Source organism: Pseudopodoces humilis, chromosome 25, assembly GCF_049639895.1.
Source record: "Pseudopodoces humilis isolate 2021_Gansu_Grassland_sample_001 chromosome 25, ASM4963989v1, whole genome shotgun sequence".
Classification (NCBI taxonomy): domain Eukaryota; kingdom Metazoa; phylum Chordata; class Aves; order Passeriformes; family Paridae; genus Pseudopodoces; species Pseudopodoces humilis.
This window is the reverse complement of record NC_142224.1, coordinates 4,462,079-4,600,295: the sequence shown is the minus strand read 5'-3', so window position 1 is coordinate 4,600,295 and position 138,217 is coordinate 4,462,079. Positions and strand designations below refer to the sequence as shown.

At 48.3% G+C, this 138,217-nt stretch overlaps 5 protein-coding genes across 15 annotated transcripts in view; all 5 read left to right on the top strand.

Annotated features, from left to right (window-relative positions):
* Window positions 1-4,447, top strand: part of OAF (out at first homolog) — a 9,472-nt gene extending 5,025 nt beyond the window's left edge. Inside the window, exons 2-4 of the mRNA XM_005528482.3 lie at window positions 1,325-1,459; window positions 1,958-2,138; window positions 2,955-4,447. Of these exons, the coding sequence (XP_005528539.2) occupies window positions 1,325-1,459; window positions 1,958-2,138; window positions 2,955-3,229 (591 nt within the window). The 3' untranslated portion in view covers window positions 3,230-4,447. The remainder of the gene's footprint in view (window positions 1-1,324; window positions 1,460-1,957; window positions 2,139-2,954) is intronic.
* A 3,009-nt stretch (window positions 4,448-7,456) lies between these two features.
* POU2F3 (POU class 2 homeobox 3) lies at window positions 7,457-46,265 on the top strand. Of its 2 annotated transcripts, none has more exons than XM_005528481.3 (14): window positions 7,457-7,742; window positions 11,660-11,713; window positions 12,313-12,381; window positions 23,448-23,482; window positions 35,829-35,933; window positions 37,084-37,186; window positions 40,366-40,448; window positions 40,574-40,756; window positions 41,268-41,409; window positions 42,005-42,141; window positions 43,338-43,499; window positions 43,857-43,923; window positions 44,392-44,524; window positions 45,740-46,265. In XM_005528481.3, the coding sequence occupies exons 1-14, from the start codon at window positions 7,457-7,459 to the stop codon at window positions 45,777-45,779; spliced, it is 1,599 nt and encodes a 532-aa protein (XP_005528538.2). In that variant the 3' UTR covers window positions 45,780-46,265. The 2 variants fall into 2 exon arrangements, with proteins under 2 accessions (XP_005528538.2, XP_087922933.1); XM_088066807.1 differs by having other exon boundaries at window positions 7,618-7,742; window positions 43,335-43,499.
* Window positions 46,266-49,242: 2,977 nt separating this feature from the next.
* Window positions 49,243-52,648, top strand: LOC102110093 (TLC domain-containing protein 5-like). 5 transcript variants are annotated; one of them, XM_005528480.3, is made up of 3 exons: window positions 49,243-49,307; window positions 49,903-50,099; window positions 50,692-52,648. In XM_005528480.3, exons 2-3 carry the CDS (start codon window positions 49,904-49,906, stop codon window positions 51,192-51,194), a joined length of 699 nt encoding a protein of 232 aa, XP_005528537.1. In that variant the 5' UTR covers window positions 49,243-49,307; window position 49,903; the 3' UTR covers window positions 51,195-52,648. The 5 variants fall into 5 exon arrangements, with proteins under 5 accessions (XP_005528537.1, XP_087923010.1, XP_087923008.1 ...); XM_088066884.1 differs by having other exon boundaries at window positions 49,900-50,099; XM_088066882.1 differs by lacking the exon at window positions 49,243-49,307 and adding an exon at window positions 49,426-49,535.
* TLCD5 (TLC domain containing 5) lies at window positions 51,627-61,741 on the top strand. 2 transcript variants are annotated; one of them, XM_005528479.3, is made up of 3 exons: window positions 51,627-51,764; window positions 57,991-58,195; window positions 58,567-61,741. In XM_005528479.3, exons 1-3 carry the CDS (start codon window positions 51,753-51,755, stop codon window positions 59,103-59,105), a joined length of 756 nt encoding a protein of 251 aa, XP_005528536.2. In that variant the 5' UTR covers window positions 51,627-51,752; the 3' UTR covers window positions 59,106-61,741. The 2 variants fall into 2 exon arrangements, with proteins under 2 accessions (XP_005528536.2, XP_087923007.1); XM_088066881.1 differs by lacking the exon at window positions 51,627-51,764 and adding an exon at window positions 55,861-55,932.
* Window positions 61,742-65,100: 3,359 nt separating this feature from the next.
* On the top strand, window positions 65,101-132,847 carry ARHGEF12 (Rho guanine nucleotide exchange factor 12). Of its 5 annotated transcripts, none has more exons than XM_014257370.2 (41): window positions 67,083-67,536; window positions 96,605-96,628; window positions 97,345-97,433; window positions 98,885-98,941; window positions 104,714-104,812; window positions 105,496-105,545; window positions 106,285-106,342; window positions 106,965-107,143; window positions 107,532-107,609; window positions 107,769-107,888; window positions 108,407-108,541; window positions 109,873-109,944; window positions 110,568-110,660; window positions 110,994-111,104; window positions 111,533-111,631; window positions 112,257-112,299; window positions 112,425-112,530; window positions 113,057-113,194; window positions 113,677-113,709; window positions 114,512-114,626; window positions 115,334-115,439; window positions 115,880-116,092; window positions 116,491-116,620; window positions 116,940-116,975; window positions 117,567-117,721; window positions 118,275-118,421; window positions 119,131-119,216; window positions 120,007-120,132; window positions 120,851-120,965; window positions 121,801-121,901; window positions 122,004-122,081; window positions 123,262-123,337; window positions 123,725-123,892; window positions 124,380-124,467; window positions 125,204-125,293; window positions 125,438-125,514; window positions 125,856-126,077; window positions 127,928-128,386; window positions 129,755-130,068; window positions 131,025-131,097; window positions 132,008-132,847. In XM_014257370.2, exons 1-41 carry the CDS (start codon window positions 67,505-67,507, stop codon window positions 132,016-132,018), a joined length of 4,602 nt encoding a protein of 1,533 aa, XP_014112845.2. In that variant the 5' UTR covers window positions 67,083-67,504; the 3' UTR covers window positions 132,019-132,847. The 5 variants fall into 5 exon arrangements, with proteins under 5 accessions (XP_087922897.1, XP_014112845.2, XP_014112846.2 ...); XM_088066773.1 differs by lacking the exon at window positions 67,083-67,536 and adding an exon at window positions 71,764-71,782; XM_088066772.1 differs by lacking the exon at window positions 67,083-67,536 and adding an exon at window positions 85,973-86,085.
* Window positions 132,848-138,217: the final 5,370 nt, after the last annotated feature.

Genomic DNA, 138,217 nt, shown 5'->3' with positions numbered 1-138,217 from the left:
GCTGGACCAAATGTGGATGGGGAATGTGTGTTGTTCCAGTGGTGCCAGTGCCTCAGTGGGACATCTCCCCATTAAATCTCTCTCTCTCAAAAAAAGGTAATGATTCCATAGCAATTTCACAAGGATTTTTGGAGTCTCTTTTTTCTCAAGCCTCCTCCATGCCCTGCTCCTTGTTGTACAGTCAACAATTGCACCAGCAAGATGATTTCTCCCATCCTGGTGGTGGGAATGCTATTCTTGCAGCTGTCCAGATGTGCACGGAATGGCATTCCCGTTTTCCTTCTGGCCACGGAAGAGAAGGCAGGAAATAAATAGTGGGCTCTGTGAGCTCAGGAAAGCTCAGCTGGGAAAGAGAAATGTTCCTTTCTGGGGCAGAGAGAGGCAAGGAGCAGCTCAGGAGGAGAGGGGTCTCTCTCACAGCTCTGCCTGCTGCTCTCCTGCCACCAGGAGCTGCCCAGCTCTCTGGGGAGAGGTTTGGCTGCAGGAGGTGCCAAAGGCTGGGATTGCTCTCCCTGTTCCAGTCCTGCTTAACCCTTGGAGTGGGATGGGCTGGCACCGAGGGGTGGCGGATTCCCACAGAGGAATCTGCCCCAGAAGCCAGAGGCAGGGATTGATCCCTGCAAGAATTCAGGGTTTGGTGCCAGAGCAGGACACAGGGAGGCTTTGCTGTTGACCAAGGAATTCTGTGACTCTACATGAAGTAACTGTGACTGATTTCCAAGCCAGTTCTGGAAAGGACTGTGATCCATGTCATATAAAATGACAAAATTAGTGACCTGGACAGAAAAGGAAGTCAGCTGCAGCTGATCATAATGGCTCCTTCTGCCTTTAACAATTTCATTTTCACTTCTGTTCCACACCTTCAGGGATGAGTAACTTTTTCTCCACTATGCCACTTGTCAAGAAGCGAGGGAAGGCAGCAGAGGAAATCTGGGGCTGCTTACTCAGTAAGGCATGAAGATAATGGCTGTGTGATATTTGCTCAAGAAAACCAAACGAGGCTCCTTGGAGCTCTGCTTCCCTTCTTGGGAAAGCACAGAAACCCTCAGCTGTTGGATGTGGGATGTGAGCTGGCAGCAATTTGTCCTTGCCACAGTGGGACTGTGAAAAACCCTTCCATTCTCTGCAGGCACCAGGGATTCTGCTGCAGGCTTTGGGGTGGCACTGGAGCTGGGATCACACTCCTGTGCTCAGGCAGCACAAGTATGAGACCTTTGGCTTTGTTTCTGGGCAGGAGCCTTTCTCTTTGACCCCAACCTCTCAATTCACCTCACTGATGCCAAAGATTTGCAGCTCTCACTCTTGTTATTTCTCTCTGTGTCAGGAGGTGAAGATCTTCCGTGCCTTAATCCTCGGGGAGCTGGAGAGGGGCCAGAGCCAGTTCCAGGCTCTCTGCTTTGTGACCCGGCTGCACCGCAACGAGATCATCCCCAGCGAGTCGATGGCAAAGCTGCGGCAGGTACGGGATCCATCCTCCCATCCAGCCAGGAATTCTCAAGTTATCCTGCCTGGATTCCCATTCCCAGGCAGCTGCCTGGCTGCTCAGCTCTTCAACCCACCTCTGACCACCCCTCCTGCTTGAGGGATTTGGTGTGAAACTGAGTTCATCAGCGGTATTGATCCTGTTCTAGTAAAGCATTTGAGATTTAGTTGAGTCTCGTTTGTGTCGTGATTTAGTTCAGCCTAATTTGTGTCAGGAGTGGCTGTGAAAATCCCGGCCCAAATGAAGCCAGTGCTGATCTGGGACCATTTATCAGGACAAAACATGGAGAAACCACCACAGGCAGTGGTAAAATGTGGTGGTTTCAGTATCAACAGGTTATTTTAAAGTGCCTCTCACCCAGGCAGGGTGCAGGTGCACATCTGTTCTCACATCTGCTGTTGGCACCATATCACAATGTGCTGTAAAAGGAATAAGATGCACCCAGGATTGAAGTTCTGATGATTTCCTCTGCAGAAAAACCCCCGGACAGTGAGGCAGGCAGAGGAGGTGCGAGGTCTGGAGCATCTCAGCATGGACGTGGCTGTGAACTTCAGCAAGGCAGCCCAGCTGAGCTCCCACATCCACAACGTGTGCGCAGAGGCCAGGGAGGCCATTTACACCCGCGAGGAGGATGTCAAGTTCTGGCTGGAGAAAGGTGAGTTCCCTGCTCCTGTCAGTGGGCTGGCATGGTGCTGGGATGGCTCCTGCCGGGTTTCTGGGGATCAGCACTGACTGTTTTGGCTCTGAGGCACGTGTGTCACCCTGCAGCAGTGTGTGTTAGCAGATCTCTTTCCTCCTGCTGGCGCTCCCCCAGTGAACCTAATTTGGGATTTAACCTTTCACCTGCTCCACCGCCCAGAGGAAAGATGTTGGCTTTGTGTCTTCTGGCTTACTCTCCCCCGGGGCCTTTTGTTCTCCTGTGGCTCCTATTCAGGTTTAAGTCCCTAGAGATGCTCTGTCCAACCTCCTCCTTGACCTGGGGACTGTGCAGAGATACCAGAGTATCTTTGGTGGCTGTTTCCTTTGGCTTTATCTCATGGCAGCACCCTGAGGGATGTCTGCTCGAGGTGCTGGACCTTGCTTTCCTTTTGTTCTCCTGTGTTTCCCATTCAGATTTAAATCCTTGGAAGCCTCTCTCCAGCCTGTTCCTCAGCTGGGGGCTGTGTGGGGATAGCATTGCTGGCTTTGGTGGCTCTCCCCTCTGGCTGCTCCACCCTGAGCTGTCTGTGCTTGTTCCCACAGGGGTGGGCAGCTCCACGTTTGAGGTACTGCCACAGGGCTCTGCTGGACCTTGTTTTCCTCGGGCTTTTGTATTTCTCCTGCGGTTCCCATTCAGATTTGAGCGCCAACAGCCCCTGGAAAAGCTCTGTCCATCCTCCTCCTCAGCCTGGGGGCCGTGTGGGGTCGGTTTTGGTGGCTCTCTCCTTTGTCTTCCCTCGGTGCCGAGCTGTGTCTGTGCTTGCTCCCGCAGGGGTGGACGGCTCCATGTTCGAGGTGCTGCCGCAGGGCTCGGACCTGCCAGAGCTGCAGCGCTGCCGGCTGTGCCTGGACCGCTGGAAGCCCTGCATCTGCAGCTACTCGCTGAGCATCGAGTGGTACCCCTGCATGCTCAAGTACTGCAGGAGCCGCGATGCCGGCGGCAAGGTGTCCTCCTACAAGTGCGGCATCCGCAGCTGCCAGAAGGGCTACACCTTCGACTACTACGTGCCTCAAAAGCAGCTCTGCCTCTGGGATGAGGAAACCTAGAGCCAGGCCAGACTTCCCAGGGGTGGCTCCTCTGCCCCGGCAGGGGGCTGGCTGCTCTGAAGAAGGAATGCTGTTCACAGTGGTGCCTTGTGCTCTGTGTGTGTGCCTTTCCTCCTGTGACGCTGCCCCGTGCTGTGACAAGCAGGCTCAGCTGGCAGGGTGATGATGCTCTGGCTCCCTGGAGCAGGAGATGCAAGTTTTGGGGTGAAGCACAGGGAAAGGGGTGTGCTGCCCTGCTCTGGAGCTCAAAGGGGCGCTTTCCAGCCTCGAGCTGAGCGGGCAGGGCAAGGATCTTGCTGACCTGGGTTGCCAAACATGTCTGCCACTGAAGAACCCCCTTTTCTGCCTTCACCACCTCCTGGTGACACAACCACGGGGAAACAGCTGAATTTTGGGACCACACCCCCTGAAGGAAGGTTTGAAGCCCACCCAAAGCAAGAGCCTGCCTGTAGCTTTTCCTAGTGCCTGACTGGCTGTTATATCCCCCCGTGGATGGAAGATACACTGGGGGATATAGCCCAGCATCCTGTGCCCTTAAAGGGCTGGTAATTAGGGCTTGAATTAATCCCTATCTAGACTAGTGAAGGCCCAACTTTTTGTGTTGGTCTTGTGACTGTTCCACTAAGAAAGAAACATCTAGAGACTCATGACTACCAGCCTGACCCTGTGGTTGCAGGGGGAGAGGAGGATGCCAGGTGGGTTTTGAAGAAGACAGGATTCTACATCCACGTCCAGTTTTACGTCCTGCTCTGCCAGCTATTCACAAGAAGCTCTTAAATAACTGTACTGCTTTGCTGTGCCTTGGTTCCCCCCATATGTTAAACAAGGATGACACTGAAGTTGTCCTTGGCTCTGGAATATTCCTGGAGGGATCAGACAAAAAGCGCTGGAAGTGCTGCTTGGTTCTGTGTCCTCTTCCACTCAAATTAGGACAAGCACAGAGGGGAGAGAAGCTCTTGGGGTCTTTAGGAACCTCCTGTGCCTCCTGGTGAAAAGCCTTCACAATGTGCCTTTTTGCCTAAAATACAGGAATTTTTGTGAAAGAGGAAAAAAAAAATTAGGTCACAATTATTTTTGTATCAATCACTTAAGGGGGTGGGGGGAGAAGGGAAAGGTATTTTAATATTGGAACATGAAGTAAAACACACTTGAAATGAATTTTTTTTTAAACAAATTATTTATCATTTGTAAGGTAAAATAAACTGATTTTTTAAAGCATCCTTGGCCTAAAAGTTTCTCTGTGCCTGATACTCTGTGTGTGAATTCAGGTTTGTTCCTTTATGGGTAAGTCTCAAACCTGCCCCTGGTGAAGAGCCATGGATTTGGGGAGAACATCCAGGAATTTTTGACTCAGCATTGTGATGCTGCACCTCAAACACCCCATCCTTCCAGCCCCTCTGTGGGGAGACAGGTTTGGCTCATCCCAGGCAGTTGTGGGAGCTTTGAGCTCGAGCTGTGCTGGATAAACCCATCAGTACAAGCAGGGGCTGGGGGCTGGGGGCTGCTCCTCTCGCCCAGTGGTCCCTGAGTGCGGTGAAATATTCCTGCTGAATTCCCGTGCAGCTCCAGCTGGTGAGGGCGGCACTTTGGGGCCAGCCCAGAGCTGCCGGTGGCTGCTGGAGGGAGAAACGTGGAGCTCTGATTCCCTCTAGTGTGGAGAATGCAGGGATGGGGCGAGCGCTTCCAGCATTTCTCCGCCTCGCCCGCCAACAATTCACCCTTTTCCGGGGAAGGGGGAACGGGGATTTGTTCTCGGCTGTCCCGGCTCCTGCTGCAGCGGGACACGGTGGGTTTTTGTCCCTGTTACTGGGGTTAAACCCAGCTCTGGGGCAGGTGGGCTGTGAGCAGGATGGGGTTGGATCCCAGGGCCTGCAGCCCATTCCCAGTGCTGCCGCCTGCACAGGGATGTTGGGATGGCCACGGGCTCGCTCTGGACACATCCCAGCGAGCCTCCACGGGTTTGGTTTGTAATTCCGAGGCTCTGGAGTGGCCGGTGCAGTTCCCCGGCCTCCAGCAGTAGGTGCTGGCGGAGCGCGGCTGTGCCCGGCCGGGCTCGGGATGTCGGGATGATGTCGGGATGATGTCGGGATGATGTCGGGATGATGTCGGGATGCCAGGACAGGGATGCTCGTGGTCCAGTCCATCCCTGCAGGATCACACCACGTCCCCAGCCCTGCCGGAGGAGAACACTGGGGATTTTTGTAGCGTCTCCCTGCAGTTTGTGCTTGCAGGTCCCATCCCAGGGCCGTCTCCCGTAAATCAGAGCTCTGCCTGCAGAGCTCATCTCCCTCCAAGAGGGGAAGGAACCTCGGCAGCTGGAGAGGAAGAACGCGGTGCCTGCAGTGAGGGAGGAGAGTCCAAAAAAAGCCAAAACAGCGCGTTTGGTGGTGTCTGGGAGTGATTTTAGCAGTGATCAGAGTAAAACCAATCCTGCCTTGCCTGATAATCTCATTTTCACAGCAGAAAGAAGTGGTGATGCTCTCATCCATCATCCATGTTTTTCAAAAGTGTTCTCTCCTGCACATCAACAAAGCTCAGGGCACCCACGGGGATGGGCTTGGCTGGCGCAGCTATTTGGTGAGAAAACCACCTAAATATTCAATTTTTCCCGCTGGTTCGTTGAGCACAAAATAACAGCCAGAAAAAAAAGCCATTCCCAGCTGTGTCTGGGGCCAGGAGAGGGCACTGGTGCCCTGCCCGTGGCCGGGACAGCATCCCTGCCCAGAGGATGCCCGGGATTCCTGTCCGGCTGGAGATGCCAGCCGGCAGAGCCGCCTTCCTGGTCGGCTCTGGAGTACGGGAAACGTGCCAGGAGGAGCAGAGAGAGCCGAGAAACTCCTGCTTGGTGAACAAAAGGTGCTCTAATGTGGGGGAAGGAGAGCTCCCGTGGTCGCCAGCCTCTCAAGCTGGCTGGGAGCCACCAGCAAATAAATTCCCGTTTGACGCAGTGAAGGCATCTGATCACGTCAGCCTTCAGGATGGGGAAAACCCAGAGAAAAACACTCGAAAAGAGGGCGGCAGCTGCCCAGGAACGCCTCAGGGCTCAGGGCCTGAGTGGCTGGACGGGCAGGAGTCCAGCCCCTCCAGGAGCTCCACGGGAGCTGCCCCTGCCAAGCACCCGGTGCTGGTGCCACCTCACCGCTTCCTGAAGGCTGAAATCGCCCCATCCCTGGAAATAAATGTCAGTCTGACCCGAGAACCCCCAGCTTCCCTCCACTTTTTCTATTTATGAGTTTCCTTGAGCTCCTCCGCCCTCTCCTGCCGTGTCCCGGGGATGTCCCCCCTGCCCATGCCGCGGGCAGCTCCAGCCCCAGCGCTCCGGACTGGGTTGGAGGTGAGGCTGGAGATCCTGCCCGCCCACCCATCCCTTCGGAGAAACCTGTCTTTCCAGGGAGGGAGAGCGGCATGTGGGAAAGCCGAGAGCCCTGGAACGTGAATTACCCAGGGAGAGATGAATGTGTGATAGCTCGTACCTGGCAGCTACTAATTGAGCGTTAACGCTTTCAGCAGGGCTCGGAGCGGCGCTGGAGCTCGGCCCTGTCACACGGGTGTCCCCAGGGCTGCTGGGGTCACCAGGGTGGCACATGGCAGGGACAGGGAGCAGCAGCCCGGCTCCGTCGGGGTGGCTCGGTCCCTGTCACAGCACGGAGTGTGGGCTGAGGCTCTGGCCTCTGGCCGCTTTCTGCAGAAGCCAGCGTTAGGGGATTTTTTTCTTGCCTGGCTTCCCTGGAAGTTGGTAAATACTGCAGCTTGGAACAGCAGGCATGAGGAGGAAGAGGCTGGCTGTCACTTCTCTCCTTAGGGGACAGAGGTGAAGCAGGGTGTCCGTGTGCCAGCCCTGACCCTGCTCTTTGTCGCCAGCCAAGACAGGTTCCTTGGATGCTTTTCACTTTCCTTTTGGCGCTGTTTCGTTCCGCACCGAGGTTCAGCTCAGACGGAGAGGACACAGCCCCAGGGCCACGAGGGTTATCGGGGCGACCCAAACGCGTCCTTCCATCACCCCAACACCTTCCCTGGGGGTGCTGCCCGGCCGGAGCTGCTCAGGGCCGAAAGGGGGGACAGCGGGGCTTCGGGGCAGGTGCTGCGGGTGCTGCCCGAGCGGGGCCGAGGGCGGGCGGAGCGCAGCGCCTTCCTTCCTGCCCTCCTTCCCACCCCACCCCGCAGCCTGGCAGCGCTGCAGGGACTCATCCATTCCCGAGTTACTAATATGCAAATGGCAGCGTTTGCATGGGCCTGACGCCAAGCTGCTGGGTGTCAGGGCACCCGAGGGAGCCGGAGGTGGGGCGAGGCGTGGCACCGCGCCGCATGCTCACCTGGCCCTGCATGGCAACAGGCAATGGAGCTCTAGGTCCCTTCGGCAGCGGACCCACGGCCGCTTCGAGAGGCAGCGGGTGGCAGAGGAGGGAGGGCAAACTGGCAGCCCCTGGCAACCTGGGGCTGACGGCAGGAGGCTGGGCACACCGCGGATTTCCCCCCGCCGGCAGGATGGTGAACCTGGAGTCCGTGCACGCAGGTAAAGGGCACGGAGCGCACCGCGGAGCCGGGGCCGTGGGCTCGGCCAGGAAATGGGGCTTGCTCTGATTGCCGTGACCTTTCCCCACTCCTTTCCCTCCTCTTTTCTCCCGCTGGGGCGCCTGGTGAAGTGCCCGCATTCCTGCCGGGGGATGGATGCTGCCCTGATCTGTTTTGGGGGCTGCCAAGCCGTGCCCACAATGTGGGAGCAGCGCTGCCTCTGCCAGCCCCAGCGGGGCTCAGGGAGAGCGGGTGCCTGGAAAATGAGTGTTTAGTGCCTGACCTGTGCGTCCTGTCATTGGGATAAAGCTGGGAGGAGGGAGAAGGGATAAATCCACGGAAGGATGCGGCAAGGGTGGAGGGAGGTGTGTGAGAGAGAGATGGGACACGGGCTGAAAGGAGAAAAGTTGGCGACAAAGAGGGAAAAGGAGGGAGAAATGAATGAGGAGGGAGCTGAGGGAGGCTGGGTTGAGTCAGGAATGAATGAACAGCGATACTCGGGAACTCCTTCCAGGGGTCTGATCCAGAGGTGCAGCTCAGGGGCTCTCACACCCCCTCCGAGCAGCCCCCCGGAACCAGAGCAATCCCTGCCAAATCCCCTGGAGCCGTGCTGAGCCCCGGCTCACCCTGCCCGAGCTGCCTGGGCTCAGCCCAGGGGCAGGAGCACATCGGTGGGTGACGCTGGAACTGGAGCAGGGTGCTGGCAGCCAGATCCCGACAGCCGTGTCCTGGCAGTGGGATTTTGGGATACAGGAGCCACGTGCCCCGTTAGTGACTTTTGTCCTGGGCTTTGTGTGGCACAAAACGCTCTGCTGGAGGGGAGGATGCATCCATCAGTCTGTGCCGGGCTCATTCCCTGGGATAGCCCTGTGGGAGCCCTGCTGGTCAGGGGACGCCTGGGGGCTGGTAGCCCCTCCACAAGCCCTGAGTGCCCGTGGGCTCGCAGACAGGCCTGCAGGGCAAGGTGCAGCAATGGCACCACCTCACCCGGTGTCAGCGGCACGGGTGGGCAAAGCCTTTGCTCCACAGCTGTATCCCAACCTCTCCACGGCTCTGGGATGCCTCTGTGGCCAGCCTGAGTGGGCTGGGGAGCCCTGGCCACGAGGGGAGGAGGGAGGCTCGTGGTCTTGGCTCGGGGTGTGAGGACTGGTCGGAGCACCTGCTCTGGGTGTGCTTGTGTTGGTGTCTCTTGGGGACGCGTCCCCCGCAGGCTCCAATCCACCCATCCACCCATCTGCCGGGCTTGTGGGCGACTCTTTCTTCATGAGAAGATTCCCCAGATCGATACTGTGCCCTCTGTCAGAGGCAGTGGCATCGCTCCCAGGCTGGATTTGGAGCTGTGGGTGCACGCAGCACTTCCACTCCCCTGAACCATCCCCTCGTGCTGTCAGAAAGGCCGGAGCTTTAAGGAGTCTCTTTGCAGGGAAAGGAGCCCAGCACAGGTGGGAGGGGTTTTTTTTACCCCTGTACAACATCTGTTCAGTTTTGGGGTCCCTGAGCAGCTTTGAGGCCCCTCTGTAACAAGCTGCTAGCAGAGCTGTGCTCAGCTTTAACCCCAGCCTTTGTCTTGGAGGTCTTTTCCAACTTTGATGATTTTAGGAGAAGACACAGCCCCCAGGGGGGCTGCCCAGGCTCCACACACTCTCCTCTTTGCTGAGACACTTCCCTGGTGGCTGCCACCACCCCCTCCCCGGGCATTTTGGATATTTCACCTCCCTGCAGCCTCCAGAGGGGCTCAGGCACCTAAATCCCAGAACGCTCCAGGTGATGCTCCCCGCCAAGCCAAGCTCCCCCCTCCTCCACGATCGGATTCCACTTTGAAAGCCATCAGGCTGGTTCACCCTTCGCCCATGCCTGAACAGCTACGGGGAATGAGGGCTTGGGAAAGGCTTTATTTGCTGACACCGTTTGTTTCGGCAAAAATAGAGATGCAGATATATCCCCGGAGAAGTGTCTGCACTGGCAGAGCTCCTTTGGTCTGGCTGAACCACCCAGCCTGCCCCTACCCCAGCTCTGTTTGGGAGCTGGGGCAGAGCAGCACATTTTTAATATGGCCCAGGCCGCAGTGGCGGCTCCTAATAGGGCTGTGGTTAAGAGTTAGGCAGTCTTAAGCCGGGTTATTTTTCCCAGAGAGGTTTTTGGTTGTTTTTCTTTCCAAGCTTGATTGTCCTGTGTGTATTGCTAAGCTGGCAAAGCTGTGTGGAAGGAGCTGGACTCGCAGCCTGCCCTGTCTGAAGGTGTTTTTAAGGATGGAGCAGGGGTCAAAGCTGGGTTTGCATTGAGTGTCCATGAAAAGGTGTTGGCTACATTTAGATTAGGAAGTAATTGCTCTGTGTGTCTGCTCCTTGTTCCCAAGGATCCCTTGGAGGGTGCTGGTGCTGCACTGCTGTCTGCAGGGATACAACATCTGCCCTAAACCTTAAACCTCTCAGATCAGCAGGCAGAGTTTTCCTTTTCTTCCTGATTATTTTTCCTTTTTTGTTCTTTTTTCCCCCCCTACAAGACATTCAAACTGCAATAACTTGTGCACATCTCCAGAGGGATTTGAATCTCGCTGAAAATAAAATTCCTGTGCATGGGAATCCCAGGGCATCTCCTTATCTCCGGGCTGCAGGAGGAGGGGATTTACCTGGAGGATAACATGTGATATGCAATCAAATTGCAGCAGCAGCTCCTCCTTCCCTCCCCACCCAGCCCAGTTGTAATGGCAGAGGGGTGTGGGGGTCACTCCTGCAGGAGGGACAGAGCTTTTCAGGCTCTGCTTCTGTGTCTGCCCTTCCCCAGCTCAGTCTGAACTGTTCCAGCTCTCGCTCTCCCAGGAATTAGATATTTTCTTTCCCCAATTTTATTTTTTTTTTTTTAAACAAGCTTTCAAGCTTTCTCACCAAAGCAAGCACCAAACTTCTGCAGGCTTTTAGATTTTTTTTTTCTTCCTCTATTTTATGAGAACTTGCCTTTTTTTTTTTTTTAATACTTTTTGGCAGCCAGCAAAACTTTGTGCTTTGTAGATTGCCTAAGTTAGGGTCCCTTGGCAGTGGTACAAGACAAGAAGATGTTTATAGCTGATGGTAATTGCTCTTCCTGCAGTAGAAATGCTTAGAAGCCCCACTAAACGTTCATTTCTTAATTGCAGAGGGTTTATTTGAAGGGGAAAAAAAAAAAATCCCACAACTCTTTTCTCCCTCTTTTTCCCCCTTAATATAATTTAAGGAAAGGAAGTTTCTGATGTATGTGAAAGTTTCTGCGCTCTGGTATAAAATCCTGATTTTTTTTCTACCTTTATTCATTTGCTGGAGAAAGTTTCAGACTTTCAACTTGATCAAAGCTATGAAATCTTGGCCAAAAAACCAGATTATCTGCTGTTTGCACACGAGGGAAACTTTGAATATGGGAGAAGAAAACCCTCACACACACAAAGCCCTGCCTGTTTTGGTGTGAGCAAAAGAGGGAAATGGGGATAAAAATCCAACGGGGCTGCTCTCATCCGTTTGGGAATAACAAAAGGTGGATATGGGGAAGAGGAAAAGGGTTTGCATGATGCTTTTAGGTGGCTTCCACCTGCCTTCCCTACCCCAGCAAAACCACAGCAAACACTGGCCCAGCTTCCCCGCTGTTGTTATTCCCCGATGCAAATGGGAAGAGTCTGTGGCCGGGATTGGCTGCAGGAAGCACATGCAAATCACTCCAATAATAAAAAATTATCTCATTTTTTACCTTTTCTTTTTCTTTTTTTTTTTCTCCCCTCCAACTAGTCTGGAAACAGTTAAAATTCCCATGGAAAGTGCGGAAAAGCTGAGGGGGTGTCCATCTGAATTTGAATAGATATCCCCCCTTCTCCCACCTCTGTGTCCTTGGCCTCTTTTAAGGAGGAGATGAGCAGCCCGGTGTGATGTTGACCATTCCCACCTTTCCTTGCAGCTGTCCCCGAAGGAGAAAGTGGCCCCGGGTGTGGTGGCAGTCATCACTTCAAGGGTAAATGACAAATTCCTTGGCATGGGTGAGGATGGGGGAGCTGGAGGGGTTGGGGACAACGCTTTGGGGCAAGGCAGCTTCTGGGGGGCTTGTGAGGGGTGTGAGCACCTGCATGGGACTGGGAAGAGCAGAAATAAAGTGCAGGTAGAGGCAGTGGGAAATGCAAGTTGAGTTTGAGCCATCTCGAAGGACAGGGAAGGGATCTGGGAGAAAGCTGGAGGGATCCCCAGGTGTGGGAGGATGTGTCACAGCCAGACCACCACGGCAGGTTTGGGAAGCCTGAGCGGGGCTGGGCAGCTCCCAGTGCTGAATCCACCCCTTTATCCCGTGGCTGAGGAAGGATGAGAAGGGTGAAAACCCCACAGCAAACTGGGGAGGGGGGACAGGAGTGAGGGGGCTGCAAAGAGCAACAGGAGGGAAAGTGCATCCTCAGAGCTGATGAATATTCTAGTGCCTGGATGTTGAGGAATCAGAAATTTGAAAGTCTGATGGTTTATTATAATTACACACATTCATTTGTGCTGTTTAGTGGAAGCCACATGTGCCTGTTGCCTGGGACTGTGACCTGTTATTAAAATCAGTTGTGCCTCCTTTTCCAGAGATCAAGATGAGCGGGGATGCGGCAGATTCCACAGATACCCGGCACGAACCTGACCAGGTGGAGCCAGGTAAGGAGGGCCTGGGGTGGCAGGGGCAGGAGAGGGAGGGGAAAGAAAAGAAAAATTAAGGGGAAAAAAAAAAAAAATAAAAGGGAATGTGGGTGCTGGAAGTTTCTCCCCGTGCTTTTTTCTCGGCTCCTGTTGCTGCTCTTGCAGCCTGGGAGTTGATCAGGAATGCGCTCCGGGCTAGGATTGCGCTGGTATCTTGATCGGCGATGCAAGATCCCTCGTGTGTGACTGCAGCGAATCCCTGAGTGCCTCCCTGATGTCCTCAGTGGGTTTGACATGGAAATTAGCTCACGCCTCTGCCACAGCAGTCCTGCCTTTGGAACAGTCCTGGTGCACTCAGCTTAGCTCTGTATCACCCAGGGGCTGTGCCAGGAGCTTTTCCTTAGGGAAAACAGCATTTTTCGGGCTCTGTGTGTGTGGGGGGGAAATGGGAGGGACTTTGGGAATAACCAAATCCAGCTGAGGAGTTCCAGCAAGAAGGGATGGAGAGGAGTGGTTGGGTTTCTCACCTCACACCTGAGGCTGTGCAGGCTCCAGCTCCTCCACATCCCTCAGATCTGGAATGCTGAGGCCCAGGGTGATCCTTTGAAGATGACAGTGATGGTGGGAGCACTGATTTCTGCCAGGTTTGCCCACCACGAGGTGTAACAGGCACCCGAAAAATCAGGTTTGTGTTTTCAGGCTGCCTGAAGTGAGATTTGAATATAAGGCCTGAGCCCTGTAATTTCCCCAGGGGCCGTGGTCACATCCCTTTTTAGGCAAATGAGCAACAATAAGAAATCGTTTTAGCACCCACTAGGTACAGCAAATTGAGATTATTAAAAGCTGTGCCATAGGCTTACAAATCAACACCTTTCAAAACAACAACCGGCGGAGAAAATGTAGAAGAATCAAATATTCTCTGAGTAACCAAGAGCCCTAAGCTTGGGCCAAGGGGATGTGTAAGAGCAGGAGAAAACTTTGCAAGGAATTATAAAATTTGAGATAACTTAGGAAAAAAAAAAAGATATTTTGGGTAAGCAATAGAATTCCAGGTTTTAAAGGGACTAACCCCACCCCTTGATTTAGAAATCCTCTGTGCCCTTGGCTGTTAAGATGGGTTATTTGACATAATCTAAAATAGAGATAAAATCTGCTTCTATTCACATCCGTGAACTCTGATTGACTTTGGCCAGCTCAGCTCCTGCTTGGGGCTCTCAAATCACCCCAAGTTGGAGTTTGGGATAAACGAGCAACAAAACACATCCCCAACCCAAATCTCCTCCAAAACACCCTGGGAGCTGTTACAGGGCCTTAAATTGGGAACTGGAGCCCCCTGAAATATTTGGCGCTCATTGAGGGGTGGCAGGATTAATCAAGATTAAGGAAAATGGGGATTTAATTCTGGTATTGGCTGTTATTAAATGCAGTGGGAGGCTCTGGCTGCTGCTGCTGCTGTTGGAGTCAGAAGTGTTAAAGCAGAAGCTGGCAGCACGTTTGGTTGGATAAAATACGGGTTTTGGGGTTTTTTTTTTTCAGCTTAAGCATCCCAGACAGCCATTAGCGTGAGCTGCAGCGCCCCTTTTTAGTGGTAATTGAGAAGAGAAAGCAGAGCAGTGAAGTCAATTTGTTTGAAAATAACAAAAAATGTTCGCGGCAGCGTTCTCTCTCGGAGCCTTCAAATCAAGCAGGGAAATCAGGACGAGTAAATCGCCTTCATTTGCAAAGAGTGCCACAAAGAACATGTTTAAATCGCTTTTTAAATTATTTATTTTATTTTTTTTTTTCTGAGGCTGTCCCGTTGATTTTTTTTTGTCTGTCCGGGTTCTCCTGGGAAAGGTGACACTGTAAAGGGTTGGGAACTTCTTTGGGGGGTCCCCAGCAGCAATCACAGCCCCTCCTGAGGCTGCCAGCCTTGGGGACACCTTGTAGGACCCTGGGGGGTGGCATCACCCTCTCACTCACCTGTCCAAGGTGCAGCTCAGGGTTCCTCACCCAAACCCTCTCCGAGTTGTTTCCTCTCTTCTTTCAGCCCTTTCTGTTTATAAACAACAAAACTCTCTTTGTGCCGAGCTTCCCGGGAAGTTTTGGTGCTCCCCTGCACGCGTTGTTGGAGGAATATTTACTGCAGCTCCAAATAGCGGCGTGTTTTGGTTACCTGCTTCATGTGGGAAAGGGCTCCGTGTGTTTTCTGATGACTCATTAATTGAATTTCCCATTTCCTACTGAATCCACACGGCTCCCCAGGAAGCTCGTTCCCCCCCAAAGGAAGGAAAATTAACAATACTCTTACCATATTAACAATACCAGACCTAGAAATCCTCCTAGGTGCAGGTACCCAGAGGTTTCTCATCACCAAAAGATGCGGGCTGGCTCCAAGAACTTGGGAAAAGAAAAAAGGAGGGAATTAAGTATCAAAATCCTTTTGTAAACCGAGCCCTTGATCTAAAGCTGATGCCTAAAGATCTGATGGGAAGTGTCAGTAGCAGAAGCATAATCTCATCCTTTCATATCCCCGCCAATTCCAGGTTTAGAAGAGAGGAAAAAAAAACGGGGTAATTTGGGGCATTGTTTTACTTTGAAAGTGTTTGAAATAATTGTGGGGGGTTTTTCTTTTTTGAGAAAATTGTTAAAATCGTTCACTTTTCATAGGTAGTTTGGAGAGCTCAGTGCTTTTTTCTTTTTTTTTTTTTCCTTTTCATCCACACCAATTTCATAGAAAATGTTTCAGGGCTTTTAAAAAAAAATATATGTATTCTCCAGAAACTTGTGGTTTTTTGATCCCAAATCCCCCGGTTACAGTGAAATTATGCCATTTTACGAATTATTATTTAAAATATATATAATTTTTAAGGGTTCTCACTGCCAAGCCCTGTGAATATTAATCCTTCCTTTACTTCAGCTCTGAATTTTTTTAATCACGTGTGTGTTGGGGGGAACAGGCAGTTGCTCCCACGAGGGTTGGTTTGCCTTCCCCATCACCCCGGAGATGCGGGGCAGGCTGATCAGGGATCATCCCTTTGCTTTTAGGGCCCTTTTCCCCTTTCCCTGCGTGATTCCAAGCCTTGGCATCGTGGCCGGGCTCCCAGGCGAGCCTCCATGGGGGGTAATGAAGAGCAGCGAGTTTTCTGCTTGGCTCGGAGCTCTTTTCATCTTTTTTAAACTGATGAAAGCCATGCCAGCGAGAGCTCGGCACTGATTTTTTTGATGGGAACTGTGGGGGCTTGGCAGTGCCGAGTGTCGCCCCTGGTCCTGCGGCCCCGGGGGCAGAGATCTCCCCCTTCTTGTGGTTTATCTAAGCCCTGCTATCTGATGCAACAGAACGCTGAGGTGGGACTTGCCCCTGTCTGTCTGTTTGTTTGTGTCAGACACTTGTTCCCCGCTTATCTCCTCCATCAAAACAGGTTACACCAAGCAGAGCTACTTCCCTTTGATTTCATCTGTTGAGGCTATGGGGGGGAAGCCAAAGCTTTTACAAAAAGGGCGATAGGGAAGCGCTTCAAACACAACCACGGGGAAGGGAATAGCTGCAGGCACCGCCAGCATCTGCCCTCCCCACCCTGGAACCCGCGGAGCTGGGCACTGCCAGCAGCCCAGGGTGGGCACCCCAGCTCCAGGGGGATGTGGGGTGCCCCATGGGACAGCCCTGTGGAGAGGGTTTGGGCGGCTCCTGGGATGGGGAGGTTGGCTGAGCCAAGGGAAGTTTAGGTTGGATGTCAGGAAGAAGTTTTTTACAGAAAGGGTGATAAAGTGTTGGAATGGTCTGCCCGGGGAGGTGGTGGAGTCACCATCCCTGGATGTGTGTAAAACAGACTGGATGTGGCACTCGGTGCTGTGGTTTAGTTGAGGTTTTTGGGCTGGGTTGGACTCGATCTTGAAGGTCTTTTCCAACCTGGTGATTCCATAATTCTATGGTTCTGTGATTCCATGGTTCTGTGATTCCATGGTTCTGTGATTCCATGATTCCGTGATTCCGTGATTCCATGGTTCTGTGATTCCATGATTCCATGATTCTGTGATTTCATGGTTCTGTGATTCCATGATTCTGTGATTCCGTGATTCCATGGTTCTGTGATTCCATGATTCCATGGTTCTGTGATTCCATGGTTCTGTGATTCCATGATTCCATGGTTCTGTGATTCCATGGTTCTGTGATTCCATGATTCCATGGTTCTGTGATTCCATGATTCCATGGTTCTGTGATTCCATGATTCCATGATTCCGTGATTCCATGGTTCTGTGATTCCATGATTCCGTGATTCCATGATTCCGTGATTCCGTGATTCCGTGATTCCATGATTCCATGATTCCGTGATTCCATGATTCCATGATTCCGTGATTCCATGGTTCTGTGATTCCATGATTCCGTGATTCCATGATTCCATGATTCCGTGATTCCATGATTCCATGATTCCGTGATTCCATGGTTCTGTGATTCCATGGTTCTGTGATTCCATGATTCCGTGATTCCATGATTCCGTGATTCCGTGATTCCGTGATTCCATGATTCCGTGATTCCATGATTCCATGATTCCGTGATTCTGTGATTCCATGGCTGAGCCTGGGAGCTGCAGGAGGAGCGATGGGGACAGAAGGCTGGCTGGCTTGGTGGAGCTCTGGGCTCGTGGTGGCCGTGGGAGCAGGGTTATCTCACCCTCACAGCTCAGGTAACTTTTCTGAGTGCTTTAGGATCCGGACCAGGGAGGGACCCACAGGATCATCCAGGGCAGCTCCTGGCCCTGCTCAGACACCCCCAAATCCCTGGCAGCGCTGTCCAAAGGCTCCTGGAGCTCTGGCAGCCTCGGGGCCGTGCCCATTCCCTGGAGAGCCTGGGCAGTGCCAACACCCTCGGGGGGAAGAACCTTTCCCTGAGATCCATCCCAAATTCCCCTGGCCCAGCTCCAGCCGTTCCCTGGGTCACAGAGAGCAGAATCAGAGCTGGCCCTCAGCCACGTGTCACTTCTCCCCTGTGGAGAGCACTCATGCAGCAATCCATCCTCTCAGGGGTGCGCTGCATCTGCTCCTGAGCATCCCTTGTGAGGAGCCGCTGCTGTGCCACCCATCCCTGCGGGTGCCGTCCTTCCCCTTGGTGCCCACTGGAGCCTGCAGCAAGGTGTCAGCACAGGGCACCTCCCTGTGCCACAGGACAGCTCTGAAACTGGACACCAGAACCTCCAGCCTGGCCAAATCCCCTCCCAGTGCCAGCGTTTTGCATTAAATCCGTGGCAGGGCAGATGGAAAATCAGAGGCTTTGCCTCAGTCTGCCTCTACCGCAAACTGAATTGAGCCCTCAGCTCGCAGGTGAGAGTCCTGCTCTCTTCTCACACCTCTCTGCAGGGTGTGAGCTGTCTGCAGGTGCTGCTCTGCCCAGGGATGGTTCTGGGAAGGTGGCTCTTTGTGGCACAGTCTCTTTGGAAGGTGATGGATCATGTTGGGACAAGGTTTGGAGGTCCTGGCCTCTGTGTCAGCCCCTAACTGAGGTGAAAGGATCCAGCACACAGGTGAGGGATGGCAGATTGGGCTGAGGGGTGCTCAGCCCGTGCTGCCTCACAGCTTTTTTATTTTTTATTTTTTATTTTTTTCAGGGAGCTTTTTTTCTCCTTCTGCCTTTTGTTGTTCCCTCCTCAGCCCGGGCTGGAAGCAGCATGCCAGGCCAAAGTCTTTTGAGGAAACTTGGCCTCTCCTGGCCCCACGCTGAGCTCAGTCCTGGGCTACGCCTTTGCTCCCCAAGGCTGGCTCTCCCTCGTGAAACTTTCCTCAAAGCCTCCAGGATTTCTCTGGTCTTTTCCCCCTGCAGCAATGCACAGCCCCAGGACAAGTCCCGGGTAAATGAAAGCTGCAGCGGTTGGGCTGGAAACAGCTGGTTGCTATGGCAATTGGGGCTGCTCGGGATTTGCATAAGGCTGATGATTTTCATAGCACAGCCACATTTAAGGCAAGCAGGAGAAATTTCCATATTCCCAGCTCCGAGTCAGTTGGGGCGTGGGGGAGGCCAGGAGGGGGATATTTGAAATTCAAATGAAGGTGATTAGGGTTTGAGGTTGGGTTATTTTATTTTTTTTTCTTAAACATCCCATTATGGAAGAGGATAAAAAAGGATGGGGAGGGGAAAGGGGAACAAAAGGCTGGTTTGACTTGAATTAGAGGGGCAAAGGAAGAGCTGGTCTGATCTGCCTCTTGCCTCTGGTCTAGGAGAAGAGACTTGCCCTCTCCCAGCAGCTGCAGGTGAAATGTTTTCCGTGGGAACAACTGCTGCCCTCGGGTTTCCTTCTGGAAGGTGCCCAAGTCTCCCACACTCGCTGTCCTGCTCTCCCCCTCACCCTGCCCCACACGGAGGGGCTGCAGAGGGACCTGGGGACGGGGCTTCTCGGAGGCACTGCTGACAGAGGGAAGGCATTTCTATAACCCAGGGGTTATAAAAGCGCTTGAGTGTTCAGTGAAAGCTTCCCCTGGAGTCTGGAGCTGTCTGAGTCAGCACAAGATTCGCTTTTGCTCACCAGCCTTGGCTTTCCCATGGGGATGCTCCGATGGTTTGAGTGTTTGTGTCTTTGGAGCAAAGAGTTCAGATTAGAACTGCAGCCTTACCTGGCTGCCTCAAGAACTCCCCATCCTGCTCACACTTTAAAAAGCACTTTTTAAGAGCCTTGGGAGCATCAAGTGTCCCAGCAGGGCGTGTGGGAATCCAGGGAATTGACTGGTGCCTGCTCAGCTGCAGTTCCTCCTGCCCCAGCGCTGGTGGGAGCAGCTGGAGGGAATCAGGGGTGGCCACTCCGTGGGGAAAAGGTGATTTGAGTGAGGTCCCAGCATTCAGGGCCTCCTGCTGGCTCTGGGGAAGTCGCTGGTGTGGCTGCTGGGAGCAGCAGCATGAAGGCCATGCCTTGGTTTTTGCCTGAATTTCCAAAGTCAGTGGACATCCTGGGGAGTGTTTTGTGCTGAATATCTTGTTTTGCTTATTCCTTCAGTGCAGGTGAGCATTTGGCTTCATTTACAGCTTGTGGGACAAGTACTGGTTATAGTTAGAGGAATTGCCACCCTTTTCTCTACCAGCACTTGGGCAATCTCTTAACTTCACACCTTGTTTGAGGTGAAAGATTTGAACAGTGAATTTATCAGAAATGCCCCTTGAAAGGCACCCTACACCCGGCCTGCTCTGCCAATCTCCTGTGGCATTGTGCTTCATCAGACGGAGTGCAAAAATCTCCAGGATAGGTGAGATTAATCTTAATTTTAGGTATTCAACCCTCTGAGGCTTCAGCCTGACCCGCTCACCCCAGGCAGTCCCTGATGGAAACGGGGATCTCCAGAGGGTGATTCATCCCTGTGCCGTCTATCTCAGGGGCAAGAGGAATTGCCCTCTGGAAGCTCCTGCTTCCTCTGCATGGCTGCAAAGGGAGCCTGGAGCAATTGGCTCCCACTGAGGCACCTGAAAGTTTCAGACATCTCAGGCCAGGCGGCCGAACCCTTGCGTGGTGTCTGCCTGGCACTGCTCCCCCAGCGCCCTTCAGCTCTTCCCCATTTCCCTCCCAAATGTGCAGCAGCAAACTGATTCCCTGCGGGAATTCTCCAACACCTGCTGCAGGCTGGAATCACCTCCTCATCCCCCCGTCCCTCCAGAGCATGGGGTGAGTTCAGTGCAGCTGCCTGGGAACAGGGATGAGCCCTGTTGGAGTGGCCAGGTGAGAAGTGTCACTCCCTGGAGGTGACACCTGCCCGTGTGAAGATGAAGGCCACCCTGATTTTACTTTTCCCCCATTAAGGTGCTTTTATCCTGCAGGGCCGGACTGGCTCTGCAGCTCTGCTCCCCATGGATCCCTCGCCCTGGGTTTTCCAGGGGGGAACAGCAGCGGGTGGGGGGAAGCTGCCCGGAACTGCTGCGCTGCTCCCATCCCCAGAGAAACCTCCCCAGGCAAACTCGCACCAGATCTGATGCCAGGGCTATGCAAAACAGCTGCCAGGTGAACCAAGGAGAGCAGCACAACCCTGGGCTGCCGGGCTCGGGGAGCCAGCTGAGCTTATCACTGCTTTTCCAAACAGCCAGGAGCCGAGGGTGAAGCCCTGGTGATGGGCGAGCTGCTGGGAATTGATGGGGCTCCAAGCAGCCTTTCCCCGTTGAAATCCCAGGGCTTCCCCAGCCCCGTGGAATTTCAGGAAGGGGAGGACTGATCTAGCAGATTCTGGAGGTTCTGGATCCCACTGTGTCTGGCTCGTGCAGCAAAAATCGAGTTGTTGGCTGGGCTGAAGCTCCATTAAAATGAGTGGAGTTCTGGCAGCTTGCAGCAGGAGAGAGAATCTGCTGCCACTTACACTTTTCTTTCTTTTTATCTCCTGGAGCTAGAAAAGATTAAATCTTAAGTGCAGATTGTTTGAACAGCTCGTTCCTTTAAGGAGAGAAATGACTGCTGCAGTGCGAGTCCTGATGTTGACAGAAACTGGGAGGAAGCCGAGGCTATTTTTATAAAGCATTTGTAGGAAAGAAAGTTACAGTTCAACTGAAAGAGGAGAGCTGCTATCCCTATCACACCCAAACCTTGGCTCGCAGCTGCAATCACCTGAATTTTACATTTACTGAAACAGAAAAAGAAGGGCCAGATTTGTTTGCAAATAAACCAGTGCCCAAACACTGGTTGGTCCTGCAGAGATTTGTGTATCCAGCTCCCATTTACATAACCACTGGGAGCAGAAATCACCCCTCCCAGTTTTAAACCTCTCCCTCTTGGACATCTAAGGCTGAACTGGTTGCCCCTGGGTCCCTTTGGAGTCAGTCAGGAGGAATAGTCATCTCCAGAGGGCCATTCCTGCTGGGGAGATGGGTGGCTGAGATAGGCACAGGAATGGCCTCTGGAGGTGCCTGCTGCTCCTTCTGTCTGCCCAGGGAGCTCCCTCCGACTCAGACACCCCACTCAGTGCCAGCCTCCAGGAATATTTGCTCAGCTGGCACAGAATTCCCGGCCGGGGTGCTCCCAAATCCCCCCCTTGTTGATCTGCAGGGATGTGGAGGATGCCGTGTGTGGCTCTGTAGGAGAGGAAGGGACAAAGAGAAGGCCCGAGTGTGTCAGTGCTCGTGGAGGGAGGGAGAGGCTGTGCTGGGGGATGTGGGGCTGTGCAGGGAAGCTCTGTTCCAGCCACACCTCTGGGGTTCCAAGCTTTGGGGTGAGTGCTGGTGACTCAGCCGTCGTCACTGGGACCCAGGGATTCCCCTGCAGCTCTCTGAATCTTGCCTCATCACCACGCTGCGCCCGAACGTGAGCGAAACTCCTGTCTCCAAGAAACCTGGAGATTACCTTTTCCTTCCTGTTCTATTTTAGCAGCTGGGAACTTTTATTTCCTCCTTCCCTCCTGGCTTTGCTTCCCTTCAGCTGCTGTCTCCAGATCGCATCAAACACCCCCCCCCACACCCCATGGGGGTTTCAAAGGTAGAAACTGCAGGCCTTGAAGATGCTCCTGCGGTCCTGCTCAGGTGTGTGGATGCTGATTGTGATCATCCATTAACGCTATCAGCGTTCCCATCGCTGGATTTGCCCTCCTTGGCTTTTGGGGCTGGAAGGGAGCTGGAACGCAATGAATGAACCCCATTCCTGGGGAGGGAGCAGCTGGAGAGAGCTGGACAGGGAGCAGAGGGGGTTGGAGCGAGGGAATTACATGGGGAAAAGAGATAAAGGGCTGGGAGACAGCAGGCTGGGAGGAAGGCAGGGTGAAAATGCAGCCAGGCTGGGAGGAGAGGGCTCAGAGCTGGTTGGGATGCAGAGGGTGAGGAGATGGAGCAGATCTCAAATTGAGGGGGAAGCTCAGAGCTGGTTGAGGTGCAGAGGGTGAGGAGATGTCAAATTGAGGGGGCAGCAGCTCGTTCTGCCGTGGCCCTGCTCGATAGCACAGTCCCACAGCTCCGCTTCCACAGTCAGTGATTTTTAAATGTCACAGATTAAATCTCCAGGGCTGTTTCTAGACAGCAGAGAGCAGCCACAAAGCTCTGTTATCCCTGACTCTCCAATGTTTTGCCATCTGTGGATAATTGTACCGAGAACGCTCCCCCTCAGGATCCACGCTGATTCACCTGGGAATACTCTGTGCATGGAAAATGATGTGCTGGGATAGCATAAAGGATTGTTCAGTTGAGGAAGGTCCATGGCAGAGCTGGATTCACCCTCCTGCATGCCCAGCCTCTCCCAAGCACTTTCCAGCTCTTTGCAGGAGCCCTGAACTGCTGGAAAACACGATGTGTTGGAGCTTGATCAGATCACAGGGCACGGGCTCTGCTTCATGGGGAACGTTATCCTGGAAAAAACAGCAGGAGCGGGAGGCCTGGGGGCTTGTGCCGGTGGGATGTGAACAATTCCAGGCTCCTCATCACCAGCTCGGCTGGACTGGCAGGGAATGGCTTGGGGAATGTGCTGCAAAGGGAAGGGGTGTCTTGGGGTTGCCTGTGCAGCTCGAGAGCTTCGTGGAATCCCTTAAAGCATTCAGATCTGTGGAGAGCACAACCTTTGCTCTGTGATGTTCCTGATGAATTTGGCAGGTGTGATGGCGGGAGGGGGGGATGTTTATCATCAAAGGGGAATGAGTGAAGGCCTGTGCGGTACCTTCAGGCTGAAACCTGTCTGATTTTTCCCCCTGTGCCTGCCAATCTCTTTTGGAATCAAGGAGACGCCTCTTGAGCACAACCCCACGGCACCCTGTGTTCCTCCAGATATCCCGTAATTACGCGGTGCCACGCGGGTTCCTGAAGATCCCGGGCCAGCAGCCCTGGCCACCTGCTTGCTGGCCTTTCCCACAGCTAGCCCTGGATTTCCCTGGAGATTTGTGATGTCCTCCAGCTCACCTCTGCTGGAATCTCCCTTGCGCTCAGCGAGATTTCCCCCACCCTTGGCCAGGTATCTCCCAGGCAGGAACACTTTTATTATCCCTCAGCAAGGGTTGGCACCACCAAAATGCTGCAGAATCCTTCATCCTTCCATTTCTGCACCCTCCTCCTCCTCTCCTTGCTCTCCCAGGGCCAATTTTTTGGTTATGTGCGTTCCAGGTTCTGGAAAGCTCTCACCAGTGCTGGCTGTCATTAATACTGAGATGTTTTTCTCTTTGTTTCGTTGTAGGGAATGAACAGAATGGGCTGGACTTTAACAGGCAGGTAAGATGCTCCCTGGCTTCCCAGGCATTCTCCTCCTTTCTGGAATGGCTGTGTTTCACTTGCTCATCGTGCTGCAGCTCCTGCAGAGAGATAAAAACTGTTAGGTCAGAAGGTGCCATTAAACAGACCACAGAACTTCTTCCCAGTTCCCCTTGTGGGATGCTGTGACAGATTACACCCCTGGCTTCCCTCTCCCTAATTCATGCAAGTTCAGCTAATTACAGAGCTCCTTTAAATGACCATTTGCTCAAGGGGTTTTCTGGCTTTTAAAATTTTTTTTGTATCATGGTTTAGAAACAAAAAGCACCTCAGTTGTGGTGGCAAGGGTACAAATCCCTCCCCAAAGCCCTGGTGCTGTGATACTGGCACTGGCAAGGACAAAGGCCCTCAGGAGTGTCAGCCAGCACTAAAAATCATGTGGTTTGAGATCTTGGAGTGCACAGGTCAAATTCCTGTCTGCAAGGCAGCAGGGAAAGGGACAGCAGATAAAAATATGGGGCAAGCAAACCCCAATTGCAAAGAGCAGCTGAGGGGCCGTGTCCCTGCTGTGTGTGCCCTTCTCCCCCTGCTTTGTCCAGCTAAAAGCCTTCCCTGGCTCACTGAGTGCCTGCTGATCTTCCTGGGTGGCTCTAAAGATCCCTGAGTGTCACATCAGGAGGTGACAGCCCTCTGGAGCCCGTGGATCTGGGCAGACACAGGAGCTCTGCTGGCAGGGTGGGAGGCACAGGGTGCCCAGAGCAGCTGGGGCTGCCCCTGGATCCCTGGAAGTGCCCAAGGCCAGGCTGGATGAGGCTTGGAGCAGCCTGGGACAGTGGAAGTTGTCCCTGCTCAAGGCAGGGGTGGGATGAGAAGAGTTTTAAGGTTCCTTCCAGCCCAAACCATTCTGAGATTTTAGGAAAATGCTCTCTGAGCCCAGAGCTGAGGCCTCCTGTGGCCAGCAGAGCTGGAAAGGAAAAGAGGAGTCTGGAGAGCCAAACTCTGCCCTGCTGCAGGATTCCAGGGGCTGGATGGGAGCAGGAATGCAGGAGGGGCTGTAACTCCATGGACAGACTTGAGGGTGATGTTAGCACAGCAAGCGATCCACTTCCAACGTGCATTCCCCAAATCCAAAGGCTCCATACCCTGTGAGCAGCACTGGGCAGCTGTGCCTCTTCCACGTGGCTTTTTGTCCCTCAAGCTTCCCTTGGTGGCTCTCACCGTGACAAATGTCAGCCAGGCTGCTGTTTGTTTGTTTGCTTTGGCTGCTCCAGCCTTGGGTGGGTCTCCCCTTCCTACCAAAGGTGTCTTGACATGCTCAGCCATCTTCCAGGATTCTGGAATCCCCAGCTGCAAACAAAAAGCCCTGTGTCTGCAGCCCAGGGCTGGGAGAAGAATCCAATCAGCTCACGGGGGTGATAAAAGGATATTTCAGATAGAAATGAGCAGGAAAACGTCTCCTGTGGCAGCAGCACAGAGGTGTTGGGGCTGGGGTTAATCGAGGAGAGGTGCTGGAGCAATGCTGATCTGACCCACCACCCTCTGTATTCCTCTGGGTGATGCTGGGGAAGCTGTGGGGGCAGCCAGGCTTGCAGGCAGTAGAAATATCCTCCTCCTAAAAAGAAACTGTGTCTTTATGCTTTTTTTTTTTTTTTCTTCAGCATTTTCACTTTTATTTTCCTCCCTCCACCAAAACAGCACCGCAAAATCCAATTCATTTATTCCAGCTTGTCTGTGTAACTGAATAGCCAACTTAGCTGGGGATTTAGCAAGGTTTAAAAAGCAAAAGACTGTGAATGAGCTAGTTTTATTGTTTTATTTTATTTCTAATCTGCTCTGATTCCCCAGAGCCCACTGAGGGGGTTTGCAGTGATGCCAGGGATGGGATGTAACAGTCCCTGAGTGGACACAGGCCTGTGCAAGTGGCTCTTTGTCTCCCTCTCTTGGCCCTCCCAAGGCCATGGGTAGAGTGATTTTAAATCATTATTATTTAAAATAATAATTACTATTTGAAAGTATTGTTATTTAAAATAATAATTATTATTTTAAATTATTCTCTTAAATGAGCAGGAGCCCAAATGCACACGGGCTCCACACTCACATTTAGGGTTGACCTCAGCTGTTGGTGAATTCATCCTCAATTCAGCAAATAGATTTCAAATGACAAGAAAAAAGGAAGAGAGGAGAGCTGGAAATATCAAAGTGTTTTCATGTAAAATCAGGTGCTGTGCTCTTTCATTAGGGGTAGAGGTTGGTGGGTTTTTTAATTTGGTTTGGGGTTTGAGGTTGGTTTTAGGTGCTTTTTTTTCCCCCCCCCTTTTTCGTTGGCTTGCAATTCAAGTTTTCAAACCGAAGCCAGGGCAGGATGGTTTGAAACCCAACTCCAAACTGACTGCAGGAGCTCTCTTTGCCTTTATTTGGAGTGCTGGGCTCTAATCACTTTGAAGATCATAAATCTCACATCGTTGAAGCCTCTCCCCCAGCCTTTGTAGATGGCCTACATTTCAGGTCTGCTTCCCTCCCTCCCTCCCGTGTTGTGCTCCGGGCGGGATGGGAAGGGTGGAGTGACCTGGTTAGACCCCTTCCCTGCCTCCCATCTCCCTGCTGGGGCTGCTCTCACCCTGCAAACGGGGAGGGAGGGAAACTCTTGCGGAGTTTGAGGTTTTCTAGCAGTTTGTGGGTCAGCCCTGCGCTTTATGAGAAAGCTCCCTCTGATCCCTCAGCCTATTTGGCAAACAGTTCTTCTCTCCCCCCCTTCCCCTCCCCTCTTCAAACTCTCCTCCCACCTGGATGCAACAGTAATTTGTATGTGAATGAGAGGGAAAAGGGTGTGGATGGAAAAAGCAGCATCTTCTGCCTTGCCTATCTGGTTTGGCTTTTTTTATTTAGTGAGTCTAATGCTGGTTGTTTCCTGTTTATGGCGAGGGAAATGCAAAGGCACAGTAATAAACTTTCACCTTCGGTGCTGGCAGCCTGCACAGGGACATCTGCCTCCTGATGGGATGGGATGGTGGCCAGAGCGTGGCTGGGACAGATCTGAGTGTCCCTGCCTTTTCCTGGCAAAATTCAAGCCCCCTTTGCCTCAAATGGGAGCAGGACAGGTGCTGGGAGTGCTGGAATTGGAGCTTCCCCTGGCTGCCATGTGGTGATCCTGCCCGGGCTGTCCTCAGCTCTGCTCGCGTTTAATTCCCCGTTCAGCCTTTAGGAAATTCTGGATTGTTTGTTTTTGTAGCTGCTCTGGAGAGCCAGGTGTCTGGAGCTGAGCCCTGGGATAGAGCTGCCTGCTGGAATACACACACGGATGGAGGGCTGATGGTTTTGGGAGGTGCCAGGGCTTGTGTGAGTGGTGTGAGGGTTGAGCCCAGCTCACAGTGATGTGCATCTGTCCACAGCTGGGGGAGGAGAATGCACAGCTGCTGAAGCCAGGAGTGCTTTTCCAGCAGGGAAATGATGGCAGGACCTTGTTGGTCCAGGGAGGAATGCAGGATCAGCTCTTCTCCTTCCAGAGGAGTGAGAGCTCCTCTCCAGAGCTGGGAGAGATGTCTCTCTTGAAATGGAGCTGACAGGTTCTTGTGCGAGCAGAGCTGGGCAGGATCTGACTCTGCTCCCTATCCAAATGTGTCAGGCACTCTTCATGCCAGCAAAGGGCTGACCCTTGCAGGACAGGCTGTCGTTTGTTTATCAAACCTGTCATTAGCATCAATCACATCAATCTGAAGTGATCTGGCTGGGAGATTTGACAATGTTTAAGACAGGCAGGCAGGCACTGAAGTGCCTGAGCAGGGCCAAACTTCAGTTTTCCTGTTGGTTCTTTATTCCTGTTGTTTGCTGTCTTTAGTTTACACCACTCAGAGGATGTAGGAAGGATACATATTTCCAACAGGCTTCCTAGAAAGAAAAAAAAAAATTATTATTATTTTCAGCTGGCTCTGTTGAAAAATTCCTCCTTTCTAAAAGCAGGTCAAGCATCCTGTGTGTTACTGCCCTGCTCTCTTACAAGAGGTGCTGAAGGGGTTCCTTTCCCTCAGGACCTCCTTGTCTAAGTCCTCTCCCTGCTCTGTTCATATCTGACAGTCCTTGCCCAAAGAAACTTTAATTTCTGAGGTTTGTGTGGGATTTCCAGCAGTTGCTTTGAGTTATCTCAGGGCTCCACAGCTGATGTCCTGTAGGCACACGATGTGAGAAATTCAAAGTGGGCAAACTGCACCTGAGATGTGAAATCCCTGGTGGCTCCTTTTCAGTGCCACTAATAAACACCCTGACCTTGTTTGGTACCTTCCACCCACACGTCTGAAGGCTCTTTGCTAATGATTTAGCATCCCTTGGTGCCTCTGGAAGGAGTTTTGCAGACACAGCCTGACTCCCAGGCTGGAAAAGCCAGAGAGGCTTTTCCCAAAGATGCTGAGCTCTGATTGCAGCTGGGATCAGGGGGTGCTTCATGGGCCAGTTGCCCGTGGACATTGGGCTCTATTGAAATCCAGGGGCCTGAGCTGGGTTATGGACTCCCATCCTCTGATTCACCGTCTTGTGCTCAACCACAGACAAGTTCTTCCTCCCCTCCATCCTTTTGAAGGTGCAGAGAAGGGCCTAACTCGCCGAGTAGTTTGTTATTAATATCTGGGATGCAAAACTCCCTGCACATTTAATTTCGCTCCACCAGGGCTTCCCTCCCCCCGGGGAGCTCTCTCATAGCTTTTCATTCTGCTCCATGTTCCCACCTCCCCCTAATCTCAGGTGCTCCCTGGATGTCATTGCTGTTCCTGCTTGGCTTTTCCCCCTGTGGGTAGCTCAGGTTTCAGTCTGCCCTCCAGATTTCCATCCCAGTCCTGCTTTGCCCTCCTCTCAAGGGGAGGTTCACATCCTTCTTCCTTCTCCCCTCTGGGGATCAATTCAGATTTCACTCTCTCTTCTCCCCATTGCCCCAGGGGATCAGCCTAAGCCTTGCATCTGCTTTTCATCTCTTGAGCCTCCCCTGGCTGGAAATCAGGGCTGGCCTTGTATCTGCCTCACCTGACACTGGATCTAAGCTCAGCTCTGCCCTGGCCTTTCCCTTTTGAAGTCTCCCTGCTCTGTCCTAGGGACAGGCTGATTGCATAAATTTGTTTGTGTGCAGGTTCCTCATTGAAATGCAGCCCTTTGGGAAAGCATCAGAGAAAGCCCTGGCTCCAGGGAAAGTCCTCTGTGTCTAAATCTGGCCCTGCTTTGCTTAGGACAGATATGCAGAGGAACCCCTTCTTCAGGCTGGGTTTGTTCTCGGATGAGCTTGCTGGGAATGAACTCCAAAACAGGCCAGGGGAACTTGTGAGGGAAAGGGGATGCAATTAGGAGCAAGGATTTGGCCTTTTTAATTGCTTTTCTCAAGAGGTGGACTGAAACCACTGAATTAATTTGTTGACAACAACCCAGAGCTGGCTGGATTTTATCTGTTCCTTAACATCCAAACTCCCAAACTCCTGCTCTCCTGCTTTTAAAGGGCAAACTTCATTTATAATGTGTTTCCTACACCTGTTTCCTTGGCAAAATACCTGGTACAGTTGTTTCAGATCTGTCTGAGAGGGAGAGACAGAGATCTTCGTGCAAATTCCCTGCTCATCCCTCGGGAAACGCTCTCTGTGCTCACAAGGGACAAGTCCTGGTTTCACAGACCTGTCTGAAGGGTCACAAAACTTGTTTTCCACAGCAGCAGCTCAGCCCAGGGCACGGCTGTCACTGGACCAGCCACAATCCAGGTGGCCCAGCACCTTTCTGAGGGCTGGGTGGCACGAACTGCTGCGCCTGGATGTGACTCTCAGGGAGTCACCACTAATGAGGAGAGGACTCAGAGTCCTTGAAGGCCTTTCATGTGCTGAGCTCCAAGAATCCACCCCAAAGCTGCAGCACCCAGCCAGGGTGGGGCCCTGCGCCCGTCCTGCACGAGGGCAGGTCCCAGCACATGGAGGGGAAGGCGATGGGTTTCAAGCAAGGCCTCTAATTTGGACATCAGAGGGCACTTTCTCCCTCCCCAGCGGGGCTGAGCAGCTCTGTGTGGGATCAGTGGCTTTATCTGGCAGGGAACCCTCCTGCCTGCTTCCCCAACCCATGGAATTTGCATGGCTTGGGAGCAGAGAGCTGGCTCTGAGCTCCCCCAACCCTTGGGCTTCATCCCCCCACCCAAAACGAAACCCTGTGGGATGCTCTCCCACCTTCCTCACGCTCCCTTTCTCTTTCAGTGTGTCCCATGTCCCATGCCATCCCTCCAGCTGCTCCTCTCGTGTCCCAGTTCCCTGGGGCACAGCAGCCGGTGCCAAAAGCGCCAGGGACTAACAGGAGAGGCCCGTGGGGCTGGGATGGAGCCAGCCCCAGTCTGATTCCAGCTTAATTCCTCCCAAAAGCAGGATGTGTCCCTACCAAGGGCTAGCAGGGCTGTGTGGACACTCTCCCCGTAGATGACTAATCCCAGGATATCCACGCAGTGCCAGGTGTTTGCATTTGTCACTGCCAGAAGGCACAGAGAGTCCTGAACAAACAGAGATTCCTCCCTGTAGGCAAGGGGTGCATGGGGAAAAAAAAAAAAAAAAAAAAGACATTTTTCATGCAGGGCAGATTCTCAGCCCAGAAAATCCCAACAAGGCAACTTTGGAGTGGAACAGGAACGTGCTCGGGCTCCAGGGGACCTGTGTGAGCTTGCAGGAGGGCAGGGGAGAAGCCATGGAGTGGTGTGTGTGAAATCAGGGTGATAAGGAAAGGGGCAGGGATGCAGCCCAGGGTGGGAGCAGAGCAGATAAGCACGGGGGTGTAGGCAGAGGTGGAGTTCTGGAGAGGTTTGGGAGTTGGGCAAGTGAAATGGAGAGAGGTGCAGGGAGCAGTGCTGCAACCCATGGGAAGGCTGGGGCAGGGGGAGTCCTGGGAGGGAGACAGGGGAGAAATCACAGCCTTGATGGCGGGAAATTAATTTCCCATGCTTGGAGTGGAGGTTCTGGCCACTCTGACCAAGAAAATGACATCTCCCCCTGCCTGTTGTAAAACTGCCCCGTTTGGGATGCCCACGGGCCTTGGCAGGGAAGGTACTTGAACCTCACTGGTAAGAGGGAAGGTGCTGGAAGTTGCTTTTCCAGTATCTTTTCGGCAGTTCTGTGTCCCCCTGAGCACAGAGCACCTCCTGAGAGCACTCAGCAGGCTCTGTGCTCCCGAGGCCCTGCGAGCAGCCAGGACACTCCCACCTGAGCAGGTGTCCCTGAGCGTGGCCAGGCAGGGCAGGTGCTCTTCCCACCTCTGCTTTGCTTCTCCTCTCCCCTGCCCAGCTCCTGCTTTGGAAGCCTGCTGTGCCACAGGTGATCATTTGAGGTTCAGCAAAGGGGGGACTTCTCCCTCTTCCCTGTTTGTTTGGAAGCAAAAATTCCAGGGAAAAGCTGTATCAGAGAGCCCACAAAAGCTGCGTGTGGTTCTGTTTGTTTTCTCCTGTCGAGTGTGCAGCTTGGTTGCTCCTAAAGTTTTGATTTCCCACCCCTACTCTGACTCCAGCACAACCATTTACATCCCAAGCTGAAGCTGAGGATAAACCCTATCAGATCAGACCTCAATTAATAAACTCAAAGGCCTCGTGTAAGGTGATGCAGGTGTGCTGAGGTTTGGGATTGCATTTGAATTTTCCAGCGTGCTGCCATGGCTGAGCTTTAGGACAGAGCCTGTTAGGGAGTTAATCCCACGCTGAATTCCTTTCTGTCACGCTGACAGCTTCCAAAAATTCCCAGCCTTCAGTGGGATATTAAATGTTACAAGGTGAATATCGTGGCATTGGCATAAAGGTTTTCTGCCTTCTTTCCAGGTGTCTGTTAAGCCGTGCTGTACATGCAGGATAGTACATGTGGAAATAGTAATTGCAACCCCATTATTATTATTGCCATAATTTATTATTAGTGTGTTTTTTATTTTATGGGGCCCACGTGTGCGGATAATTCACAGCGGAGCACTTACGCCATCGGAAGGTGGGAGGGCTCAGGGAGCTGCAAGAGCCTTGGATCCAGATTAATGCCTGTTTCCAGCTTAAAACCTCCTCCCTGGGCTCCAGGCAAAGGGTTTTGGGGTAGCTTGAGGCAGCTCTTCTGTGCTCAAAAGCACTTTGGGGTGACTCAAACCATTTTGGGGTGACTCAGAGCTGCGTCGTTCCTTTTCAGTGAGGGCCAGGTGCTCCAGACCCTCTGTGTGCACCTGATCCTCTTCTTCCCTCTGCTCTGGAGGGCTGGGAATGAGTCAAACTCTTAAAGTCGGCTCTGACAGCGAGATAAGGCAGATGTGGAGGCAGATAAATGTGTTTCAAAGAGGTCACTGGCTAAATAGGAGCTTCACAACAAATAGGGTTTAGGGTTGTCTTCCATCTCCCACGAATGTGGTTCCTGCCTGATAACTGGGGCTGGAGAGGGCTGGCAGGGCTTGGGTAGGAGAGATCTGGATTTGGGGAGAGGATTGGAGGCTCTGATTTGGTGGCTGAACGAGGAGGATGATGATGAGCACACCGGGAGCTCATCCCAAGGAGGATTCTGGGGCTGCTTTGGTGTCTGAGGGACGGGGAAGATGTTGAGATTATCCCTAAACCGGGATTACCCATGGAGGGCTCCAGCCCACCCAGTGGGATCCAGCCATCAGCACACAGAACCCAACACTGGTCAATCTGAAGGGAACAGCAGCACACAGAGCTGCTCAGGAGAATCTTCCCAATTCCCTGGCTTTCCACAGCTCTGCAAGATGTCTGCAGGATGTTTTCATGAGCCAAGCGTTTTCCAGAAGTTCACAGATCAGTTACAAAACAAATGTACCTTTTTTTTTTCTTTCTTTCTTTTTTTTTTTTTTTCCTCTCCCCTTCTTCCTACTGGTAAGGAAGAGTTTGTGCAGTAATTGCAGGCAGGTTGGGAGATGTTTTCTTCATAATTCTCCTTCTTATGAAATGTTTATGAAACACCTTCCACAAATCAGTTACGCAAGCAGGCTCCGGAGCTTTGATCATTTTCCATCACCCTCAATGTGTTTCTTAGTTTGTTTTGCTTTTTGTTTTTGTGTTTAGGCCAGAGATAGGTAAGAAACCATCCATCCTTGCAGCTGTTCGAGCCAGCTACGGAAGGGACTCTCTCTTTTCCACCCAGTCACCCTTCCTGTGTTTTTCTTGCTCGGGGGCTGACCCTGTTTCAGGGCTGTGAAAACATCCAAACATCCACTTGAGATTTGCAAGTGTGATTCCTGCCCTGGCCCCGAGGAGCTCCCGTGCCTCCAGCTGCCGTTACCTGCTCCCAGCCCTGCCCTGGGCCTGGCCCCAGGCGGGGAAGGTGCTGGGGATTCACAGCCAAGAGCCCCCACACCTCACCTCAGCCCTGGGGATTTGCAGGTCCTGCTCTTTGCCCTGCTCCTTTTTCCATGGAATGGGTTGGAAGATCATCCCATTCCAGCCCCTTGCCATGGGCAATGAAGCTTCCAGCACACCACGTTGTTTTCCTTAAATACTGTTATTTTTCCGAGTGCTGTTCAGTGGGAACAAAGTCTCTCCGTGACTTCTTGTTCCCCTTTCCCTATCCATGATCATCCCATAAAACCAAGATCCTGAGCAATCCCAGTGGGATCTGCTCCTGGTTTTACCCAAATCACAGAGTTCCCATCAAATACCCCCACGAGGTGATTCTCTGAGGATTTCATCATTTCAACCTTTCTTCTCTCCTTTTTTCGCTCCTCAAGGAAAACTCTTCCCATATTTGCAGGCATTTTCTGCAAATCCGAGGCAGATGAACTGGGAAAGGAGGAGGCAACTCCTCCCCTCGTTTTATTAATTTGAAATTTACATTATTTTAAGGGAGTCTCATGGTATTGAGTGGCCTCGCCCACAATGTGTGTGGTTTTTTGGGGTTTTTTTGGTTTTGATTTTTTAATGTACACTTGGCAATATTGCCGGTTTAGCCAGGGAAAAAACGAAAGAGCAGGATTTGCATAAACCATCCCCAAAGTTCTGGATAGATCCCGAACTCCTGCTAATGAACAATTATCCAGCTGCAGGCCTGTCGGGGAGAGGAAGAGGAGGGCGAGGTAAATTTGAGCCTAAACCCAATGGAAATAGGTGCAAGGGGGAGAAGGATTTGTCAAGAACAAACCCCAGGTTCCCGCCCACTGCGCAGGAGGGAGAATTCCAGGGCCGGGGGAAGGAGCAGTGGGAGATGTTGTTGTTTTTAAATCGGGAACCGGTCCTTTGCCAAACCCACCTCCCGTTCTCACATCGAGCCATGCCGGGATGCGGCTACACACCCCTTTCTCCCTGGAGCACCGCCAGCTCGTCCCGCTTGGCAGCTGGAAAAATTGATTTCAGTTTGGAAATGGCTCGTGCCTCTTCAACACCCCACTCGTGTCGGGATCACAGCTCAGGCGGGATCCGGAGCCCGGCTCTCTGAGACGCCAGAAACTTTAATTTCTTGGGACTGCTCAGCCTTGGATGAAGCAGATAAACATTAATTTTTATTTTTATTTTTTTTAATATTTTTTATTTTTTCTTTTTTTGCCTTCGATGGATTCTTTTTAATGCAAGGAACATCCATAAATCCACGTGCCTGGAGTGACTGGATGGCTCAGGGGTAACGGGGTGTCCTCCTGAGCCTTTTTGACTGACATTTAGTGACTTATCGCTGGCGATAGCGATCGAGAAGATCTTTCCACCTGATTTCTTTTTTATTTTTTTATTTTTTTTTTGCCCTGCCAGGCTAAGAGGGATGATCATGCCAACCTGAAAGGTAGGAAAGAGCTGGAATTCATAGCATGTCTACCTCTTGTTGCAAGGAGCTGGGATTATTGCAAAACGAGTTTCGGCGGTGTCCAGAGCTCAGGTTGTAATGAAAGGGGGTGTTGTAATCACCTTCCCTCGGAGCAGCACCTTCCAAAATGCACAGGGGAACGTTGCAGCTCCCTGCTCTGGAGCTGTTGAGCCTCTTGTGATCCCTTTTTCCCCTTTTCTCCTCTCATGGAGATCCATCAAAGCTTGGACTCGGTGATTGTAGAGGTCTCTTCCAACCGAAATTATTCTGTGCTTTGCTCAGATGGGCAGAAAAGCTCCTTCAACTCCAAAATATTCACTTGGGATGAATATTTTTGCAGAGCTGGATTTCTTGTCCCCCTCTGCTGGCAGGAGGCTGCAGGGCCTCGAGCCCCATCAGTGGGGCAAAGACCCTCCTCACCTTTGGGGATGTGAGGTTTGGAAGGGATCTGGTGGGACCTGGGGATGGTCAGCCTTAGGAGTCAGGGTGAATCTTCAGGAGTTTCAAACCATGTCCTTTGTGGAGTCCTCCTGGTTTTTCCAGTTTTTGGGAATCAGAGGCTGTTCTTGCTGTGATGAGGAATAAACTTTTTTCAGGGTGTTCTTATGCTGAAAAAAGGTTTGGGTCAATTTTTTCTTGGAGGAGAGTTCTGTATCTTTTACCTGTCCCCTGTGCAGGGACACTCCTCACTCACCTTTCAGGAATTAACCTAAAAGCTTCCAAAATCCTCCCTCCCTCCTGTCCCAGTCAGCACTACCAAAATATTTCACCTACTACAACAATTGGAACAGATTTTTATTATTATTATTTCTTAATAAATTAATTTTTCAAAATAGTATTAGCAATCTTAGAAATGAACATGGAGATTGTGAAATAAACCAGAAACAAGGATTCAGTTCTGGTCCCTGGGTGCATTTTTTTCTAAGAATGTGGATTTAAAAATCATGATTTTTCTTGTGGACAAGAACTTTTCTTGAACATTAAAGTAGCTCAAGAAGACCACTGGACACCTGTGAAGTTTTCCAGTTATTTTTCCACAGCTTGTAACTGAGGAAGGAGATTTTCCTTGAAATTTCTTGTTTCTTGGTAGAAATGGAAGAAATTCAGCCTGGAGTGCTGCGTTTTCAAGTCTGGGAGATTGCTCTGCTTTTTTGAGGTCTTCTATTCCATGACCTATCCTTTCCCATCCCCTTGTACCATTCTCTGTTTCGTGCAGGGAAAAATGAGAGGTTTTCCACGTCCAGCCCTCCTATTGGGGCTTGAGTTGTGATCTGGAAAGGGGAATTGCTTCTTGTCTTCATTAAAACTCCACAAAAGGCTTTAAACTTTGCAAAGCTGCTTGAAATGGGTTGTTTCACAAAGTGTTTTAATTCCCAAAGTGTTTTAATTCCAAAAGTGTTTTAATTCCCAAAGTGCCAGCCTGCCCTGGGCTTGGCAGAGCAGGAAAACTGGCCATGGGATAGAGTGGAGAGCAGGAGTGTGGAATGACCCTGATTTTCAGCGATGGAAGCAGCTGAAAATTCCCCGAGAGGAGCCTGTTCCAGCCTCTGGGATCCCAGCTGCCCACTGCTGCCCATCCCTAATTCTACAATTCCTTTGCTCTTTTGCAGATTAAAACCGAGGACCTCAGCGACTCCTTGCAATCTGCCATCCCCCCTCGGTCGGGTCACCTCGTGCAGGGATCATCCATGATGCCAGGGAGCCAAATCGCAGGGGTGAGTGACCTGGCTGCTCCCAGGATCCCAGGAAAAGGCTGCTCCTGACCCCCCCCCCCAAATCCCTTGGAACCTGAGAGGGTGGAGAACACTGATCTGGAAAAGTGAATCCTCATCTTCCTCCTCGGTTTTTCCTCGTGTGTTCAAGGGTAGACTGGACATGTGCTGGGATGGGATTTCCTCTGAGGGTTTGCCAAGCAGGGAAAGCACCCCAAACCACCCCATGCTCAGGAAATCCCTCGGACTGGAAACAATTGGAGGCTGAGACAGCACCAGGGGAAAGTGTTTGATAATGTTTGCCCTGCTCTTCCTCATTCATGAGTGTCTGGTTAATGCCATTGTTGGAGGTAGGATTCTAGACCAGATTAACTCCTAATCTGAGCTCGTTGTTGCCTCAGATTGATTTACACCGGGGAAGAAATTAATTCCTCGAGGGATTTTTTTTTCCCCTAAGGTAAAAAATTTGGAGATCAGCACTTAACTCTTGCTGAATTCCAGTGGGAGTTGGATGCCAGGTGGGCACACAGATGCTCAGTAATCCTTTCCCTCATTCTTTCACAGTGTATTCAGATCCATTATACAGTTTGGGGATTCTTCAATTTCCCCCAGGTTTCAGAACAGTCCTGTGGGAAGCAGTGCTGGTGAGCTGGGACAGCCTGGTGCAATTTGCTGTGATTTTAGGCAGTTCTCTCTGGAAATACCTTAAGAAACTGAAATCTGAGAGGTTTCACTCTTCTAAAAACTAGAGTTTGATTGCCTCAAAAATGCCTTTATCAAGAGTTAAGTTTTCCAGGGAAAAGCAGACAGTTCTCCACATGGATGTCTCTGTATGCACCAAGTTCTTCTCTTGAAACTTTTGGACCTGCAGCTCTCCAGTCCCCAAATTTCCCAAATTCAGTGAGAATTCTTCTCTCACACCTGAAATCTTTGGATCAAAAATGTCATCAGGGGTTAAGTTTTCCAGGGAAAAGCAGACAGTTCTCCACATGGATGTCTCTGTATGAACAGAATCTCCTCCTACACCTGAAACTTTTGGACCTGCAGCTCTCCAACCCCCAAATTACACAAATTCAGTGTGGATTTGTGAGGAGATGCTGAGTGAGGAGGATAAATCCTCGAGTTTTATTGTTCCCTTTTCTTTTTTCTGTAGGACATGAGCTCTCTCCACACCCTGCAGCAGCTGGTGTTGCTTCCTGGGCACATGCAGTCAGTCCCCCAGTTCCTTCTGTCCCAGTCTCAGGCAGGACAACAAGGTAAGAGAAAGAAAAGCTGAGATGATGCCTTTTGGGGGCTTACCTAAAAACAGAATCCAGACAAAATTCAGAGAATAAAAAGCAGTTCTATTTATTGAAGGGCCTTCAGGTGCATTTAGGGCAGACAAAGCCCCTCAAGAGCTGCACCCAAAAATGGCTCACAGGTTTTGACACTTTTCTAAGTTTGTTCCATTTGCACATTGGGGGTTCATCTCCCAATTCCAGCTGCAGGGAATGAAGGAATTTCCCCCAAGTTTGCTGCCCCCAACTCCCTTTTGTTTCCATCTCTGGGGCCTGAGGCAGTGAGGTGTCCTTGATTGCCAGGCCTGGAGAGGAATTGTTGTGTCTGCCCAAAGTGGGGAAGCAGCAGCTCCCAGTGTGTGTGGAGTTTGGAGTTCCACACTGAGGAATGGCAGGATTACAGATGTGTGAGAAACAGAAAAGCTGAAATCCTGAGGCGTCAGGGATGAATAAATATTTAGGGAAAACCTCCCTTCTCATGGATTTTCCCAGCGTGATGCTGCCCGTTCCCACAGCGGGGATGATCCCAGATCCATGCGGGAGCCGCTGGCACCTGCACCTTGTGCGCTCCACCAGTGCCACCTTGGGGCCAGGCAGCGATCCCAGCCTGGAATTCGGGACAGCTCCCGCTTTTCCAGCAAAACGGAGAAGGAGCTGCTCCTTGGGGAGCGGGGCCACCCCCCCGGGCACCCTCCCACTCCTCATTAATTCCAGAAAGATCATCAGAGGTCGGGATGATCGTTTGGAGGGAGGGTAAATCCAGGGAAGGAGCAGAACAGGTCCAGCTTAGCCAGGAGCAGGTCCGGGATGGGAGCCAGAGGTTTGGGTATTCCACAGGGCAGGAAAGGTGTCCCTGCTCCTGAAACACGGAGAGATCAGCTCCAGGAAAGCACTGAGGACTCGCTCAGAGAAAGTCCCTCTAATTCTGTTTTAACCCCCAGCGTTTTTACAGCATTTCTCCCACCCCAGGGATGTGGATGGAGGATGTTTTGGGCTTTAATTCATAACCCTGCAGATCCAAGGGGACTTGGATCCTTTGTGCTCTTGATTTATCCCAGCACAGAGCTCCCTCCACATGAACTAAAATTCAGGATTATAACCTTAAATCTCTGCAGCTTGAACCCACTGGTTCACACACTCCAAAAGCAAGTGGGGAATTTATTTCTTCCTGCCAATATATAAATTCTCCTCTCTGCCAAATGACTCTGAGTGATGGATAAAGATACTTGATGTATATTTACAAATGATTTTGAATTAGTTTGTTTGAAATGCGGTCAGGACAATCTATTCCTCTCTGCCTGCTTCTACTCAGGAATAATAAACATCTTTTACTGCAAAGCAGAGCTTTTGCTGCCTCTGTTAGATTAGAATTTATCTGTTCAGTGACATTTTTTGGCAGATATGTTTGGTTGTCACCTCTTCCAGCTCCAGCCTTGACCAGGACTGGATATTCTGGCCAGGAGCTGGATTTTTGTGCAGGACATTTCCATTTGCATGGGTGTTTGCCAGGTTTTAATGATCCTTTTGCCACGTGCATGCACAGCCAGTGGAGAGTAAAAACAAAGGTTCAGGTTGGCTTTGTGGAATTTGGTTCAAGTGGAGTTTTCTTCCTCCTGAAGGAAGGCAGAAAATATTCCAGAATTGTCCCTGGGGCCATCAGGGAATTCTCTGATTTTGGACTCTGGGTCCACAAATGGATTTTGTGGCCGAAGGGGCTTGGCTGGGGGCTGAACCTTTCCAATAAGGGATATGAATTTTAGTTTGGTTGTGTTTTGAAGCTGTCAGATAAATGCCCAGGTGTGACTCCTCATTCCCTGTGCAGCCCGAATCCTGACACACCCGAGTCAGGCTGGGAGAGCTCTCTCAAGGTGGGAATGAACAGGAGATTTTGGGAATCCTGTCAGTCTAAATATTGCTGCTGAAATCTTCATCCCAGCTGTCAGACCGGTGATTCCTGAATCCAGCCCTTCATTTCCCTCAGAGCTGGAGCTGAGGTGTTCAATCATGATTTTAAAGACTCCAAATGACAGAGCATCTGCCATGTCCCAAGGCAAAGCCATTGCTGTGATTAATTACCTGCACTGGTAAAAATGTGCACCTCATTACCAGCCCAGATATGAAATTCTGAGTTCTTCCAGCATTAGGGAAGCTTTATTCCAACCCCAGCCTAAGTAAATAAATGGGATTGTACACATCAGATCTAAATTAAATAAGAAAAGGCAGAAAGAGAGAGAGAGGGGGAGTGATTGATTCTGGAGATTATGTGTTTTCCCTTTTATTAGCAGAAGTCCATAAATTTCTATGGATTTCCCTGTAATTGTCAGTTATAATCAATTAAATATATTGACTGCTCTGAGCAAGGTTATAAATCCTCACTAAATTCTATAGGTTTCACTCACAATGGACTTGATACCAACTAAATTTCTGGGGAACTACACAACCTAATCCTGTAGGACATTCCCTCTAAGAGCTATAGGCTTGTACTTGGCAGTTTGTCAACTAAACAATTACACAGCCTCCATAAATCCCAGTTTTTGTTGGGTTTATGGATTTCCCTTCTTTTTTCCTTTCATCATTTTGTGTCAGCTCCAGCGTTCTGAAAGAAATTCAATTTATTTGAAATACAGTAGGGTAGGAAAGAAAGGGTCAGATGGCTTCTGAATGACATTTGAAAATGAAATGTAGAATTGAGAGCAGAGTGGGAGGGCTCACAAGATTAACTGGAAGATCAGGGTTTTTTTAACAAGATCAAATGGCTAAATGTTGGAGTCACAAGGACTTATATTGGAAATAAGAGGTCCATTTTTCTAAGAGCTACAATAATTGAGCACTGGGAGAGATCCCCACGAAGGAAATTCTCTGCTGCTTGGCACCTAAAATCAAGATTAGAGGTCTCTGCAATGCCTGAGTGTGATGAGTGACATGCAGGGATCAGCAAATGAGATATTTCACTTCTATCATTATTGTAATAATCCCTTGCAGGCTAAAAAGCCATGGGAAGAACCTTTTCTTTCTCATAATCCAGCTCAGAGCCAGACACTCTCCTAACAGCTGAAATTCTTGTATTTTGGGCAAGAAATATCAAATGTTGCTTCCTGCTCCGAGCTTCCCTGGGGGTGTTCACTGACCAGATGTGTCTCTTGTTTTTTTCCCCTCAGCTTTGCAGCCAAACCTCCTCTCCTTCCCTCAGCAACAGGGCAGCCTCCTCCTCTCCCAGCCCGGACCCAGCCTGGCCTCCCAGGTAAGAACACACCTGAGGGCGTGGTGAGCTCCACCTGCTGCTTTGGGGAGGACAAACAGCACAGAGGAGAGCGTGCTTTTCTGTTCTTGTGACCCTGAGCATCTTCTTTGGGGTGCTTTGGACAGGCTGTGGGGCGCTCTGGCCTCCCTGGCTCCTCGGTTGAGCCCCACCTGGACGTCCCCCAGCACTTGCAAGTGGCAAAGCACCTGACCCCAGCAGGAGCTTCCGAGGAGCCCAGCGACCTGGAGGAGCTGGAGAAGTTTGCAAAGACTTTCAAACAAAGGAGGATCAAGCTGGGGTTCACACAGGTGAGAGGGAGGGGATGGGGGCAGTTGGGGGCAGAGGTGTGGATGAAGGAAAGGCTGGATTAGGTAAATTTGGGTTATTTTGCAGCATTCCCTTCCAAATACATCAAGACACAAACCCTTTCTAACACCTCACCACCATAACCTCGATATCTGCACCTTCTCCAGGATTCAGGGGTGGGGGCGGATTCCTTTGGAGAGGGAAAAAAAATCCCCTTTACCTGGCAGGCAAGTGATGGAAACAAGACTGAAGCTATCCTGGAAGCAGCCTGAGGGGAAGTTTAGGCTACCTTAGGAATAAATTCGTCACTGAAGGAGCGATTGGGCACTGGAATCATCTGCCCAAGGAGCTGGTGGTGTTTAAAACGTGCTTTAGTTGATGAGGAGGTGTTGGCTCATAGGCTGGACTCGATGATGTCAAAGATCTTTTCCATTCCACCGTGAATTCCGTGCCCCTGTGGTTCTGGGAGGGCTCTCCCTGCGCTCACGAGGGGATTTGGGTGTCCCCTGGCAGGGTGACGTTGGCCTGGCCATGGGGAAGCTCTACGGCAACGACTTCAGCCAGACCACGATCTCCCGCTTCGAGGCTCTCAACCTGAGCTTCAAGAACATGTGCAAGCTCAAGCCCCTGCTGGAGAAGTGGCTCAGTGACGCAGGTAGGTGACACCAGGGCAGAAACGGAGAGCATCCACCCAGGAACCTCCAATCCATTAATCCACCCTCTGTGTGAGCTGGAAAAGAAGGGGAGGAAGTGCTGAGGTGCTCAGGGATCAGCCCTGGAGGTGCAGCTGGCAAAGGAAGGATTTCACTGAGAAGGGAATTCCCAGGGGCAGCAGGATTTGGGGTGGTGTCCTGTGCTGACCCCACGTCAGCCTCGTGCTTCACCCAGCCCTTCAAGATGTCTGAGCCATTGCTCACATCTCAGCCACCCCGAGCCAAGTGGTTTGGCCAACATCCTTTTCTGTGTGAAATTAAATTATTGGAACACTCCTGGTCCCTATCAGAGCAGGATGGAAATGAGGCTCACAAAGGAAAAATGGTGTGTGGGTTAAAACATTTTTCTTCTTTGATTTGGGTGAGCTCATTGATGGATTTGGAGCATTTTAATCATCATCAGAGGGAGGATCCACAATGTAGGAACGATTTATCTATTTCAGAAGGCACCTTTGTTCCACAGAAAGTATCTGGGAATGAAAATAACTCATTATCTGTTGGATATCTCTTTTTTCCCCCCCTTCCCTCTTCCCCCAGAATCTGCTCCTTTGGATTCCTCCATGAGCACCCCCAATTCCTACCCCTCAGTGAACGAGATGTTTGGACGGAAAAGGAAGAAGAGGACCAGCATCGAGACCAACATCCGCTCCACACTGGAGAAGAGATTCCAAGATGTGAGGGGAAAATCTTTCCTTCTCTTGGCAACTCTCCCTGAGCCTGGCATTTGCAAGCTCGTAGCACTGGGCCCTCTCAAGAAAAGAACTTTTTTGGGGGTATTTTTTTTGATAGCAGGTTAGGAAATGCTTGAAGAAGCAACAAGTGTTAGACCCAAAGAAATTCCCTATTATTTGACAGTAAGTTAGAAAATGCATGAAGGAGTTAACAGGTGAAGTGTTAAACCCAGAGAAATCCCCAATTATTCCCTTGTTGAGTGTTGTTCTAAGGGAATTATGACTTTAGCACCACATTTTCCCATAATCACCCACTGGGCCAAAGCTGAACTCTGCACCCAGCTCTTTTCTTTTTGAGTTGCAGACGTGTCACAGGAGCTCTGTGGCCCCATTAAGCAGCTCTTGTGAGACCCCAGAACTTGCTGCTCCAAATATTTCTCCTGAACCCATTCAGAAGTGAAGCCCTTCTACTTTTTAAGCTCCAAGAATTTCAAGAAGAATCACTCCAGACATCAAACAGAGCTTTAATCAATAGGACTAAACTGCGCATTGGAAATTCCTCAAATCAAAACTTTTTCTGAACTTGTTTTTTCTTGGTTTCTCCCTCATATCAAAACTTTGTCAGTCATCACCAGATCATTTTAGCAGCTCCTTTTTAGCTGGTAGAAGGCATTCTCTGTCATGGGAATGTTATCTTGGCATCTCTGTGCCAGGGATCTTCAACATTTCTGAGCTTCAACTCTGAGCAAACCCCACAGAGCTGAAAGGAGTGAAAATAAATGACTCAGGGGCAGGGTGGGCTCTGTTATTTCCCTTTCTGAATGAAGGCTGGGGCAAGAGAGGGGCTGTGGCTCTTCTGAGAGCAGCACCCAGGGCTCCTGTCCCCTGGACAGGGCTGAGGCCACCAGGTTTAGGTGACCCCAGCAGAGATTTTGGTGCTGTAAAGGTCAAAGAGGGAAGTGATTTGTGCAGTAACAGGGGCAGGAGGTGTGACTCATCCCCCCCTGACTCTGGGAGAGCCGAGGTGGAACCAGAGGCACTTTGTGGTTCACAGAACATAATCTCTCACCCAAATATTTACCCTCGGCCTCAGAAGGAGCTTCTGTCCCCTCCCCAGCTCTCAGCCAAGCCCACCCTTGTCCTGCCAGCAGCCCCTGATGATCTTTGGGGCTTTTTTAACCTCCTGCCTCTCTCAGCAGAACCCCAAGCCCAGTTCAGAGGAGATCTCCTTGATAGCAGAGCAGCTCTCCATGGAAAAGGAAGTGGTTCGGGTCTGGTTCTGCAACCGGCGCCAGAAGGAAAAGCGGATCAGCTGCCCGATGCCATCCCCCATCAAATCACCCATCTACAACTCCAGACTGGTGAGGGACTTGAATGGAACCTGGGCCAGAACATTTATTATTATTCCAGCCATCGAAAACAATCAAATTATAACAATCTTTTGTGATTAAAAAAAAGAAGGCCACGTAGCACCTGAAGATCTTGTTTAGAAACAAGGGGGGGATGCTGTGATGAAACACTTAATTCTGATTTCTTCCCGTGGCCTTGGATATGGGAATGGCGTTTCTACACTGGAATATGAATGGAAATATCCATGAGAGCCCTGGCTGTTGGTGTTGTGTCCCTGGGAGCCACTCAGGGCACAGGAGAGCAGGGGAGGATGTGATTTATCCCCTCTCGGTGCCAAATGCTCACTGCCTGCCTCTGGTCCTGCCTAGGTCTCTACCTCAGGGTCCTTGGGGCCCCTCTCCGTCAATCCAGTGCACAGCACCATGCCTGGGACTGGTGAGCCTTGGGAAATCTCCCTTCCCTCCTTCCTCTGCCCTTTTATCCCTGACTCCTCCATTTCGGTCTCACATTTGCAGGATAATCCTCATCGGACCCTTGGCTTTGGCCAGGGAAAGTGCCCCCACACAGATGGGATAAGAACAGCCCCCTCTTGCTGTTGGGTGGGATAAAAACATGGAAAACACTGGGCAAAAGAACATTTCCAGCATAATCCTAGGCTGGGGTGTTTAGGTTTGGGAAGCAGGCAGAACTGGGAGCCAAATCAAAGGGTGGGTTGGAGTCAGATCTGCTTGGAGACCTGAGATTCCCAGAGACAGGAACAGGGAACATTCCTGGGGTCCCCTTCACTTCCCCAGGGCAGGGACAGGGAATCAGAGGAGCCAGGGGATGGGCACAGGGATAGGCTGGGAATGTTTGGGCAGGAGGAGGAGGAGCTGCCAGGCTCACTGTGCTCTCCCCCTGCAGTGACATCCTCGTGCTCCCCAGGGAACTCCAGCAGGCCCTCGTCCCCTGGCAGTGCCCTCCATGCCAGCAGCCCCGGCACAGCCCAGAGCAACTCCAAAGCTGCCATGAACTCTTCTGGCTTCAACTCTTCAGGGTAAGGCACAGCTGACAAGAAAACACCCCCAAACCAACCCAGGGCGACACTGGGATCTCCAGGAAGAGCAGGAAAGCTCTCAGAGGTTCCAGTGGAGTGTTCCCATGTGTGAGCCCTCAGGGACAGGGTAGGATTGTTGGGGTGTCCTGTGCAGGGACAGAAGTTGGATTTGGTGATTCTGCTGGGTCCCTTCCAGCTCAGGATATTCTGTGATTCTTGGGATGTGGCTGTTTTTTCTGCTTGAAAATGAAAATCTGTCAGGTTTTTCCTGAACAACTGTGCTGGTTGAAAAAAAAATAAATTAAAAAAACAGCCTCAAAGTGATTAGAAACAATGTCCTCACCTGACTCCTTGTGAAGGAAGCAGAGGAAGGTTTATTTTGCTGTTCCTGCTTGGATAACCCCCTCCACAGCCAGTTTTCTCTCCTGCAGTGCCACCCACAGAGCTCTGCTGTGAGCAACTCTTCCACAGCGGCAAAACAAAGAATCTTTTTTACCTCTGCCCTACCTTTAGAGGCTGCAAAAGCATTAAATCTGCACTTGTGATTTCTGCTGCATCACCTCGAGGATGCTGAGTTAGGAGGGATCACCCTGTGCCATGAGTCCCCCTCCCCTTATTTTGTCCCTGCAACAAAAAATTTGTTGCTCAGAGTGAGGTTTTGTTATAGAAGCAGAGACTGAAAAATATTAGGGAACTTTTTTTTTTTAATAGTAAAGTAAGTTCTTTTCAAAATGCTATGACACAAAAAAAAAGGGAGAAATGATTTTTGGATTCCCCCACTTATCATTTACCTCTAACTGAAACACTTTTATCTTCTTTGTTTCAGTGGAAACATTAAAATGAAATGAAGCTTTTTTCCAACAAAAACTTTTGTGATTTTAAAATAATAAAAAAAAAAAGGCCAGGTAGCACCCGAAGATCTTGTTTAGAAACAAGGGGGGGGATGCTGTGAGGGAACACTTAATTCTGATTTCTTCCTATGGCCTTGGATATGGGGATGGTGTTTGTAGCCTGGAATACGAATGGAAACATCCATGAGAGCTCTGGCTGTGGGTGTTGTGTCCCTGGGAGCCATGCAGGGCACGGGGAGAGGAGGGCAGGGTGTGATTTATCCCCTCTCCAATGCTCCCTGCCCCCTGAGTGCTGAGCCCAGTGGGGAAATGGGGATGATTCTCACTCCGAGGTGACACTTTTGTTGTCCCATGTTGCCGACAGCTCCTGGTACCGATGGAACCAACCCACCTACCTCCACTGAGCCCTCCTGCAGCAGCGAGGGCGAGAGCAGCTCCAGGCCGTGCCCCATCCGTGACGCTCGGGGCCTTCCAGTGCCTTCCAGCGCCTCCAGGAACCCCCGGCAGCGGGGCTGTGCAGGGACTCAAACTGCAGCCCAGCCCTTCCCCGAGCCCCCACGGTGACATTTTCCCCTCTTGCCCCAGCCCCACAGTGACATTGTCCCCTCCCCAAGCCCCCACGGTGACACTGTCCCTCGCATGGCTCCTCCGCTTGCAGCTCCGCATCCTCCCGGGCAGGGCTCCTGGCTCAGGACTCTCCTCTCTCTCTGTCTCTCTGTCCCATCCTGTCCCAAATCCCAGAGATTCCCAAAAGGAAGGAGGGTCCCTCCTGCTGTTCCTGTCACGCACAGCCCCCAAACTGAGCCGAGGTTTGAGTTCATTTCACCGCAGCCCCGTGGCTGGGTGGGAGCCTTGGTTTTTCCCCAGGCTCCTCATCCACTTGCTTTGCGCCTCCCGCTCCCTTTCTAAAGGTGCTTTTTTTGTTGTTTTATTTTCTTCCTTTTTTTTTTTTTTTTTTTAATTAAGTATTTTAGAGCCTTCTTATTTTTTTCCTTTAAAAAAAAATACAAACAACCAAAAAAAAATTTGTCTTTTGCAAAACTTTGTGTCCAGGTCTTGTTATTGCTGAAAACCTTGGGGGAAATTGTGGTTTGTGTTGATTTAGTTGGATGAGGATGAGTCTTGACCTTTCCTTTTTTATTTATTTTCCTCTTTTTTGGGTTTTAACTGATACCAAATAATAACAAGCTATTATTGAGGTGCCCTCTGGTCTTTGAGCTGGAAGGAATTTATTTTCTGTTCCCCGTTTTTCTGCTTACATAGTATTACTTGAGGTTGGTGTGTGCAAATGTTTGGGAATTCCATGAGATTCCAAAGGAAAAGTAAATTTTCACAGCCTATCACCAGGAAAATCGTGGTTACAATTCCACTCTTATTTTTCCATTATTTTTAATACATTTTGGCTGATAATGATACTTATCAATTAATTAATAATATAATTAAGATTAGCAGATAAGAAGGACAAATTTAAACACTGATCTGAACCTTTGGGCTGTTCTGTCTTATTTTACTTCCTGCATGACCTTGGAGAAAGGACTTGGATAGGCAATGGTGATGAAATTCCTGTTTCTTTTTCCCAGTTATTTGGCTCAATTTGTGCCAAATAACAGAATTTAGGGAATAATGAACATCCCGGCAGATTCTCCTGCCACCCATCACCCAGGACATTTATTAACCCAAACCTCAGCACAGCTGTAGTTTCCAGCTTGTTTCTACTGTGAAAATCTTAAATTATTTCATAGATTATCAGCAATTATTTCGACAGTGAGCACTGATTGTCTTCATAACCTTGGCCTGCACATTTTACCCAGGAATTCCTGAATTAACTCCTGGGAGCTGAGCTGTCATTTGTATTTTGCCTTCAGAGTCAGGTGACTTGGTTGAGACTTGCAGAGGTTTGTCAACTTCTTGGTCAAAAGGGATCAAAAACAAAGTTAAATCAGCTATTTCCAATAATCTGTTTACAATTTACTGTACATCCATATGCTCTTAGAGCCTTGAGAAGATACATTTAAGATCCAAATCTGGCTTCTATTCCAAACTATTCCATTTGGTTCTCAGGAATTCCTCCAAGTTTTTTTTTTTTTGCTCCCACCTGCATGAATTTTGGAATAATGTGTCTGAAAACTGGGAGGGAAATTACTAATGTATTAAAAGCTGAATAACAGCACCTGCACGTGAATATTTCTGCTGAGATCAAGGCCAAGCTGTGCCAGGCATTGTGCAAATATATCCTGAGGGTTCATCTCCTCCACAAAGTTTATAATCACAAGGACAAATCCCTGGGATTTATGGATAAACTGGCCCTGAGTGGGAAAACAAACACCAGCAGTTTGCTCCACAAAAAGCTCCAGTTGGAAGGGAGAGAGCTTCGTTCCCCTGCCACCCAGGAACGCTTCCAGCCTCGCAGGGGAGCATCACAGGGATTTAAAATAAACAGAGCAGGAAATTCCAGCTTTCCAGGACCGAGTCACCTCCCACAGCCACAGAGGAACAATGCAGGGAGCAATTGCTCCCTGGGATAGCTCAGTCACCTCCTGAGCTGTCCCCAGAGCAGTTCCTGTGTCTGAACCATCCCTGTGCTCCCTGTCCTTCTCCAAGGAGAGCTGCTGTGGCAATTCCAGCTGCACACCAGGTGCTGGGGTACCTCATAAATTCACATTTAGCAGTGCCCAAGTTCAAGTGAGGCTGGGGAGAGCTGGAAAATTAACAAATTGTTGTTGGTATTTAATTTCTTTTACTGTTCATTCATTCCTTTCCTCCTCTGATTTCCACCTGTGAGGAGACGGAGTGCAAGCTGGGAGAATATTCCTTATCCTTCACAGAGTTTCCTGTGGCCTGAAGGGAGATTTTGAGCATTTCTCAGTGCCCAAATGATGCCACCAAGTTCCCTCATTGCTCCTGATGCTCACAGCCTTGGGATTTCCATCTCTGGTAGAATTAGCATGGATCCTAAGAGTCCAATAAAACATTTTAGTTTAAATTCAGGCTCATCTTTACAGATGCCAGCAGGGATTAATATTCAAATATTCAAAGGGGGCAGTTGGACCCCCCTTTGTGCTGGATTTCCAAATGCTAGGAAGGGAGACAAAAAATCGACAAGTTTTAGCTCAAATATAAGAGCAAACTATAATTTATGATCCAGTTAAAAGGATATTTGAATGTATAACTCATAGGGGCATCCTGTGGAGTGCAGATCTCCCTGAGAAGGGCTCTTGTGCTCTCAGTGGTTTCATTCACAGCATTCAGCTCTGGCTAGAGGGAAAATTTGGGTCGTTTGTGGGACACGGTATCAGATTTTTAAAGTAAACTGAGTCAGGGATGACACAGCGCTGACACCGAGCTGGCTGGCAGGGCTTGGAGGAAGCACAGCCCTGTCCTGGTTACTCACTCCTCGCCCTGAACTTGGCCCCAGCTCAGCTCCTGGCTCACCCATCCTGTTCTGCACGTTGTGTGTCACATCTCCTGAGCACCGAGTGGCCGGCACCGCTCCCAGCCCCGGACCCAGTGCCGAGCTCCTGCCTGAGCCTGCCCTCCCTGCAGTCAGCTCCCTGTCCCCGCAGCCGGGAGAAGAATTGAAAAACTCCAGAACACTCGGAAAAAACACGGGAAAAAACAGAAAAACACTCAGGAAAAAACAGAAAAAAAAAAAGTGAAAAAAGGATTAAAGGAAAAAAAGGACACCAGCACCTCCCCTCTCGCCTGATCCACCTTTATTCTCCATCACCAGAGAGGAAAACTCTCAGCCTAAATAAAGCCTGGGCGCCCTCCGGGACGGCTCCAGCCGGGCGGGCCGAGGCTGGGCGGAGGTACCAAACGCCTGTCCCGCTTCCCCCGCCCCGTTCCCCCTTCCCTGCCCGCCCTGGCCCGGCTCTGGCCCTGCCCCGGGGCTCCAGCTCCGCTCCGCGCATCCCCGGCCGCCCCCGGGGCAGGTACAGCGGGGCTGAGCGAGCGGGGATGCAGCGGAGCATCCTCGGGGGATGCCGAGGGGGCCGGGCCGGGCTGGGCAGGGCTGGGCAGGGCAGGGGAGGGCAGGGAAGGGCAGGACAGGGACGATAAAAGGCTCCGAGAGCTCCAGCACCGCCTCCCCGCCCGGGCAGCCCCAGCCGGGCGCAGGTTCCGGGCACGCAGAGCCGGAGCGGGGTCGGTTCCGGAGCGGGGTGAGGATTTGGGGCTCTCGGCTTGTCGGGTACCCGCACTCCCGTGCCGAGATGGGGATGGGGTCTGCTCCCCTCCAGGGTCCTGGTCCCAGCGGGCAGAGGCGCTTTGGCAGCGGGAGGGTTGGGATTGCGCTTTTCCCGTTCGGGTTTGGGCATCTGGAAACGGGGCTAAGGGGGCTCGGGGGAGCGCGGTGCTCGCGGGAGGGGTACAAGGTTTGTTTGGCTCGTTTCGGTTGTTTGTGGGGTTTTTCCCCACCCTATCCGGATTTCTATGGATGTGCTGGGGTGGGTACGAAGGACGGTGGGGATGAACACTTCTTTCTGAGGGGCTGCTGCCCTCCTCACGCTGTCCCTCTGTGTCCAGCAGGATGGTTCCCATCGTCCTGGAGGTGACCTGCAGCTTTGTCACCTGGCTGTGTCTCTACAGCTGCCTCTGCCACTGGAGCAGGCAGCGTTCCTGCAAGTGGAGCTGTCGCCTGGTCACCCTCCTGCACGGGCTCATTGTCACCTTCCTCTCCGGCTATGTCGTGTTCCTGGATGGCCCCTGGCCTCTGACACATGCAGGTATGTTTGGAATCTCACCTGTACTCACCTGTGCCTCTGTCACACGTGGAGGTATGGCCTGATTTCCTCTCCTCTTACAGGTGTGTGTTTGAGGCCAAATTTTGATTAATTCCGCTGCTTCTTTTCCCCCCGCTTCTCACTGTTCATCCTTCTGCTCCTTTAAATTTTTATTTTTTTTTTAGCTTGTCCATGTGCAAATTGGAAGTTTTCAGGTTGGCAGCTTGAGTTTATTGCAGCATCAGGTGTAGCAATGTGTGGAGAACAAAGTGCTTTTGCTTCTTGAAGGGTGTAATAACTCCTGCCATTCAGCTGCAGGGTTTTGCTGGCTGGTTTCTATCGCTGGATCTCAGATAGTGCTGCTGGTGGAGGCCTGGCTTTTCTAAAAGGCTGGAAAGGAGAAGGGAAGCAGCAGTGGGGCAGGATGGGATGGGTCTGCTGGGCAGGCTGGGGTGTGAAGAGGAAGCAGAACCAAAGATTCCGAATTCCTGGCACTTGGATAAGGCTGGAAATTTGGGAGAGAAGCAAACTCAAGCTGTAAAGTAGAAAAATATCTTCAATAAGACCCCAGGCTTATGCACATCTTCCATTCCAGGTTCACCAAACACCCCTCTCCAGATCCATGTGCTGTCCCTGACCTTGGGCTACTTCATCTTTGACCTGGGCTGGTGCCTGTACTTCCAGACAGAGGGGGACCTGATGCTGCTCCACCACACCCTGAGCATCTGTGGCATGATCCTGGTGCTGGGGCTGGGCAAATCCGCCACGGAAGTGAACGCTGTGGTGTTTGTCAGTGAAATCACCAACCCCCTGCTCCAGACCCGCTGGTTCCTGCGGGAAATGGGCTCTTACCACACTTTCCTGGGAAAAGTGGTGGATTTCCTCTTTGTGCTGCTCTTCCTGGTGCTGCGGATCGGGGCAGGAGCGTGGATCATGTATGGGATGGTGACATCCCCCGAACCCAACTGGCTCCTCAAGGCTGGGGGCCTGGCCATGTACGTGGTGTCCTTGGGGTTCATGGTTGAAATTTGTCGCTTTGTAAGGAGGAAATTGTGGAAAAAAAGCCCTTCCCTGGACACACAACCTTTCCAGAAGTAGGAGTGCAGCTGTGGGAACTTCGTGGCTGCTCACTAATGGGTTGGAGAGGAGAATCCCCTGGGTTTGGGGCCTGGCTGCTGGAGCTTGTTCCTGTGAAAAGAACTCCTGAAATACCATGGAATTGACTTTCTGCTGCCTCTGGAGGAGATGGATCGGCGCTAGGAACATGGAAAAGCTGAGAGAAGAGGGATTTGAGTGGAAACCTGAGGAGCCTGACACTGACTCCCTGACTTCCCCAGCAATGGTGCAGTTCCAAGGAGGGTGGCAATGCCAGAGATGATCAGTCTGCAACCAATAATTGCACAGTCTCTACGTTCTGTCCTCATTTCCAATGCAGAATTATTTGACAGTGTAGAGAAAGCCAAATATGAAAAATCCCATTTTCCTGCCAGTGGGACTGGGTACAGGGCATGACCTGGCAAAGACTTCCTGAGCCTCACCCTCCTTAATAATCCTGGATTTGGACAATGTGCTTGGCTAAATACTCGAGTGAAAGACTGAACAAGACTGAAGTGCTTGCAGGGGTGTAGTGGAGTTGTCCTTTGAGAGTGTGAAGTGATGGTACTCAAGGTGAGGCAATGTTTTACCTCCTTGTTTTTAATGACACATTTCCTTTGCTCTTTTTTAAATGCTTCCATTTGGGCAGGTGCTGATCTCAGAGCAGAGTGATTTCTCTGGGACTGACTCAGGCAAACAGGAGTCAAGGAATTAGACTTGTGCCAATAAACTCCATGAGCAGGTGTTGGCCTAGGCTGGGATGGCTTAAAAAGACCCATCAGGCTCCTTGTGGCAGAGGGAGGATGGTGAAGAGCCCTCCTGGATTCTCTTTCTCTTCTGGGGTTGGCTCATTTGCAAGCCACTGAACTCATGGCCAGTGAGTCAAATATGTGACTATTTCCAGGGGTGACAGGAATGTTTAGGCAGATCTCAGTGTGACATCTGCTCTACACCAGCAGGCCTCACTCAGAGCATGGAACAGTTCTCTCGTTTTCTTTACCTCTCAGAATTGTGTTCTGACATTTTCCCTGGGGTTTCAATGTGAATTTCCCTCTGTTCAAGGATGCAGTTCAGATTTAGTCTCCTCTAAAAGCCTCACAGAGAGCTGAGAAGCAAATGCAGAGGTGAGGGAGGGGAGCAGTGGGGATGCAGCTCCTCCACTGCCTTTATCTCACTGAGTTTGGCTCTGTTCAGGGCAGATATCAGCCTTTGGGCTGGGGCTCCTCAAGGTGTCTGGAGAGATTAAAAACTAACCCAAAATAACCTCACTTTGGACACATCTTCTGAAAGCATTGCAGCTGTGAACCTGGGCAAGTTCCTGGGCCAATATTTTTAGGAAAGCAGGAGCCAGAGTGGCCTCCTGAAGTGTGGGCACCTGCCAGGCTCCCTGTGATCCTCCAAAAACTCCTCTGAGTGACGGGACTTCTAATAAAGTCATGTTCTCTTTTGAAAAAGAACTGATTGCTGTGATGTTCTTTTGTTCTGGGTCTTGAGGAGGCAGCTGGACTGAGGGCTGAGGCAAAGGGGCTTGAGGGAAGGCTGAGGATGCCAAAATCACTGGTTCATTCCCTCTGTGCAGCTCAGGAAGGAGAGAGGGGGTGAGGAAACGAGCCCAGGCTGAGCCAGGAGCTCTGGAGGTCAGGCTGGAGCTGTGGAGGGCAGGTGAGGCTCAGCTGAAGCTCAGGTTTGTGAGCAATGCACCCACAACCTGCTTTGCCAATGAATCAGCGCTGCAGAGAGCTTAAGAGCCACCAGCCTGAGGGGTTTGCTCTTGCTGGACACACGAATAACTTGAATTCTGGCCATGGCCTCCTACATCCCAGGGTGCTTTTATTTTTTCTCTGCCTCTCTGGTGTTGGGTTTCACTGGGGCAATGCCCAGTTTGGAAGGGTTGCAGCATAACTTGTCTGTGGATTTTTTTGGAGAAGCAATCAAAAGCATGAGAACATCTTGGGGGTTATAAGATGTCCTAAGTCACCGTTGAGTGGCTGTTTCTGGTTGGGAACCTGCCCCTGCTGGGCCAGGACTCTGCTGCCTGGACTGGAGGAGAACCTGGATTGGCTTCCAAGGAGGAAAACCTCTTCCTCCAGCTGAGGGGCAGTATTGGGACAGCATCCCAGTGCACCCAGATTGTTTGTGTGCAACCAGAGGTACCTGAGGAGGTTGGATGCAAAATAACTGCCCTCAGGTTCTCATCTGCCAAATCTCACCTAAGGATAATTATTTTAGTGCTAAACCCTGTAATGTGATGCTAGAAAATCAGCCAGCTCCACTATCCCACTGTAATTCTTATTTCATAGAATATGATTTTTCATGGAGGTGCCTGCTTTTTATCTGTCAGATATCCTTGAGGGCTTTTACAGCCACAAAAACTGAGTTTTAGTAACGGCCTGTTGAACTCCCAGGCTTCCAGTTCTTGTTTATTCCCAGTTTAATTGTGGACGAGGCATTTCCCAGTGTGGGTAAGGTAATAAATACATTCTGTGGTGCTTTTCAGTGCTGCAAGCTCTGGTTAGAATGGGTCCAGGAGAGCAGAGGAAAGGATGTGCAGCTGGGGGAGGCTGTGGCTGTGCTAAATGAGGCAGCAGTGTGCAAACAACTGTTTGCAGAGGTTCCTGCCCTGAGCTGTTTTGCTGAACTCTGTTCATCTGCAGGCCAAGCGTGCCAGTGCAGTGCAGCCCATTGAAATGGCTGACTCTGCACAAAGCAAACAGGAAAATTGGTGTATAAATCTGCACCTCACTTCTGGTACAATCCACAGGGAGATGATTTCGCTTGCTACCTTGCACCTCACTGTGCAAAGTTTGTGCTAGAAACAAAAAAAAAAAACAACCCACAGCTTCTCTGTGTCCCACCTCCTGCATTAAATGATCTGTGCCTTGTTGGGACTCTGTTCTTCTGTCAACATCTCTATTTTTCTTCCTGGCTGCTCACAGAATCCCAGAATGGTGTGGGTTGGAAGGGACCTTAAAGATCATCTCAGCTTATTCCAAAAATCCCCTGCTTCTATCCCAGGCTGCTCCAAGCCCTGTCCAACCTGGCCTTGGACACTTCAGGGCTGGCACAGCTTCTCTGGGAATTCCATCCCAGCTCCTCATCACTCTCACAGCCAAGATTTTTTTCCTGATAGTCCGCCTAACAATGCTCCTATTGTGAAAACATCAGCCCTATAATTTCCTGACTGTCCACACTTTCCTTTGTCCTAAGCTAAACATTAAAACAGCTCCATCTCATTTGTTGCTGAGGCAAAGGTGGAGGGAAGCAAGAGGAGAACTCAGATTTGTCAGAGAAGCAAATGCACTATTAATCCTCGTGAGGATGTGCTGAAATAGCAGGAGGATGAGCATTTTGTAGCAATAGGAACCTGTACCTGGCCTCGACTGGAAAAGTAAGATCTGTATCTTGTTGAATACCCAGCTGGAAGGGTTTATTAGGAGTGCTGTAAGAGGCAGGTCGAGCCACTCCCACCGCATTTCAAAAGGTAAAACTTGATGGGATGAAGGCAAAAACCAAACCCATGTTTTTGGGTGTGAGAGGTTGTTTTGACTGTAACTTATGAAAGGTGGAGGAACTTTGGTCGCTGCTTTAGGTGTCCTGCTTAAACCCAGAATTTGGGATGTGGAGGGCAGGAGAGAGGAGAAATTGCTGGGTAACTGCTGCACAAGCAGGGGATGGAGAGGATGTCCAGGGCAGGGTGTGAGCTCTCTTCACCCGCTGCAGCTCCATTCTGGGTGGCAAAACCCCTCGGGGGATGTCACTTTGGACCTGCTGCTGCACTGACACAGCTCTGGAGCTCTGCAGAAGGCTCTGCTCACATCAGGAGTGAGGAGAGGGAACGCTGCGTATGCTTCGTGCTCTCCTCGCATCCCTGCGGCACGCACGGGGCGATTGGAGCGGGCGGGGTGGCTGTGGGGCTGATTTCTGTGTCCCCGGGCTACAGCGATGCTCTGTGTGCCCTGTGGGGACGTGACCTGAGCGGGGTGGAGGGACTGGAGGGGGTGGAGGGGCTGGGGGCACTTGGCTGGCTTCATCCGGAGGAGGCAATTTGGGATGTGCAGTTCTGATCTCTGCTCTCCAGTTTGAGATGTGCAGCTCTGATCTCTGCTCTCCAGTTTGGGATGTGCAGCTCTGATCTCTGCTCTCCAGTTTGGGGTGTGCAGTTCTGATCTCTGCTCTCCAGTTTGAGATGTGCAGTTCTGATCTCTGCTCTCCAGTTTGGGGTGTGCAGCTCTGATCTCTGCGCTCCAGTTTGGGGTGTGCAGCTCTGATCTCTGCTCTCTGTGATCAGGGACCCAGGGAAAGGCTGGAGCTGTGCCAGGGGAGATTTAGGTTGGGTATCAGGAAAAGAAGGTGCTGGCACTGCCCAGGCTCCCGAGGGAATGGGCACGGCCCCGAGGCTGCCGGAGCTCCAGGAGCTTTGGGACACCGCTCCGAGCACGGGGTGGGGTTTTTGGGGTGTCTGTGCAGGAACAGGAGCTGGGCTCATGATCCCGTTGGATCCCTTCCAGCTCAGAGCATCCCACGGCGCAGCACGGAGGGCAGGGATGCGCGGAGCGGGGCGGCTCGCCTTTCCTGCCATCCCACCGCCCCTATCCCCTCCTCCCGTCCCTCCTCCTCCTCCTCCTCCTCCTCCTCCTCCCCATCCCCATCCCTGCCGTCCCTCCTCCCGGCCGCCAGGTGCCCCTCGGCCGCCGCCGCTCGCTCCGTGATCCGGGGCGGCTCCGGCGGCTCGGCCCGGCAGGTGGGTGCTGGGGAAGGGTCCTGTCCCCGTCCCTGTCCCCGTCCCCGTCCCTGTCCCTGTCCCTGTCCCCAGGGGATGCGGGAGCCCCAGCGGGGTGGGGACGGGCCCGCTGCACCCCGCGGGATGCGCAGGCGGTGCCCCGGGGCTGCGCTTGTTGGTGCGCTCTCCTCCATCTTCCCCTTCGGGCTAAAAATACACGGGGAGCGGGATAACGGAGCTTTGCTGGAGGTGCCCATATGTGTTTGAATCGATTTCGGGCTGTTCTGCACCGGGTTTTTAGGCGCGTGTGTTTATTGAGGCTGCTTTCATTCCGGGCCTCATTGCTAACGGTGATATAAATGATAATATAATATCTATTTATGTAGAATAGATACATAATAATATATGCGATAAAATAATATAGAGAGAAATACATAATTTTATGTGTGATTACATGTTGCTTGTTTATTTATTGTTTATCTGTATATTATATAGAATTATTTGTTATTTATTGTTCTGTAATTATTGCTGCTTTTTTGAATGATATCGGCCTTTCTAGTGTGCATATGCTAAAGACAAATCAAAGGGTGGTTTGGGCTGGAAGAGACCATACAGCTCATCTCATTCCATGCCCTGCCAAATTCAGGGACACCTTCCAATATCCCAGGCTGCTCCAACCTGGCCTTGGACACTTCCAGGGATCCAGAGGCACCCCCAGCTTCTCTGGGTACCCTGTGCCAGGGCCTGCCCACTCTCACAGGAAAAAGTTTCTTCCTGATATCTAACACATATTTTTTCTCTTTGAGTTAAAGCCACTAACTGTTGATTTTTGATGTGCAGTTGGAAGAAAGCCCCCTGCAAAAAGCCCTCTGTTTTTTCCCTAAGGGAATGGCTGGAGCTGGGACAGGGGAGGTTCAAGTTGGATCTCAGGGAAAGGTTCTTCACCCAGAGGGTGCTGGCACTGCTCAGGCTCCCCAGGGAATGGGCACAGCCCCGAGGCTGCCAGAGCTGCAGGGGAGCTCTGAGGCACAGGGTGGGGTTGTTGGGGTGTCTGTGCAGGGCCAGGAGCTGCACTGGATGGTCCTTGTGAGTCCCAGCTCAGGATATTCTGTGATTTTTTTCCCAGGGTATGGAGACATATCTTTTTCATGAGTAGGTGTGGAAAAGACACCAGTATTTTTACAGCTGATTCCTCTTCTTTCCGCCAGCCTTCTCCAGCTGGTCGATCCCTTTTGTCACATCAGAATTCTCCCTCCCTTATCTGCTCTGAGTCTGGACCTCTAGCAGCAGAGATGTGAGTGGAAATGCCTGCTCAGAGCAGTTAATCCCATCCCTATTTCATCTCCCCATGTTCCCAAGGCCCATTAAAACATAATGGTTTTGTTTACCCAGCCTCCAGTCATTCCTGGGAATGCTCCAACAGGCCAAACAGGAAGGTTGGGCTGTGCAGCCCTGACTCCTCATCCCGTGAAGTCCCTCTGGTGCTCCCCAGCCCTGGGAGAGAGGCCAGAGTTGGGCAGCAGGTACCAGTGGTGCTTTGGCTGTTGCACAACTGGAAACTCCTGTATCCCAAAGCCTGACTCGGCTTCTTGTGCTGCACTTCCCTGAATGCTCAGGGGTAGTGACACACATTTCACGGGCAGGCATTATGTGAATGAGGTGTAGAGTAGAGCAATGTGTATTTGGAGGGTTTTAGCGACATCCACAAGTGTTTATGTGCTGTAATTTTGTTCTGGTAATTTGTCTTTTGCTTGTTTGAGAGATGTTTGCATGGTGCGTGAGGGAAGATGTATAAAAGAAATACTGCTGAAAAAAAACCCCTTCATGGACATAGATTCTTATTCTTTTGCACCCAAAAGATTTTGATGGAGGTTTAGATGCCAGTAAGGATGAAATGAAGTCTGCAACGAGGAGAAGAAAGTGGTTTTCACACAGAAAACCTGTCAGGAGAAGCAGCTCTGCACACTTGGGGCTGGGATGGTTACAGAGCAAAGCTGTGCTGGGTTGTGCTGACACAGCCGCAGGCTCGACCTCCTGCTCACTTTGTCTTTCTGATCCCTGGTGTCCTGCTCTTCCCAGGACAGGATGCTGTTCCCGCTGCCCCTGCGTGCAGCCTGCAGCCTGCTGGCCTGGTTCTGCCTCTACAAGTGGTTCTGCCACCGCTACCGGCACCGCAGCATCGAGTGGAGCTGCAGGCTGGTCACACTGACCCACGGCATCCTCGCCACCTGTCTGTCCGCTTACATCGGCTTCATCGATGGCCCCTGGCCCCTGAGTCACCCAGGTGAGTGAGGAAATCCCTGATCCCACCTCCCCCAGGGGCTCCCTTACCACCTCAGTCCCCAGCCCGCCTGAGGGATGATGGCTGCAGTGATATCTCAGGCTCTTCGTGGTGGAGAGCCCCAGAGGAATGGAGAGCCTGGTACCGGATTTTGCTGGTGTAATGCCCCTCCCCAGCTGCAGTTTGGCAGAGCGTGTGGCCTTTTGTGTGGCCATTACGTGCGTGCAGCTGCCGGACTAACAACCGTGGCATTGTGACTCGGGGGACTTCTGTGGCCGGGCTGTGACCAGCGCGAGCCAGAGGTGAACACCCCTTCCCTGTCTCACATCCTGCCTGCTGCCTCCGCTCCGTAAAGCTCTGCTTTGATGTTTCAGGATCACCCAACACAACCCTTCAGGTGCACGGGCTGTGCCTTAGCTTGGGCTACTTCATCTTCGACCTGTGCTGGTGCGTGTACTTCCAGACGGAGGGTGCCCTGATGCTGGCCCACCACCTGGTGAGCATCGTGGGCATCGCCACCTCCTTGGCCCTGGGCGAGTCGGCCGCGGACGTCAACGCCGTCATCTTCGGCAGCGAGATCACCAACCCGCTGCTGCAGGCCCGCTGGTTCCTCAAGGAGCTGGGCCGCTACCACACCTTCACGGGCGACCTGGTGGATTTCCTCTTCGTGGTGCTCTTCACCGGCGTGCGCATCGGCATGGGGGCCTGGCTGATGTACTGCGAGCTGGCCTCGCCCAGGCCCCGCTGGTACATCAAGCTGGGTGGGGTCATCATGTACGTGGTGTCCTGGGTGTTCATGGTCAGCATCTGCCGCTTCGCAAGGAGGAAGAGCATGAGGAAGTACCAGGCCTGGAGGAGCCGCAGGAGCCACGAGCTGTGCTCGAAGACCAACGGGCACCTCAAAAGCCACTGAGTGGAGCAAAGAGTTCCTGGAGATGGCGGGCTGGCAAGGAGGGGGATCGTGCCTGAAATGCCGCTGGCGGGAGACGAGCCAATGCACGTTAGCAGTTCTGGAGCCAAATTTATCCCTGGCGTAACTCCACTGAAATCCATGGAGCTATGCCACGGATTCACTGGATGTGCAGTGCTCGGCCTGGCAGAGGCTGGCTCGGGGTATGTAAGCACAGCCTGAACGATGAGTGAAAGAAGGGCTGATTTTATGGATTAAACGTGGCTAGTCCAGGTGTAAATAGCGATGTCTGTAGCCAACTCCTTCAGGATCTTGGAAGAGAGGAGGAGGTAACACTAGATCTCCATGTCCAGTGTCCTGTGCAGTCTAGGCAGCTGGAGTGATTCTTCAAGCTGGGAGGAAGAAGCGTGTTCTAGTGTTGCATCCAAGCTGGGATTCCTGGCTCTTCCACCACCTCGTTGTGTGACCTTGGGCAAGTCACACAACTCTAACTCTGTGCCTAATTCCCCCTCCGTGACTTGGGGGTGATGGAGCTGCTCCATCTGTTATGCACTTTCAGATTTTTACTTGAGAGGTGCTATATAAATGCAAAGTGATGGTTGTTATCTGCACTTGGTTCATTACCCCTGTGTTTCCCTTGGGAGAAACGACTTTGGTGGTCAAGCTAGAGTGAGACTCTAGAAAAATCAGTATTTTAGACAGTTTGTTGTTCCCTACCCATTCTATCTCCTTTTAGTAACTTATCTATTAACATATTGATAACTTATTTTCTGTAGTGTCCAGAAGCTCTAATCAGCACTGGCACCATACAGGACTAGGTGCTCTGTGAATACACCCAAAGACAAACAGACCCAGAAGGGAATTTTTTTTTCCCGATTTTTCCCTCCTCTGACTGTTAAAACTCCCCTACAAACACTGCTTTTAGCTCCTTGGGTAACCAGCACACTCCATTTTGAGAAGCCCCATCAGGATTTGCCAGTCAGGGGTTTTCTTGCTGATGAGCCAAGCCCTGATTTTGTCTGCAGAACACACCAAAATTCCCTCTGCTGTGCCCCAAATCCAAATTGGGATTTCTGGTTGCCCAGAATCTGCCCTGTGGAAGCCACAGACTGACCTTGGCTCTCCTTCATCTGAATTGATGCCTTGACCCCTGGGCTTTGATTTCCCTCTGACTGGGTCTGAATCACTTTATAAAAGTGAATAATATGAGGATCAGAGAGATTTATTTTACAGCTTAGTAATTAAACAAGAGAGAGGCCCAGAATCTGGTCTTTTTTAAGAAAAAAACCAAACAAACAAATAAAAAACAACAAACCAAACCTGACTGGGAGAAAAATAAGCATTACTTATCTGGTCCCATTTGCAGGGAAAAGCCATGCCCAGTTGGCAGCTTCTGGAGTTTATTTCACTGCATGTTCTTAAGCTGTTCCTTTGTTGTTGCTGTGATTTTGAGCATTTCCTTTGAGCCTCCAGTGCAGATCAGGTGCCCCCTTTTGCTTGAGCCTTGCCTGCTGCAGCCAAAGACCTGAAGAACCCCCCAAAAAACCCCTTCAGATGAGCAGAACCAGATGAGCTGGTCCTGGACACTCATTTTGACTCATTCAGCACTATCAAGCCTTGAAAGGAGACCAGAAGGGCTGGTTGGGGCTTGCTGGTTCTTTCTTCCCAGCTCTGCTGCTCTGTTGAGCACATGCAGGAGCCCCTTTTGCCTCAACCTAACCCACTTTGGGAAGTGGGTCCAGTCTTACCTACCTCGAAGGGTGTTTCCATTGAGCACCAAGCCACCTTTGATGGATTCTCGGTGCTTTGTGTCACGATGTGCTGTATAAAAGTTGCTTTGAGTGAAGCACTTCCCGCTACAGCCATCAGCAGCGCTTTGTCACCTGAATGTGGGCACTTCCCAACATCCCAAAAGCAGGAGTGAGGTGTTTTGTAAAGGTGCTCAAGGGCAGGAGTCACAGGGAAGGGAGCTGGACATGCACATGAAGGTCAGCTGCATCTTCGCAGCGAGTCCCAAGATGAGGAAAAGGGATTTCCCTGGTCAGGATTGCAGGAATCTGGAGCCAAAAGAGTCTCAGCCACTGAGCAGGGAATGAGGGCTTGCAGCAGCAGCTCCTGGAGAAGTGGAGGTGAAAACAGGCTGGTCATTCCTGCTGAGCTGCCCAGCACCGAGGGTTTCCAGAGAGCCCTGGTGGTTTGGGCTCTGACCTGTGCTGAGGGTTGGGGTGCAGCTTTATGGGGTTAGAGCCCTCACCTGCCCAGGTGGATGAGGATGGCAGTGACTGCAGTATCTGTGAATCGCCTGTTTGAAGATATTTTGAAATACAATGGTTGAAGTTTTCTGAACGGGGTGGGGGGAAACGTGGTTGGAAGGAGAGCACTGCTCAGCTCTGAGGCTCTAGAAGGTAAACAAGAAAACAAAAGGGCAATTAGGAACAGCTTTATGAGGCAGAGCAAGGCCTCATAGCCCATTTAGTGGGCTCCAGCATACAATCACAGACCCAGGAGTACAAATTCCAAGCTGTGGAGCACAGGGTGGGACCTATCCTCAGGCTAGTCCATAGTGGCTAGAGCAAACTGTGAGAGGAAACTGCAGAACTAGTGTGAAATAATAACTTGTGTCTGAATTACTGTGTAATAGCAACTAATGTTCCACCAGTGAATGGTGTAGATGCTTTGTATTATGTTTTATAAAAATAAAGATTATTTAATTATATAAGGAATTGGTTTTCTCTGTTTGGGTGCTGCTCTTAAGTCACAGGTTGCAGCTGATGGTTTTGGAGGGTTTCTCCAACCTCAAAGATATTCAGTAGGATGGAGGAAAAATGTTCCCTTTGTTTTCCATGCCCTGGATGCCACGGGAGGAGGTTCTCCTGTGTTTCCACACTGTGAGCTCTCCTCAATCACAAATTAATATTATTACCTAGCAAAGCCCTGTGGAGCTGTGTTGGTAAACAGCCACTCTGCTTGCTGATGGCCACAGCCAGAGATCCAGCATGCCAAAAGTCTTGGCTTCTATAAATAGTTAAGCCAATTTAGTTGTTTGCATGTAACCTTTAAGTCCAGCTTTAAATCCTCCAGCGCTGGGGAGCAGCTGCTGAGCAGCACTGAGCCCTCTGGAGATGTTGTTCTGTTTACAGAGCCCAGCCTGGGGGTGGAGGGGGCTCAGGGCCTGCAAGAATTTGTGCTGGGACTTTGCTGAACCTCTGAGGTAGCTCCAGAAGCAGAGAAGAAAGTACAGCAGAGTTCTGAAGCTTTGCTGTAGAGCTGCATCTCGCAGGTCTCATGTCTTCTGAAGTGACAAAATCTGGCGTTGTCAGTGGTCAGATGTGCTTTGTCTGTGAAAAGTGAAATCTGCCCCTCTACACCCAATTAATTTCATTTTTTATCATCCTGTTGCTTCTTTACAGGCAACCCTGCTGCCTGCCTTTTGCTTCTCCTGCTGGCCTTGCAGCTGAGCTTTGTAAAATTAACCTTCTCTTTCAGTCCTCTGCCCTCTCTTTGTAGCTGAACTCCTTATTTGTACTTGAAAAAATTGCAATTTTTTGATATCCACAGCTTTATTCCCTCGCAGCAGTAGTCCAGGCACTGATGTAAAAGCAGCATTTTAAGTCTTTGAAATCTGCTATTACATGAATTCCATGGGGTCTGCCATGTCCAAAGAAATCAGTGCCCTGTTTGCCTCAAGTTCCAGGCAGCTGGTAAGTCGACAATGTAAAAGATCCCTAGAAAATTACTAAAAGAAGGAAAATAACAGATGGAAAGGCCTCTGTAAAGTAATTAAGGTTTACAGGTAGATAATCTTGTACAGGAAGAAGAAAGTTTCAGCTTCTGCAGCTTCTCAAATGTTACAAAACACAGGTTTTCAGCAGTGCTTGTGTTAACCATGTCTTGTGTCAGAAGATTGAGATCTGTCCAGTGCCGCAATCCTCAAATGTGAAGAGAAATTATATTCTCCGTTTCTTTAGATTTTCAATTTTTAATCACCCCTCCAGCCAGAGGATGGAGACAGAGAAGGAAACCCAGGGCACAATGTCCAGCAGTTTCACCTGTCCTCCCCAAGGTTGCTGCCTTCATCATGCTGGTATGGAACGAAAGCTTAGTGCTATAAAAATGCTGAGTGCCCTGTGGATTATCCAGGTTTAGGAACTGTAATAAGCTGTCACTGTAGAAGCTCTGCTAGATTAGGCTCTCTGTGTCTCAAAATCAGCAAAGCTTTGTGTCCCAAGACCAATCTTGGGTGCATTTCCAGAGGGTAGGGAGCAAATCTGGCGCCCATTTTAAGGTGGGAGATGAAAAAAAAGGCTTGGAAATGGCACAGAAATGTGGAGTACAGCACAAATTTATTTGTTTTCTGGGATTAGGTCCTGTGTTCTTTAGGAGTCACAAATTTCTAGGCACATTTGGGAAATGAACTTGGGAATTGTTTCCCCTTTGCTTTTCCCCTCCAAGGTGTTAAGGTTTGGCAGCTGGCTTCCAAAATCAGCAGAAAAACAGGAGCTGGCAGAGCAATTTGTGATGAGTGTAAATAACTGTACAAAATACCTGAGTGTTCTCTCGCTGGTTTTAAATTGATTACTTGTAAGGAGCAAAAGAGTCTTTATGCACTTGGCTTTTGTGGTGGAGCTCAGTGAAACTCAGCTGATTATCCCATCTGAAACACAAACTGATTTTTTTTTCTGAATGAATAATACTTTCAGGCACTGTTTATCCACACTTAAAATCGTAAAGCGTCACTTTCTGCTGATTTTTCTCGCTGTTTATGCTGAGCTCACAGCGGTGCAAACCCCCTCGGAGCATTCTAGAACTCCACGATCCCAAAGCGCTGGGAAATTCTCCTTTTTACCCAAATTCCTCACCTTTTACCTGCCCGGGAGCTCAGGTTAGAGGAGCCATTCGAGGCTTTCCCAGCAGATGGCAACAGCTCCTCGGTGCGAGGCTGGGAAAGGGGGATTTGGCCACAGGATCCTCCTGCAACACCTTCTCTATAAATTTGCCTTTGCCCTATAAAGCACCTTCAAGGAGCTGATCTTTATTTTAAGGCAAAATAAGAAATTTTTTTGAAATTTGGAATTTTGGTAATTCCTATGGAATTACTCTTCAGGAATTAAACTCTTTCACTTCGTGGTCCTGCTTAGCTCTGCTCTGGACTAAAAAAATAACGCATTGGGGAGGTTAATTAGAGAATCACAAAATGGTTTTGTGTTGGAAAGGACCTCAAAGATCATCTTGTTCCAACCCTCCTGCCATGGGATGGTTCTGTGTGCAAATTCAGGCCAAGTGACAACTTCAGAGCTACAAAAAAAAAAAAAAATCTATTTTAATGGGCACAGTGTAATTGCTTATTGATTTCTCCACCCCATATTTTAGGCTGTGAAACAGAATTATCATAAATAGGCATCTATCTTAATCTAAGTTTGTAGCCAGCTCCCACCAAAAAATAATAAAATAAATCAGCATTTGCAGGAAAGAAAAGCAGCTATGATTTCAGAATCTATGTCTTAGGATTTCCTCCAGCTAATTGTTCTCGTTATGTTGCCATGCACAATAAAATATAATTAAAGTAATAAAAAAGCATCGAGGCCTAATATGCAAATGCTGGGCCTGCCATGAATCAGCTCTCCCAGGAGCTTTCCCCTCTCCAGGCACAGTACTCGATGTTCCCAAAGTTAAAAGCAGGGAGGGATTTATTGCAGAGAAGATGCAATAAAGAGATATATAATAAATAAATATAGATATATGGAGGCATTCAGTCACTTCATCACCACTGATGACTGTACTGCACACAGCTGCAGGAGAGGCAGACGTGGCTGCTTGTCTCGCACTCCCACACTTTATTTTTTATTTTTTTTTCCCCAAGTCTCTATTTCCCCCAAAAGGAAACCAAAAAAGGAAGTATAAATGTCCTGCGTATATATGTGAAGTATCATGTAGAAAATGATTTCATCCCACGCTTCCCCTCCTTGCTCTGAACTTCATCAAAACAACAAATTCTTCAGGCTCTCAGACATTCTGCTGGTTTCCTGATCCTCGCTCCGAGCAGGAGAAAGCTCCGTGTTCCAGAGTGGCTGGATGTAGCTTCAGGCAAGGTATGGTCCTGTGTGCCCAGCCAGGGCTCTGCTCCCGACTTTCCAGCCTCTTTCCAAGTCCAGTGTCCCAGCTTTGAGTATATCCCAGCAAGATTAATTAAAGGGAAGAAGCGTGGTGTCCTAGATGATTGGGATTAGCTAATAAGGTTATTTTAGTCTGCTGGCATTTGCTGGGGGAGGCTGATGTTCCACAAGTTCCTTTGTGCAGGAATTACTGGCAGCGGAGACATCCTGCTTTTCAATCCACATCTGTGCTGCTCACGAGCTTTAATTTCTGGAGGAGCAGCATGGGAGTTTCCTGAAGTTCTCAGGTATTGATGTTATTTCCAGGTGTTTGAAAACAAGTGGCTTATAATGCCAGGACAAGGAGGAATGGCTTCACACTGACAGAGTGTAGGTTTAGCTTGAATATTAGGGAAAAAATAACTCCTTGTGAGGGTGATGAAGTTGTCCAGAGAAGCTGGGGCTGCCCCTGGATCCCTGGAAGTGTCCAAGGCCAGGCTGGAGCAAGCTGGGATAGGGGAAGGGGGTTGGAACAAAATTATCTTTAATGATCTGGGATTGTGTGTAGATTCGAGACAGGCATTTCTCTCTCAGACTGTGCTGTACATGGCACAAATGGCAGCGAGTTACAGCAAGGATGTGTTTGTGTTCAGGCTGCGGCTGAGCAGAGGGAAATCCATGCCTGCTCAAATTTAAATGCCAAAATTTACCAAATACCCTGCATGGCTCATCTTTTCATACTGGAGGTTTTGAAGGGGAGCAGGAACAGGCCCTTGGCCGCAGTGTTTCTGGAATGTACGTGCAGGCAGGGATCAGTTCTTAGATCTATGTTGACCTTAACCTGTGAGAAAAATTCCCGATGAAACGTGCGTGGGAAATGCAGGGAACTGCGGGGCTGGCCAAGAGAGCCAGGAAAGGCCTGGGAGCAAACAGCACAGCCGGGGACTGCCTGAGGCTCTGTGCTGCACAGCTCCTGGCACTTCTACTCTTTTAATTCGCTGTTTATTTCTTTTCATTCTGCTCTAAGTTTCGCCGGTGTCATATTTTCCATGGAGATGGAGGCGCGGGCGCTCCCTGCTCTGAGCGCTGGTGACACGGCAAAGCATCGGATGGCTGGGGATGGTGAACGGAGAAGGGAAAAAGGGGTAGAGGGAAAAAGGAAAACCTCCTCGGGTTAGGGATGCAGGGGGAGGAGGGAAAGCGCTCCGGCAGGGACACAAGGCGAGGGAGGAGCGGCAAAGCCGAGCGGAGACGGGAAGAGAAGGAAACACCCCGCGGGTCTGGAAAAGGCTTCCCGAAGGGGAAAGGCCTCGGCAGGGACCGGGGGAAGGGCTGCGAGGGAGGCGGAGGAGGGAAGAGAAGGAGGAGGAAGAGAAGGAGGGGAAAGAGGAGAAGGAAAAGAGAGGGAGGAGGAAGAGGAGGAAGAGGAGGGCAGCTGGCGGAGGGATCCGGCGGCGGGGCGGGGCGGCCGGAGGTACGAGCCCCCCGGAGGCGCCGGGGAGGGGCGATCCCGGCCCGGCTCGGCTCGGCGCAGGCTCCCCGGGAAGCGCCGCTCCCGCCTCTCTCAGCAGCGCAGCGGGGCCGCCACCGGGCCGGGAGAGCAGCGCGGCGGCAGCGGCGGGACTCGCGGGAGAGCGCAGCGGAGAGCGCAGCCAGCCCGCAGCGCCCCGCTGGGTCCCGGGCCGGAGCGAGAGGCGGAGCGGCGGGGGATGGAGCCCCGGGCCTAGGGGCGGCCGCCCTGCCCGACCCCCTGCGGGCGCAGCACGGGCGGGGGTCGGGGCGGGCGGGCGGGGGGGAGGGGCCCGGCCGCGGGCGGGGAGCGCCGCCCGCCCCCCGAGCGCCGCCGCCGCTGAGCCCCGCCGGGGACGGGCACGGGCCCCGCTCTGCCCGCGCCGGGGAGGCTCGGCCGCTTCTTGGAAACATTTTCTCTTTTTCTCCCCGACTCCGCCGAGATTGTTTCGTTTTTTTTTTTTTTTTTTTTTTTTTTTTTTTTGTTTTTGTTGGAGTTTTTTCTTGTTGGAGTTTTTCCCTTTATCCCCCCACGCCCCACTTCCGTGGTTTGGATATTCTGGGTGACTGCAAAGAAGAGTTTTGGAGTTGTTTCGGGTTTGGTTTGTTTTTTTGTTGGGTTTTTTTTTTTTTTTGTTCCCTTCTCCTGCCCTTGAACTGAGTTTGTCCTCTGTGCATGCCTCTTCTGGAGCAAGGCTGGATCCTGAACCTCGGTGCATGTGAGAGGCAAAGCCTCGTTCATATTCCTGCAATAAGAGTAAAATGTAAATTGGATAATACGACTTCTTGCCAAAGGCTCCAATGAGTGGCACACAGTCCACAATCACGGACAGGTCAGTGTAAAATGAGATTTCTTGATATTTTTTTTTCCTTTTTTCTTTTTTTTTTTGAAGTGTGGATATTCGCAGAACTCACGTACTTTGTGTTCTGGCTTCAGTGACAGACGGGATCAGAAAAGCAGGATTAAATCAGAGGTTCTGGGAACTGAGGGTGTCTTGACTGTCAAAGCAACTGGGTTAACTTTGAAACCGGAGTATTTCAAGTCCAACAGCTTTCAGGCCTGCCAGGCTGACTTTGTAGGAGCCAGGGGTGGTAATTGAGCTCTCAGGATGGGCTGGTGCTGCAGGGAGCACCGAAAGCAAGTCTTCTGCAAGGCCTTTAAGCAGGAGAAGCCACCAGAATTTAGGATCCAGCTCAAGCCTGAACTCAGAGGCCGTGTTGAGGATGCACCTGGGTCTCCTTGGGTCAAGTACTGCAGAGAGGTCACTCCAGGTGAGGGCAGGAGGGATAGTTGACAAGCAGGAATGTCTGCTGGTGTCTTCCTTAGCAGGAACCTGCCTTTAGAGACCTGCTCGGGCCTCTGGGCTGCTCTGCAGGTGCCTTTCATTACGTCTGGAGTTCTCTTATTTGTACTGGGATGTTGCAGAGGAAGGGGGAAAAAAAGTGACCAAAAAAAAAGTTAACTAGGAAACATTTTAACATGCTTTTAAGGCAAGTGAGTGGAATGAGTGTCTCCAGATTTTTTTTTTTTTAATGAGAAGAAAAGATACCTTTTTTTGACACTGTATGCTGTAAAAAACATTTAATGTATTTTATTGTATCTTCATCGCATCTTTTTGATGGTTAAGGTGTGAATGCGTGTGGCAAAGGCCTCGCTTTGGCCTTTTATGACCAAGCAGTTCTGGCACAGCAGCGAAGCTGGGGCTGGGATGGAGCAATGATGCTTTTGGGTGCTCGAGCTCACCTACTTCAGGCTCCAGGTATGGACAGGAGAGAGACTGAGTGTGGTTCTCACACCCAGGCCTTGTCTTGACTCCACAGGTCCTCTCAGTCCAAGGGGCTCTGGGACAGCTCAGACTTGTGTGCAATCTGTGTTTACAGCTGTTCACAGAGCATTAAATCTTGGCAATTAATTCTGTAGTTTGTACTTGCAGAATTTTCTCTTTTGCAGTGCGTGAACGATGCTTGAGTTGCAGGATGTTTTTCTCTGTACCAGGCAAGGCAATGACAGTAAAAAGGCATTTCAGTGGATTTGTGAGGATTTTGTTGTGTACTTCAGGCCATATGTCTTGTGGTAGTTGCATGATATCAAAAAGAGCGACAGGATTTTCATACCAAGATGCAGCTGAGTGATGCATGGAAAGGAAAAGCACGAGAACAGGGAATTTAATTTACTTGTTAGTAAAACAAAATACTTTCCATTATTGAATTGGAGCAGCCAAATTGAAAATGCAGCGGAGACAAAAAAATGTCTCATTTCCTTTTGCTCTCAGTCATGTCAGGAGGATGTTTCTGTTTGGTGTTCTATTAAGGTTTTGGATCAAAAGGCTTTTAATGTCAGGTGAGGAGCTGTCTCCACAACACTGAGATTTCTGGGATGGCTGGGGGAATGTGGAGAAACTGGATCTCTTCTTGTCACTATTTTTCACCTCTGGCCTGAAGCAGCCCCAGCTCTGGGATACAAAGTCATGGCCATGGTTCAGCCAGGAGAAGGAGAAGCTTTGGGGTGACCTCATTGTAGCCTGCCAGGACCTGAAGGAGCCTACAAGGAGGATGGAGAGAGAGACTATTTTAAAAGGCCTGGAGTGACAGGACAAGGGAGAATGGTTTCAAACTCAGAGTAGGGTTAGATTGGTTATTAGGGCAAAATTGTTCCCTGTGAGGGTGGTGACAGTGCCCAGAGAAGCTGTGGCTGCCCCTGGGTCCCCTGGAAGTGTGCAAGGCCAGGCTGGAGCACCCTGGGATAGTGGAAGGTGTCCCTGCCTATGGCAGGAGGATGGGAGTGAGATGATCTTTAAGGTCCCTCCCAAGCCGAACCATTCTGGGATTCTCTGATGATTCTCTGATTTATTCCCTGGCTGAACCTTTCAGCAGAACCCCAGACACGGTGAGGGTGTTTGTTCCCATCACGTGAATCTCTGCCGTTCCTTTTCATCCCCAGCATTGTGCAGGGTTTGGAGGGGATGGTTTTTGATCACTCTTGTCCCTGCAGAACATTCCCCTTTCCCTCCAGGCCCAGGGAGTCTCCGTGTTGCCTCTTTCAATCTGCCTCTTAAGCTTGGAATGTAAAGCAGGTGCAATATAAATAATGTTGCTGCTTCCACTGTCATTAGATCTACGTGGAATAAATCACCTGACATGTTCAATTCTCTTTGTGTTTGTCAATCACCTGCCTTGGTGGGATTGAGATGGGAATTGCCTTAAACCAGGAAAACCCAGCTTGCATCTGTGCCAGATGGTATTAGGAATATAATAGGGTAGCTTGGGCCTGGATTTTTCTCCATATTAGCTTTACATATTTGCATTTTGCATATATAGAGCTGCCTAAATCCACTTTACAGACAGTAGATATTTCCTTTGGTATCCCTTCGTTTTTAGGTGGTAATGATTTGACAGCTGTCATGTTTCTCTTGTCCAGATTGTCCTTGTCTCATCCTTGACATGTTTTATATCTCTTGTTTTTATTGATGATGTTATGATTACCATTAAATATAAAAATTAGAAGTGTATGAACAGCCATTTCTAGTGCTGTTCTGGAGCCAGGATGATAAATTAAGTCCCCTCCTTTTTATTTTTTAATTTTTTTTCCCCTCCTTTCATTTTTGTCCTCTTTCCCAGGAAAGTTGAATGGATTTTAGTGTCTGGCACTGCTGAAACACAGTCAGGCCAGTTCATATCTGAGTGTGTCTGGGCTCATTCTCTCTGTGGACTAAACCTTACCCCAGTTAATTTTGGTAGTGGTTATGCTCAGATTCTGTTATCAGAACTCCCAAAGCAGCATCGTTTTCCGGTGTCTTTTTCTTCAAGTGCCTCCAGTCTGGAGGGAAGTGAGTGCCTGGGGGAGTGGGGAATACCAGGCATTAAACAGAAAAGGCAGAGCAGATGTTGGGGCTCCTGAGAGTGCCGTGGCTGTTCAGAGTTTGTGGAGGAGCTCCTGACACACCGTCAGCATTTGGGGGAGCACCTAAAGGCTGCAGGCGGACAAAAAGTTATCTCCTAACATAGCACTTGAGGCTTAAAAACCCATCAGCAAAGCATTCTCCAGGATAGCCGTGGTGCCTTGCACGGCTGCTGATGGTTTGAGAGAGTTAAACACTGATTTAACTTCCCCTTCTTTCCCTCAGGATGTTCTTTTACTTTGTCAGCTGCTTTTTTTTTCCATCGTCCTGGTGCGCATTGGACCGTATCAAACTCTTCATCTCCAGCCTTGCTGCTCTGCTCCTTTATGTTTGTAAACATTTACACCCTCTTAATTTAATCCTCTCTTGGCTATGCTGTATTTGTTCAGAGGCCTCCTAAGGTGGCATTTATCTTGCTGAGCTTAGTGAGTCTTTGAGGTAGACATCCCCGAGCTGCTCATCTGGCTTGACTTGATCGTTAGTGGAAGGAAATCTGCGCATCGAGGGGACCTTTCTTATCCTAAAGGTATCTAAAATCAGTCAGGTGACTGAGCTTCAGCCAGCTCTGGATTTAGGCGAGATTTCCCATATCTTTCGACCTGCAAAAAATCTATTTTTGGCTACTCACTGGTGCTCGGCTGGATTTTTGGTGCTGGGTGCTGTTCCTGGCAGACTTTGCGGTCTGTCTGTGAGCAGCTGAGGGGTAGCAGGCAGCTGGGCAGGGTTTGTTGGAGGAGTTTTCCTGTTCCTGCTGGAGTGTGCCCACATTCCCTGCCTCTGGAGTTCTCCTGGCCGGACACTGGCCAGCTCTGGGCGTTGCTGTGTGCTGTGCATGGCCGGCCACACATGGCCGGGTGAGATAAGGGCTTTATTCTTCCCAAGGCCACGCTGGGGCCGGGCTGAAATTCTGAAATTCAGCCATTTCCAGCCTCTGCTCGGCCACCAAAGGCCGGCCCGAGCTCGGCTGTATCCTGTTATGACACTAAAGAAACATTTGTGTGCCATTAATTTTTTTTCACTCTCGGAGTTAACTGTATTTTTCTTCCTGTCACTGTTCCAAACACACTTCAGGGTTGAGCAATTGCACGGCTGCAGGACTTGCTTTATGTTTCTTTCTGTTTATTAAAGGCCAATAAAAGAAAGGAGGCTCTTGCTTTCGCAGGACCTCGCTGAGGAACTGGTGAGTCTTCTCTGCAGTTGCTTGCAAATGAGTTTTATTTATAACCATGCTGTAGTTTCTGTTGCTATGATTGGAAAACAGCAGAGGTAGAATTTACACATAATTACCCTTGAGAAGTTTTAATTGGTGATTTGCTCCTGACTTGGTATTAAAATAGACTCTAATTGTTTCTTATCTGCTTTAGATGCACTTTCCCTGTCTTTGGCTCTTTGGAAGTCCCTGTAGTAAGTGGGAATTCTTTGACTGTGTGGTGGGGAAAAAGGGTTTTATTTCTTCCAGCAGGGTAAGAACTGCACAGAAAGTCACACCTTAGTGTTACTAACTAGCTAGTGTTACTGACTAGTTAGATGTCATTATCACTCATTTTTTTAATTAGTAGAGCTTGTAAAGTCCAATATTTATGGAAAATGGGCTGCAGCGTGAGATCTAAGGATTAAAAAGAATAGTAGTGTTTGAGTGGGGCTTTTCATCATTGTGCCTTTGCTGTGTTTGGAAATTAGCAGTTGACAGAGTCTGTGCATAAATTCATGTTTTATTCTGCTGTTCTTGAGGCTGGCAGAAGAGAGGACTGGCTGGGGTGTTTACTGCTGGCTGGGACACAAATGCTACCACTTCATGTTGCATAGTTTATTAGGGCTTTTACTAGAGACAGGAGCTGAGGTGAGCTTGATTTTCTAGTTTTGAGTAGAGCTGTGGGCGTTGTGATTATTTGGGTGGAGGCAGGAATGATATTTCGTCTGTGAGCCCAATTGTATAATTCTTCCTGTGCACAGAACTCCTGTTAATGGCATTTTAACATTTCAAATGGATGTATTAGGAAAGGGACTGGGATGCTGGCTCCTTCAGTTTTAGATTTTCAAAATTCCGGTCCACATCTACAGGAAGTTAGCAGCAAAAAAAATCATTTCAGTGCTGTCCTAGCTGGAGATGCTTGAGAAGGAAAGTGCAGCTTGCCCTTGGAGCAGGAGTTTGCTGAGGTCGCTGGTGGGATTTGTGGGTGTTCACTGGTGTCCTTTGACTTCCATGACCTGTGTGGGAGGAGAGTTCCTTGGTCCTGGAGGGTGACAGCAGTGGCCACAGTCGTCCTGCTGGAAATCAAAGAGTCTTCTGTTCCCTCTCACAACTGGCCTGGACCTTGTAAAAATGCCGGGTTTGTAGAAGTAATGGTTAGTGTGGAAGTGGTGTTTTAGTGTAGAAGTAGTGATTTAGGCACTGGAGGTCTTGGCAGTTCATCCTGAGGCCGTACAGAGCAGTGATGAATTCGCCTAGGGAAGGTGGTACAGACACCTGTACCAGTTATTCTCCATATTTCATGGCCAGGCACCAGGATTATTTGGTTATTTCCTGCTGTGGGGTCTCCCCAGTGAATTTGTCTCTAAAGAATTCGGGTAGCTTCACTGTCTGCTTCTGTTTCCCTGAGAAGCTTTGGAGTATAACCAACAGGATTTTTGACATTAACTCTTGTTCTCCCACTTTCCCCGTAGTATTTTGAGCAGCATCCTCTACCTCTCGTGGTTGTAATTCCCACCCCAGCCCCGTGCTGTAGTTTGCAATTATGCAGAGTGTCTCGGGGAGGAGCAGTGTTTGCTTTGGTCTGGAGACTGAATTCTCCACTCCACCTCGAGGTGGTCCTTTGGGTCACCAGGGAGGTATGTTGGCTGTGCTGCCTGAAAGATAAGCTCAGCCTCTTGCCTTGTGCCTTTATCCTCCAGGTTTCTCCTTGAATACCTCTTCCTTCCCTCTGAAAATTAGCAGTTGGAGATTTATTAATGAATCCCATTTGTATTATCCTCGAGTTACCAGTGGATGAGTTGCTGTAAAAGTGCTTCTTGTAGCATTCCAAATATTCCTCTGCCTAAGCACTCCCCCTGATATTTTATCTGCTTTGAGATAAGCAGATTTTCCTGTGTAAGAGATGTCAATAGCAGTAAGAGAAAATAGACTTAAATGCATATTTTCAGGTAGGTGATGCTGTATTCTGTGGCCCTGTTCTGGGTAATTATTAGGTTTAAAGAATAAAAGTCTTAGTTCATGTCTCAGCTTGATTAAACTTAAGGGTCAAGAGCCTGGATGTTGGTAATATCTCAACATCAGAAGAGAGGGCATAAAATAAGGACAGGAGAAGCAGCAGCAAGGGAATTAGTAAAATGAAAAGGGATGTAAAAAGTGCAGTGTTTGATTAAGAATGCAAAAGGGATAAAATACAAGGCAGGATACATACAAAATAGTAACAGCACACTTAGAGAAAGACAGGAAGAAGCAACGTTTACTCATTTTTCTTTGAAAAGAAAACATGTAAAAATAAATACATTAAAATGACAGGAAAAAACAGCGTCCTTATGTTTCAAATGTAAGCATAAGTATAAATAGTAAAAGCCAAACAAACAGTGTTCAGCCTGTGACATTCACAAATCGTCTGGATGTTTTGTTACCAGCCTGCATCCTTTCCTTGAGGATTTTCAGTGTTGTGTCTGTTTGACTTCTGAGGCCCATGGGCAGGAACCCTTTCTTGCAGAGCCTGATGGTAAATAAGAAACATTGCTGTTTACATTTGTTGGCAAGCACTTAAATGTGATCCTGTGGGGCTATTTTAAGCTCTGTTTTGACAACGTTGAAAGGTCTAGGCTGGGATGTTCGGTGGCAAAAGCGTTTCATGGAATTGCTGTGGCACTGGGAAAGCAGATGAGAGGAGTCCTTCCTGAGGTGGGAAAGATCACAGCACAGGTTTCTGGACTTGGACTAATTCTGGTGTGATGTGGATCATTGTCCTGTCAGTCCCTGGGATGCTGATGTCCTGGCAGGAGGGTCACAAGCGTGTCCCAGCCTGACTCAGAGCTCAGTTCTTCCAAAAAAATAAACCTTTGTTAATGGACAGGGAGCAGGACTGTGTAAAAGTTGTACTGTGTGAATTAAGCAGCAGGGCCTCTCTTGGTGGTACAAAAAAATTGAAATTTTGATTCTAAAAAACCTGAGAGAGAATGTCCATGTTCTGGCAGCTCTCGGTTGCTCTGAGTTGGCACAAGAACTGTGGCTGCAAGGGCAAAATTCAAATTTGATTTACTCCTGAGCTCTTGAAATATGTTTTGGAAATTTTCAGGGATATTGGTGGGAATCTGAATTTTATTCAGGCACTGTTCCTTATTGAATCTGTAAGTAGCAGCACAATTTACTCTTGTTTTTGTGAGAAGCTGGTCCTGTATTTATTTGCAGGCTGTGAATCCTGGTTTGGGGTATCACGTGCAGTCCTGGGTGACTTCCCAAGCGGCATCAGTAACCTACAAAGGGTTAAACACTCTTTTCTAGAGTCCTGAGGGAGCTGCAGTGCTGGAGAGGGGCTGGAAAACTTAGGTGGGACCTGGATTGACCTGAGCAAGCATTTCCCAGTGTGGAGGAAAAGCCCTGTGTGTTTAATAAAGCACCAGACTGATGTGAGACGGGCGAAGGACTGGGAGTCCACCACTCCCATAAACAGACAAGCTTCAACCTGCAGGCTCACCTGGAGCATCTGATGGCTGCTTGAAAGTCTTTTTTAGCCTGTTATGATAGTGGCTGTTGGTGCAGCTTCTTGGCAGCACTTCAGACAAGGCGTCTCCTCTCAGCGCTCCGTGCCACAGAGGCACCGCTGCCTTTCTGCTGTGCCCAGATGCAAAAGAAGGTTCTGCCGAGATCAAAGCTGCCAGAAAAGCGATGGAAAACGTGGAAAAGGAGAGAATTAAAAGGAGGGGAGCCATAACGAGCGAGCAGGGAAAGGAAATAGGAAAAAGCTGCAGTGCGAGACAGGAGAAATCAATAGGAAGTGAGTGAGAGGGAGAGAAATGGGAGAGCTGGTGGCAGCTGCCAGATAGGAGAGAGGTTTCCTGGCTGCCCCGTGCTCTGGAGGCACATGGCAGCCTCCGGGGCCAGGAGCTTCTGCTGGAAGCACAAAGCCCTGAGCAGGCAGGGCTGCAGCTCAGCGGGCTGTGCAGGACCGAGGGAACACGGTCAGGGTCTGGGAGTGCCTGGCTGGCTCTTGAGGAGGCTGCTCTGGGTGACAGCAGCTCCCATGTGACAGCGTTTGAGCTGGCTCCTGATAATTCCTGTTTTTCTGCTCGCTGCCTTTCAAAGCTGCTGCTTTGCAAGCGAGAGCACAACGTTGTTTTCTGCTCTGCATCAACAGGATTTTTTTCCCCCTGCTTTTGAAAAATTATAATTATGTGATGTCCTAAATGAGACGGTGACCTCAGCCAAAAGTGAGCTGCTGTTGTGGGGATTTAAAAGAGGGATTTTCCCTGCTGCTGCACTCTGTCCTGACTGAGGCGGCAGCATCAGCTCTGGCAAATATCCAGGGGGAGCTGCAGTAGAGGAGAGGGAATTTATATCATGTGGACTTCCTAAACGTAAGGATGGGGGGAATCCTCGTGTGCCAGGGATGAAAAGAGATCTCCTGGTGCTGAAGTGCAGCTCTCCAGCTGGCAATTTGTTCCTGCAGCCTGTCGGGAGGCACCAAATGATAGGTTGTGGTTTGCCCTGCGCAGGCCCTGCGGTTTGGGGAGCGGAAGCGGTTCCTGTGGGCGCAGATCTGATCTGAGCAAACCCGACACCCTCGGTCGCTCTGGCTGGGGAAGGTGCTCTGGGGATCCTGCACAGAGCCCTCTGCACTTGTTGTGGGGTTTGCTTTGCTGGGAGGATGTGCCAAAAGGCGCCCAAACCTGTGCAGGTGCTGCTCTGCCCTGAGCCGTCAGCAGTAAAGGCAAACGCCTCACAATAATTTGGGAATAATGATGTAAAAGAGCAGAGTTCTCTAGGTCATTATTCCCTAGAAACAGCTGGGTTATCTGTCTAGATATCTAGATCTCTAGAGGACAGGCTTAGATACTTCAGTGCTGGGTGATTTGGTGTAAGAGTTTGATAATATTTGGAATTGGTAAATATTGTTTGCCAAGCACAGCAGCCCCTTTGGGTACAACTGAAATCCCAAGTTTTACACTCAGGTCAAGCACGTTATGGCAATTGCTGCGAGAATGAAATAGTGAGGGGAAAAAGGGGGAAAAAAAAAAGGCAAGCACATGTTTCTTGCAGTCTGGAAAGATGTAGGAATGTTGGTACTGGCTGTAAATGCTGGAGTGGTGTTTACTTTGGATGTTAACCAGTGCAACTTCAGCTGTATGTATGGCACAGCAAACCCTGACCTCCTCTCCCTTTCCCTTTTAGCAGGCTCATTATCGGCTTCCACACTCACCAGTGACACTCCAGCAGTGGTTTTTGGTGTCTGCACCTTCTCACCCCATGCCTTGGCCTCCCTTTCTGGCCCTGGTAAGCCAGGCACAAGCCCAGGTTTAGGCCAGGTTTCTTTCCTGGCAGGGTGGATGGGAGGTCAGCAGGGCTCCAGTGGAGGGGACAGTCCCAGCTGCTGCTCAGGCATTCTGGAGGAGGCTCTTCCCTCCCCCAGAAACAGAGAATTCAGTTTAGCTGGGAAGGGGGAAGAGGAAACAGCTTTGCAGCAGGCTTGAGTTTTGGGCTGCCTGCAAAACTCTTAAATCCTATCCCTGGAATTCAGCCAGATGAAAAGAAACCTGTCCCTTCCCACTCCCTTCTTTTTTTTTTTTTCTTTTTAAAAAACATTTTAAAATTAATATCTGTTTTATAATCTTCCTGGCCCTGCAGCTCCTGGGAGGTAGCTCTGCTGAGCCTCCTGGCTGGCTGCAATGATGGGAACATCACAGCAGCTCAGAATGTGCTGAAAATTTTGCTCCATCTGTCGCTCTCCATATCCAGAGAAAATGGCTCCTTCAGATCTCCAAACTGATTCTTGGAATACTGATGGGATTTGATCAGCAAAGGTCTCAAGAAACTTGTAGTTTGTTTGAAATAAGTTTGTTTCTCTGTTTTTTTATTGGGGAATCTGGCTGTGGTCTGGCCTTGGTAATCCAGTCACAATCCCTGGGAATATATATATATATATTCCCCCCAAATAAATGTTGCTATGGAGTGTATAGAGAGATTTAGGGTTTTCCTTTCTTTAATTTTTTTTGTTTAATTAAATGCCTTTTAGATCAAAAAGCTTGCTCCAAAAGAGCATTTCAAAGAGGGTGAAAAATAACAAAGAACATGCAAATAATGAGGTGGGGTTTGTTGCTCTTTTGTTTTTTTCCTTTTTGTTAAATAAAAAAAGTTTGTTTGAAATTGGTTGTGGGGATGAGCACAAAGGAGCTCTGGACACTTCAAACAAGGACTGTGACTTGTTTATTTAAATTGTAAATTTAAATGTGAAATCTCTCTTCATCTTCTCCTCCGAGTTGTATTTGGATCACTTTGCCGTGGCAGTAAATTAGAATAAATGTAAAATACAACGAGGAGCTGTATGGCAGTGAGGAGCCCCCTCCAATATCTGGGAAGCTCATTCCCTGTGGGATTTTAGGGAATACTCTCTCAGTTGTGCTGAGGTTGGTGGCAGCATTCCTGGATCAATTTCCCAATGGCAGCAAATTCCATGGAAATGTACAGGAAGAAATGCCCAGTAGCAAATGAATTTGGTCTTGTAGGATCAGGAGCTGCCTGGGCTCTCCCCCTCTCCCTCTTTTCCATCACGTGGAGATGTTTGCTTTAGATTAAAGCACTTCTCTGGCATCCTGGTGGTTTCCCTGCTGCAGAAAATACCTTGGGAGGAGTTGTCTTATTGAACTGAGAGAAAACTGCATTTCCCTTCGCTTTAATGTACTCAGCACTGACATTCTGCTGGTCACCAGTGCTTAATTTTTACATTTCCAGGTTTCTTGCAGACGTGGTAGCTTTGACAATCTCAATTCCTCAAGCTCAGCTGTTGGTTCTGGTGATAACACAACATTTTGTTAGTCTGTGAGATGTCCGTGGCCAGCTGCTGGGTGATGAATGTATCTGGTTGATACAGAGGAAATTGGAAAGGAAGAGCTGTTTTGGCATTTAGAGTTTGCCAGGACAGCAGGGGGAGAGTTGTGGTTTCTTTCAGGCATGGGTGACCCTGATCTAGCTGATAGCAGCCAGCATATTCAACTTTCTGTAGGTAAGCTGTGTGCGTGCTCTGCTTAAACAAATAAAAACACTTCGTGTTGTCTATTTGATGATCGAATGTTACCTGGGAAGCACTCACTGAGTTAAAATTTGCCTGATTTCTGCCCTGCTGCCCCTCCAGAGGAGCAGGAAGCACCTCATGTCCAGCAGAGTACAAATACATTATGATTAAATAACAAAAAATGCAGGTGAATCAGCTGCCAGGCCCCACCAGGGAGGTGCAGTGAGCTGTGTGAACGTTCCTGCTTTGGAATCTCGAAGCAGAGGCAGATGCAGGGTTGGATTAAACAATAAAACTTCCTGGCGAGGTTTGAAACCTTCCTGTCCTCCCCGTGTGTGCCTTTGGGGCTGGGCTTTAGGGGAAGGGGGAGATGGAGAGCCCTGGAAAAGGCTCAGGGTTATCCATTGGCTGGAGGACAGAGTGAGAAATAAAGCGAATTCTGGGGGAGGTAAACTGGTGTTTGCCTCATTAACAGTACCTGGAAACACTGGGAGCTCTGAATTTGTGTGTTCATGTCCCACTGCTTCAGTGCAACAAAGAAAGTGTGTTTTAATGCATTTAAAAACTGGATTTATGCCTTTTCAGAGACTGGGGTGTGAGTACAGGTATCGCTACCTTGCTTTTTTACTTGTGTTTTGCTTCCCTGCCTTTTGAATTTGGGACTGTAAGGCTGCAGGTGTGGGATAGAATAAAGATAAAGCCAGTCCTGGCTTGCTTCTGGGGTCAACATTTTGATGTTGATCCTGTCCTTGAGTCCGTTTATGTTTTGTACTGTAAAACTGGGGTGGGATGAAGTTTATAGTGAATTAAAAAGGACCTGCAGAATTCTTTGGAAAGAATAAATGAAGCTCTGCCCCTCCCTCCCTGCTTTTCGACGAATAGTGAGCAGTTCAGAGAGTTTTATAGGCCTGGAAGTATTTATTGCTGACAGTTCCCAGCCCTGGAAAGAACCAGAGCAAGGTATTGAGTGCTAAATCCATGGAATCGCTCTTGTGTTTTTTATCTTTCTCTGAATTATGACACAGTTTTAACAACTGTGGGCAGTTTGCTGTGAATGAAATAGATTTTGTCTTAGCAAATGGAGTTTCCCAGCTCTCACTGCTCTCTTTTCAAATTGTCAGCTATAGAATAATTACTTTTCTCTAATTTATGCTGTTTTGGCATGGACTCAAGTTTGCATTTAGTGGCTGGCATAAATATTATATTTCGGAGCTGCTTTGGGGGGGCCTTTTTTTAATTTTTTAATTTTTTTTTTTTTGGTCAGACTTACTGGAATTGGTTGAACTTAATTCAATGACAGGATAAGCAAAAATTTGTTTAGATAGGCTGTTCTGAAATGTTTAATGCCTTCTAAAATTGTTCATGGTAAAAGATCAAGGAAGGAAACTCCGTGACCTTTTAAATGCAGCTCCACAGAACCCATTTTCCTATGCCAGAAGTCAGCCCAGACAATGAAACTGAAAGAGGGTTCCCTTTCATAAAGGACCTTTCATGTTTTGCTTTTGCAGATTTATTTTTTTTATCACAGATTTAGCAGACTTTACAGCTGTCTTTTAATCAGTTTCCATATTTGTACCAGAACTTTCTTATTTTAATTACTGTCTGTAGAAACCATTCAGCTGCTTGTTGTGTGACACAGTAGAAAATGATCATTTTCTGTAATTCTTTTCTTGGCTTAGATCACTCCAGTAATATCTATTAGCAGCAAATGCACAGAGTTCAAATTTTGTGCAGGAAGTTTTAATGATTCAGTGTCTTATTTTTCTTTTGAGGGGGCTGATTTTTAAAGCACTTTGCTGAGGGTTAATGCAGCCGTGCATTAAGAGCAGACAGCTGTGGTTCAGCCTTGTAATGACTGACTCTAAACTGGGTTGCCAGTCTAATCCTAACTTGTGCTGATCTGGGCTTTTTGCTCAGCTGCCTGCAGCCCAGGAGGTGGGTTTTGTCCAGAGCACAGGATTTGGGTGGTGAATCATCCTAAATAATAAATTGAGTTGTATCTCCAGTGATAAAGTTGATTTTCCCACCCACTCACTTTATCAGTTTCTCCCCTGTCTAAATCACCTTTGCATTTTCCTTTGTGGTTAGTAGTTCTGCATGTGATTCAGTCTTTTATTTCTACTGTGCCAGCTTTAATTTGAATTTTCCCTGGCATGGTGCAGATACTGTCCTCAGGTTTCACTCAGTGTCTGCTACAGCCCGTGATTGTATTTGAAAAATTGAGGAGTTTTCTTAAGGCATTCTCATCTCCGTCCTAAAAACATTTGCTTAACTCTTAAATAGCAAAATGCTGTGAAAATTGAAAGTTTGCAGGAATTCTGGCATGTGCATTGCCTTCCAAAATAAGTTGAATGTGCCAAATATCTGTGATTTTCTGTACATCACAAGGTGCCACAGACTTTTGTCACTTATTTTTTAAAAAAGGAATTCTGGTACCGATGTAAGGCAGAATGGCTGATCTGGACAGCATTCCCACTTCAACTTTGATTTCCTTTTTTTGCTGCAAAAGCGATTTCCTGTTTCTGTACCTCAGTTTTCAGTTTTTCCAGTAATTGAAGGAGCTGAAGTAATGAAGGGTTTGTCTGTGTGAGCAGTGGGTTTGGAAAACGATTACTTTATCTGCTCTAAGCTGTCCTTAAGTTGTCTCCTCTGACTTGCAGAAATTCCTGAGAGGAAGTCTTTAACTTCCACTGCCTCTTATGTAACCCAGCATAGTTGGGATAACAAAATGAAATATTAACTCATTTGTTCATCAGGTTGTTTCCTGCTTTCCATAAAACACATCCAGAGCAGCCAGAGAGAAAATTTCTTAGTCCTTTTCTGCTTGTGAGTGGCTGAGAGCAATAAAAGGTTTTGACACAACACACAGACTCTTTTTTGATGGAGAAAAGAAAATATAAAATTCCCCACGCTCGATTGAAGTGCAGTTCCGTGCCTCTAACACCTTTATGACTTTTTGTGGGATGTACTGACAGAACAGGCCATGATTTTTGTGCTTGAAAACACTCAGGTGTTTCTCAGATGTGTCTAAAAGGGGTTGGTCATTGAGTGGACTATGAGTCCTTGCTGAAATATGTCAGATTTCTCACATTTCTTCTTGTCTGTACTTTTATATTTACACATTCTCTCCAAAAACCCCATAGCAGTCTTCTCCTAGTTCCTGTTTATTTAGGATGTGTGGGATTGGTTTTATTCTTTGACATAAAATAGGAGAGATGAACATTCTGAGCCCAAAGAGAGAGTGAGGGTTGGTGCTAATATAAAACTCTGTGGAGTATTTGGATATTCTGATAGGGGAATGGGCAGCCATTCTCTCACTGATAATTTTTGGGGCTAATAAAACACGTTGGCAAGCTTTTTATTTATTGGTGTGATGTGTTATAATATTAGGGATTCACTGCTTTAAAATGCACGTGTCCATCTGGACGTGGTCAGTCTGGCAATGACAGATTTTTTTCATCCATGCCTGTTTGAACTTCCCAAAAATTCTGAGCGAGGTTTGGCCTTTCCAGCTCAGCTGCAAATGCCAAGTCATGGAATTCCAGGCTGGGGTGGCTTTGGAGAGACCTTAAAGGTGATTTTGTCCCATTTTTCTCTATCCCACGTTGCTCCAGTGTGGCCATGGACACTTCCAGGGATCCAGGGGCAGCCTCCAGGGTGTTCCCACATCCCAGACAGGATCCTGAGAGTTTGGTGTGTTGAAGGCTGAGGATTTCCTGGCAGGGCTCCCCCAGCAGTGGCAAGATGGGATGCTGAGCTCCTCCTGGCTTCTTTCCACGGGGGTGTGGGCTCCGTTCCTCGGGGACCGCTCGGCTCCTGCCCCACGGAGCTCTGGGAAGCTCTGCTTTTCCCAGGCCTGGCTCCTACTGGGGTAAAGGTCTGGAAATTCTGTGTCAATATTTACCATAGCCCAGCCTGAGCAGCTCAGAGCTGGGATTGAACGAGGAGGAAAGAATTCCTTAATCAATACAAAATATCGGGGACCGAAATTGCTGTTCCTTGCAAAAAAGGATGGAGCACGGAGATTCCAAAATTCTGGAAAGTGAAACCTGGGATGTTCAGGCTTGGGTTTTATGTGGTGTTTTAGAAGCACTTCTTTAACTTAATTTTCATGCAGTTTATTATTCTTTATTCTAAACAGGCAAAAACAACTCTCTAAATGAGTTGTTTGCTACTTATTCCTACCCCATCTTTCCCATGTTCTTACGAGAGATTTCTTTGTTTAATTATGCTTTTTTTTCCATACTTTTTCCCTTACCCTCCTTCCCTGCTTCTCCAGGACTGTAGAAATCCCCTGTGGATTTAAAACAGTGATATTCCATTTCCAGCCCTCGCCATTTCTTGGCTATCTCTAATTTCTCCTAAAAACCTGATTGCATCAGACTTTCTTGCTTTTTATGGTAATTTTTTTTTTTTCCCCTCCTCCAAATTGTTTTCTTATTATGTCCTGTGACTGAGCGTGCTGGGGGAAGGAAATGTGGGAAATCAGAGTAGGAAGCAAGATAGAAACTTCCATTCCTGAATCTTTCTTGTTTTTACACAATTTCCTGGCAGCTGCGTTGGTTTGCACTTGAAAGGGACGTATTGTGTTGCTTTCTCTCCAAAACTGTAGATAAAACAGAAATAAAAATTAATTCTGTAATTTTTAAAAGTTAATTATTTCCAGAAGCAAAAAAAAAACCCAGACAGTTAAGTCTTACATGACAGTGCCCTAAAGTTCTTTTTTTCTTTATACTAAATGTTTTTCCTGATAGGCTGAACTTTCATTTGGATTCTTCAAAGTCTGTTTGACTTCTTTATAACAAAGAGAAGCTGCAATATCCATTTCTGACCCTTTTAAGCTTGTTTTATGCTACAAATGCATTTATTTTCCCAAGTGCTCATGCCAGTAACAGAATTGTTGAGTTTCAGGGAATTGAAAATGTCCCTTCTGAGTTAAAAGCCTTGAAGAATATTCCTTTTTGTACTCCTGGTTCCTCCTCACTGACTTTAATGACTTCAAGTTAAATATTTTGCATGAAAATTTAAAATGAATGAATTTGAGGGTCTTTTTGCAAGGATTTTATATGACACAAACACATCTATAATAGACATAAATATGTAAAAGACATAAATATATAAAATACACAAATATATAAAAATAATACTCTATCATGTCTTACATATTTTTATGATTGTTAAGCAACCTGCAACCTTAAATTTGTGGTAAGGATAACTTGGAGGAAGGCAGCTGGGAAATAAGAATTTGCTCTGTACAGTGAAGGAAATGGGAAATATTAATGTTTTAACCAAAATATCGTTTAGTAAATTAAGGTTTATTGGTGTGTCAGATTGTCCCATCTGTGTTTCACTTGATGATGAGGAGCATTAGGGAGAAAAATGTGGAAATGCTTGATTTCAGAATGTAACCCAAGTTTAAAAATATCTCTGTTTTGACACCCTCAGCAGAGGCTGTTTGGTGCATGTGATTCTCACATGAACAAACTGGATCCAAAGCCCTGCTCTGGGATTTGCAGCCCCTTTTCCCTGCCTTCCTTAACTCTGTGATTCCACTTTGGTTAAAAACCCCAATATTGATCATTTCTTCCCGAGGATTGTGACAGGAAGGGGTGTTCCTGTGAGGATCTGAGCTGCTCCTGGCCTGGCTTTCTCCTCTCCTCCAGGTTACCATTTTCTTCTGGAGAGCTGACATTTTCTGATTTGTGAAATTCCTAGAAAATTGAGGAGCTGGGCAAACGTTTCAAAATAGGAACCAATGAGACAGAGCCCTCTGCTATTTCGAAAATGATAATGCATGCCACTGGGAAAGGGAGAAGCATGGAAAATACAAGTTCTGGCTGGGAAATTATTGCGTGGAGCAGGGAGATGGAGGGGTAGGAGTTGATTTCTTTGGCTTCCTGTCTTTCTGGGTAATTGCAGCCTTGCTGCAGTTGTGGCTTGGAGATGATGCTTGGTACCAGCATCCGTTGGACAGGCTGAAAAATTTGGTCATGAGAACTGAGGGAAATGCAAAAAGAAAATAACTCTTATTAATGTATTAAAGCAGTTTGCTGCAGTTTCATTTTTTAATAGGCCTCATGATTTGGCAAGGGGAAAAAAAACCAAACAGAATTTAATGAGGAGTTGGGTAATTCAAGTCAAATCACCAAAAATGAGTTTGGTGGAGTTCTCTGGGGTTTATGGCAAGGACTAAAATAGAGATCTTGGTTTTTCCCTGCTCTGTCTGTACGTGGCAGTTTGGCCGATTGTTAATGGAGAGCCGGAGCCCGGGGCGTGCTCGGAGCCCTGGGAAGATTTACATTAATCAAACACAAACAGACAGTGTAGCGTGAAGAAATTTCTATCCCGCCAGCACTGCTCCCAAACTTCATTAGGTTATTGGGGCAGAAAAAGAAAACAGCCCCTTCACCCTGCAATCCTTCCCCAGGGCTTGACCACTCGGGGAAGCTCAAAAACCTCACAGCCCCTCTGGTTTGACCTCTGAATTTTCCCTCTGTGCGTGGCAGAGGGGAGCAGTGCTTGGTTCTCCCTTTTTCCCTGCCTGCCCACTCCTGAAACAATCCAGAGGTTGTGTTTTCCTGCTGCTGGGCTCTGATTTTCCAGGTGCCACGCGTTGTAAAACGCCCGGAAAGCCAAATGACGTGCCCAGTGTGGCACAGCGTGACCCTGGGAAAGGCTGGAAGTGGATTGAAGGGAAAATCTCAGTGCCCTCTGCCAAGCCTTTGTTCCTGTGCCTCGTGATGCAGCTCCGTGGATCAGTGCTGGGATTTCATAGTGGGAATGCACACAAATCTGTATTTGTATATATATATATATATATATGTGTGTGTATATATATATATGTTTATATAGATGCACACAGAACAAACATACCCATCCACCACATATACATAAATATAAATTTATATTTTTCTGCCCGCCAGGACAGCTGGAAATGGTGAATTTTAAAATCCCAGCTCTCTCTCTCTCCCTCCTGCTTCCCTGTTGCTGTGGGCTGGCCATGGATGCTGCTCTCCCTGTGCCCATGAGCAGCCCCGGCTGATGCTGCTTGGGAGGAGGTGGGAGAGAAGAGGTGGAGTTTCTTCCCTCCTCTGAGTGGTCAGTGAACAATCAGGCAGATGCCTCCCAAGGATACCCGAGGAGAAGCCTGAAAACACCGGGAAGCTGCCAAAGGGGGCAGCTCAGGCTCCTTGGGGAGGATTTGGGATCAGAGCACTCCCCCTGGGAATGGGCTTTTGGGATGTCCCTGCTCAGCTGACTTTGGCGTGTGGAACAGGTAATACAGAGCCTTTGTTCCTATTCCCTGAGCCAGGAATACCTTCCCTGAATGCACAGCAGAGAGAAAGGATTTTTTTTTCCTTTAATATCTACTGGAAAAAAGGATGGGAGGGGAGGTTTGTCTCCTTTTTTTCCCCTTTCCTCTTTTAATAGCTGCTATGTGAAACTGAGTTACTCCTTTGTATTTTCGTTGTCAAAATGGCCAGTTTAATGTGTTTGCTGTGAAAATCTATGTCTTGGTGTCTGAGCTCAAGAACAAAGGTTTTGACAGCCTGGAAAGATGCTTTAGATGTAGATGCTGGCAGCACTCCCTTCTTTCCATTTCCCAGTAATTCCATACCAGACCCTCCTCACCAGCCACAGGGAATGTGATTTTTGATAAGCTGATATTTTATGCATGTTGATGTTAAATTAGCTGTTGGTGCTCAAGCAACCATCTCTGAGTGTTTTGGGTGGGGTTTATTTTTCTGAATACATTTTTCACTGATTTATTTGTTTTGGTTATTTTATTTTATTGTAAAGTGTCCTAAAATTTAAACAAATTGTATCAGTCACAGTGATGGTGTGGACAGATTTGAAGCAATGTTGCTACAGTGACAGCCATCAGCACTGAGAGAAAATGCAGTATTTGGTACTGATCTGTGAGGTTGTGATGTAGAAAGGCTGTGAGATGCTGGGGGGATTTGTTTTTTTTTGAATATAAACACAAATACAGCCAGTGAGGGCTGGCAGTTCTCATCACCCTGCCTGGTGAGGGGGAGGCACCACGAGCTGAAGGTGTCACTGAACCCAGTGGGGAAACAACTCCAATCTGGCATTGCAGTTTCTGCTGCCTTGGTTATCTCCATACCCATTCCACATATCTTGGGGAATTTGCTGCAGTCACCTTTTAGCAGCTGGGAGCTTTCCTGAATAAATATTTGTTTAGGATTTTTTTTGGTTTTTTTTCTTTTCCTTTTGCTTGTATTTTTATTTATTTTACGAGACCCAAGAGGCAAATACTAATACAGACACATCCAGAGACCTATTAATAGCTCTGGGTTTGACTCACAGCCTGTTCTCAGGATCTTGAGCCATTTTACAAGGAGCTTCACTCCTGGATTTTTATCTTCCATTTTACAGTCGAAGAAGCAGGGCTTGATGTTGCCGAGAAATCCGAATCCTGTGTTCTGCTCAGTCCCTCCCAGTCAGTCTTTCTGGATTTGTGCTGTAGTTTAGATGGAGGGGAGATGAAATGGGAAGGAGGAAAGCATGCCACAGATGCCTGTGTACATTTTTTCCCCTCCTCATGCAATGTGTGCTATGTGCATCTTTTCTCTTGTGTTTTATGGGCCAGAGCTGCGTTTCAGGGGAGAAAAAATTGGTTTGCATGTCCTAGAAGCCTTTTTCTTTCTCTTAGGCCATTTAAACAACTGAGAGAGCTTCAGCACTGCTAATCTCTTTATAGCTCAGCTGACATCACATTTTCTTTTTTTGGAAAACTGCAGTGTATGGTGGAGAAACTTTCCGTGGATGCTTCTAAAATCTGAGGGAATGCTGGGACAGAAACCCTGCTGGGATATGTGGAAGCCAGCAAGGTGAAATGCTCATTTAGTTGCATACTTGGAATTTAGGCTCAAATAGTTTTGTTGCCCTTGGTGTTTGTATCTACAGGAGTAAAACTTCAGCAGAATTAGCTGTGAAGGACTAAGAGCTAAAAATACACTGTACAGGTTAAGCAACACTGTGGTAATGATTTCTTGATTCTCTCCATGCTGCAGCTTTCCTTTGTAAAACTGTGGATCCAATTTTTCCCTTGGTGTAAATTAAGCCACTGGGAGCGCTCTGCCTTTGGGTGGTTTTAGACATATTAACTGTAAATTAGTTTATGGCAGCTGGGAAACATTTAGAAGCTCTGCAGAGGTCAGAGGGGGTGGATGCTGTCTGCACATCCCATGCAGAATGGGTGTAATTTGGCCAAAGGTTCGTCACTGAGTGGGAGAAAGGAAGGCAGGGCTGGAAATGCTTTTGGGTTGAGTGTCTGCTTAGCTTTGAGCTCATAAACTGCTGGTTCTGATGAGCAGGCAAGTCTTGGCTTACATTTCCAGAGCAGTAAACGCACGTCAACCTTTACAACAACCTAACGAGGGCTGGAGGAAAATTTAAATTATCACAAGGTGTCTGCTGACCTCGTTTGTCACAGGAGTAACTTAAGGGAACTTTTGGGTTGTGCAGTAGGTCAGAGGAACTGGGAACAGCTTGGGGATGTGTGAACCCACAGGGGAAGGTGCTGCTGAGCTCTTGTGCTGCTGCTGATGTTGTCAGGTCGTAGCTACATCTGTGTCAGAGGAAATCACAGCATTCCAGGATGGTTTGGGTTGGAAAGAACCTTAAAGATCATCCCAGTCCCATGGGCAGGGGCACCTTCCACTACCCCAGCTTGTTCCAACCTGGCCTTGGGCACTTCCAGGGATCCAGGGATGCCCCAACTTCTCTGGGCACCTGTGCCAGGGCCTGCCCACCCTCCCAGGGAACAATTCCTTCCCAATACCCAACCTAACCCTGCTCTCTGGCAGTTTGGAGCCATTCCCTGTGTCCTGTCACTCCAGGCCCTTGTAAAGAGTCTCTCCGTCTTTCCTGCAGCTCCTTCGTGTCCTGCAAGGCCACAGTGAGGTCACCCCAAAGCCTTTTCTTCTCCAGGCCGAACAATCCCAGTTCTCCCAGCTTTTCCTCTGCTCCCCTTGGTGGCAGTGACACAAGAAACCAGGCAAAGCTGATAATGCTGAGGAGCACGACGACAGCTCGGCCTTGTCAGTTCTTCAAAACATCTTTTGAAAGACACACAGGAAGAACAATAAATGTCTCACTGCAGGTTCTTGAGAGCACTCTCAGTAGTTCCAGGCCACGGAGGTGTGGTGTTCCTGTGCCAGGCAGCTGCACTCACTCCCCAGAAATGTGAACTCTGGGCCAGATACTCTCCTCTGTGCCTCTGAACCTTGTACATATATTTGCAAAACCTAAAGCTGCCTAATTGGAGTCAGCGTTACGCTATTTTGAAAGCGACATTTCCAGTTGTATTACGTGTGTTGGGGTTGGTGTTGTGTTTTTTTTTTCCTCTCCTCCCTTTCTAATTGCTGTCTTTTGCTGTTTTTAAGGACTGTTTCCACACCAGGCTCGTTGCTGGTTCATAACAACCACAAGCTGGGTATGGCATTAATAAGGAACTAGGCTTGGTGCCTAATGAAATGCAAAAAGTGCTCCCCACGCTGGGGCAGCACGAGTGATGCCAGCCCTGGGCGTGTGTGTGTGTGTGTCAGGTGAAAGCAAATCCCGAGGCACTGCACAGCTTTGGGTCTCTCTGCTCTGCTTAGGAGAACAAAATTGTCTTATTCCTTTGATTTTTTGGGGCAGTTCACTGTTAGCTGTTGCAGACACCGTGGAGGAGGAGCGGTGCTGCTGCCACCGAGCCAGCTCTGCGTTGCAATTATTGGCAAGCAAAGCAAACATTTCATTTCCCTGTAATTAGCTGCAGTTTAGGGAGGGCAGGTTAATTTGGACTCCACGCCCTGTCTGTGCAAGAAACCCTGGTGCTTGATTTGATTCTTTCAGGCTGTGGGCAAAGGGGTTTAAAAGGATTTTTCAGAGGTGAAAGCTGGAGGAATGAATCACAACAAATGTGTTCTACCCCTCTTCCCTTCTTCCAAACAGCAAAAGCTCAGGATGCAAAGATGATGTGAAAGTATGGAGAAAATGGGGTATTTTGGGGCTCTTCTAGTGTGGCCCAACCACATATTTCAGTTTGTTCTTGCTTCAGGGAAGCTTAAGCTCTCTAGGCCTGGGAATATTTGTCTATGGTCTACTTCAAAATAAATAAATGAGTGAGAAAACTGGGTCATAAGTTCTGAAATCACAAGCTTGACCTTTCTCCTGTACCTGGTCACTTGTGTTAAATGGGTCATGCAGTAAAAGCTTGGAAAGGAAAAATCCTGAATGTTTCTTTTCTGCCATGAGCTCGTTTTGTGAAAATTTTTGTGATGATAACATTTTCTGGAAGTCTTTTTAGAAAAACACTTGGCCTCTTTCAGCATTTGTGGTGTTTAATTTTTTTTCCCTTTTGAAGCTGTCAATTTTTTTCTTTCCCAGAGGTGAAAACTGAGAGATTCAGTAATTTGTAACCAGTCACGTTGGGAAACCAGTAGGAAATTGCCTGGGATTTGGCAACCTCTGTTCCCCACCAATTTCTGAGCGGGGTTTGTGTTTGCTCTGAGCTACATTCAGTGGCCAAACCTTAGCCCTATTACTCAAATCTTGCTTTTAGTCTGAATCTAAAGGCAGCATTAAGGAAACATGAGCAACCTGGTTTATTTATGTTCCCTCCAGTGCCCCCCTCCCCAGTTCTCATTTGTTTGGCTACTTCCAGGCCCTTGTAGGGATATTAAACAATAAATGGCCTTGTGTGACAACTTCAGGGCGTGCAGAGGGAAAGCTGCTGCTGCTTCTGAGCCTTGGAAGTCAGTCAGGAGTGGAAGAACAGCCCTGGCTGCTGAAAATGTCCCTGTCCCCTCCCCTCTGGAGAGTTTCTGCGGGGACTCAAAGTTCTTGCAGGGTCCTGGCCTGAGCAGCGGAGCAGCACAAAGGCCACATTGAGAATGGCTGCTGGGGAAGCCCTCCTTCCTTGCCTGCCCAGTAAATGCAGCTCTTTCTCCATGAAAAGCCCTGACATCAGCTCTTGGAAAAATCCAAGTGCTTGTGTCATGGAAAATAGCTGAGGCACTTGCTTGGGCTGGGACTGAATGACTGAACTGTGGATGAAACTTCTCTGGAGATGCTTTTCTTCTTCCTTTTCCGAATGTTGCTGTTCACAGAGAGACCGAAACCCTTCCCATCTCAGTGTTTTACAGGGAAGGACCCTGAGGAAGGAGCTACAGCTGGCTGTAGTAAACCCAGAGTAGCCTGCTTGTCATTTTTGAAGGACACTGGAGGATGATACATTCCTGTATCATCAGGAAATTCCATGTGTGGAGGCAAATCTCCAAATTCTTGCTGTTTGTTTTATGGAGAAGATTTATCTTTGCGTTCTCTTTTTCTTTCATAATTTCAAGCTGGTTTCTTTTTCCTCTCTTCTTGTTCCATTCTCATGCTGCCCCCTTCTCTTCACCCCTCTTGATGATGCCCTCACCCAGAGCCAAACCACAAGAACAAAAGAGAAATCTGTAGATGGGTATTTAATTTTTAGAAGCATCCTGTGAAGGCAAGGCACCAGTGAATTCTCTTTCTCCGTAGAAATGCCTCCCTCTTGGAGCCCTGACCCTCCCCATCTTACAGATGGAACTTGCCAGCCTTCCAGACTTTGATTTTTATCAAATTCATCTTAACCTAGTTTAAGTGTTTTGCTCAGCACATTGGTTGCCATAGCACCAGTCCCTTGCATTGATCCATCTCCTGATCCATCAGGAAATATGCTGATGGGCTGTATTGGCTACTCTGCATTTTCTCTCCTAAAAGGAAAATGGAATGGCATATTCTGGTTATGGGTAGAGACATTAGTGGCCTGAAAAATGATATGATATTGAGTGGGAGGCATTTGCTGATGCTTTATTAAGGCAAATGCAGCGCTGAGGCTGCTGGGGATGTTTGGGGGGTTTGACACACAAGGTGTGGGCTCTCCAACCCTAAATTTCCTGTGTTTCTTCTCTGAAGGCAGCTCCTGTCCATGGAGCTGTCAGCAGTGCAAGGTTAATAATGCCAGGGAGGATTCCTCCATGAGTCACTGCGTCAGCTGTGCTGCCTGCCTCGGACTCCCACAAAAATAACACGGAGCTCGCAGTGCTCCCTCCCTCCTGCCTCCTTGCAAGTCCCTAAAATCCATCTGTAGGCTCTGACAGCTCCCAGGAATCCTCCCCATTCGGATCCCTGTTTCCCTGCTCCCTGTGTCCAACCTGTTGCCATCAGTGTGCAATGGGTTTTGTTGTTGTTGTTTGTTTTTATTTAGGGAAAAACCTCAGTGGTTTCCTGAGCTTCTGTGCTTTGATCCGTGGAAAAAGTGATCCAGCAGAAAGCTGCTCTTCCCGTGGGTTGATGCTGAGGTGAATGGACTGTGCTGGATCAGGACTGTCCCAGCCTGGCTGGTGTGGTTCCAGCTGCTGGATGTGTTTCCTCCTGCTTGCTGCATCTGTGTTTTCCCTGGATCTGCCTGTCTGTTGTTACCTCTCTGCTCCTTTGGCTCTCCTGCTGCCCTGTGCCCTTTTCCTCAGGATACAAAACTTTCTTCAGCTCAGTGGAAAGGTCGTGTTGGTGCTGTTTGTGTCAGCACTCTCCCCTGAAACCTTTGTCAGGGCTTCTAAAAAGCTGCTCTGGTGGATCTGTGCCTTCACAACCCTGGAAAACAGATCCCCTTCCTTGTTTTTCTTTCATTCTGTCTCTTCCAAGATGAAATTCTGGGAGTTATTTGCAGAATAGCATTTATGTCAATGCTTACTGTGCTTACAGGGCACTTAAAACCTCCTAGATTTGACAGAAGTTGCATCATTTCTCTGAGTGCTGTTGGTGAGGTCCAATCAGGGTGTTAAAAATGAAGTTTAATAGATATTAAAGGAGCTGGATGCACTAGGACTAGTCCTGCAATTGTTCAGTGATTTTTATCTGTCACCCAGGAGCAGACTTTGGTTTTCCCAGGATCTGTCTGGGGATGTATGAGCAAGAGGAGAGAACAATCCTGCTCAGCATTCCCAAAATCTTGAACATCCGTCCCTGGGAGTGTCCAAGGCCAGGTTGGGTGGGACTTGGAGCAGCCTGGGATAGTGGAAGGTGTCCTTGCCCATGGCAGGATGAGCTCTAAGGACCTTCCAAGCCATTCTGGAATTCTGAGTGAGTTAAAATCACTTTTCACCAAAATCCACGGAGCTGATGGTGGCCAAAGGCCTCTCATTGACTCATGACTTCATGGAAAGCTGAGTTAGGATAAGATTTTAAAAAGCCAGAGTTTAGGGGTTTATTTTTGTGGGGACTTCAAGATAACCTTTGGCTTTCCTCTTCTTTTAAATGTGTCAAAAAGACCAATGATCAACCCTGGGCTGTTCCTCCTCCTGAATTTGTCATGGTCAGTTGTGTTGGCTGCTTTTCCTTGAAATTTATAATTCATTCAGAGGGTTTCCCTGCAACGAGCAACATCTTATTTAAATGAAACTAATAAAGCACTGAAGCAGCTTCTATTGCAACTGTTCATCTCCTAATTAAAGATTAGTTCTGTCAAGCAAGCAGTTTTTGGCTGTTCTCTTCTGCACAGGTTTCACAACGTTTCTTACTCATCTGGGCACAAGTTGGAGTAATTTCTCCTTGTGGGGTGCAAACACACACAAGCTTCATTTCAGGCATGTGAGCAGTGCTGGAACTAAAGTTAGGCACATGAATAAATATTTCCAAGGTTGAGGCCCTTGTCTGAATCTAAATATTTTTCTCTTTGATCAGCTTTGGAGATAGCAGATACTTGAATTCTGGTAATATTTTAGTAGGGGAGGAAAAGGAAAACCCCAACATGGTTATCTGGATGCTGTGCTATTTATGGTCAGCTATATTTTCAACCTCCCGGACTAGAATGGAATGCTTTGTACTGCTGGAAGCTGGGAATCCTCCCTGCTCTCTGTGTTTTTTGACACATTAAGTCTTCAAATTACCTTTTTCTGCTTGGCTTCAAGGTGGTTATTAGGCACTGGTGGTGCATATGTGTGAGCTAACCTGAAATACAACGTTTAATCCATGGTGTTACTGCTTGTAGGTGTATTTTCCTCACTTAAATAGATTTTCCTAATGCAGCATGACTAAGAAGACACACTTGTAGTCATTTGATGCATTTAAATGACTCAAATCATTCGGACCCAGCATTTTAAAAACAAAATCTGACTTGGCTTTTAATTGGTGCTGGTATTTGGGAGAGTGGAACAACTCGTTTGAAAATGTGCTGATGTTCATCAGTTATCAGACAAAATGTCTACAGGGTTTTTATCGTGGAGCCTAAACTTGCCAGCTCCATTTGGAATTAAGGCTCCAGCTGTTCACCACACCCTGCTCTGCCTTGCTGCTGTTTACAGTAGGAGGTGAAATATATTTTAATTTGAATTGTGTTGTGTTGGTTGCTGTAACACGGTGAGGGGATTTTCAGGGCTGCTTTCAAATTTAATATTTTAATTTAATAATATTTCCCAGTGAAGATCAGTTGCACTGAAACACAGATAAACTCACGGGAGCTCCTCTGTGATGTTTGATTGGATTTTATCCATTTTTACTCTGTTTCCTGTGATCTTTGATTGGATTTTATCCATTTTTACTCTGTTTCCTGCTGTGGTGACGCAGTGTTTGGGAAATGAGGATGTCTTCCAGGTGGTATTCAGGCAGGGAAATAGGAAAAGGGAGGAATGTGGCACTGAATGCTCCAGCGAGGATCAGCATTGTAGCCTCAGCTCAGCTGACACTTCCACCTAAAATTTCTGTGATTTTGTAACTCAGTGCCCAGAATGATTTCAGATCCAGGAGGGGAGGTTTTTGCGGGCTGGAGAGCTTCACCTTCAGCCTGGCTGGACAAAGCCCATCCCTTTCCTACTCCATTGGTTTTAGGGAATACCTGTGGAGCAAAGGAAAGGCAGGAGATGGCGTGGAGTGGAGTGGTGGTTGTGCAGCACCCAGAGACTTTTCTGGGATCATCTGCTGCCTCCATCCCTGCTGTGGGCACAGCTATGAATTAGCAGCAGGGCATTTTGGCTCCCACCCCACAAGAATTTTGTATTCACCACTAACATCAAAGCACAGAACAAAATCCAGGGTTTTCAGCACTGCTTTATTTGCAAAAACTTTAAAATTCCTTCCTAAATAATTAATCACCAGCTTAGGTATAATAAGCAGAAAAGGTTTTACACAGCTTCTGGTCCTGGAAAACAGGACATTTGTGTTTCACAGATAATAAAGAGCCCAAAAGGTGCAGCAGTGACCTCACTTTGTGTTGTCCACAAACTCTGCCTGTTGCTGCAGGAGCAGAGCCTGCAGCTCTGGGTGCTGATAAAAACCTCTGTAGGATTAACTTTGTCACTAAAATGCTTCGTTAAAATACTTACCAATGGTGTTAGGGTTTTTTATGCAGCTCAAAAGTTCAACTGCATCAGATAAAAAGATGGGGTGTAATTCATCCTAAGCATCTTTGCATGTCTTTCCCTGGATTCCTTTTTTATTTCCCCTCTTTTCTGCTGTTCAGTGGAACACTTGATTGCTGCTGCATCTGGTGGCTGCTCAGGGTTCAGGCAGGGTTAGATTGGCCCGAGATTACTTTTGTTTGCTTTCTTCTGGGATTCAATCTGTCTGTCTTGCACTGAGTCCTCCTTCACTGGCTGAAATTTGTAAATGGGAGGATGGGATGCTAAAGAGATGTGGCTTTGCAGGTAGATCAGAACGAGGAGAGGATGTTTCTTGCTTAAATCAGATTGGATTTCCCGGACTCTTAAGATTAAAATAGAGCTTTGGGGGGCAGGAGGAAGGAGGATTACCACCTCTTGCCTTCAATTAATTAACTTTTTGCTGGTTATGCAATCACAGGCCCTATCTACCCCCTTAATTTGGAAGCTGCTGTTGTAGTTCAGCTAAATTCAATGCTGTTATCTGAAAGATGGCAAGTGTCTTGCCGTGGATAATTATTTTCAGGAACAGGCAGACAACATTTTAATTCCCCTTGCCTAATGTGTCATCAGATGCTGGTTCTGGAGTTCCATATTAGTGCATGTTTGCACAGGGGATTGGCGTGTGGGAGCTGGCCAGTTTTGGGTGGATCCACAGCTCTTATCCAAAAGAGGGGTTGGGCTGGCTCTGTGCAGCCACTCGGGGCTTTCAGGTAACGGGGAGGGACTCACTGGAGCTTTGGGACTGGGATTTTCCTGCCTGGGCCACTCCAGCTGGAGTTATGGAGGAAAGGAGAGGGGAGGAGGTGACAAGAGGAGCATTTGGGGCAGTTCTGTGCTGCCAGTCAAGGAATGCTGCTTGTGATGGTCTGGAAAACTCTGTGAGGATGGTTCAGTTCTGTGTGTTGGAGCAGTTCTGGGATGGGGCCATTGCTCAGCTCAGGAGCACAGAAATGCCACCTCCAGGGATGGGGACTCCAAACCTCCCTGGGCAGCTCCTCCCAGTGTCCCACAATCCTTCCCATGGGGAAATTCCTGCTGCTGCCCAGCCTGACCCTGCCCTGGCACTTCCCTCTCATCCTTCCACTCATCTGGGACAAGATTCCAAATGCCCCTTGGCTCCAGCCTCCTTCCACCTGGCTCTGGAGCTGCTCCTTATCCCTGTCCTGTTGTCCTTTTCTAATCCAGACTTGGGGACTGCTGGTCATTAACAAATTGGTTTGTTTAAACTAAAAACATTAAATAAAATTAAAAAAAATAAAAGGTCATTTATTGCCCTGGTCACCTCTGTGGTGTTTGAATTGTGTGGGCTTGAATTTCTTGCCCCAGCACTTCATGAAAAATGTATATAAATACTGAAAAACCTTTTTTTCTTTTCAGGTTTCCTCTCAAAAAACCTTCGAGGTGAGTTCCTGAAATTTGCTTTTTTTATCTGTATTGTAAATTATGCTGCAGCATTTTTGCAGGGGGAATTTAGGAGTTTAATATATAACATATATATATGTATATGTATGTATACAAGCACAGCTTGTAGTACCCATCACAAATGTGAGGAAATCAATATCCAGATGAGGATTAGGTGCCAAAAATAGATTAATTGGTGGTGTCCTTGGCATGGGGTGAGCATTTGCATTCTGTGACACTGCTGGGGGCTCATCTTACCTGAGATTTGAGATGGTCAGGGAAGGAAAGGGACACTGCTGGTACAGGATGTGCAGGTGCTTCCCTTCGGGGGAGATTCTAAATCTTTAGTTTTGGCATGCTGAGATATTTAAAGTTTGCTGGGAGAGATTTCAGGAAGGTTTTTTTCCATTAAATTTATTTGGCTTTTTAGATAAAATATGGGCTGATGCAGAGTGATAAAGAAAATGCACTTGCTGTTACCAATTCTGGAGGTTACCAAGGCTGTTCCTGGAACCTTGGATCCTCTCCCAGAGATTGCAAGGGAGATCATTTTCCCCTTTGAATTCAGCCTGGGAATAAATTTTTTAAGCGAACTCGATGCCTATGTTTTAATCTGAATTTCTGGTGAGCAGGCAGAGCTGTGTGAGGTTTGTGTGAGCACCCAGGCAGCTCCTGCAGGCTCTGGTGTGAGGATTTTGTGCTTTTCTGTGCCCCAGACACGGCAGCATTCTGAGCAGAGAGTCTCCAGCAGACAAGAAGCAGAAGGTTGAGCGCTGCAGCAGCACCCACGACTTCGATCCCACAGGTAAAGTCCTAAAATTTGAGGAAAAAAACCCAAACAAAAGCACTGGGGAGCAGAGGAAGAAATTATTTTAATGTGGTTTTCAGAGCTGTGTTGTTCTGCAAAGGCAGTGTGGGCATTGAAATGAATGTGGGCTTGATTTTAAACACCCTCATAATCGACCTGGATTAGTGTATCAGTAAATAATTACAACAACTTCCACTTCCAGCTAAGTCAGGAGGCAAAGGCTGTAATTAGCTGTGAGGAGTTCTTCAGTGAAGTCTGAAATTGGAGATGTGGTTGGCTCAGCCAGGGCTGGGTTTCCCTGCTGGGGTTTTAATTCTGGGGGGGTTTGTTTTGTTCTTTAGTCGATTCTGATCCCTCTTTGGCCACTTGCAAAGTGAATTTGTGATGCGTTTGAAGATAAGCACCTCATTTTAAAGGGTTTGCTATCCTCCTTTCATTTAGCCTACTTTTATTTTAGTCAAATTAGGGAAATGAGGGTGCACACAGGATTCTTGTTCTCTCTGAACCTCTCACTCAATACTTGCTCATGAAATGCCTGCCAGGCTCCTGTCTGAGCCTCCTGGCCCCATGCAAGGTGCATTTTTCCTGTCTGTGCATTCTTCCCTGGGGCTTGGGGAAATCAGGGGAGGTGAATGGAAGTGGGGCACAACTTCTAGGGTGTGGGGCTTTTTGTGCACAAGGATGATGTTTATTAACCACCCTGGTAATGGTTTCTGCCACTGGCTGCATGAGTCCTTCCAGTGTGCACAAAATAAATGAAAACTGGCTTTAAATGCCAGTTAAAAACATCCTGTAAGGGAAAAAAAACCAACTGGTTTAGTGCTCATCTTCTTTTCCTTTGTCCTTTGGGGTAGGTAATGTAAAGTGGTTTCAGGTTGGGGGAGGTCTCAGGCTGTGAACTCATTTTGTAGAAGGAATTTAATTTCTCCAGAAACAAGCTTCAGGAATCCTGTAATCTTAATTTGCAGAAAGTCACTCCAGTGTTGAGAGCTGTTACCTGGCCCCGTGTTTGTGCTTTGCTGGGGGAACTCTGCACTGCAGCCTGCAGAAAGCCCTTCTCTTTCTGAGGGGTGAATTCAGGATGCTGAAGTGCTGTGCCTGTGCTGATTTTATTGACTCTGGGGAGAAGCACTGCCAGAGTCTCCGTGCTTGGACTGGTTTTTATCTGTAGTGACTGCAGGGAACTCCTCTGATTGTGTCCTAGCTCCTGTAACAGATTCTGTGTGCTACCTGTGTCTCTGTGTATTATTCACCCCTTATTCCAAGTGTTCCACCTGTGTTTTGTTCACATCTTATTTGTGTTTTGCACGATTTAACCCGATAAATCCAAGTCTGTTTTGTTTTTTTTTTCCCATGAAGTTTGGTTTTTTTTTTGTTTTTTTTTTTTCCTCATGTTTGGTCTCCATATTTTCTATATCTCTCTCTCCTTTTCTCCTGCTCTCGTGCAGATAGCTCCTCCAAGAAGACAAAGTCTAGTTCTGAGGAGAGTAGATCCGAGACGTATGGTAAGCCAAAGCTGCAGCCTCCCCCCTGGGCAGCTCCTGCTTTTCCTGTCTGTGAATCCCAGACTTTTCCCCTCCCCTGATCCGCATGGTTGGCTCTGCAGCAGGGACTGCCCTTCCATCCTGCTTCAGTTCTCAGCTTGTAGTGTGCTAGTGGCTGGGAAATGTTTGGTCTGGTGTCGCTGGGTGCTCCTGGCAGTGAGGACACAGCTCCCAAAGGCCTTGGTGCTTCTTGGAAAGTCTCTGCCATGTTCTCACCATGGAGGCTGGAGCGAGGGATTTGTCCTCCTGCATTATTTGTAGGTGTTCTCTGGCGGTTCCTTTTGACAGAAATGGAAAAATGAGAATAATTTAAATAAATGTAAGGATGTGAAGTTCCCTGTTCTCTGTCCCAGAGGCAGGGAGTGACCCTGCACTCCTGGGCTTGCTGGCTGCAATAAATGTCACATAACAAGCTTGGGATGGGATTATCCCCACACATCCTGGTGCTGTCCCTACACCGTGTGGGGCCTGTTTGCTCCCTCAGCTCTCCCAGCTGTGTCAGTCTTGGGGCTGTGACATTCCCCCTGCTCTAAAGACTTACTCCACTTCCAGTCCCTGTAGATATTTGCATTCAGACCTTAGGCTCTAGAAGGCAACAAGTATCCACGAGTTGTTTTTTGGATCCTATCAGCATCTTCAGCCCCTTGGACTTGGGCTGAATCTGGCTGCATTTCTTATTTCCAAGTGTGCATGTCTTGACTGCAGCCATTGGTTGCCCTTCTTTTCCTTTATTATTTTGCTTTTTTTGAAATTCATGTTTAAAACAGTCTGTGGCACTTTCTGATTTCAATCTGTTCAGAAAATTGCTGCTGCTAAACCTGCTGTGGGATTTTGGATGACTCTTCCAGAATCATCAGCTTTATCATTCCGCTGGAATAAAACTGCTAGGTCTTCATGGCTGTGCTCCAGCTTCTTATCCCACCTCTGGAATACAAAGTGATGCTGTCAGAGCAAGAAACACTAAAAAATAATCAAACAGCACCAACCCTGAAGAGTTTAAACCAACACAGGCATGTGAGGAAAAGCTGGTACAGTCTGGGGGGAGGTGTGTCCTGTGCTTTCTGTGAGATCTCTTCACTTCCCCTGGAATTTTGAATCATACACTTATTTTTTTTTAAAAAAACAAAACACAAAGTAATATGATAGTCACGTTCCTCAGGGTGTGAGAGTGTTCCTTCAGAAGCTGTAAACAGCTTTGGAGGGTGCCTTGATGGAAACCTGTCTCGGGGAGAGCTGGCTTGCTGCAGCTTGTCATTCCTCCTGCCACCCTCCCTGGGAAGGAGCAGGGAGAGAGGGCTGGAGCAGCGCGGATTTGGGGATGGTTTTGTGCTTCTGAAGCCAGGTTAGTCAGGATAAGCAGACCCCTGTGCTCATTTCTGCCCGCTGCCGTGGGGTAATGACAGGAAACACTTGCTGGCTTTGCTGGAACATCTCGGTGCTCTGCCTTTCCACATGTGCCAGAAACAAACACAACTTCCTGACGGGAGCTCTGACTTCCTGCAGATGCTGTCCCCGTGTCCAGGATCCCTGGGAGCAGCTCCCACTCATCCTTCCTTTCCAGTGGCCTTGCCCTGCCTTTTGTCTGCTTTTCCCAGGTTTCTCTGGAATGTGTGCAGAGCTCTGCTGTTTGCTTTGGAAGGGACCAAACTATTCCAAACCCTCCAAGTAGAAATACTGTACTGATATTTTCTGCACTGCTGACTGGATGGGGGCTGCCTGCTGGAAAGGGAATTATAGGGAAGGCTGGAATGACAGCAGGAAGAGGAGGTGTGGCTTTGGTGGGGTTTTGTTCTCACCTCTTGAAATTTTTAATTCAGGAGCCAGAATTTCTTGAAGTGCGTGAGTGGCTTGGAGGGGCAGAAAGGCAGGGAGGGAAATTGTTCAGATGCACAGAAATTAATTTATAGTGATGTGAAGCTCTCAGTGAGATATTTTCATTCATAAACCCAACCATCTCACATTTGTATATTCAACAAAATTCAGATTATCAGGAGAGAGAATGAGTGTAGTTTATTGTGCTATAATTAATGCTGTGCTCTCCCATGATATTTAATATCTTTTTCCCAAAGTAGCATTTTCATCTCTTAAATGAACTTAAACTGAAATTATCTTTCAGGGTGGTAGGTGAAGTATCAGTTTGTTTCCTTTTCCTCACAACCTGGTTGGTCTCCAAAAATTCTTTGGAGAATCCAAATATTTTTCTCCAAAAACTCTTCCTCTATATTTAGCAATCATCAGTTTCTGGCCTAAATATTAACCTGGACTTGACACAAACTCTTTCATAGATTTTCTTCAGCTGTGATAAGTTTTCGGTTTTTGTTCTGAAATCCCAGATTTGAGATGTTTTTAAATTGGAACTTATTCTCTCTGGGTTTGTTTTTTTTTTGCAGTCCTTACCAGCTTTGTGTCTTTATGTTGTGGCCACCGTTTTTCCAGAGAAATTTGCCTTTCTAACAGTTCTGTTTTTCTTTATGGAGCAGCAATTCTGACAATATTTTATAGACAGCTTCCCAAATGAAGTGAAACATTCAGCCACCCTCAAAACCCCGAGGAGTTTGGCTTTTTGTTTATGGAATGATTCATTTCAAATCTCTCCATTAAATTGCATTTTCCTATGGTGGCCTCATGCCCCCAGGGGAGGTTTTAGTTCCCAAATCTCAGCTCCTGGGCCGTGTGCTGCAGACTCGGGAAATGGAATTCACATCCCATGGAATCCCAGGCTGCTTTGGGTTGGAAGAATGCATAAAAATGATTTTGTTCCAGGAGCACCTTCCACTGGCCCAGGTTGTTCCCTGCCCTGTCCATCGCGGTCTCTCCATTCTCTCAGTCAGGATTTTAGAGCTCTGTTTGTTGCTGAAACAATTCCTGTATTATTAAATAACTTCCAGATAGGATGTAGAGGAGAGCAAAATAAAAATGAGCTTCCCAGAGAAGCTGTTGGACAGCCCAGATGTGTCTGGCCAGGCTGTTGGAGACAATTATTTTGGCCGTGGGCTGTCAGTGACCTTGAGAAGTTCAGACTTTGCCCTTCCACCATCCCAAAGACGCTCTTGGAGCAGGGCTGGAGAAGGGAGAGGGACGAGTGCCACCTATTGAAGCTCCTCTCAGCTTTCCTTGAAGTTTTTCTCTCTGCTTTCACTTTTAATTTTAACCTCTTTAACTCCAGCACGACTTTGGCTGCTTCGTTGTACTCCTGGCTTGAGTCTATCCTAGTGAGTTTGGGGGAATTTTCATCTCCATGAGGACTAAAAACATTAAAATTGCTTCTTTTTCCTCCAGAATTTTAGGAATCCACTCAAGACACGGACAGAGACTGATTTTAAATCATAGTTAAGTGATGTCTCCTCACTTCATGACATAAAGATACTGTTAAGGAAAACAAAAATGGGAGCAAGATGATTATTGATTTAATTTTGAGTACTGTCAGTGATGAATTCTGTTGGCTTTGTAATACTCACTGGGTTTCAGCTGGAAAAAATGAAATATCATGGTGGGATATTTCAAGAAGAGCAGAGTAAAAGCACTTGAAGGGTGCTTCAGGCAGGGAGTGCTGTCAGAGTTGGTCTAGTTCTGCAGGTCACAGTGTTACCTCCAGGAAACTTCCAGATAACTTCATCAAAATCTCTCTAAAGTGTGTCTCAGTCAAGTGTGGTGTCTCCTCCACCTAATTCCAGCCTTTTATATAGGATTAGGAGAAGGGTGAAGTGTATTAAAGGGTAAAGGAATTACGGACTGATTTCAGGTTGAGTTGTCCTAATTCCAGTTGTTTCTCATTCTAAATTTATAAGGTGGTCTTGGGTGAAATTGAAGCTTGTGGAGTGAAAGAGTTTTAACTTGAATAAACTTGAATTAAATTCAGTTCTACTCTGCCAGGTCAGTTTATGTTGTGTGGGCACTGCTTTGGCATCGGGCTCATCCAAGGAGGGAGCTCATCAGTAGATCCAAGGATTATTCTGGAGAAAAAAAAATCCAGTGGCAGAGCAGACTCGGGGCTCTCTGTGGCTTTAAACAAGGCCAGTCCTCGTGAGTCAAAAGCTGAGTTTAGTGCCTTACTCATCGGAGTGGGGCTGGCAGGGAGCTGGAAAAGAGCTTTTCTCTGAAATAGCACCAGTTCCCACACCCCAGCCCCGGGCATCATTCTTGGGAAGTGAGACTTCAAGGAGCTTGGTCACATAAAAGAAGGGGAGGTGCACAGGGAGAGGCACCTTCCTTCACTTCTCCCTGAGCACAGGGGGTGAAAGGTGGGGGGATTTTCCTTTCCATCCCTTCCCCTACAGGTGCCAGGTATATCCCATGCTTTGCTCCTGCTTTGTTGGCAGGAGGGGAATTCCTGGGATGTGATAGTGCTGCACAAGTCCTGGAATACTTTTTCCACTGCTCCCACACCCATTTTCATCTGTGCCACGCTGGAGGAGAGCAGGACTGGCTGGGCAGGCAGTGTTGGCTCTTGAGGCTCCTCATTTCCATGGGGAGTTGCTCCAGAGAAGTGAAAGGAGCTGTGGTGGTTTGGGAGCAGCGTGAGACACGGGAATGACTCCCTGCTCTGTTACCATTCATACCTTAAAACTCATTCCAGAAAAGCCAGTCTGGCTGGGACAGCATCTTCCCAACTTCCCATCTTCCCTCCATACCAAACAAAACTGCAGTTTTGGAATCCAATTTGGGAGAGCTCTGATTTCTTTCTCAAGGTGCCAGTGTAGGAATTGTGCCTTTAGGAATGGAAAAGCAGAGCAAGCTGTTAGAAATAAGGGTGATGGAAATAAAAGAACGTTGGGGCAGCATTTTACAGAGTTCCTGAAGCCACTTTTCAGGATGAGGGCTCCGTTGTGGGAGGATTTTTGCAGGTGCTCCTAGGAAAGTGCTTGGCAAGGAATATGCCAGGGCTGCTGCTTGCTTGTGCTTTCTCTTTCCCTTGGTTCATTTCCAGGTGAACAAAAGATATCCCCAGTGTTTCACCTGGTCCAAATGCTGCACCTACCAAATGAATTTATCTCTGCAGCAACATTTGTGTTCACATTACACTGAGTGTACCAGGAAACAAAACAAGTTGCCTTTGATGTCCCGCAGCAAATTAAAGGAGGGGCACATTCAAACTCATCTCCTGGGTTTTTGGCCCTGGACTGATTTAATTTCAGAAGTCCCGTTCAGGACAGTTAAATGTGGCTTTTACTTCTTCACCTCTGCTGTTCTGGCTCTGTGCAATATTTCACCTGGAGCAGAAGGTGCCTCAGGAGGAGATTTTGGCTGAGAATTGGGAGAACTTTTCCTGATCAATAAATCTCTTTTAGCCCAACCCCCTCGTATTACTCTGAGGGATTTGTGCTTCTGTTTTGGAGCAGCTTTAGAAGCTGTGAGGTGTTCTTGGTGGTGCAGCAGCACCTGACAGCTCTCTGAACTATTAATGCAGACGAAGGGAAATCCTGCTCATTGGTGTGGGTACTGCTGCTCCTCTTTAAAAGGTGCTTTTCCCTCAGGTTGTGTCTGACGTGCCAGAGCTGTCTGCATCTCTGTTTTGTGTAGCTGGAGCAATAAGCTTGACCTGTCTTGACATCCCTCTCCATTTCTGGACTGCTGCCCTGTTCCTGTCTCTCCTACATTCTCCCTGTGCTGTGTTGTCCCCGTTCCTTTGAGTGCTCTGTGATTATCTGGGAGGATCAGGTTTTGGACTGATGCCTGGCTTGTGTCTCTGTGTTGCTCTCCTCTCTGTGCTGCCCTCTCCCCGTGTCTCCCCAGGCCTGGTGCAGAGGTGTGTGGTGATCCAGCGGGATGAGAACGGCTTCGGGCTGACGGTCAGCGGGGACAACCCCGTCTTCGTGCAGTCCGTCAAGGAAGGTGAGAGCATCCCCCAAACCTGCCAGCTTCCCATGGGGATCCTGGAAATGTGTGTGAGCTGGGGCAGAAAACTCCCCAAAGTCCTCCCAGGTGGTGTGGCTGCCTCTTGGGAAGGGATGTGCAAGGTCAGGGTTGAGCAGTGAATCCTTTCCTCCGTCTCTCCTCCCAGGCACTGGGAGAACGAGAGGACACAGCTTTAAGCTGTGACAGGCAAAGTTTAGCCTGGATAAAAATCAGGATAAAAATTCTTCACTGAAAGAGTGCTTGTGCACTGGAGTTGTCTGCCCAGGGAGGGGGTGGAGTCTCCATCCCTGGAGGTGTTTAGAACACGACAGGATGTGACACTCAGTGCTGTGGTTCAGGAGATGAGGAGGTGTCAGGTCATGGGTTGCATTTACTGATCTCAAAGGTCTTTTCCAACCCAGGATTCTGTGATCTGGTGGGTTTGGAGTTGCCCTCTTGCATCCCAGGGGAAGGAAAGGACCCTTTGGGACATGGTGGGATCATGTCCTGGTGTATCCAGTGCCAGTTGAAAGCAGAACCACTCTGGACTCAGATTTCACTGGCAGAGGAAGCTTGGCTGGGTGCAGGAGTATTTTGCATGTTTTACAGAAGTCTCAAAACCATTAATGCTCTAAATGATTGTATTGAAATGGGAACTAAGTGATTTCTTTCCTCTCCAGATGGAGCAGCCATGCGGGCTGGAGTGCAGACAGGTGATAGAATTATCAAGGTAAGGGCATGGAAATTGTGAGAGAAATGTGTCCTTTGTACTAAAGGAGCTCTGTCCCCGAAAAAGATGGCATTGATGTGTCTGCTGTGATGTTTGTGTTGGGAATGATCTGTGCTTCAGTGTTCTGGGGATGACTCTCCTCCAAATCCTCATTTTAGATTTTATGGACAAGTTCCTGCCAGGTTCAAGAATCACAAATACAGTAAAACCAGAAATGGCAGGGAAGAGAGGGAAAGCAGAGTTGTTAATAATGACCTGTAAATAAACAGCCTGCCTGAATTGTTGTTTTCCCCTTAACTGCTCTCACATCCATGTTCTTTTTTAGTCCCAAGCAAGTAAGAAATCAAGTCAGTAACTTAAAAAGACTCTGTAAACTATTGCTGCAAAATGCTACAGCAGCTCCTGACACAGATGGAGCTGGGGTTCCAACCAGGCATTGAAATTAATGAATTCAATTAGCTACCCTGTTGTTTTTCTGCCCAGGCAGAGATGGATTGCCTTTTTTTTGTTTGTTTGTCTGCCTGCTTGAGGTCCCTTGGTGTGTGCAGAGTTTTCTTTTTGCAGAGCTCTGCTCACTGAGATAAACTGTTAGAAGGATAAATAATTTATCTGGTAATGTCTTGAGAGAGGCAGTAATGGAGATGGGGGAGAAGAAAGTGCTGCTGTTCTTCTGGTGGAATGTGTGGAACTGCTTTGGGAATCAGGAGCCAAACACTGAATTTCTCCCCTCCCTGCCCAGGTGAACGGGACTCTGGTGACACACTCGAACCATTTGGAGGTGGTCAAGCTGATCAAGTGTAAGTAAAGGCAGGTGGCTCTTGTGTCACCTTCAGGGGCATCATTTCGAGGGCCTGGTCAGGTGCCAAGGGTGAGGTCAATGCTGAGAGATAAAGGGAGTGCATGAAACAGGGAAGCGAAATTGAAATTATTTTGACATCCTGAATTTAAGCTGATATATTCTCCTGTAGCTTCTCTTTAACTTAATGTTTGAATTATCACCAAGCCTTGCCTGGTGCATTCCCACCTTTTATTTCCACCTCAAATACCAGAGCTGGGCAGGCACTTGATGTGCACTGCTGTGTGATGCCTGCACAGCACTACAGGAAATACGTTCCTGGTGGATTTTCTCGTAGGAGGAAGGAGGTGGTGATGGCTCCTTCCAGCCTGGCGTGGTTTATTTTGTGTGTGTGCATGCTGGAAATGTAACCTGCAGGGCTGCAAATCGGATTGCTTGCTTTGTAAGGGCTGATTCTCATGCAAGTTTTTGGGAATATCTGAAATTTAAGCAGATTTCTACAGCAAGTAGCGCTCTCAGGCTCATTTGGAGGAGGAATGGTGTGAGTTCTGTTCTGCAGGGAAATCAGAGAAGCACAGAAACCTCTCTGTGTGTGACCTGTGCCTGTCCTTGTGTCCCCACAGCGGGTTCCTATGTAGCTCTCACTGTCCAGGGGCGCCCTCCAGGGTCACCCCAGATTCCCTTGGCGGATTCCGACGTGGATCTGGCAGCTTTTGGGCATATGTCTCCCATCATGGCATCCCCCCACTCGCCTGGCACATCAGGGAATGCAGAGAGGATCACCAGCCCAGTGCTCATGGGGGTAAGGTTTGAAGCTCTCTTTCCAAAAGGAGAAATGGAATCAGGTGGTTTTGGCCTGAATTTTTTTTTTTTTTTTTTTTTTTTTTCACTTGAAACTGGCATTGGGTTATTTATCCTGTCAGTGGGTATTTACTCGCTTAAGAAAAAGCATTTTGCAAGTAAAAATACCCAGTCCTGTCTGAGGTAGTATAAAAACCTCTATTTCTATTGTTGGTAGCTGTTCAAAATTAAGCAAGACTACATAGGATAGGGTTGGGAATTTGAATTGCTTCTCATAGGGCTTTTCAGAGCCTGTTTTTAGGAAGCAGGTGAAAGATGTACATGTCCATTTTTCCTTATCTGCTCAGCTCCCCCAGCAAACCCAACCTTAATCTCTCTGCATTTCCTAGGAGGAGAATAACATCGTCCACAGCCAGAAGGTGGAGATCCTGAGGAAGATGCTCCAGAAGGAGCAGGAGAGGCTGCAGGTACTGGAGTTGTGCAGGTTGGAGAGAGCTGGGGGAAGTGATGCAAAGAGGGGTTGTTAAATCACAGTTTATCAGCAGAGCTGTGTAAAACAGACTTTCTGTAGCAGCTCCTGGGCTGTGCAGGTGTTAATTTAAGAGAGACAAACAATTCTTGTGCAGTTCCTGCAGGAGGAGTACAGCAGAGCTCCCTCCACCCGCCTGCTCAAGGAGATCCAGGAGACAAAGAAACACATTCCTCAGCTGCAGGAGCAGCTGTCCAAGGCCACAGGCTGCACTCAGGTAACGGGCCCAGCCCTGGGGATGCTCCCAGGCACAATCCAGGCTGTTCTGGGCAAGCTGGAATTGCTTGGACAGGCAGGCTGCACCCTCTACAGCTGGGATTTGAAGCTGGCACTGTCATCTCAAATGCAGAACATTTTACAGTGGGCTCTCAGCTCATCTCTGAAAAAACTGCTTTTAAGAACAAGTGCAAAGCAGTGATGTGTTTATTATCTGTCAGTGCAACTTAAAATACACCCATGAAGTCATTCTTGGAAGCTTTAAACAATTTTGTTTTCACTTTTGAAAAAAAAATAAAATAAATGCAGGCTGTGTCATTTTTTCCCTTTTCCCTTGTGTTTAAAGTGCTGGAAACTTGGTGTGGTTTTTGTTGTTTTCTCTTAGAACGTCACTGCAGTCTTTTCTAGATAAATTAAGGTTTTAGGAGTCATGTGAGCTACCTGGCTTTTGAAAGAGTTGATGGAAGGATGGTCTCTTGGAATGCTCTGCTGTCTCCCAACTCCCTTGGATCTTTGCAGGATGGAGTCCTGTCCTCCCGGGCGGTGTCCGAGGCGCTGCAGATCAGCGAGGGGGAGGCAGAGAGTGGGGACAGTGGCAGCAAACTGGATTTCAGTGGTGACAGCCCCTCCAGACCCAACAGTGACATTGCTGATGTGAGTCTGGGGCAGCCCCAGGGCTTTGCTTCTCTCCTTCTCGCATTTGGGTTTCCTTGGCAGATGGTTTGTGCGTGTTGTCCTGGGTAAAGCTGTGCATTACTGGAACAGGCTCCTCAGTGCCCACCAAAACCTTTTCCCTATGAAAACCTGTTCCATTGGACTGGTGTTAGGGACTGGGAGAGAAGAAATTTGGGTTTTTTATCCAGGATTAGATTGTTCTGGCGTTAATCCCTGTAACCAAAGATGGATGCCAGCATCCTGCTCAAAACTCATTTGCCAATTAGAGCATCTTTGAAGGGAATATTCCAACTGCAGCACCGTGACTCAGATCCAGGCAGCGTGCCCTGAAAGTGGGAAAGAGCCTTCCTTCTCCCAAATCAGCTTCAGTTGCTGCCACCAGCAAAGGCTCTTGGTGTGCTCACTCATTAGTTATCAATCTGTGTGCTCCTGTGCTCTCCCTTGGTGCCTGATCCTTAATTAAGTCACTGTCTGATTAGTGCAGGGGAATTGAGACTCTCTGCTTGGATCTGGCCTAAGTTTGTTGATTAACTTAAGGATGTGGGAGCTAAATTTGTCCCAGCAGTCGGAAGTGAAAGGGAGGTGGGTGAGATGGGAGCGTTCACAGCTCTGTTTTGAAACATTCTGACTCCAAATCTGACCAGATCCCACTCAGTGTTTGTGTTTAATAAATGCACAATAAAATTCATAATTATCTTCCTAATAATCATCATCCTGTCAATATTGGGGATGGTATTTGACCAGTGCAGGTGATTGGCACACCAAACATTCCAGCTTTTCTGTCCAGCTCTGAGAAATTTAAGGACTGGGAGCAAAAGAAACCTTTGGAAGTGGAAAAAGTCCTGCAGCTGGGAAAAAGCAAGGCTGGAAAGCAACAGCCTGAGCAGTTGCCTGGCTGGAAAGACCTTTGGACACACAGAAGATGGGCCAGCAGCACCTGGTTTTTGCAAATAGGGCTCTGCTGGGCTTCCTGAGCAAGAGGATTGCTGGCAGATGGGAGGAGAGAGAGCTGAGCTGTGAAAAAAGGTGGAGAGAGCAAGAAGAAAGCCAAGGGCTGGGGATTTTACAGCTCTGCTGTTGCTCAGTCACCAGATTTCTGACCAAAACTTCTGCATTCACTTGAGTTTGGGGTTTTTTTTATTTGCTTAACTGTGCATGTAGGACACAGACTTTACCCTGGTTTGTCACACCTCCTTTTCCTGTGAGAAAGGAGAACTTCTTGGCTGTTGTGGCTGACAGACTGCACTGTGCAGCTCTCCCCTTCCTGGATTTGCTGGGACTTACCAGAACTGAACTTCCCTCTTTCGCAGAGTCCTCGCAGCGGCCTGAAGGAGAGGATTTATCCAGATGAGAGCCCAGAAAAGGCTGAGCTTCAAGATATTGTGAGTACAAAACATCAAGTGTCACAACAGCATCTCCTCCAACGGGCCCATTAAAATCTTGCTGCTTTTCCCCCACTTTGTAAATGGAGCATGCCTGAACTTAGCTTTAGAAAATAAAATGCAATTAAAGTGGTGTAGGGAAAGTTAATTAGCTGAGTAAATGTTTATGGAACTTAAGAGCAGGGCCATTTAGAGGCGAGAAATACCTAATCAGCAGTAAAACAGCTGGGCCTGGAATAAGGAGAGCAGTTGCACGTGGTTTATTCCTCGAGTCCAGCCTTTTTTCAGGATGTTCACTCATTTAGGGGCTGGCATTTCCAGCAGGGCTACAAGTGGAGCTCAGCAGGAAGTTCAGACCTGTCTGAGCACGTTATCATCCTTGGGATGACTCCTGGATTCTCCTTCCCCTCAGCTGCTTGTCCTCCCAAAGCCACATTTCCCCCTCTGGACAGGGGTGCTCAGTGTGCTCCAGGTGATGCAGCTGCTCCTGAGCCACCTGATGTGATATTGAGGAATGTTTGGATGCTGGGAGAAGCTTTTGAAGAGTTAAAGTGATCAGAATATCCAAGTTTTACTGGGAGGGACAATCACAGCACTGTGCTGTTCTTCCTTCTCCTCCCCAGGATTCCCAGTCCAGCGTTGGAAGTCCCCTGTCCCGAGTGGGGACTCAGATCATTGGAGCAGAGGATGATGATTTTGACACGGAGCAGGAGCAGGTGGGAATGACTTTTAGCCCTTTTTTCCCCCCACCAACCAGAATTCTCCTCCCTTGTTTCTGCTGAGTGCTTCTTGTCTGGTGAATTAAAGATTTGGAAGTGGGATTCCTGTTGTTGCTGCCAATATCCATCTTTGAGTCTGTGATTTTTCTTTCTTCTCCAAACTTCAAGCCTTCTAGGAATTAATTTGCCTTATTTCATTTTCTTTAGTCTTTGTTAAATCCTGAATTATTGTCACAGCAGCAGAGCTACCACACATTTACTCTGAATTCTTTTAGCTGTCCTTTCTGTTATTCCTGAATGATTCAGCTGGAATTCCCTGTGTCCCTGCAGATTAATGGGCAGTGCAGCTGCTTCCAGAACATCGAGCTCCTGAAATCCCGCCCGGCTCACCTGGCTGTTCTCCTGCACCACGTGGTGTCCCAGTTTGATCCTGCAGCCCTGGTGAGAAGCTCTGCAATTGTTTCCCTGGCTCACATTTGGGAATCTTCACCAGAATTTATCTGATCTCGTGCAGCACTCACTGCCATGACCTGGCAAGGAGGGAAATGCAGACCCTGTGCAGGCCTGAGGGAGATAAAAATCCTCCTTTGTCTCCTCAGATAAATGGAGAGACACAAAAAGAATTGTTTCCTTTACATCTGGCTGCTGACAAATAATTATTTATCTCCTGAAAGCCTCTCATCCCACCCCAAGGTGTGGGATAAGTTGTCTACAGGGAAGGTTTGAGCTCTCTGTGCTCCTCTCCACCATTGCCTGAGGAGCTGGGAAAAGATTTCAACCCAGCACTGCTGAATTCCTTGAAATACTGGAAAGAAAACTCGGAGTTTTCATGGCTTGCAGCTCATTTCTTGCCCTCTTGTTCCCCACAGCTGTGCTACCTTTACACAGACCTGTACAAACAGACCAACTCCAAAGAGACCCGGCGCGTTTTCCTGGAGTTTTACCAGTTTTTCCTGGACAGAGCTGCAGTAGGTTCCACTTGTTTTCCTCATTTTCACACACATCCAGCAAGTTGAGCTTGACCTTTCTCCACTCACCTAAAAACTAAGCGGGTTAAAGCCCTCCAAAAGAAAAATGGGAATAATGATTTATAAGTAACTTCATAAAATGCAATACTGCAATAAAAAATTTAAGTATTTTCGTTGAAATGTTAGCAGGAAAGTGAATGGCCTCAGATGCCTGGTAAGAAAATAAATCCCAGGGGATTTGTTGTTGGTAGGAGAAATAATTTAGGGGTAGGTAAGCAAATTCTGGCCCTTCTTCATTGCTTTTTAGTTAATAATTGCTGTGGGTATTGATGTGGCTGTTTCAAGGATTGGGAAATTTTATGTGTCTGTTGAAAAGCTGAGAAAATTCTTTGCTGTCACGAATCAAACTCCCAGAAACTGCAGCAGAGGTTTATAAACCACATGTTCATCTTAAATAATCCTGTGAATTATATAATATATTCATGGCAGTCTCCCTTTTTGGAACCAGCAGGTACTCAGATGGGATGATTTTGGCTTTTGAGGGAATTCCCTGGTGTGATTTCTGTGTTTTATTGGGGTGCTGGTTTCCCCTGTTGGTTCTCCCAGCCTTTCTCTCCTTTTGCAGAACCTGAAAGTCCCAGTTCCAGATGAAATCTCCTTGGAATTAGGTAGGGTGCTGTGTTTGTGGGGGTCAAAGGCAGGGGGTTGGTTAATTCAGGGAAATTACTGAAGTCATTTATTGAAAGTGGGGACTGTTCCCACAGGAATAGTTGATGAATTTTTTGCCTCACAGACAGGAGAAGGCCAGAGCTCCTCCCTGAAGAGCTCCACCGCCAGTTCATCCAAACCATGCAGGATAAAGTCTGTCCAGAGGTCCAGAGGAACCTGGAAGATTTCAGGTACCAAAAGCTCTCTGTGCAGTTTCCATTCAATTCATGTTTTATTTCGATCAGCGTTCCAGCACGGGGAAACCTGATGGACATAGAATTCCTTTGGATTGGATGGGAATATACCCCATGGCCAATCTTTAAATAAAGTCATCAATTGCAGTCCTGTCCCTTGGATTCATCATTCCTTGGAGCTGAGTGAGGAAATGTCTGTTTTCATAGGTGTTGTTACATAAATCCCTCTTGCTGATTGTGTTTATGATCAGCTTATATATATATTTTCTTTCCCCTTTCCCTATTTTCCTTCCCTTTCCCCTTTGGGCAGGGAATAATCCCCTTTTCAGCGCTGTCACGGGCATGGAGCAGAAGTTGATAATTAATTTGCTTTTTCTTGTGGAGTCCTAAGAGCTCCGTAAGGAACTATTCCACACCTGGAAACCTCTCAACTCCAACATCCCAAAAGCCCTTCTGTGAGTTGTGTGGCACACCCCGAGTGCCATCTCCAGCTGCAGGTGATGCTTCCTGTGCCCTTTTCCAGGCAGAAGCGGAGCATGGGGCTGACCCTGGCCGAGGGGGAGCTGACCAGGCTGGACGCAGAGCGGCTGCGCGACCGCAACGCCGTGGAGAAGGAGAGGAGCTGTGCCGAGCAGATCATCGCTAAAATCGAGGAGGTCCTGTAAGTGACAGCCAAGAGGAAGGTGGGGTGACAAAAAAAAGCCATCATCAAGGTGCTGCCTCGGGTGTGAAGGAGTTGGGGAGTGGAATTTGGCATGGCTGTGTTTGGGTTCCTGCCCGGGAGTGTTTGGTGGGGTGATGAGAGCCAGGAGAAGGCGGGGGGAAGTGAAGGCAGTTGTGTGCAGGAGGCTGCTGTGGAACAGTGCAGGGCATGCTGCCATTGTCAGCTTGTGCATTATTAGATCAGAGCCCTTTTCCTGTAGAAACAGCAGCTTCTCAACCCACTTTCTCCTTTTCACTGCGGGCTGAATCCAATTTCCACAGCTGAACCTTCATTTTGATTCTTGATTTTATTTTTTTCCCTTGCTGGGACTGCTGAACATTCTAAAGGACACTTCAACACAGCTACTGATGCTCTGGGTGGATGGGGCCGGGTGTTAATTGGGTTTTGAGTTTAATTTTGAAACCTTTTCTGGTTTTTAGGATGACATCTCAGCCTCTGGAAGAAGACAAGAGGTAATGGGAGTTGTGGAGCTCGGGCTGTGTTGTGCTGATAGAGCAAGACAGCCCTCTCCCGGCTGTTCTCCAGCACTCATCTCCTGAATCCCCTGGCATAAATCATTGGAATGCAGAGACTCTTTTTCACTGATGTTTGTTGCCTGTGTTTCACATCTTAAAAATTACTGTCACTGAGAGTTTGTGTTTATTTCTGGTTTGTAACTGCTTCAATCTGCTCTAACATTTATTTTCTCTGTGTGAATTGTCCTGTTCAGTTTTTATCTGAGCAGCTTTCCCTCCACTTTTTGCAGTAACCTTTTACTGCTGCTTATTTTTACCATAACTCAAAGCTATAATGTGACATCAAATATGGTTTTAGTGCAGAATTTTAGGACCTTCTGTGTAATTCTCAAAATTGTATTTTCACTTCCTGGGCTTCTGTGCCTTTTGTCATGGACAAATTTGGTTTGGAAGGGACCTTAAAGATGATTTAATTCCACCCCCTGCCACAGACAGGGGCACCTTCCACTATCCCAGGGTGGCCTTGGACATTTCCAAGGATCCAGGGGCAGCCACAGCTTCTCTGGGCACCCTGTGCCAGAGCCTCCCCATCCATCTATTCCCTCTTTATTTACCCCATCATTTACAAAAGGACAAATTCTGATGTTGGCTGAGCCTTCCCATTACCTGTGGGAATTTATTTCATCGCTTACTTTAATTTAAAAACGAACAGTAGAACCTTGGCGCTCGACCTTAAGTTTATTGACTCAATATATTTATTTCTCTTAAACCTCACTTTTCTCCTCGCTGTGTTTGGCAGCTCCACCATGCAATATGTGATCCTCACCTACATGAAACACCTGGGAGTCAAAGTCAAAGAGCCTCGGAACCTGGAGCAGAAGCGGGGCCGGATTGGTTTCCTGCCAAAGATCAAGGTAATGCTGGTGTGGCCACAGAGCATTTGGGTGCAATTCAGACCCTGATTTTGCAGGAAAAATATAAAAAATAGTTGTTGATTTTCTGCTGTTCCAAGAGGATCTGGAATTGCTGAGCTGCACAGCAAACCTAAGAGCTGAAATTGGGTTCTGCATCTGTTGGCAGATGCGTGAATTGGAAATAATTGGAATTATTTCCTTTATCTCAGCTCCTGAATTCACCTTGTTTTTCGCAGTTATTAAAACTTTGGGTGAGGAATGTTTCATAGAACACAACCTTGAACCACAGGAGGGTCTCATTAAAGCTGTTGCCTTGTTTACTTCAGTTTTTTCTGGAGAAACTTGTCTAAACCCTCCTGGTTTGCCATGCAGGAGAGCTCTTCTCCTTGCCACCCCCACTTTTCCAGTTATATAATGAATATTTCCACCAAAACTTCTTCCCTGTGGGTGTGATCCCTTGTCTCCCACAGCATGGGGGTGTATCTGGTCACAATAGCTACTTATTCTCATCAGCATTTCAGCTTCCTTTGAAATATTGAGAGAGTTTCAAGCAGTTCTGCACCGACTGCGAAAAGGTGAAACAGTGTGAAACCTTTTTGAAGGTTTGTGTCCTCTCCCTTCTGCAGCTTGAAAGAATTAATTAAAATCTCAGTGAATAGCTGGATTTTGAAGCAGTGGGAGATGAGTTTGCTTTTCTTTACCTGCAGCAAAGCATCAAGAAGGAGAAAGAAGGAGAGGAGAAAGGGAAGAGGAGAGGCTTCCCCAACATTCTGGGCCCCCCGAGGAGACCGAGCCGACATGACAGCAGTGCAAGTATGTCAGCCCAGGAAACCCCTGTGCCCTGCTGGCCTGGAAGCCACAGAAAATCCCTGCTGCCTTTAAATATTCCTGCCAGGAGTCCCTATTTCCCCCATCTCCCCCTTCCTAAACCTCATCCCACCCATCCTGCCTCACCCAATCCCACTCCTCTGAATTTGGACCCCACTTCTCCCAGTTCCCTTCCAACCCTGTCTCATCCCCTGTGGGGCTGTGGAATCGAATTTTGGGCTGGGATTGAGGCATTTTGGGGTAGGATTGAGGCATTTTGGGGTAAGATTGAGTAATCTTAAACTTTTTGTTGCCAAAATCCGGTTTTGAAGCCGCACAAACCTGTTTTTGGCCCTGAAATGCTGCCTCTCTCAGCCCTGAAAAAGTCAGTTCAGCGATGTGAAAAAGTTCCAGCGGCATGCTGATTCTTTGTTCTCTTTGTTCAGTTGGCAGGGCCATGGAGATGCAGAAGCCCAGGCACCCCAAGCACTCCCCCACGGCCTCTTCCGTGAGCCCGGAGCCCCCCGAGTCCAGCAAGCTGCGCCAGAGCGGCTCCTCCAGCGATGGCACAGATGCCCCTTACCCCCCTGCCAACCCCATGTCCCCCCTGGCAACGGGGCCCTTTGCCTCCCCAGAGGGCAGCAAGGACGGTGACACAGGTAGGGTGGAATGAGGCATGGTTAAAGGCTGTGCTGTGGACAGGATGTGCAGAGCGCTGATGCAACACAGCTGGGCCAGTTAGGAAATGCTTTGGTGTCATTAGAGCTGCTCTTCCTCGCCTTAATCAGCTTTCCTTAATTAGGGAATGTTGCCACGAGCAGCAGTGAGTGGTTGTTAGTGGGTTCTGCCACTGTGGCATTGGATCATCCAACAGGAAAAACCCAGCAGGTGCCAGCCTGTGTCACCTGAAGCTTTTGTCGAAGAGATTTGTCCTCACCAGGCTGGGAATTGAGTTCCTCCAGCTCTGGAGCTGGAATCAAGGGGCTCTGGAGAGGCTGGGAAGTTCTCTAACATTTCCAATTGGGTTCCTCACCTTTCACATTTATTCTGTGTCCAGGTTTGAAGCAGCCTGGGGAAGCCCCACCTGCCAGTGACTCCATGGATGGCACCCCCCGCACACCCAACAACACCTTTGAGTTCCCATCTCCTTTGGAAAACCTGCAGGAGGAGGAGGGAGAATCTGAGAGGTAACTCTGGGTGCTTGGGGGAGCCTTGAGACAGGGTCAGGAAATCCTGGAAAGGATCATTGTAGAGACTCCTTGGTCAGTGTGACAGTGGCTGTTGAAATTTAGTACATAAAATTACAGTGACGTGGTTTGTGTTAAATATTGTTGGTAGAATTAGGAAACTTTGATCTGTGGCTCTGCTCTGATAGAAAACTGTCAGGAGAGGGGACAAAATTCTCTGCTTTGGAGCTCAGACCACCATTCTGAAGTTATGCTGAGTGTCTGAGCAGGGAGAAATTCAGGCACAAGCTTCCCTAATGATTTCTTTCCTTCCTCGCAGGATGGTTGACATGGGAACACCAAAACCTTTTCGCAAGTGAGTGTGCTTAGAAATGTTTGAGCTTGACTGAATTTGTTTGGATTTCGAGAGGTTATGAAGCAGAATGCAGCAGTGCTTATTGTTCTGAGCCAGCAGAGTTGTCTGCATGATCTTTTTTCTTTAAGAACACGTGAAATCAGACACTGGCAGCCATTTATAGGGCAGGTGGAGTGAGTCATATGCAAAAAAAACCCCTTTGATCTGTGAGTGAAGTGGAATGATTGCTGTATCCAGTGATTAGAATGGATGGGAGGTGAGTTAGGGAGTAGAGATATCCCTATTTTCCTTTTCAGTCTTGTTGCTGTTGGTTCTGTACCTGCAGATAGACAGAGGCGAGAAACTGTAACCTGCCCTTTTCACTGCCTTGATACCTGACTGCAAATGATTTGATCTGTGTCATTAAAAGGAGGGTTATGAAAACAGTCAGAACAGGCAGGCAGTCTGTAAAGGGCAAAATTAGAGAATGCCCAGAGGTTCAGGCATCAAACAGCCTCCAGCTGGCAGGGGCAGTGTATTCATAAAGCCGATTTATGTACTCAGCTTTTCCCTGAAATGGGAGTTATCTCACATTTTTCCTCCTCCCATCAGGATGGACAGTGTTGGCTTTGCAGATGTGCAGAGTGAGGATGAGCTCTATGACTTTGACATGGACATGGACCCTCCCAACTGGCAGCAGCTTGTGAGCAGGGAGGTGCTGATGGGGCTCAAACCCTACGAAATCAAGCGTCAAGAAGTGATAAATGGTGAGGTTCTTTCCTACCTGGCCAAGCTCAGAGTTTAAACCTTCCCCTGGGGCTTTGAAGTTCTTAAAATTTACAATTGGGTTTTTCTTCACTGATTTTGTGAAGTAGTGATAGTGGAAAACTTTTGGTTGGAAGAGTCCTTAGGTGTGAAAGCTGTGCTTGCTACTGGGAAATAGCCTGAGGTGAGATTGATCCAGTCCTTAGAGGAGAAATAAACAATATCAAGTGGTTATTAAACAATGTTCAGGCACTGAAAGGCCAGTTTTTAATACATTCTATAAAAGCAAGCAAGAAAAGCTTGGCTTTTTGGAAAGCAGGTGATGGAAATGCGACTCCCAAAGTTCACATCTGAGTTGCAGCTCCTGCAGAACTCCGCGTGGATTTGTGAGCTCAGAGCTCGCTCAGTTTGGGGTAAACAATGGAATTTTACCAACAATCCAAACATGGAGTTTCAGCAGAGCCTGGAAACCAGGGAGGGAAATGCTGCTCAGGGATCTGTTGTGAGCTGATTTCTGGCTCCACAGCTGCCATCCTGCTTTCCCTGTCTCCCCAGAGCTGTTCTACACAGAGCGAGCCCACGTGCGCACGCTGAAGGTCCTGCACAATGTCTTCTACCAGAGGGTCACCAGGGAGGGCATCCTCAGCTCCAGTGACAAGCGGAAAATCTTCTCCAACCTCGAGGATATCCTTGGGCTGCATGGTAGGAGCAGCTGGATGCTGGAATTCTGGCTTCCAGTGGCTGAAAAATCGAAGCAAAAGGACCCTGGAACACGAGGCAGCTTCGCCCAACGCTGAGATAGAGCAGAATTCGTCAGGACACTGCCCTGGGCTTGTTTTTGCTCACACTTGTTCCATTTGTGATTCACAAAGATATTTTGATAAGGAATCACGTGTCCAGTGTTCCTTTTCGTTATCTGTGTTGATTGATGCTGGATAAAAGGAGCAGTGAGGTTTATGGGCCAGCGTTTGAGGTGGTACAACTGCCCTTGAGGAGAGCAGAAAACAGATTTCTCAAGGTTGATTTATAATTGTTTCTGGAGGCCGTGGCCCTTCCTCGTTGTTTTTGCTCCCAATAGGAATTTCAGCCACTGAACAATCACTTGTGTGTTTTTATGGCTTCTGAATTATTCCTGTTTATAGAAAAATGATATTGAGCCTCAGCAAAGATAAGTTTGGAATGGTTCTTAGGGGTCATTTGAAGCCAGGTGAGACACAAGTGCAAAGGAGGTACATCACATTTTACTAGATATTCTAAATTTATTAAGTTGCAGGATATTGTTTATCAGCTAATTAAAATTATTTCAAATCTAGTCTTCTCCTAGAATAGCATTTATGTTAAAATGCTGAAAATTAAGCCAACAATTTGGCCACTATTAATAAAATTTACCTTTTTTTCCCCTGTTTTTAAGTTGCACTGAACGATCAGATGAAATCTGTCCGAAAAAGGAACGAGACTTCTGTCATTGGCCAAATTGGGGAAGATTTGCTCTCCTGGGTAAAATTCCTTTAATGTTTCTTCTGTTTGAAAATAATGTGTCATAGAATGACCAATAGAGGCAGAGGTTTGAGGAGATAATTCCCAGCAATGGGAACTGAAGGGGCTGGGAGTTGTGGAGCCAAAACAGAGCTGGAGGATGAGGGGGAAGGAAAGCAGGAAAAACTCAGAGGATTTTCATCTGACTGGAGATAAGAGTCATTTAAGGCACAGGAATAATTTCCTTAGGATGTGTGGGTAGAACAGAAAGGTGCTTTTGGGTACATAAAGGTGAGAGTGGGATTTTGGAAAACGTAGTGGCACGATTTATTTCAGTAACACTGAAATGTGAGCCTGGTGTTGCCTGTGGTGCAGTTAAAGGATGGTTAAAAATACTGATTTCTAATCTTAGAATGTACGATTTGGAGTTTATAGCGCTGTTGCAGGCTTCACTTTTGAAATCTTTATGGAAAGGTTTGGCTGCCCCATCCCTGGAAGTGTTCAAGGATGTTTTGGGATAGTGGAAGGTGTCCCTGCCCATGATGGGGATGAGCTTTAAAATCCCTTTCAACCCAAACCAGTCTGGGATTCTGTGACGTGGGAAGGCTGGATTCAGGAGAACAGAAGAGTTGGAGATGTAAGGAGACAAAGCCTTAAACCAGGGCAGAAATCACTCCTCAATTTTGTCAATAACTCCTTTATTCCCTAATAATATGAGTGGTGAGCCCAGTCATAGCTCTGCCTGCTGAGGGCAGCTCACGCTGAGCTCCAGCCTATCTAAACTTGGCTTTTTTCTGGCTTTCTGGCACAGTTTAGTGGAGCAGCAGAGGAGAAGCTGAAACTTGCCACTGCCACCTTCTGCAGCAACCAGCCCTTCGCTCTCGAGGTCATCAAGTCCCGCCAGAAGAAGGACTCGCGCTTCCAGACCTTCGTGCAGGTGAGTCTGCCACAGGCTCTGAGTTTCCTCATCACAGCCCAATGAATCCTCCTAGATAAAGTTCTGATAATTAATGACAGTAATTAATGACATCATGCCTAACGCTGCCTTCAGCTGGGGATCATTTCCAGCGCTGTGTTTATCTCTCCTGATGGTTTCTGGAGGGAGGAGCTCCAGTTCTGGGGAGCACGGAGTGTCCTGGTGGGATGCAGGGCAGCACACGCTGTCCCAGGCAGGAAGATACCAAGTTCTGTGTGGGGCAGAGTGCTCAGTGTGCCAGGGCCAGGTGACAGATGCTGCACAGCTGCTCTGCCTGCCAGGAGTGGGGTTTGGGTCCATGTGGCATTTGCAGGAGAACACAATCCCCATGAACACAGGCTGGGAGGAGCTCTGGGAAGATTACCTTGACAAATGTCCCGTGTTTTGCTGCTGTGTTCCCTGGGTGCTGCTGACTGAGATTGATGGGGGATGGTTCCATGCCCATGGGGAGTAATGAGGGGAGGAAGGCACTGCTGCTGTGATGAGCTTTTCCTCTGGGAAATTGCAGATGGAGAGGGGATGTGTTGTCTGGGTGATGGATCTTGGCATCTCTTGTCTTGTATTTAATTACTGGAAAGTGAAGTAATAGATGTTTAAGTGATGAATAGATGTTGTGCATTCAGGTAATTATGGCCTTAATAAAAATGACAAATGCAGATATTGTGCTGTTGGAATTTAGGATGCTGAGAGCAACCCCCTGTGCCGGCGGCTGCAGCTGAAGGATATCATCCCCACGGAGATGCAGAGGTTGACTAAATACCCCCTTCTGCTGGATAACATTGCTAAATACACAGGTAAAGCCTTTCCACTGTGGTTTGGGCACCCACCCCAGCAGGGTTTTTTAGGTAAATGTGTTAAATAACACTTTAATTTTTGTGTCTCTGTTCTCATTGCCACCTCACTGCTGCTTTCTGCACAGGAGGTGTAAAAAATAATAATAATGAAAAGAAAAACCCAGTGTTTGTTCCTCCTTAGGAAAATAAAAAGGAAATTCAGTGTGAAATAAGTGGATCTGTCAAACCTCTAAAGCAGCACAGTGTCCTTATGCTCTTGCAGAGGGTGTGGTTTAATTAGGATGTGTTACACTGAAAGATACTTAGAGAAAAATGTGATAAATAATAGCAGAAAATGCCTTTCCAGCTTTACTATCTGATACCTGCTGCAGAGTAATTTCATTACTCATAAAAATAGACTGCAGCTACAAGTTCCCTCTAATCCCAATTAGGAAAGCATGTGATACTCCATTATCTTTGATGTACTGGTTTATGTTCCTGTTAACTGAATTCTCAGTGTGGCTGCTGGTGCTGGTGAGAATTGATGGGTTCACCTGTGCCTGTACTCTTAGTAAGGATTTTAGGTTTCTCAGATTATTGTGAATAGTTGTCACAAGGCCCTAAAAAAGGGAGAGTAACAATTGTATGATGTGTAATGATCTGCAGGTCACAGTGAATTCTCTCCTGCCACAAATCTCATTTTTTTACCACTTTTGCATTGCAGTACTTTTGCTGATAGACTTCTGTGTGAGTTGAACTCCTCTTTGTGTGGTTTGAGGTCAGCAGGCTGCCCTGGAGGGCTGACTGGTCAAACCTGTGCTGGGAAGCACTGTCCCACTCTGTTTTATTCTTGCAGAGCTGCCTGAGGAGAAGGAGAAGGTCAAGAAAGCGGCAGATCACTGTCGCCAGATCCTCAACCACGTGAACCAGGCTGTCAAAGAGTCAGAGAACAAGCAGGTGAGAGGGGCAGAGTGAACATGCAGGGCTGGGGCCAGCAGTGAACCTGCACTCTGGGCAGTTCTGCTGCTCCAAGTGACCATTTCCTTGCATTTCCTGCAGCATCTGGAGGATTATCAGCGGCGACTCGACCTCTCCTACTTGAAGCAGTCGGAGGATCCCATGATGGATGAGTTCAGGGTGAGTGACTGCATTAAAACCAGCCCTGTGGGAATTGAGTTTGCAGCCCCATCATTCACTTTGTGCCTCTGCTGATGCACAATCAAGTGCTCCTTGGAGATAAATATTTCTGTATGAAAATGAAAACAATTAGTGTCGGAAATGTGAGTTTTTCCACCTTCCTGAAGATGGCTGTGGCTCTAACAGCCCAGTTCTGCACATCACGGTGCTGATGGAGCTTGTCAGCTCTGTGCAACAAACCTTTATGGACTGTAAGCTCAAGCACTGTATCCCAGAAGAGATACCTGATGGATAATGAAATTATTGTGGATATTTTTCTCATGTGAGTGCATGTCTTAGTGATGCTGTTGGAGCTGGGGAGGCCTTGGAGAGCCCTGAGGTGTAACAGTGGAATTGGCTTTAAAAGGAGAGCTTGTGCAAAAACGTGGGAGATCCACACAGCCAAATAAAGCCTGAAGTCAGGTATTAAAAAGACTCTGTTTCATGGCTCCTGTAGATCCCAGCAGTTTTCTTGGAAGCTGGTTACCTGCTGGTTGCTTCCCCATCTCCCTCAGTGTGAATCAAAAAATAAATAAAATTATTTTCTATGAAACTATGTCATGTATCCTTCCCCAAATAAACTTGCAAGTGTTAAGTGAGGAGGGGAAGAACTTCCTGGCAGCTCCGAAATCTCGCTGTCATTGATTGTAGACTCTGAGACTTGGAATGGATGAATTGTGAAAATTGTCACTTCTGCTTGCCTGCAGATCTAAATGTCACAAGCACTGAAGTGCCAGAAGAATCAATTGACATTACAAATCCTGTCAGATCATGGGGATGATTTGTAAATAATTTGTAGGCACACTTGACTTGCAAATGGAGTGCTGCAGCGTTAATTAGTCGTAATGCTTGAACTGAGAACAGGGTATTGGGAAAGCTCCTCCTAGAAAACAGGTGACATCCTAATGCCCCAGGAGCTTGGTGGGAGAATTCCCCAGCCTGTGGCACTTGGCATGTGGAAGAGAGGAGTGGAAAAGGGATGAACAGCCTCTCTGACAAGATTCAGGGTTCCCTGCTCTGTGTTTCTTTTCCCAGCCGGGGTTTTGCTTGGCTCCAAACTGGAGTCCCTCTGGCATTCCTGTGTTTTATCATGACTTGCTTCCATAGAAATTTCATCTTTTTTTCTTTCTCCTTGTGACAGAACCTGGATCTAACAAAGAGGAAAATGCTCCATGAAGGGCCCCTGACCTGGAAAGTGAATCGTGACAAAACCATCGGTGAGTCTGGCCCATGCCCTCACTCCCCTGGTGAATTTGCTGGGAAGGAGAGGAGGGAAAAGCTCTGCTGCAGCTCCCAATTATGCTTCTTACTGCCACCTCTAATAATGCCTGTGTGCTTCTCTGAGCTGATTAAATTATTCTTGTCAATTCTGAAATGTGCTGGAGTATCGTTAGGGCCACGCAGGGACACAGCAGTCAGTCATGGGCTGATCCAATTCCATCTGTAGCTTTCTGCTGGAGTTTTCACGAGGAAGATTTGCAGGCTTTGCCTGGAATGGCTCAGCACTGATTGCTGCCTCTGCATGAGTAATCAGAAATGCAGCTTTCTGCTTTCTGATGGGAATCTTTTAACTCATTCTGGGCTTTTTACTGCGCTCTGGGCAGATCTGTACACTCTGCTGCTGGAGGACATCCTGGTGCTGCTGCAGAAACAAGATGACAAACTGGTGCTGAAGTGCCACAGCAAGATCCTGGCATCCACAGCCGACAGCAAACACACCTTCAGCCCCATCATCAAACTCAACACTGTGCTGGTTCGCCAGGTGGCCACAGGTCAGTGCAGCCCACTGAGAAAGCAGAAAGAGAAGCCAAAAATAAAGATTAGCTCAGTTGAGGAAGATGATTTTGTGTGGATTTTCAGAGCAGAACATGGAAAACTGCGTAGGCTTAATTCTTGGTTGTCCAACATCGTGCTTAGTATGGATGAGCTGTTTAACTTCTTTGCATCGGTAATAGGCATTGCTCAAGTTTTAAATAGACTTCTAAATGAAAGTACTCTGATTGTGTTAGAGGAAAAGCACTCTGGAAATTATTAGAAGGGAAAAGAGGAGAAATGAAGCTTTTTCAAAATGGGTTTTTTCCCTTTGAGGGCACATTTCTTTGATAGGACAAGGTCAGTGTTTCTGCATTAGTGTTAGAGAGTCATCTCATGGACTTTTTCCTTGCTTTGGGCTGGGGTTATGGCTTGTTGGAGGAAATTTTGGGAAGCTGTGTGGGACCTGGCACCTGTTTGAGTCCTCCCTTCCCTGTGTTGGTGCAGATAACAAAGCTTTCTTCGTCATCTCCATGTCGGCGACGGGGGCTCACATCTACGAGCTGGTGGCACAGACTGTCTCCGAGAAGAATGTGTAAGTCCTGGGGTCAATTCCAGCTGCTGCTGGCTTTGTTGGACCTGAGAGACCTTTCCCCCATGCATTCCCTGAGTTCCTTCTCCAAACTTAGCTGGAAACCTGGTGGCCTCCATAGGAAGCATCCACGGATAGTCCCTCCCAACTGATTCACTCCAGACCCTTTCCTGACCTCCAAAATGCTTTTGTTTGTCCTTAAAATTCTGGGGTTTTGGGCCTGACTGCCGGATCAGACACAGAAATAATCCTGCATCTTCATGCAGCACCAGAGATCTTTGCAGATTTACATTCTGGCATCATAAACACCCCTCTGCAGGAATTGGATTCCATGGCTAGAAGCTTTATTGGGAGAAACTCTTTTCTCCTGAAGATTATGCAGGGATAGATGAGCTTGTGGGGTACATGATTGTTGTTGCACATACTGCTCTTCAGTGATGGGTGAAATAGTGTTTTTTTTATGTATTTATATATCAATTAACTGCTTGATTTGACAAGTGATAAGGTCCTGTCTGTCATTTCTGTCTGCTGAAGAGCATCCAGGTGAGCTGAGCTTTATGCTGTGGTGATTTCAGGGTGTTCCTGGGGGGGACTGAATGTAACAGAACATTTAAAAAAAAAGCCATTTCTTTTGGTAAGAAAAGCAGTAATAATACCAACTGGATTTAAGAGGATTAAATAGAGGAATGCTCATTCTGTTTCACTTGCTTCATGGTTTTATTTGCTGTTTCTGCTGCAGCTGGCAGGACCTTATAGCTCAGATGGCAGGAACTGTGAAGATGGGGAGCAGCAGAAGAGTGATCCCACTGCCTCAGTCAGGCCCTGGAGAGTAAGTCAGAGCTGCAGGAAGAAGAAAAGCTGATTTTTCTTCATCCAGCACACCTTTTCCTGCTCAAAAATTGCCCTCCAAAGCATGGATTCTCCTGCAGATCAACGTGACTGAAAGGATGTGTTTGTTCTTCCCTCCCTGCAGAGATGAGCGTGAAGAAGAGGAGCAGCAGAAGCTCAAAGAGCAGCATGACATTCCTGCCAGCAGCCTGCAAAGTCCAGGTAAAGCAGGGATTCAGGGAAGTGGAGATTTGCTCCACGGAGTGCAGATGGGCCCAGCCATATTCCTGAGGGGTGGGGATCCTAGGGCAGCTTTGAGATTCTTCTGGAAAGGGATGATTTCTTTACAAGTCATTCAGAGAAATGATGCTGAGCCTCTTGGAAATGCACTTTTTACTATTTCCATCTGATTTATGAACTGCTGGGAGAGTCTGTTTTTTAACCCTGGAAAGAGCTGGCCTTTTACCAAAGCCATGCACAAGAATCTTACTGTTTCCCAGAGTGGAATTTTCTGCAGTTTTATCACCATTGTTTCACCTGAATTTTTGTTTTCTGCCCTCCAGATAAAGATTTGGGCCTGGAATCTCCCTTAATACTGAACCCTCAGTCCTCTTCACCCATCATGTCTGACAAGGCCAAGGTGGAAGGGCTGCTGGGGGCTGAGGGACAGTTTGAGAAGGTGCAGCAGGCAGAGCTGGCACTGAAGGACTCCTCTGCCTGCTATGAACACGCGGCCAGCAGCTCAGCCCCAGAGGGGCAGTGGGCACGGGATGCCCTGAGGAACTGTGAGTAGCCACGGGCAGCGCCCCTGGGGTGGGGTTTGGGGTGGAATTCCTTCAAACAGCCCGTTTCTGTTTGCACAGATCCAGCCCATCCACTCCCCCTGGGCTGGATTTCACACCAGCTGGATCTGGCAGCGAGGGGTTCTGAATCCATGCACTGCCCCTTCCCTGGGCTTTGGGCATCTCCTCCTTTTTCTGGGGTTTTGTGGATCGAATCAGGGCCATAACGAATTTTTACCGTCCGTGGAGTGCCTTGATGGCAAAATTATATTGCAGAACTTAATGCACAGTGCCATTGCTGGTCAGCAGTTTTTAAAGACAAGGCAGTGAGCCCTGGATTTACTCCATAGCACTGGGGCAGAACTGAAGAGCTTGCTTGTGTTGCAGAATAACATTTGCCTTTTTCTTTTTGTAAAATCCTGCAAATTGTTAAGCTCACTCACATCCAAAGCCCAGGCTCAAATTTTCTGAGTATTTGGGAGGTGGTTGGGTCTGAGATCAACACCTGTGTGTGTTGAGAAGTTTTGCTGTTGGACAGATCAGTGTTTGAAATTGTTTTTAAGGTTTTTTTATCGCTTCCTCTGCTCTCCTTTCAGAGGAGGAGTGCAGGGCTCTGCAACCTGCTGGATCAGCTCTGGCAGTGCAACTCCTAAATATAACTCTCTAAAATTTGAATGAGTTCATTAATCCACAGATCTCTCCTTGGCAACTCTGGAAGGGACACAAAGTCCCTCAGTTGTGCTTGGAGAGAAGAGTCTGTGGAATATTTGCTTTTACCAAAATGCAGAACCCTCACATCCTTGGCCCCAGTTGCCTCTTCCATCTCTCTGTCCAAGCAATGACAGCTCTCTGCAGTCTCAGAGTTATCTTGCATCTTTAAATCCATTTATTCTCCTTCTTAGAGGATTTAAAGTTCTTTCCTAGTTCTGAATATTGGACAGATATTCTTGGGGCTTGTTTTAAGAGACCACAGCTAAAATAATCTCAGTCTGGGGGTGTGTAAGGACAGTTTTACTGACCCCATGGCATCTCCTGAGTGCTGAGAGTTAAAAGAGCAGCTCTCCAACGTTGTGACAAGAGCCTGAGCTGAGTGACAGTTCTGCTGTGTGACATCACAGCTTTTTTTGGGTGTTGCAGGAGCATTTTGTGGTGAGGAGGAACAATCTGCGGCTCTTGACAGGAGCACGTTTTTGTTTGGAACAATATGTCCCTATTATGAAGTGTTTGGTTGGGATAATTTGGGAACTAAAGGAATGTGGGTTGAAGTTCAACCAGGCATAAATTTGCATCGAATTTTAGGGAACATGTTTCTTAGATTTTATTTTATTTTATATTTTTTTTTTTGGCTCTGTCATTTCAAACCTGAGTGGAATATTCCCAAATTTCCTTGAGGTGGGAATCCCCTGCTATAACCACAGCTGTGAGCTCCTGTGCAGGGTAAAACCCAGGCACTCAGGATAATTTCTGGAGACAATTTCTTTGGTTTTCTCCAAGGAGATGCAACTTGTCCTGACATATCGTAGGGTAAAATGGGAGTGAGGCTGGAGCCTTTAATACATTTATTTTTATCCCCGTTTTTCCAACCAAGAGCAAGGAGAGGAGTCACACCTCTGTCAGAGGGTGACCTTTGTGTCTGCTTCAATCCCTTCTGTGCTCTGGATTTGTCAGGTGCCATTAGTGCCAGAGCAGCATTTCCAGACATTATCATAGAAACAGAGGTTTTGGGCAAGCAGGAAGGGAGGTGATGAGCTCAGAGAATATCCTGAGCTGGAGAGGAGCCAGAAGGATCCTTGAGTTTGGGTCCTGTGCCTCTCATTCCGGAGTTTTTGCCTGAACCTTGCCTGTCCTTGCAGTGGGGTTGCTGAGGCAGCTCTTGGTGCAGCAGCTCGGCCTGGCTGAGAAGGGGAGCCTGGAGGACAGACAGCGCTTGCCCAGGTTCAGGACCGTGTCCCAGGAAGGCCAGACAGAGAGTGGGAACGAGCTGCAGCCCTGTGACAGCAAATTCCAGCAGCCTGGAGAGGACGGAAGCGCTGGCAGAACTGGAGAGCCCGCGGCTGGGCCCGGCCCCCGGACTGCAGCGGAGGGCCCGGCCCCGGGGGACGGCCTGCAGCTGGCAGAGCCCGCGGCCAGGGGCACTTTGCCCATGGACAGCACGAACCTGGAGGGCTCCAGCTCGGAGCTGGAGGGGCTGGGGGCTGAGGAGAGCGGGGAGCATTTCTTCGATGCCCGGGAAGCTCACAGCGACGAGAACCCGGCCGAGAGCGAGCTGCTGGACAGGAAGGAGGACGAGGAGGTGCAAATTCGGATCTCAGGTGAGCCCGGCGTGCTGGGCCTGGCCAGGTGCATTTAACACTTCACCTTCTGCTGCTCTGGGACAGGACAGTCAGCTCCCAGCTCTCAACATTTCAGCCCTGTGCCAGCAGGGACCTGAGGAGTTCCCAGTGTGGTGGGGGAGGATCTGCAGTGCTGGGGGACACCCCCTGTGACTGTGGGAGCTGCAGAGGCACCAGGCACAAGCCAGGCCCTCCATTGTGGCTCTCCTGGGCCATCTCTCTGCTGCCTGCAGGGACCTGTAGGGGAAAGGTTTTCCCTGGAGGCAAAGCCCTTTTCCTGATGGAGCTTCAGGAAAGAAACTCAGGACTTTAATTTTACACTGTCATAGTCTCCTGTAACCTTACCACGCTCTGAATCTCTTAGAAGTTCATTATTTTATTATTTTTATTATTGCTGCACATGGACTATTTGCCAGCTACCTGAGCACACCAAACTCAGCACAGGAGCTGAGGTTTATTTCATGTGCATTTTACACATGAAACAGCTGCTGTCAGGTGAATTCAACACTAACAGCCCCACTGGAGTCTCTTATCCATAAATATGCTCTTATTTAAAAATTGGATTATATCCATGTGGATAAGCCAATTTGTGACTGCCCCAACGCTGCTTTCCAACTACATATTGCAAATAATTTTTCTCACTCAGACATTTTAAATTATTAAAACTGAGCCAACAAGTTGAAGCATCTAATTTATTTGTCACCTCTTCCACTGTTTACTTTTTTAACTGTACGGGGACATCGAAATGAGATTGATCTGTTTTTAGTCAATTCTGATTCCCCTGTGTTGGCTTTGCTGGAGTATTATAGAGAAAATCATTAAATAGACTCCTTTTGCTGGGTGCAGGTTGTGAAAGCATTTTCTGTCTGTAATTACTTTGTCCTTTATTATATCAGCAAGCTCTGTTTGAAACCTCACCCCTCTAAAAGCATCCTCAGTGCCAGGACTGGGGAGTGGAGTTGGGGAATCCAGCAGCTGGATTTGCCATTAGTGCAAGAGCAGGATTTTCAGATCTGATAGAAACAGAGGTTCTGGGCAAGCAGGAGGGGAGGTGATGAGCTCAGAGAATATCCTGAGCTGGAGAGGAGCCAGGAGGATCATTGAGTCCAGGTCCTGTCCATTTAATTATGTTTTCGGTTTAATGTACAGTGTAAAAACCATCCCTGAGCTCTGAACCTCTTCAGAACCGGCTGAGTCTGCTATCACCACTAATCTTTGGAGTTGTCACAAATGTTTTTTTCTCAGGGACATCCCCACTTCTATCCCTGAAAATCTGCTCAAACTCCCCCCACCCTCAGCCCTGGAGCTTCTTTGGGATGGTGGAGTCAAACCCCGTTGTCTCCGCAGGAAATTATCTGATCCTCGACGGATACGGAACAGTGCAGGAGAGCTCCACGGACGAGGAGGTGTCAGCCCTGGTCCTGCAGTGCACCTCCCACAGCCAGCCCCCCCTGGACTGTCCCCAGCAGCAGCCCCTGTCCCCAAGGGACACCCAGTCAGACGGGGGCAGCTCCCCGTTCCCCGAGGAGCTGCTGGGCTCGCGCTGGGCAGGGCTGGAGGAGCCCTGCCCCTTCCTGGGCAGCCCTCAGCTCCCGCTGGAGATCCGAGTGCAGCTCATGCAGTACATCCAGAACATCGAGGATGCCCTGGAGAAGCTAAAGGTGTGTTGCTTTTTGTTGTTTTTATTGGTATTTTTATTATTCCTGCTGCACGTAGAAGGTTTGATTGTCACCTGAGCGTTTGACTGTTTCCATACCCCTTAAGTTTTGGGTGAGAAAAAAAGCTTTAAAACAGTTTTGATGGGCAGGAACACAGCCACATTTCTCTTTATCTCTGGCTCTTATTCCTGGAAGCCTTTAAAGCAGAATCTTTTGCTTTTCTTGCTGTTTTTTGTGTGTTGAGTTGTGGATCACAGCGGGCCGACAGTTCTGCTGGAGCTGGAGGGCTTTTGATTGCTTTGATTTTGATCCGGAGAAGTTTCTGAGGGACAGGACAATCCTGCAAAAGGGGAGTTTTCAACTCAGGCCTGAGGAATGTGGATTTCTGACAAAGATTAGGGAGAAGTTCTTCACAGAGTTGTTCACAGAGACTGGGGAGGGTTGGAGTCCCTGTCCCTGGAGGTGACTGGGGACACACTGGATGTGGCACTTGGTGACAGAGTGGTCTTAGGGCATAGGTTGGGCTGGAAGATCTCAAAGGTCTTTTCCAGCCTTGGTAATTCTGTGAAATCTCTCATGGTGCTGAGTTGCACCGAGGATATCAGACCAGTATCGAGGTTTTCAGGCTCTGTATATTGCAAATGATTTTTGGAATAGTTCCAAGTGAGGGACAGGGATTCTCTTTATAGAATAACTGTAAGAAGGTTTGATGTATGAAACATCCAGTAGCCAGCCTTTAATTCCACTGAAATCAGAATATTGCAGTAGCCAGCCTTTAATTCCACTGAAATCAGAATATTGCATGCAAATAAAGCTGCTGATAAAGGAGTTGAGGGGGGCTCACTCCAACCTGGGTGTTTGCAGTACTGAAACTTCTCTTTTCCTGTTTGAACCCCTCTTTTTTTGCTTGGTAAATGGAGAGGCAGTTGAGTTTTGGGGCTGTTGTTGCTGTTTTGCAGGAGGTTGAGGAGGATTACAGCGTTCTGCGGCGCCAGGGGCTGGCTGGCTCAGCCTCCACAGGAGAGCACTCAGGTAGGAGCAGCTGGGACCCCCTGAACCCCAAACCCAGAGCACAAAGCCCAGTGTTCAAGGTGATGCCTTTTGGGATACCCAAAAACAGAATCCAGACAAAATTCAGAGAATAAAAAGCAGTTCTATTTATTGAAGGGCCCTCAGGTGCATTTAGGGCAGACAAAACTCACCCAAAAATGGCTCACAGGTTTTGACACTTTTCTAAGTTTGGTCCATTTGCACATTGGGGTTCATCTCCCAATTCCAGCTGCAGGGAATGAAGGAATTTCCCCCAAGTTTGCTGCCCCCAACTCCCTTTTGTTTCCATCTCTGGGGCCTGAGGCAGTGAGGTGTCCTTGATTGCCAGGCCTGGAGAGGAATTGTTGTGTCTGCCCAAAGTGGGGAAGCAGCAGCTCCCAGTGTGTGTGGAGTTTGGAGTTCCACACTGAGGAATGGCAGGATTACAGATGTGTGAGAAACAGAAAAGCTGAAATCCTGAGGCACCAGAGGTCCAGCTGGCCTTTCTCACACACCCAGAAAAGGTTTCAGCTCCTTGAGCAGCTCTGCAGGAAAGGTCAGCTCCATCCCTGGAGGCTCAGCCGAGCTTGTTCCACCTCTGGAAGGTTCTGAGTTGCCTCCCCCCAGCTGCCCCACACCATCCCAGGGTGAAGCTTCTCCTCCAGAGCCATGGGAGTTCTCTCAGGGAGGTTCCTGAATGCTGAGCCTGGCTCTGCTCCCCTCTGGGGCTCTCCAGCCTGGTTTGGGCCCCCTGCAGATGGAGTTGCTGACCTGGCAGAGGTTTGGAGGTGAAATGTGTGTGCAGCTCCCACTGAATGCTCCCTGACTCTAGGAATGCTCAGAAATGCCACACACTCATCCCTCTCTCTCACCACCATTTCCCCTTTTCTTTTCCCCTTTTCCCCCCCTTCAGACAAAAGCTAGTCGTGTTTCCAGGAGTGGCTGAAGATTGGATGAAGAGACTCAGGACACAGCACCCGCTGTCTCCCCTGTGGACTCTGGGATGAGGGTTTGGAGCATCCAAACAAGAACCATTCTCTAACAAAACGGGCATGGGGTGCTTTTCCTGTGGGGCATCTGCACTATCTTGTCAGTGAGGGAGTCTATTCTATTCTGCTCCTCTCCTTGCTACCAGAAATTAATTTTTTTTTTTCAGAAAAGAAAAAAAAAAAATAAACCAAACCAAATGTACAGAGCTTTGGGTGTAGGATATAAAAAAAAATGTATTTAGACATTTAAAAGAAAAAAAAAATCAATGTATTTATTTGACTTCATTCCGTGTATCAAAAGCACATTTTAATTTTTTAATCTGCCTTTTTTTTTTTTTTTTTTTTTTTTTTTTGGTTCTGTTTTTGGGTAGTGTCAGTTCTGGCCCACCCTGCCTGGTGAGGGGACAGGGGGGGACCTGTGTGCAGGTGTTTCCTCACTGGACTGGACTCTGCACTCCCTGCTGGCACTCAGACTACCAAGAGCTACTCATGAAGGTGTTAGGATGGAATTTATGGCTGGAATTTGTCTGTATCCAACCAACTGCATGGGAATTGCTCATGTCACCACGTGTGGAACAGGAATTTTCCATGCACTAAACAGCCAGGCACTTGAGATGGGCAAATTTTCCTTTTCCCCTTTCCCATTCCTTTGCTGGGAGAGGAGAAAGAGGTTTAATTTTGTTTTGTTTTGTTTTGTTTTCTTGACTTTGTTGGCTTTGATCATTGTCTCCTTTGTAAAGTGATAAAAATAACTTGGACCTGCAGCACTTTTGTAACTCTTCTCTGGATCAAAAATGAAAAAAGAGGAAAAAAAAAATAGAGAAAAAATGCAAACCCAGAAGTGTTTCAAAGATGTGGGGCAGCTCTGCCCCCGATTCACTACTGAATGAAAAAGGGCTGCCATGGAGTTAGCCACAGGTACTGCTGATTATAGGGCCAGTAAGTTTTAGTACCTGAAGTATGTCTTGCTGAGGGCTCGGGGTGGGGTTTGGGGCTGGTTTTTTGGGGTGGGGTTGGTTTTTGTTGGATTTTTCTTTTTTCTTTTTTGTTTTAAATCACTCGTGCCAATGTGTTCTCGCCCAAACCGAGATTGGCAACCCCAGAAGGCTGAAGCAGCTCTTGGGCACTTCCTCAGGCCTGTCCTGGTGGGGTTTGCTGCTGGAATTCCTGCCAGGATTTGGGAACAGGATGGGAATTGGGGTAACACTGGGTATCACTGCCCATTTCCATTCATTATCCATCCCCCCCACGCTGGATTTCACCAAGATGGATCTGACAGCAAGGAGTTTTGGATCCATGCACTGCCCTTCCCTGGCCTTTGGGCATCTCCTCATTTTCCTGGGGTTTTGTGTGTCAGATTTGAGGGTGATGATGAATTTTCACTGTCCTGCTTGGCTGGGGGTGGTTCAGGCTGTCCCCAGTGTCACCAGGCTGCTCCTGTGAGCTGTGTGAGGAGCACACCCTCTTCCCGAGTTTGGAGAAGCCAAACTGAGCACCCTGCACCTGCCATGGAGAGCCAGAGCAATCTGCCTTTGCTCAGCTCCAGGATCCTCCTGCTCCTCCAAACCGAGAGCTTTTCCTTTAGCTGCTGGCAGGAAATCACCTCAGTCCCTCATCAGAAAATTCCCAGCTCTTGTTCCTCCCCCAGAAACCTGTGGGGGATGAGTCCAGAGAGGAGGAGAGGGAGCAGAGGTGATTTTGGAGTGGAAGTTGGAGCCAGGGAGGGTAGGGAGGAATTCCTGTTGTTGTAAGAGCATCCCCACTGCCAGCACCAGCCAGAGCTCCTCCTGCAGGCTGCCAGGAGCTCCCTGGATTTTTGGGATGTGCCAAGGCCCGTCCTGTTGTGTGGCATTGTTGTCAGTATTAACCCAGCCCTTCATCCTCGTGGATGGGCTCTCCCCTCCTCACCTCAGCCCCACAACCCCCTGGGTTATAAACAAATAATATCCAAAATATATCCAAATTCCCTCTGAGAAACCCCCCAGCCCGGAATGCTGCCAGGAAGGGAACTGAGCAACAGCCAGACCTGGTGCTGGAGCCCTTTTTCCTCCTCCCACTCCAAAACAGGAGCAGTTTCTGTGACCTCAGTGATCCAGAAGCTTCCCAGAGGCTTCCATGGAAATCACCCCTGAGCTCCAGAAGGGAGGGAGCTCAGTCTGGCTTTAGAAGAAGGTGCTGGAAGAGCAGCAGAGGTGGGGCTTGGGGAGGCCTGGCTGTTTCCTGCTCTTTGCTCGTGGTTGAACACAAAAGCCTCGGTGGGTCTCCAGAATTCCAAAGTCTCTGGACTTTCACCTCTGCTGGATGTGGCAGCAGGGAAAAGCTGGGAGGGCAGCATGTTTGTGAATTCACGTTTTTGCCTGCTGGAGTGGATTTCAGCCTCAAATCCCTTAATTCTGCCTCGGGGTGGCCCCCAGGGTGCGGGGCAGCCGTGTCCCTGGCACTTCCAGGGTGGGTAAGGGCAGAATCCTCACTCAGTGCGGGGCTGGGGATGGCAGAGGAGCCTCTGGAGCTGCTGGCAGGGCAGGGCAGGGTGTGACAGATTCAGGAATGTTGAAGCCCAGCTCGCCTGACCCCAGTTTTATGGGCTCTGTCCTGGCTGTGCTTTCAGCTCTGGATCATCCTCACAAGCAGGGAGGTGATGTGGGGCAGGGATCCCTTCACCTGGAAGGACAGGGAGTTCCTTTTTCCTCCCTGGCACATCTGCACCACCGACCTGGGGCTGGAGGAAGGAGCTGGAGCTCAAATGCACTATTCAAGATTCCCACCCTTTTTTCCTCCTTTAAGCCATAAGATTCCCCTTATTTTAAACTGAAATTTTCATTTTAATTTCCCCCTGGTTGGTGCTGGGTTGGGCATTCCCTCATCCAAACAGTTCTCTGGAGTTTTTTTGTCCCAGCCCCTCATCCCAAAATTATTTTTTTTTCCCCCCCCTTCCCCAGACAGAAGAACAAGGATTTCTTGTTTTGGGAACAAGGATGGGATTTAAGAACATCTTCTGAGAGGCCATTTCCCTTCTGCTGTCACATGGATGAGCCGAAAGCTCAGATGGAATTGTTCTGGGATGGGAATTCCCTTCTCCTGCAGGAGATTCCTGAGCACCCCTGGTGTGTAGGGAGGTCCAAGGATGAGGAGTGCAAAGCTCAGGAGCTCTGAGCTCTCAGACAGCACTTGGCCTGTCCCAGTGTTCTAAAACTGGATTTTTGGGTTTATATCTCCCTGCTATTAGATTTCATTCTCCTGTATCCAGTATTTTCTCCCTGTTCCCTAGAGAAATCCCTGGATTCCCTCCCCTTCCCCAAAGGTGCCAACTGACAAGCAGATGTACTGCAAAAGGGATACTGCAGCCAAAACACTGCTGTTTTATTTTGAATTAAGTCTTGTGGAGCTCTCTTCATACTAGAATATTTTTATTTTCTTTGTACAACATACAATCATGTACTCTTAACAGAGATTTACTTTAAAGAGAAGAAAAAAAAAATCTGGAAGTATTCTTAAAAAAAAAAATACACAAAAATCTTTATTAATAATCCTGTATTTTTACTGATCATGTTTGAATGTCTAAAAAGACTTTATTGTTCTAATTATCCAGATGTATGTTTGTAAAATAGCTCTTTTATGACTTAGCTGATCGGGTTGTATGTTTCTGGAATTAAATATTGGTCACTTAAAAAAAGAAAAAAAAAAAGAAATCTGTTTTCAGGACCTGGGAAATAGAAAATTTAAGCGTTTCAAATATCATTAAATAAGCTTAAAGGAAAATGAGCTTTGTCTGGTGGATTTTTTGGGGTGGTTTGGCTGGAATTTCCTGGAGGGTTCGAAGGACAAACGATGGCAAAGGAAATTTTCCTTGGGGATGATGAACTTTTGCAGAGATTGAAGCACCTTGATTGTGTTTTTTTGCTGCTCAGAGTTAATGAATTATTAATTAATGAATTAATTAATTGACAGAGCACCAACTACAGGAAAAGAAATCCCCCCACTTGCTCCAAGCTGAGCTGATCCTTCAGGACATTCCCTGCAGGAACTGAAGCCTTGCTGTGTCCTGCCCTCCTGGGTGCTCCTGCAGCTGCCAGGTGAGATAAAAAAGGGAATTTTTGCCCTTTTTAAGGAATTTCTGTTTGCCCTGGTCATGGAAATCGATTCAGTGAGCACTGGGGAGGTTCAGAGGAGCTGCCACAGGCTCAGCAGAGGCTCTGAGACAATTCAACCTCAGCAGGCAGTTCTGCTTTCAATCCCAAATCCTTCTTTGGGTTCTTTGTCCTTTTAAATCCAACCAGAACCGTTATTCAGTTAAATTAATTAATTGATCCTATTAATTTATGGTTATTTTTAAAAGGGGATTTGTTTTGAAGGTTGGGAACTGTTGCTGTTCAGCCCTTCCATGTGATAATTCACCTCAGCACCTTGCAAATATTGACTTGCATCCCCATTTTTCTGCTGGATCTTTTTCCCTCTGCTGGGATGGACCCAGAAATGTAAAAGAGAAGTGAAATTAAACCTTGGCTGTTGAGGGAACCTGTGAATTTTTGAACAGGGAACATCTGTGCTGAAAGTTTGGTGATTTCTGATTCTCCCTGAATCCCTGGCATTAGTGACATTCCTGTCTTTAACTTCCCTGGAAGGTGATGATTCCTGACAGACAAGCTGGCAAAAATAAATTAATTAACAGCAGCAAAACAGAAAACAAATCAGGTTTATTCCTGAAAACTTGAATGTTTTTCCTTTTATTTTCTTTTTCTCCTTCCCTGTCTGCATTATGTACGTGAAGCTCCTTGAGAGATTTCTTTATTACTTTATTATAATTGGTAATCTGAGCTCTATTACACTTTCCTAATGATGCTCTTCGTGTTTTGCCTATTTAAATGTTATTTTATATATTCCCTTTACTGCCTTGCTGTAAATAAATGATTCAAAATCTCAGCAGCTCAGAGAAATCCGAGCTCTGTGGCTCCTGCCCTGGAATCCCAGCTGGGGATGGGGGAGAGCTGTGCTGCAGTTTTGGGCTTGTTTCACATCCACAGTCCTGGAATTCATCTCTCTACAGGCAGGGAAGATGTGAGGGGGATTCCTTGGAGTCATTGCAGGTGGGTTTGGGGTCATTCTGGATCTTTTTGGGGTCATTTTGAGTCATTTTTGGGTTACAGGAGCTTTAAGGTCCCTTCCAGATCAAACCATTCCATGATTCCAGGGATTTCTGAGCAATTAGGGTAGCATTCTATCCATCCACCTCCCTAAATGACAAAACCCAACTGTTTAATCCATTTGTTCTCTCCTTGCAAAGATCCCCTTGATATTTGCTGAAAAATATCCATAATTTCCTTTTTTTTTTTTTTTGTCAACTCCTCAATGGATTTTAGGTTGGTTTTGTTCTTTCAAAATATTGATGGGAGCTTGGTGTAGAATGGAAGTTGTCCAGCCCCTGGCAGGAGTTCTTTGCCAGTTGGGCTGAGCATTTTGGGGGGAAATCATCATTTGTTTCCCATCAGAGCTGGGCCCAGCACTCCCAGAATGAAAAATAAAATAAAATAAAAAAAAGCTTGGATGTATTTCCTTCAAATTGTCATCCAAAACTGAGCTGGGAAAGAGCCTGGGGTTAACACCAAGCATATGCCTGGGTTAAAATGTTGATTTAACAAATCTTCCAAAATTTTTAGACACCTGTTACTAAAAAAGGAGGCTCAGGGGAGTTTTTGAAGGAGCCAAAAATTTTGATCCCGCTCTCAGCTCCACCCTGGTGAGGTCAGGCAGGGAGAGGGGAGCAGGAAAATAAAGCTGTGAGGGATTTCAAAGCCTTTCTGCAGAGCTGCAGGTTCACTGATTTCATCACTTCCCGGAAAATAATCCCAGGAAAAGGACGTGGGGAATGAGGGGAAATGGCCTTGAGTTGTTCCAGGTGAGATTTAGGTTGGATATTTCTGGTATTTCTCCATGGAAAGGGTGCTCAGGCATTGGAACAGGGCAGTGGTGGAGTCAGCATCCCTGGAAATGTCCAGAAAGCTGTGGGTGTGGCGCTGGAGGCCGTGCCTTGGTGGTGACATTGTGGATGATGGGTTGATATTATCATTTAATGATCTTAAAGGGCTTTCCCAGCCTTAAAAACTCCAGGATTCCCGGTGCATTCCTTGCTTGAACCC

Bases quoted from the DNA above. Each gene is read 5' to 3' on its own strand.
- POU2F3 (XM_005528481.3), top strand. From the start codon at position 7,457: ATGGGCCTGACGCCAAGCTGCTGGGTGTCAGGGCACCCGAGGGAGCCG. The intron at 35,934-37,083 runs GTGAGTGACCTG...TTTTTTCTGTAG, and splicing joins CAGGGAGCCAAATCGCAGGG to GACATGAGCTCTCTCCACAC. The intron at 41,410-42,004 runs GTAGGTGACACC...CTCTTCCCCCAG, and splicing joins GAAGTGGCTCAGTGACGCAG to AATCTGCTCCTTTGGATTCC.
- LOC102110093 (XM_005528480.3), top strand. From the start codon at position 49,904: ATGGTTCCCATCGTCCTGGAGGTGACCTGCAGCTTTGTCACCTGGCTG. The intron at 50,100-50,691 runs GTATGTTTGGAA...CTTCCATTCCAG, and splicing joins CTGGCCTCTGACACATGCAG to GTTCACCAAACACCCCTCTC.
- TLCD5 (XM_005528479.3), top strand. The intron at 58,196-58,566 runs GTGAGTGAGGAA...TTGATGTTTCAG, and splicing joins CTGGCCCCTGAGTCACCCAG to GATCACCCAACACAACCCTT.
- ARHGEF12 (XM_014257370.2), top strand. From the start codon at position 67,505: ATGAGTGGCACACAGTCCACAATCACGGACAG. The intron at 104,813-105,495 runs GTGAGAGCATCC...TTTCCTCTCCAG, and splicing joins CGTGCAGTCCGTCAAGGAAG to ATGGAGCAGCCATGCGGGCT. The intron at 110,661-110,993 runs GTGGGAATGACT...GTGTCCCTGCAG, and splicing joins TTGACACGGAGCAGGAGCAG to ATTAATGGGCAGTGCAGCTG.